At 41.9% G+C, this 144,179-nt stretch overlaps 1 protein-coding gene across 2 annotated transcripts; it reads right to left on the reverse strand.

Moving 5' to 3' along the window:
• Positions 1 to 6,116: 6,116 nt before the first annotated feature.
• CDH11 (cadherin 11) lies at positions 6,117 to 111,183 on the reverse strand. Of its 2 annotated transcripts, none has more exons than XM_082232300.1 (13): positions 110,982 to 111,183; positions 70,114 to 70,230; positions 37,369 to 37,779; positions 34,409 to 34,703; positions 33,627 to 33,746; positions 30,682 to 30,849; positions 26,336 to 26,523; positions 24,476 to 24,729; positions 22,513 to 22,649; positions 18,671 to 18,792; positions 17,636 to 17,753; positions 8,170 to 8,421; positions 6,117 to 7,473 (listed from the first exon to the last, which is right to left on the reverse strand). In XM_082232300.1, the coding sequence occupies exons 3-13, from the start codon at positions 37,594 to 37,596 to the stop codon at positions 6,977 to 6,979; spliced, it is 2,379 nt and encodes a 792-aa protein (XP_082088426.1). In that variant the 5' UTR covers positions 37,597 to 37,779; positions 70,114 to 70,230; positions 110,982 to 111,183; the 3' UTR covers positions 6,117 to 6,976. The 2 variants fall into 2 exon arrangements, with proteins under 2 accessions (XP_082088426.1, XP_082088425.1); XM_082232299.1 differs by having other exon boundaries at positions 70,114 to 70,234.
• Positions 111,184 to 144,179: the final 32,996 nt, after the last annotated feature.

Consider the following 144,179-nt stretch of genomic DNA (forward strand, 5'->3'; position numbering starts at 1 on the left):
GAAATGGAGAAAGAAGGAATTTGGATCAACACTAGCCAGCTACAAAACTTACTCTGATAAGTAAGTCAAAATAAAAATATAAAATGATTTTTTAAAATGTAAGATGAGCATGAGCTAAATATGCATATACTTGATTGATTACTATGTGCCTACTTTCCTGGTAATTGGGAATGGTGGTGCAGAGGCTGAGAAGTTGCATTTGATAGATCAGGGTTTGGGAATCTGATGTAGGTGCCAAATGCAGCCCCCTAGGTCAAGGACTGTGTCCTTGAACTTCAATAATGCCCCTGTCTTGCCTGGTGAGCTCTGGCTAGCACTAATGGTGGCGGCAGCAGCAATAGCAACAGCTCTGCTTTGATCAGTATCATGCAACTGGGAGATAAGCTCCTAAATCACCCCAGACATAGTGTTGCTGATGGGCATTGTGGGAAATAAAAATGGTGGCTCCCAAACTCATCCACTTGGGAGCCCAGGGCAAGCATCTGCGGTGGGCTGTGCCCATGTTGGCTGTGGTGTATTGATGCCAAGTCTGAGCATTAGTTACTTAAACTGAATATCATCCTTATTGGATCATCTGAGTGAGCAATCTAGTCTAGTGACCTGTATGTTAACCAGGGTCTAAGAGTGTTCCAGATCTCTGATTGCAGTGGTAACTAATCAAATCAGGTTCAGCTTTTCTCTTTGGGCACGAGATTCACCTTCAGTCAGTTGTAAAAAAAAGCAAAGCCTGTTTTTCCCAGAACACTTTTAAGCGATCCTTCCGATAAGAGTTGACAGGCCGTCGTGCGGATGTAGTCAGCATGTATCTTAAGTGGTGAGAAAGAGCTCACAATAAATAATGTATTTGATGAATGTAGCTTCATTTTCTGCCCAGCTATGCGATATGACGTGACAAAAGAGCTAAGCACAGGAAAGGAGGATGTGGATGACACAGTGGAGATGTGTGCTAATGAAGCTCTTTTAAGCCCTAGTCAACTACAAAGAAACACATTTCGTTTTCCAACATAAGGAAGTGAATGCTAGTGATGTTACCGAAGTTGGCTGGGAATACAAATCTTCTGATGGTCTCCTCTGCTCCTAGGTGAGCATCACAGAAGTAGAATTGAAATTCTAATGCCCTTGCCTTTGCAGTGGGATTAGAAAATGGCTCCTAATTCAGCCTGGAATTAGTCAAACTATTTTCCAGTTCTTTAGGAAACTAACTCAGCTAGCCAAACCTAAATCTGAATTAAGCACATCTGGGTATGGAATAATTTGTTAGTTTCCAATCCTAAATCCAGTTTCTCACATTTCTGCAGCAATGCATATTAAGAATAAATCCTAATGCAAATTCATTGTTTTAGTGCCATTTTTTCCTAATACATTTTATGCTGTTTTGACTAACATACAGTGGTACCTCGGGATAATAACTTAATTCGTTCTTGAGGTCCATTCTTAACCTGAAACTGTTCTTAACCTGAGGTACCACTTTAGCTAATGGGGCCTTCTGCAGCTGCCGTGCCACAGCCACGCGATTTCTGTTCTCACCCTGAAACAAAGTTCTTAACCCAAGGGACTATTTCTGGGTTAGCAGAGTCTGTAACCTGAAGCATCTGTAACCTGAAGCGTCTGTAACCTGAAGTGTCTGTAACCCGAGGTACCACTGTACACAGTTTTGCAAGCCATTTCCCACAATACAATGCATTTTATGCACACTTTCCCCTAAAATAGAGATTTTGCTACACATTGCATAAAAAACAGCATTGAAAAAATCAGAGAAGTGCAAGTTTTGAAGAAAAGTTGTCTTTTGGTTCTATAAGTGGGAACTGGTTAGTTTCTCATTAAAACTGAGTTTCTCCCCCACCCCGGAGACCAACCCAGGGTGTTTTCCCATCACTAGAAACCACTATTTGCTGTTTGACATCTGTTCTTTTTCTTTAGAAAAGTCGGTGGGAATTTTTCTCCCTCTCTCTATAATATTCAAGTTCAGTAGCCTTCTGGTATTTATCCATACACTTCACATTGTGTAGAGGAATAAGTGGGCCTCCCTATCACCACGCATGAATTGTGTGTGGGGGGGGGGGGAAATTCTGGCAGCAAGAAGCCCACACTAATGTAGAACATCTGTTTGGCATGCAGAAGACCCCAGATTAGATTCCTAGCATGTATAGGTAGGCCTGGGAATACTTCCTGTCTGAAACTCTGGATGGCTGCTGCCTGTCACTGCAGACAATAATAGAATAAGCCCTCCTTATAATTAGAATTTAGGAGGAATGGAATACAGAGTACAGTGAACCAGAGTCACAGTAATGCAATGGATCTGAGAAAATTTCATAGGGAAACATGTGTTCATGGAACAAGCAACAACCCTCAAGTGTTAAATCAAAGCAGGAAATAATAATAATAATAATAATAATAATAATAATAATAATAATAATTTATTATTTGTACCCCGCCCATCTGGCCGGGTTTCCCCAGCCACTCTGGGCGGCTTGCACAGAAACAAAAAATACACTAAAATCACACATTAAAAACTTCCCTGAACAGGGCTGCCTTAAGATGTCTTCTGAATGTCAGGTAATTGTTTATTGCTTTGACATCTGATGGGAGGGCGTTCCACAGTGAGGGCGCCACTACCGAGAAGGCCCTCTGCCTGGTTCCCTGTAACTTGGCTTCTCGCAGTGAGGGAACCGCAAGAAGGCCCTCGGTGCTGGACCTCAGTGTCCAGGTAGAACGATGGGGGTGGAGACGCTCCTTCAGATAAACTCATTACAATACAATGGATATGTGTGAGCCTCTTATTTCCAGCTATAGTAAAAGCCTTATCAGCCCACAGAGCTTATTGCTAGTCATCTGCAGCAAGACTTCTCCTTGAATCACCATTTATTTTGGATTAATTTGCACTGATTTTCATTGTCTGTATTCTCAAGTAACGAAAGGGGCCTCTTTACAGTGCCCTGCCTAGTGAGTTGCTCCCATGCAAGTCAGGATCCATATAAAAGCTTCCTTCTATTTCTGATAGTTCAGGTAGGAACTGCAACGGAATGTTACAGTGTGCAATGCTCTTGTTCAGGATTCCAGTCAATCAGCCATGCCATTTTCCAGCACAGTCCATTCCATTTCGTTCCTCTCCCCACTGGCTGCCACATTTCATTCCTCCCTCATTTCACGCCCAACAAGCAAATAGTCCCTATTGGACTGTTTTTGTCCCCATCTACATATTTTTTGTACTTCATCAAGCCTGTAGGGTTTCCACAAGGATGCTGATCAATGGTGGCTGGCGACCACTGAATGGAAGGCAGGGAAATCAACAGTAGGTGATACCAGAGTCAATGACAAGCAGAAAAAAATAATTCTAATTTTCATAGAATTATAGAGTTGGAAAAGACCATGAGGGTCATCTAGTCCAGCTCCCTACAATGAAGGAATATTTTGCTTGACATGAAGCTGGAACCCACAACCTGGAGATTAAGAGTCTCATGCTCTCCTGAGCTATCCCTCAGGTCTAGATGATGGACTATTTCACTGTCCCCACCTTACTCCTCCTTGCTAATTCTATAAGGGGGAAAGGAGACTAAGGAGGATGGCAACCAGTGACATCCCCTGGACTGGTAAGAAGACAGGCAGATGGGGACTGGCTGAAGTTGGTGGGGCAATGCCCCATTAAACCTAATGGACTCTATGGCAATTGCTACCTCCTTCTCATGGATATTTCTGTTTTTGGCACATAAAGGTCCACACTTGTAGAAGCAGTGGTTGTCAACCTTTAGGACCCCTTGGCATATTTACAGAGGAAAGAAACCATTACGAGCCCCAAACACAGACACACGCACCCTGGACCAAGCATGCACCAGAGCCAAATCTATTAGCCACACCAGAATGCTTCTTTCAACCCTAATTTCAGTTGGGTAGATGGTGGGAGGAGATCCTGCAGGCATCAATAAAGGCCCATGGGTGGCAGAGTAGCAATTCTTGGTGTATAGAACATTTAGCATATCCTGCAAGTAACTCTCTTCCCCCTGAAAGGTCAGGAATAGCTTGCATCCTGCATGAAACACAGTAGCAGAGGAAATGGAAGCCTTTACACAGACCCAGACTGCTAGAGAAGGAACCACATGAAGTGGGCAGCCTTCATGTGGGGAAAGGAAGTCTTAGCCTTAAATTCAAACCAAAAGATAAAAGGAAACATGAATGATTCCTGCTGGTCATTGTTGAGATGACAGCAAGTAGTCCACAGAACTCTGGAACGTATAATTAACAATATTATTGGTGAGTGTGTTCTAACATTTTAGCAAGTATTTCAGTGATTTTGTAGGTTTAGGAAGACGGGAATCTTCCTTATATTGAGTCAAATCATTGGTCTATCTAGCTCTTCTTGTCTATACTCACAAGCACAACTTTCTGGAGCTTCAGACATGAAAATTTCAGCTCTGACTAGAGATGCTGGGGGGTTGAAATTGGGACCTACTGCATGCAAAACACTCAGCTACTGCCTTTCCCCTAGATAGTATCATCACAAATGTGCCTTTTGATTTTGAATTTTTAAAAAGGGGGTTCCTACAAACAGATTTGTTTTCTTACAGCTAAATTTAAAAAAGACAAAACTAGCCAGGAAAGTAAATTTATTTCCAACCTTATAAGTGAGAAAGAGAGAGAACCACAGACAAAAGAAAACCCCCAAATATTCAAAATTATGAAAAAGTAATTGACAATACTTGTTTCCCTTAAAAATTAAACAGAAGCATATAGAAAAGGTGTTACATTTTTGCCTAACAACGCAGTAAAAAGTACATTATCAAGTAGTGAAAATTATGATGAAGATTATTGTCATTTTGAAGATAAAGGTGGAAATGACAACTTAACAGCAAGTTCACTTTTCCTCTATATGTTAATATAAATTGCGAGCTTTCAAAATTTTAATTCATATCACGGAAATGTGCAAATCTAGCAAAATAGTCTTTGGATTATAAAAATAGGAAAATAATAATAACAATAATCAAAGAACTCTGAACTAAAGAGTGTGAAAGTATATAGAATGTGCATTCTGTTAAAATGCAGTATTGAAATAGGACATGATTATAGTAGTTACATTTTTTCCTTACACTCAAGCCTACTAGTGGGGCATCTACTAATCTTAGACCTTTAATGGCAAAAGACAACTATACTGAAGTGATTAAATTTAAATCAACATCTTTAAGTTAAAACAAAAAGTACCATAAGCAATGCAGCTCTCGCCAATATTGGCACTCTTCACAGCCAGTTGAAGACAGAAGCAACACTTATCCCCCTGTCCAATCTCCTCTGGGACATTAAAAATGGGCTTTGCTGATGATATGGTTGTTTTCTATATTACATTTTCAGACCTCTGACCTTCCCCTACCAGCTATCTAAAATCTAGCTTGCTTACATTTGTTTCCAGATGTTAAACAAATAGATGAACATAATCTGGTCTGTTGTCTAAACTAATCCAGAACTAATCTATAGTCCCTTTTAAAAATTGATTAAATCAATACATTGAAAATATTAAATAAAAAAAGCTATGTATTTATTTTTCATTGTTTTATATTCTAAACGTTGAAGCAGCAATACCTGCCCGACGAACTAAAATAAACAACTACTAAAATATCAAAGCACTAATTAATATATTTCTTAGGTATAAGTTGGGTAGAAAATTGTTAGTGGGCATGCATCCCCAAATTGGGTCAGGCTGAGATTTAAGTCTCTTGCAGTCCACAGAAGGCTAAAATGGATAGTCAGCTTAAAAAGCACTGAGTAAATTATAAGTACAGTGCATGCCTGCACATTTATAAAGTCATTTGTGAGACTGTCAAGAGGAAAGATAAATGCATATAACAGGGCAAAAATACTTAGGAAAACTGAACTGAATCCAGAGCTGACTCATTTTGCATTTAAGGTGCTACTGCATTCTTGGAGCAGCTGCCAGCTTGCCAGTATTTCGCTAAAAAACAACTTGTAATTGATTTTAAATAATCACTTAACAAGACAACTTGAACTACAAACGCATAATAAATAGGGCTATTAAAAGGTCAAATGGGTAGTGAGGGGAGATATACATATGTAAATGGGCATTAGAAACAACACTTTCCCTTTAAATTTTTAATAAACAAAACCAGAAGTAAAAAAAGAATCATTTTTTTTATTTCAAAGTCTGCTTCATATATTGAAGCGCATATTAAAGCAACAGTACAATGTTCATAAAATATAAGTGTGATGTAACATTTCTTACATGTCAGAATACTGATATTTGTATGTATACTAAAAATAAGAACTTTAAAATTGTACAAATAGATACATTTAAAAATGACATAGAAATAGGGCGCCTCTCACTGCAACAAGACAGAGTTTTATATCTGGCACGTATTAGATTAAGATGAAAGTATAAGCAAAAAGATTTACAAGAGTCAGCAGAAACAAGTCGGATGCTCAAGAGACATTATAATTGTACATTGTCCTGTACATACATCATATGTGTTTAAGCTGGCTGAATATTATATATTTCAAGTTTAAAAATGCACTACATACGGAGTGTCCATAGTTTAAGGCGAAATTACAGCTCAGAACTGTTATCCTTTCTAATTTGTGGAAGCTTCTTTGACATAAAAGACTTAGTTGTTCATCATACATACAAAGATTGCCCGATTGTAGGATGATTTTTTTATTTTTATTTTTTTAAAAGAGTTTCCCTTCACTTAAATATTTTGTGTTTCACAAGTGGTTATTTTTGTCCCCCTTCTAGTGAAGTTGATAACCAACTCCTATGTTTGCCTTTTGCATGAAAAGGTTCTTCACAGTATTTACCACTTTTTCTTAACATCCGTTTTTAATTTAAGGACTCTCCTGAACCCCACCAAACCAAAAATGCTTTATATGAACCTTTTCTTGTTTTATTTTAAAAAAATACCTGCTTACATTTCTTCTGATTTCTTTTTCTCAGAACATTAGACACAGTTCTTAAGGCCAAATTTTAACTTTATTGTTAAGAATCGTCTTCAAAAGTGTCTTTGGAGCCATATAAGTCTGCTAGTTTCTTAAAACGAGGTCCCCAATTTTGTAGATAGTCATAGTCCAAATCGGAATCTGTCGTTGCTGACTCCAACGAGCTAAGTGAACCAGCCACTGAGCCTCTTCCTTCATAGCCATAGATCTGGATAGAGTCATAGGGAGGAGCTGTTGGGTCATTGTCTGCTTCTTGTATTCTTGTGTTGATAAAGTCATCAACATCAACACTGTTTGGAGCAGGCCGAAGCCCTGGCCGTGGCATGTACTGGTACTCCGGCTTTATGTCTTTGCGAGGAATAAATCCATTGATGCCGTCGGGGTTTTGCAAAGTAGCAATGTCAAAAGCTTCAGTGTCTTCTTCCCCGCCACCTTCATCATCATAAGTAATGATATTCTCTCGAACATCTTCTTCTTCAAAAACAATAAGAGGCTCTTTCTTCTGACGTTTAAGTGTTACAAATAACACTACAATCACTGATGGAGGAAATGAGAAGGTTATTATTATTATTATTATTACTAAAAAGCAAGTGAAAGAAACAATCTTCCTGTGCACTGGGCAAATCTTAGAATAACAGGCAGAAATACTGGGTTGAATCCAAAGATTCCATTCCATTCACATAATGAGCTTCTGTTCTAAGAAAGTGAGTTCTGCTTATGGAAGGCCTTCTTTTGTCCTTCCATTCACAAAATTCTTCTATGCATGAAAAGCCTTTCTGTGAATAGAACAAAACTTTTGGATCTAATCCATTTTGAACAGAGATGTGCAGAGCTCACTGCAGGGTGAATTTGTATTTTAACAGGTTAATTTCCCATATGCCTGCTGGATGTCTGGAACACAATCTGAGCTCCTTTCTGGATTTGAAACACACCAGGCACTGACACTCTGATCTGGTGCCTATATGAGCCCTCTCCGTCAAGGGGATGGTGGAACTCCTGAGATTATGCTGGGAAATCTTGAAACTCTAGACACTAAAGGCACATGGTGCCTGCTTGGCACTACAAAAAAATCAGGATTCACCAAGATGTGGCTGCTGTGCTGTGCTGTGCTCAGTTTGGTGTATACTGAGTTCAACATATTTTTGTAGGATCACACACCGTATTTCGATGGAGAAGGGAGAAGGAGGAGAAGCAAGAAAAGGGAGAGGAAAATAAATGTTAAGATTTCCTTACCTAACAAAATGACAATACAAGCAAGGATGGCAATTAAAGCTCCAGTGCTAAGTCCGGCATTGAGGACGTAGGCTTCTGGGTTGCAAGAGGTTAATTGTCCATTTCCATCACAACCACACACCCGGATTGTGAGTATGTTGGTACTGCTCTGTGGCGGGTTCCCACCATCACTTATCACGATGGGCAGAGAATACAAATCCTTCGTCTGCCGGTTGAAGCTTGTGCGTTTCGCATAAACGCTTGCTGTGTTATCTGTTGTAAATAAGATAATGATCATTATAAGGCTTCTTCCAGCACCAACCCCTTTGTAAAAAGAATTTGCATTTGCCCTTTTGTCCAAAATAAACACAGAACTTCGGTCCTAATGGCATGACAGCATTTTAACATTATGTCTTCTGCATATTGTTGTGCTCTCATCATTTCAGTTATTTGAGAATAAAATGCAGTGGCGAAAAAAAAAAGAAAGTGGGTGAAGAAAATAAAACACATAACTTTGCTCATAATATTATGGACACACCCATTTATGGGTATTGATTACTGCACAGAGCTTGTAAAATGTGAGACATGCATCCCTAAATGGCAGGGGTATGAAAGAGATGCATACCAAGAACATGGATAGGTAAATCTGTCAATTTTGGTTCCTTTCAATTTCTATTTAATTCTAATTTTGAATCCCGGTCTCCACATTTCCACATCCATTTGTGAATTTATCTTACTTTGCACATTTTGAAATGCATTTTTTCTAGTACACACATTTTTTGTAAAGCAATTTTCCATAATACAAGGCATTTATGAATGTTATATTCACAAATATGTGCATTTTTGTGCACATTACTTGGAATGAGAACTGTAGTGAAAAAAGAGAGAAGCAGGGATTTTGAAGGGTGGTTCAGTTTTCACATTGTTTGAGACAGTGCAAATTAGTTACATTTGCCTCTGAATCAACTTTCTGCCCCATCCCTAGTCAAAAAGCACATGTCCAATGTTAGGAAGCTTCAGCCAGTCATTTTCAAGCAGAAAATACACGTCCCTCCTTTGTAAGTCCTTTCATACATAGTTAAGGTGGGGAGTAGTATAATACTTGGAGGCTCATCCCTGCCCTACACATGTTCACACTCTGTGCAATTTAAAAACCTGAAAAGGTTGGATTTGCAAAGATGTGGAGCAAGTCCTATCTGTCTACAGCTGCATGCAAGTAGGCTATGTTCAACCCTCAAAAAAATGCACATAGATCAGAGAAGAGGCATATTTATTTGAATCGTTTATATGCTGCTTTTAAAAACAAAACTTTACTCAGGGCATCTTCCAATCAGCAGAATAAAAATCTCTTAAATCGGTATATTTAGAAACAAACAGAAACAAAACAAACAAATAAAAGTCATATACAACAATCCCAAATAAGCAGAATGAAACTATTTCTAATCCTGATGGGGGAGAAAATGTTACAATTTAAATGGACAATAATACCAGTTTAAATATCCAGCTCCTAATTTGACCAAAGGAACACGGGCAAAATAATCTTTAACATATGTTCCATAGATATGGGGTCACCACTGAAAAAGCCCTGTGACCAAGGCATCAGTGGCTGATCTTAAACCCTGGGCAGAGTCAGGCAATCCTTCAAGTAACTAGATCACAAACTCTTCATGGTTCTACAAGTTAAAATCTTTACTTTAAACTGTGCAGGGACACCTCCTTCTCATTTGATCACCCTTTTACCATGTGAGCATCTAAACTCTGAGCTTTTTTTTAAAAAAAAACCACAATATTTAATGGTGGCCACTAGATGGCTTTACAAGAGATTTACAAATGATGGGCATGATGGCTACCCCCAGGATCAGAGGCAGTATGTCTCCATATACCAGTCATGGAGGTAGGAGTGAGCTTTGTCCTGTTTGTGGGCTTCCCAGAGGGAAGCAACTCGACTTGACTTGACTTGACTTGATTTGACCTTAGCAACTCTGAGAAATTAGATGCTGGACTAGACAGGCTTTTGGTCTGATCCAGCAGGGCCTATACCTGCTGAAGCTTCTGGTTCATCTTTAAAGGCAGACTCACAAAAAGTACATTTTAGTAGACTACAGTGGTACCTTGGGTTAAGAACTTAATTTGTTCTGGAGGTCTGTTCTTAACCTGAAACTGTTCTTAACCTGAGGTACCACTTTAGCTAATGGGGCCTCCCGCTGCTGTCGTGCCGCTGCCACGTGATTTCTGTTCTCATCCTGAAGCAAAGTTCTTAACCCAAGGTACTATTTCTGGGTTGGCGGAGTCTGTAACCTGAAGCGTCTGTAACCCGAGGTACCATTGTATTCTGTATGTGATCCCCCTCCCATGTCCATTGGCTCACCCCACATTTGTATCTATAGTTTGCATGTCATTTAGGAAATGTACCTCATTTCAAAACATACATTACTAGGTACTCTCTACCACATCAGATTATTTATCACCTACCCTCTATTGTTCTCGTACCTTTATTGGAAGGGTCTCAGGCAGGGGATCTTTTCCATCACATACCTGATTTCTTTAACTGGAGATGCCAGGGATTTAATTGGGGCTTTCTGTGGAATAGAATCTCCACCTCTTCCTAATACAATCTTTGTTTTTGCTGAGAAACAAAATAGGTGTGGGGAATCTTTGGCCTTCCAAATGTTGCTGAACTACAACTCCCATCATCCCGGTCATTTGCCATGTTTGCCATCTTAAGGCAATCCTGTATAGGGAAGTTTTTTAATGTTTAATGCTTTATTGTGTTTTTATCTATGTTGGAAGCCACCCAGAGAGGCTGGGGCAACCCAGTAAGATATGTGGGGTATAAATAGCAAAATTATCATTATGGAATGGGGTGTCCCTATTTTCATTGGAGGGTATGCATCAAAGCACTTAAATTTAAATCACCATTTCATGCATATCCCACTGAATAAATGGAACCCTTCAGACTGCATGGCAGGCTGCAGAACTATACCCTGAATTTAAGCTATGGTGTTGTCCTTTAAGTCATAGTAGTCAAAATGAAAATGACTCATGTGTTATGGCTAAATGGAGCTAAATACCTACCTAAATTTAGCTGTCAAAATAAATATTTTCCCTCTTTATATTTTCAGTTTATTGCCTTTGGCAGACATCATAGTATTCAAGCACTTGAAAGAAATGGCATTTATTCAGACATAATGTCACTGGGCATAATTCCAATAAAGCCAGTCCTGGAACTAAATTTGGCTCAACAAAGAAGCTAATTCGTAATGCTATCATTTCCCCAGACTTTATTTACTATTTAAAAGAGGTGGGTCCAAGCCAAATATTACTGTAATTTTTTTTCCACCCTAGACATGTGATTGTAATCAGATGTGGTAAGTTTATCAGTACCAGGATAAATATATGTGGATTCCTTCTTTAAAAGAGGGCTGCTAATAGTGTGATTTCCGTTTTTCCCTTTTCAAAGGCCATGAAATCCTTATATGCGTACACAGGGGGGAAATAGCAATTCTTAATTTCATGGTTGTGTACTGCAAAAGGCATGTGATCCACACACACAGAGGTGTTAGATCAAGCATAAGTAACCTGCAGCCGTCCAGTTGTTGTAGGGCTCCAACTCCAGTCAGCAAGTACATGTATTACTCCAAGGTCTATAATAATCTTAATTCTTGCATCCCCTAGAATCATGAAGTTGCCACTCCTTTAATATCTACTCTGAATGTACTGTAGGAGAAGAGCGCGTGGGGGGGGGGATCCATTCCAAACAACTTCAAACTCCATTAATGTTGTTTTTCTTTCAAAAGCACCAGCAGGTGGCTGCTATCTCCTGATCCGATCCTTCTTCACAGATTGGTTGCAGTTCTTTTATATGTTTATGGTATTTCCAGAAAGACTTATTTCCTCCTCTTTGATGCTTCTCTAGACACCTTAGGAAAAAGTCTGTGAGTTTGTTTATTCATTGAAATGCCCTTTCTTTTTCATTTTAAGCAAGTCAAAGGAAGTTTGGTATAGATTATTGAATTTTACCACCTGCTGTACAGCAGACCAAATATCATTGACTGTACTCCAACAGCAACAACAAAATGCATCAAAAAGAAAGCTTTGCCGAGCTCAGTAAGATAAGAGTGTGGTGGCCTGGGCATGCATGGAAGTCCACAGCTTGGGGCTGGCAGCTTTAGCACATTCACATCTAGGGTCCACTTCACAAATATCAATCCGTGTTGCAGAAGTGGTCATTGTTGTTCACGTATGTCAGGATTCTTACAGTGGTTAGATGGACATCTGGATGTGGTTGGATGCAATTATCTGTTAACACTTCTGAAATGTCTAGTTGTAGGCTAGGAATGATGCAGTAGTGGCTTCATAAGAGCAAAGCCATCATCATCTTCAGAAAGCATTTCCATAGCGTAGCTGAACTCCACGCTAAAGTTGTTCAATTAACATGGTGCAATTCATACTTATTCATTCTTTTCCATTTGTTTTCTCTTCTCTTCTTTTCTAGCTTTTGTGTGAATAATTGCCTTCATGCCAGGTAATGGAAGAAGGTAGGACTATATATAATGAGCTTATAAGAGCCAAACTTTGGGATGAACTTCTTGCTGGTAAGACCAATAAAGCAACGACCTGGACAGGTGATTGGCTTTTCCTTGATGGAAGTCTTCAAGTAGAGGCTGAATTGGGGATCCAATGCATTAGTGATGCTCTAGCTCTGGGTTTTCACCATTGCAACTAGAAGCAAACAAGGACTCCTCCCATTCTACGTTTCTATGAATTTTGCCACTAAACAAATTAGGCCACATTGATAAAAGCAAAAAACCATAGACAATTCATTATGGTACAGTTCTCTAACCATCTTTAAAAGCCTTCCAAAGGAATTCACATGCTTGGTCTGTGTATGAAACAGCATCATATAATACTCTTTGTTTTTTATATAAAAAATCAATAATGCTTGGAAATCATTTAATAACTCTTTATATAATATATTGTGGGTTTGTGTCTGGATAGAGTAGTCACTGCTCCAGGAGAACCTTGACATTATTTGTTTGTTTTTTTTGTTGTTTGTAACAGAACAGCAACTCTACATAGCTGCTAGGACTTGCTACCCAGGCAAGACTAATGTTTCAGCAGTTTACACCAGATACCTTTAGGTCAAAGAATACCTGATCTCTCTCTCTCTCTCTCTCTCTCTCTCTCTCTCTCTCTCTCTCACACACACACACACACACACACACAGAGAGAGAGAGAGGGGGGGGGGAGAAAGAGAGCATTTTGCTCATAAGAGTATGTCCATCTAATCCAGGATCCTGTTCCCTTAGTGTCCATTCAGATGTCCATGAGAATCCAACAAGCAGAATTCAAGTGCAACAGTTCCTTCCTCTTCTGCAACTCCCACAAACTGGTGTTCAGAGGCACTCTGCCTCTTACAGTGCAGGCAGAATATAGCCACCGTGGCTTTTGTCATTCTTGCCTATTGATAAGCATCCCCCCCAGCCCAGCTTGGAATGATGTATGTCCACTCCTGAAGGGTTTGATGGCTGAAGATGGTTATGTACACATTAGATTCCTGAAAAGCTGCAAAACACTTCTGCTGCATGGCAGAGACCCATGCAAGATGATATTATTATTATTTGTTCCTTCTTGCAGCATTCCTGGACACACATTTAAGACACAGGGCTAAAAGCACATGTTTTTTCTCATGTAGGCATGCTGACCATTAAAGGCTAAAGGGGCACTGCTACTGCAGTGGAATTTCTGCTACCCATTATCAGTGAGGCCAGTGTCATGTACACAAGAATATGGCCTGACCATAAAACTGGTAAGAACCAGTTAAGGAAAAACCTAAGAGCACAAGAAGGGATCTGCATGTACAACAACAACAACGTGTGTACACGGATTGTGTCTGGATGAGAGATGGTGAGGAAAGGGGATGGCAGAAGGTGGCTGGGAAGAGGATGAAAAAGCCAAAAAGTGTGTGCCCTAATGGAAAGTCCTTGCAGACTCTCCCCTGTAGTACATTATTGAATAAAGTCTGACTGATTGGGAATTGGGTATGAGTCTGCATACTTGAACCCCAAAGGGGAAATTTCCGCCACAGTAGAAGGGAGTTCATTTTTGTATGAAGAATCCGTTTCAACTGACTTTTAATGCTGTGCCTCTGATCTTCCTGCAATACTGGTACATTCTGTCCCAAACTGTCATGGAATTAAAAATGATACCAGATGTATAGAGAGAGTATGAAGTAAGAAGATGGTTGTCTATTAATATGATGCAATGTGAGTAAACACCCTGAATGAAAGCAGTGTCGTGCTTTATCACAGCATGAAATTAGCCATTATCCCATGCTTTCTATAGAACCAAGCTGGGCTTGAGAAAGCAGGTAACGCCACTGACTATTAACAGGATGTAAAATGTGACTTTTTTATTATTTCAATATGTAATTACTTTTGGGAAACGAGTAGAAACTCTATTAAATGATCATTATAGGATGGTATTCACTTTAAAAGTTCTGGCAGGGGCCTAAACATAGGAGTTTTCATTAACTGGTTTTGCAGTTAATAAAGCCATTTTTCTTTTAAAGTAGTGAATTCCTTAAGAGTGTGGAGGCATGATACAAAGATTACTCTGATTTACAAATGGCGGGAGGGGAGGAGGAGAAATTTTAAGTTATTTGACTTGCAAATCGCAAGACATTCTGTCACCAGGGAAAAAAGGTTACTCGCTAGAAGCCTTTAGAATTCCTGCTATTCACTTTGACTCTCTAGCTTAACCTTTTAAAAATCACGCACATACAAAGAATTAAATTAACTACACTGTGGGTCCCCCCCTCCCGCACACACACTCATGAAAATGACATGAATATATTAAAGAATTTATCATTTAGCTGGAGAATTTGTAAAGTAAATGAAAAGCTCATACCGCCTCCCCAATCCAGATAAATTCAATTGACTTAAATTGTTGAGGAGTTTTTTTTAATATATAAAAAAACCAAACTGCCAGAGTGCTGTCTGCTAAAGCTACTCAGTTGAACAGATTATCAAGTATCTGTGTTAGGAATGTTATTCAATTCACTGCTTGTTTTGATTGAAAACAATGAAAAAAAGAAAACCAGTGGTGCCAGTCCAGAGAATGAATAGCAGCTTGACACAGGTTAGCTGTAGTTCAGTTAATACATGACCCAACTAATGGTCCACGCCTCCCATAAACAACCCAGACATTAAGTGATTATTTGGATGGAAGCCAGTTTTTAAAATCTATAACTTCTAATGGGATACTTGCCATTAAACATCCCAAAGGCAACGCTAAATGAAAAACTTGGACCAAGGTACAAGAGTTCATAACTACATAGTTGAAGGTAGTTGAATATGGTCTTTCCCCTTATTCACTCAAAAGATCACTGCACTCTGAAGGGGGAAGGGGCTTGTGAAGATACCATCTCATCAGGAGGTTCCTTCTGTACAGTATAGGAATTGGGCCCTTAGGATGCTGATGTTTTGTGTGTGTGTGTGTGTGTGTGTGTGTGTGTGTGTGTAATAGCTTTAGGATGTTTATGGGGAGTGAGTTGTAAGAGATCAAGAAAATAAAAGTCAAAAGAAGATGGGGACCTCCTAGACTCTCTGCCTATTATAGGTCCCACCAGCCTGCCTTGAGAGAAGTCATAGCTTAGCAACATATTTGGCATTCTTGTGGCCCCATGTTCAGTCCCTTTCCCTTGTATTTCCACTAGCTGCCTCGGGAAGCAGGATTGGTGTCAGTGGTTCCTGAGATTCTGTGTACCCTGATGTGATACAGTGTAATTGTACACTGTAGGAACAGATTTGCTTTATAGATTTTTATTTACACTGCTTTGATGGTTTCAGGGTTTGAAGCAGTTTTTTAAAAATATGGGGGGGTATTTTAATAATTAAATAAATATGTAATTTTGGGTTATAAGGGACCAGTGCTGTAACTTGGTGGTAAGGTTTTCCTATTTTTGACAAAATCCAGAAGCACAGCTCTAAATTAGTGTTTATGCTTTTCTCTTCCTCTTTAACTGCTTTAACATAGTTAGTCCTTCCCTCTATTCCCCCTAACATTACAGGAGAAACGAATTGCAGGGATTTTTTTCTATAAATGACTCAGGATCTAGAATCATAGGGTTGGAAGGGACCCCGTGAATCATCTTGTCTCAACCCCTGCTGTGCAGGAATATGCGCCCATGACCTTGTGACCATGCAATTTTTAAAATATAAAAAGTACAGCTGTGTGCATGGGGAGGGGTGACTGTGGTTGACCCCGCAACACATGAGGAAGCTTAAATCTCCTTCCCAAAAAAACCTGGTAAAAAAAACCATTGCCACCCATGTGCAGCAATTAGGATAAGGAAAATGAAACTTCCAGCTGGTGCTAGATTCCCAGAATATTCCACCACACCAGTGATAATAACAGTAACAGTAGTGGAAAGAATTGCATAAGAACATAAAAGAAGAGCCCTGTTGTATCAGGCCAAAGGCTCAAGTCCGGCATTCTGTTCACACAGGGACTAACCAGGTGCCTTTGGGTAACCCTTAACAAAACCTGAGCCCAACAGCACTCTCCCCACCTGTGATACCTAACTAGTATTCAGAAGCACACTGCTTCTGACAGTGAAGGTAGAACACAGCCACCATAGCTGGCAGCCATTGAAAGCCTTATCTGCCATGAATTTATCCAATCCTCTTTTCATCATTGCCTCTTTAGGAGGTAAGTACCATAGTTCTTCCGCCCTTTATCATTTTTTTTTCTTTTAAAATTAATCCTCCCTCCTATTGGAAGCAACAGACCATTCTCCTACAATCTGATAGGCCCCAGCAAATCAGAAGGCTGCCATGTGACCATTTTATTTGTGTTACCAGCCAGCGGCATAGCTAGCCGCTCAGGTGCTGGGTGTGGCCCGTGCATCATGCAGCTGGGGGCAAGACGAGTTGCCCATGGGGGCGGGGCATGCTGCATGCAGCCTCTCCACTGCCTCCCCCTCAGGGTAGGAGACATGTGGCTCAGGCACGCTGCAGGCCCCCACGGTAAGTGCTGGCCCCTGCTGTGTGACAACCAGTGCTAGCCATGTTTTGTTACATTTGTTGACTGAACTAAAAAGTTTCATGAGCCCATTTTTAAAAAAATTCTTTTTAGTGTGTGTTATTTTGTCACCCCCCTCAGTGATAACACCCGGAGCGGCCCACACCGCCTTCCTCCGCCACTGTTACCAGCTCAGAGATGATGTGCTAGCAGATGTTCCTGAAATCGCTACAGCACTTGCAACCCCAAGGCATTAATCTTATAGATTCTATATTACATGTATTTATTAGGATAAATGCTGGTGGTGATGCACTAAAAGAATGCCTCTGAACATTGTTTTCACATTTCACCCCACTGCCCATCCTTTGCAACAAGTCTCAGCCCCAGATAGGCGGGCATGGATAACTAAAGTGTTACAGTATGGCATGATAAGAATAATTAGTTTGCTCCTGTCTTCACAAACCTCGGTTATCTCGGAGAGTAAAATTAGGCTTCTGGATCATATCAGGTGGCAACCCAAAGATAAATCTTGGCCCATTAGCTGCATCATCCTTGTCCTCTGCAGTAATTGTTATTAATGGCTGTAAAAGAAAGGCTCTTGTGAGCATGCAATGCATCTAAAAAGTCATTCCTCTTCCCATCCCACCAAATTGGCTCTTGAGTGAAAATTGTGCAGCTTCCTTTAGGGTGCAATCTCATAACTATTGCCCAGCACATCTTACATCATAAGAATGTAAGCAGAGCCCTGCTGGATCAGACCAAAGTCCTTTCCTGTCTAGCAACCAATTTCACAAAGAGGCCCACAAGCAAGGTGCATGGGCAACTTCCTTCTTGCACTGTTGCTTCCCAGAAATTGGTTGTTCAGTGGCATTCAGCCTCTGAACCTGGATGCAAAATGCAGCCATCATTGCTTGTAGCCATTGATAGACTTTCCCTCCACGAATCTGGCCTAGACCCTTTTAAAGGGGAAAAGGCTACAACTCAGTGGTAGAACATCTGCTTTGCATGCAGAAGGTCCCATGTCCAATCTTTGGCATCTCCAGATAGAGCTGGGGAAAAACTTTTTGTGAAACCTGGAGAGCCATTGCCAGTCAATGTAGACAATACTGAGCTAGAACGAGCTGCGATCTGGTATAAAACAGCTCTCTATATTCTAAAAGGAGGGATGTGCGTGCTATAATTTTAATTTCCTTGAAAAATATGAATAAAACTTAACCTGAAATATTAACCTCTAAAAAAAAGCCCTCAGATAGGCAATATTGGCTCTTCTAAGAAACTTGGCAACAAGTTCTTTCCAAAAGGGATAATTTATGAGCTTCAAGTCTGGTATTAGAATACATTAGAGATGCCCTATGTCTTGGAGAACAGAATATTAACCCCCCAGAAGCCAAACCTATGTTAAACTGAATTTTCTTTGCGACTCTGCACTTAAGAAAAATGAACATCCTCATTTAATCTCTCCCACCCACAAATGAGAGGTTTGTGTGGCAGAGGTTACCTCACTGGTCTGTGGTTTCTCACAAACAACTGTTTCATAGGAAGACGCAAATTTTGGAGCATTGTCATTTACATCAAGGACCTTGATCGCTACTGGAACTTTGGCTTCCTGGTGCCGATTATCTACAGCAGTTATTTAGAAGGAAAAAAGTCACAACATGGGGTAAAAACACAAGAAACAAAGTTAGCTGCCCCACCCACACAAATCCTATCCTTGACCACTGATATCAGGAGTAGAGTAGTAAATCTCTTTTCCTGCCTTTCCCCAAAACCAAAAAGCCCTTTGGCTCCTTTAAGACTAATAAGTTTTCTTAAGGCATATGTTTATGTAGACGAACATAAAAGCATAATTTCTCAGGAGTCTCTCTCTCTATGTCTATATATCTGGGCACTGGTGAAATAGCCATAGTGTTAGCCTGGACATTCAATTCCCTGCAGAGCCACAAAGCATATTTGATGAGTTTTCTGCTGCAACCTAACCAACTTCAAAGAGCAGATAAAAACAAATATAACAATAATTCTACCTGGGAATCAAGGAATGCATTAATTCAGGTTGTTAGTCAGGATGTGGAGGTCACCCAATTCTCACAAGTTCAGAATGTCCCATTAGCAGGAACTGTTGGTGAGGAGGGATGGGGCTGTGCACTGGGCCTCCTACCACCAAAGTTGCTGCCAGTTACTAGGATGGGAGCAAACTGGTGGGTGATCAGTGCTTTGTGGGCATATCAGCCCACACAGTGCTGAGCTCCTCACTGACATGCCCCTCTCCTAGTATGCAGCAGTGACTCCATTGCTGGGAGGTCAGGTGCACAGTGCTGTTCCCTTCTCACTGACCACTTCTGCCCTTCAGGAAACATCAATAGATTAATGATTCTCGGGAGAAACAAAAGTTTGCCCACCCACCCCTCCATACATTAGGAAGCTTTTCTTTTTTGATGTTTGTATACATAACGCGGGTGGCGCTGTGGGCTAAAGCCTCAACGCCTAGGGCTTGCCGATCGAAAGGTCGGCGGTTCGAATCCCCGCGGCGGGGTGCGCTCCCGCTGTTCGGTCCCAGCGCCTGCCCACCTAGCAGTTCGAAAGCACCCCCGGGTGCAAGTAGATAAATAGGTACCGCTTACCAGCGGGAAGGTAAACGGCGTTCCGTGTGCGGCTCTGGCTCGCCAGAGCAGCGATGTCACGCTGGCCACGTGACCCGGAAGTGTCCCCGGACAGCGCTGGCCCCCGGCCAATAAATGTGAGATGGGCGCACAAACCCCACAGTCTGTCAAGACTGGCCCGTTCGGGCAGGGGTACCTTTACCTTTATACATAAAACAGCTTTTCTGTTCATGTGAGACTGTATTGGAGCAGAATAAATACAGGTCAGGTAAAGGTAAAGACCCCTGACCATTAGGTCCAGTCACGGACGACTCTGGGGCTGCGGTGCTCATCTCGCTTTATTGGCCGAGGGAGCCGGCGTACAGCTTTCAGGTCATGTGGTCAGCATGACTAAGCCGCTTCTGGCGAACCAGAGCAGCGCACGGAAATGCCGTTTACCTTCCCACTGGAGTGGTACCTATTTATCTACTTGCACTTTGACATGCTTTCGAACTTCTAGGTTGGCAGGAGCAGAGACCAAGCAATGGGAGCTCACTCCGTTGTGGGGATTCGAAGCCCTAGGCTCTGTGGTTTAGACCACAGTGCCACCCGCATCCCAAAATACAGGTCAACTGGGTTCTAATTAGAGCTATATGCAAATGGCCTCTTAATCTCAAATTTATCCCCTGTTCCATGCCCAATAAGCACTCTGGCCCTGAGGAGATTTCACCCCTCCCATATCCAAGTATCTCCTGAGGAGTCTGCTGATTCTCCAGAGAGGAGGAGGCGTGTTCTGCTCTCTACTTATTCTGCGCCAGCACCACATCAAAGACTCAGTCAGTCAGTGTGTCGGAGAGAGAGAGTGTTAGAGAGAGATTGTGTGTTTAGATAAGGTTGCTGCTAAGAGCAGCTGCAGACACTCAGTGCGGTTCAGCATTCATTTATGCTTAGACCTATTTAGCTCTGTATATAGTTGTATAATAGTTGTAGATAGAATAAAGAAGATATTCTACAGAGCTGCTCTCCGAGTTGTTTATATACTCTGCTAGACTCTGCTATGCGACGACTGTCTTCTTGTGGAAGTGAATCCGGTGCTCACAACTCTAAGCTGTGAGTCCACAGCACTTTGACCTGTTCCTGTGCAGAAGGTGGTCTCTGGAAGTGCTACCCAGCTCGCCTAGCCCAGTCAGGGCTGAAGTGGATGAGTCCTGTTGGTGGCACTGGCTCAAGGGCGATGCTGACAGGCCCAAGGTTTTGTCCAGTATCTTCTCTATGTGATGGGCTCATGGGAAAAAGCTGCCCCATGAGTCCTTGCTGCAGAGTGGAGGGGAAGCCTGTATAAGGCTGCTTCCCCTGGAGCTCAGAGCCATTTTACTTTGATAGCTTCCCACCCGCCCACCCTCGGGTTAGAGCCTTCACTGAGCAATTTTGGGTCGCTGGTTGACAGGGCCGGAAAGGATTTTTTTTCTCTCAATCTACTACAGTGGTACCTCTGGTTACGAACTTAATTCATTCCAGAGGTACGTTCTTAAGCTGAAACCGTTCTTATCCTGAGGTGCGCTTTCACTAATGGGGTCTACTGCTGCGCGCACGCCTTCGGCACAATTTTCACTTGCATCCCAGGACAAAGTTCACAACCAGGAGCAGCTACTTCCAGGTTAGCGGAGCTCGTAACCCGAAGCGTGTATAACCAGAAGTGTTCGTAACCAGAGGTACCACTGTATTGGCACTTGGTCAGGGTTTACTTCACCTTAGTGAAATTACCACTTCCCTTTGTTTGTATGAGGACGGAAATGGCATTGGTCAGGATCAACATAGTACAGGAGTCCCCCCATAAGGTGCCTGAGGGGAGGATTGACTATGACAAATCCAAGTGGAGGTTCGGTATCTGCCTGGTTGGAATCTGCACCCTGGTCCCCCAGTGAGACCTTACTTGCCTGGCTTGCACCACGGCAAGGTTCAACACTAGCTGACTCCCATCATACCAGTTTGGAGCGATCCAAACCCAGTGGATCCATTCTATCAACATGAGCTTGTGGAATAATGAACTGATCCTAGAACCCAATGCCATGCCAACCCTTGCCCTGCCTGATGCTGTCAATAAAGGTTTGGCCTGATTTGGTTGTACAGTCTGGCTCTCATGGGTCACATAATGCACCTGCCTGGGCAATCATGGACAAAGAAACTGGATAACATTTCACTGAATTTCTCTAAGGGTAAATTATCCAGCATTTTCTTGTGGGTTAAGGCTCCCCGTTAGTACATTTTCTTTCTCCCCCATTAAGAACGATCCTCAAAGTTCATTTCTTGCCATAGGCACCAACTCCTATGGCTGAAGCAGTTTCAGCCCCCCAAATATATATTTTTAGGGGGCTGCCCCCCTCAATATTCAGAGGACATTGCACAACGTCACACATGCAACATCAGGATGTTGCACAATGTCGCATCACATTCCAATCCTCTTGAAAAGCTGGCACCTCTGTTTCTTTTTGCTCTGGTAGACTGGCTACAATTTTGCATCCTCCACAATGCACAGACCTAAGATGACCAACATGCACACACTACAAAATGGTGAATAGTATCAAGAAAGAACTCTGCAGGAGTTGGGGGGGAGGGAATCTCAGAACTTTTCTTAGAAAAGTCTTCCAATAAATTGGCTCAAAATTTACCTGAAATGTACCTTAAATTTTGCTCAAAATGGAGACTGTGGCATTTTAATATAATTTATACAAAAAGTATATATAACTGTTTGATGAATACTTACGGAGTTCATATGCAAACACTGAGATATTATGCCAGGCCATTTCTTCCCTATCCAGTTTCTTTGTGGTTGTAATTGAACCATCTTCTGCGCTGATACTGAAATATCTGTCGAGGTCAGTGTGACGATCAATTATATAACTAAAAGGGGGTGCAAATGAAGTAATTAGAGAATTATTCAATTCATTTAGTGTCTCCTAGACAGTGTACCACATATTATTTTGGGGGGGGGGGGATTGTTTGGAGGCACTCTGCTGAGCAAGATAAAAAAATAATTAACTAAATCACCAGCATCAAAATGGATTTCCTTTTCTAATACCTACATGAGCACCATTTTTCATATCAGTTCTTTAGCAGAAAGAAACACTTACAAGTGTGGAGCTATGCATTGCCAGAGATACAGGTGGCCTATTGGTGCATTCTGAATCATGTGATTACAGTTGTGTGAAGCAGGAGGCATGTTACTTCAGGGATGCAACTGTTGGCTCCACATCTACCACTGAAACACATTCTGGCTCCTTTGCTACCATTTCCATAGGTTGAGGGAATGCCTGAATAATGGACCCTCCTCTATGTACATAGCCACCCCATATTATTTGGAATCTGTGCAACCAGGGTGCCACATTACAGTGGGAACCTACATGAATAAAGCAGATTCCTCTCTTCAAACCTTCACCCAGTATGTGGACAACACGATGATATGAACAGTGCCCCTGTTCCCCCATTTCATATGACGATGATCATGTGATTTAGAACACCCAAATAAGATTAGCAGAACTATTGGACTGGAAGCACCAAATGCCTCTTCCATCCATTTGCTTGTTGTGTTCTCTACAAACCCCACATGCTGTTTAGCAACACTCAGTCCCGTGACATGACAAATGCTTTGGGTTCTCTTGTCACCTGCTCCACATCATTGTTTACCACTAGTGGAGTTGAGGAAATCAATGATGTGATGACATGACCTCATGGAGGTGTAATTTCGTGTTTTAGCACTTGGGTGAGAGCTGGACAATGGGGTGTGCCATTTTCAGCAGAACCCCAACCCCAATAATGTGTGTTTCCATGCTTAACTATATTGTGTGAAAAGTGAATATATTCCACAAAGGTGGAGATATTGGGTGGTATCCAATGCTAGTTTTACTTAAAATAGATCCATTTAAGTTAATTAACATGACTAACTTGAGTTTATTAATTTCAATGGGTCTGCTCTGAATAGGACTTATTTGGATGCAACCCATTTTTCCCCACATATGTTTTCAAATTTCCCATGAAGTCATTTTGGAAACAACCAGTGTCAGCTTAATTTACATTATTTTATGCTTCATGGTTTGCCAGTTTATTGAAACATTGCTAGTTCATTAACTGTACATTTATCTATACAGCCTCTTTATTAGCTAAGATAACTGTGTTAAGGTCTTGGGAAACTGTATGCACTCTGACTCCATAGTCTTGGACATTGCAGTTGGCATCTGAACAAGTTGGATATAAAAAGCATAATAAAACTAAAACTTTTATGGAATCTGGCATCTCTTTTGAAACTGTTATTATAGCATAAAACAGATGTGCTCTTTATAGTTAACATTGGTACAATATATGTAGTGTGATGTTATCGAAGGCTGCAATTGCCTGGCTTGTTATGCCATTATGATCAGATTCCAGATCTTGGCTGCACTGAGCACCACATCCCCGAGTTATTTTTCAAAGCACCCCCTGGGTAGGGGGTTACTTTCCAGTTGCAAGAATTAATGAAATTGGGGCACAGAGTTTTCTTTTCTGGCCCAGATTCTTGTTGATTTTTTTTTTGGGGGGGGAGACCAGAGAAGGCAGAGAGGAGAGAAGGATGGCTTAACTCAAACAAGACAATGGAAATATATACAACATGGCTTTACAGGTTTTTAAATTGCCATTTGGGGGATTTCCATAAGGGCATCACTGAAACCATCCTTCCCATTTTGCAAGCATACCTTATAAGGCTGTTTTTTGCATCAGGGTCTTTGGCATGAACCCTCCCAACTGGAGCACCAGGGCCCAAATTCTCTTCTACTTCCAGAATATAAGATGGTGCTAAAAATATTGGTGGCTCATCAGCATCCTCCACATTAATTTTCACGGTTACAGTATCCTTGAATGGTCCATTGCTGATGAACTTTGGGTCAATGTGTATATTGGCTGCCTCTACCTTCAAGCTGTAGGTCCTTTTGGTTTCATAATCAAGATGCTGAAAAAGACAGAAACATGGCATATTAGAATCAGTGCTATGGCAATTTTTACAGAAGTCAAGTGTGTGTGTGCGTGCGTACACAGAGTCACAAACAAAAAGACTCCTATGCATGCACAATTTTTCAGAATTTGCAAATCAGAGCTTAAAGGAATGAAGAAGCAAGGACCCATGATATTATAATATTGAATATGGATATTTGAAATAACCTATCAACATTAAAAGTTAATATAAAAGGTAGCAAGGTTGAGGCTGGTGGCTCAGGGCTGACCAAGAGATTAACACCCCAGCATTTCCAGCATTCTTTAGCTTGCTCTCCCTAAGGACAACAATTTTCCTTAATATAATTCATTTTAATGCTTTTTCATGAATATATGCAGTTTTGTAGAAGTTTTGCTTGGAAAACTGCATTGCAAAATTTGGAGAAGTGCAAATCTCCAAGGATGACTGTGTTTTGGTTTGCGTATTGTTTCGGCAAACACAGACTGCATCAAATTTCTCCTCATTGCTAGTACTGATATCCACTTATTTCTGCCCAGGTTTAATCCTGCTTGGAAATCTGTTCTCACAGTGGCCAACCTGATGGCCACGAGAAGCCCACAAGCAGATGTTGAGAGCAACAGCATGCTCCCCATCTGTGATTCTCAGCAACTGCTATTCAGAGGCATACTGCCTCTGGCAGTGAAAATATAAGATGGTCACCATTGCTTGTAGCCACTGATAGCCATATACTCCATGAATTTGTCCAATCCCCTTTTAAAGCCATGCAAGTTGGTGGCCTCTTAGGACATCCTGAGAAGCAGTCGGCCCAAGTAAAGTATACTGGGAAACCAGTTTGCAGTGTTGGTGAAAAGTTTGTCATTAATGACACTGAGCATAGCTACTTTCATTTGGGATTTAGCATTATTAGATGTTCAGATTGATTTCAGCAGTGACATCAGCTGTACAATAAAAGAATTCATTTTTGAATTGCAAGCAGAAACCAGATAAGTGGCTTAGGCTGGTTGAATCTCTTGATGGGAATATAATGCCGTTCAGCCTAGGCTTCCTTTCTTCCCATCTCCCCCTTTCTTTCTCTCAGCACTGAATGCATTTGGAAGGAATATTGACAGCAGAAATTAAGTTTTCATCAGAAAAGCAGGCACAAAAAGAAATCTCTTGTAATTTTCACATTATCCAAAAATTCACACCGTACTGCCAACTTGAAAATGAATGCTTGATTATAACCAAAGCAATCCTATCATTTATTTCCAAGTTAATACGCAATAGGCTTTGAAGAACGAATGGTGTTGATTTCTCAAGTGGAAGATCAGTAAAAGAAGAATGTACTTTCTTCACTTTAAAAAGATGTTAAGAAGCTTCTATGCATCAATGCTTTCTTCTCATAATCTCTTTCCTTCCATTCTGGCTCCAGGCATTAGCAGATAACAGTAAAATGGGATGCTGGAAGTTAATCATAGCTTCATAAACAAATTATCCAAAACTGCATTTGCTGTGATTTTCTTACCATGAGCAATAATCTATGGCTATTATAGTTTCTGCAAGGCATGGGAAGAAAATGAAGTATATTATCCATTAACAGGAATGAAAGGATCGCATTGCTTACCTTCTTAAGCTTCACAACCCCTTCCTGAGTCTCATAATCGGTTGTAATTTCAAACATCTCTATACCGTCTCCATCAATAATGTTGTAAGTTACTAAGCCATTTTCTCCAATATCTGGATCTTTGGCCTTCACTCTTCCAGCTTCCTCCCCTGGGATGGCTGCTTCTGATATTGACATCTGATAAACACCTAGGCAAATAGCATTTATTAATAAATGAGCCATTATTAGTTTCTTTACGTGCATTCTTTTCACTTGCTTAATCTATATGTGCAAAAGGCAGCACAGAAAGTGCTAAAACTCAAGACATCTCAAAGAGCAGAAGTAGTCAATGTGCTGTCCTCCAATGGACTACCATATGCCACAGCCAGCATGGCTTATGGTCGGGGTGATCAGAATCCCACAGCATCTGGAAATAACTTTTGTATGTTGGGCACTTCTGTATAGACCTACTGACAGTCTACCTGCCACTACTCATTTTCCTCTGCAATGCACAGCTACATGAAAGTGTTGAGTGTACTTAAGAATGCAGTTTCAGATCACATGGTTTGATGGTGAACTGGAAGTGCCCTCCATAACACATTCAATAATCCTCCCAAATGCATAGGAGTTATTTGGCAGACGTTCAGGGCTTTCTTGGTAGACATGTCAAAACAGATCAAATCTAGTGCAATGCAACAACAATATTATAACCCACACCAGCCCCAAACAGGCAGAGCATGATGACAACAACATTAAAAACCTTTGGTGCTTCCCAAAGGTATTGTGATTTAGAGTACCCATTACCCACAAACTACACATTCCATCTGACCTCCAAACTTCATTCTGGCCTTACGAAACCTCAAGGAGTTGGGATGGGTGCTTAGAAATGTCTGGCTTCTACACGATGGTTTACTCGTGAATCCCATTCCTGCACCTAAGGTGGGAGCGTATTTGCCGTCACCTGGCTCTCTCTAAAATGAGGCCTGATGACCAATAGGGAAACGGGGGGAGATTGGCTTTATAAGCCTTCTCCTCCCACATTGTCTTGCTCCTTGTGAATTTGCAGCACCCTCCCTCCTTCCCTCTCTCCTTATGGTGGTCATTTGTTGAAGGGACTGAATAGGGATGTTTGTGGGGGGAGGCCTTAGGATCCCTCTATTTTTTGCGGTGGGCACTGAGTACAGAAAGATAAGGAAGTGGAAGAGAAAATTGTAGGGGAAGTGAGACATTATTGGGTTAAGGGATTTACCAGTGTTTTACACCTGACAGGTTTAGAGAGTTTCCCTTAGGCCTGGCATGTGTATTTTAGGTGAATACTCAACAACAGAGAATCAGTGGACATGTTGGCTTCATACCCAAGGCTCACCAAGCAAGGATGGAATTATTTCCTCCCCAACCTTTACATAATGACTTCATTGTCTGTGACCTGCTCACCAGTTGCTATATTTATGTGCAGTGGATTAGCAGACCAACTGGAAGGTGTTATTTTATCCTCCCTTCAAAAAATAACTTCAGCTTGACCCTCGTGGTAAGGCTTAGCACAGATTGTCAGCTGCCCAGAGAGGAATTTAAAATGGAACCCATTTGCAGTGTTACTACCAGCGCTAATTTGCATTTGAAAAAAACACAGTGCATTTGAGCTATACTTCACTTGCCTTCTTTGCTATTTTTTGCCACCATATTTTCAGACTTAAAAATGCAACAGTAAGGTCTGGAGCTAATTTTTCTTAAAATTGGGATATAAAATCATCAATGTGCTTGCCATTTTATTGAGTTCCAAAGGCAAGAATGATGAGCCAAAGAGCTTACCGCCTAAATCCCTGCCCATTAATAAATACTCTCACTGCATTATTTACAGTAGGCAGACTACTACACTTCATTATTTTCAGCATGTGCTAAAACCTTTTCTCTTCCAGAAAACCTAGCTAAGTATGCAAGTTTGGCATGTAATCTGATTTTAGTAGGCATATATGTTTTCAAACTACTGATTCTGTTTTATATTTATATTTCTAATGTTCTTGAAAAGAACCCCCCTCCCTGAGTTTTGCTTAGCCCTTATGAATATATTCAAGTCCAATGAGGTATGCTTTCCAATTTGAGATGAAGATTAAGAAGCTAGCTCTTATTAAGGTTTATTGTTTGTTTGTTTGTTTGTTTAGTTAAGTAAATTGTTATCCTACCCCTCAGTACAAGTTCTGTCAGCACAGCTGACACAGCCAACAATATACCTTTGTCCTTGCTGTCCTCATAACAACCCTGTGAGGTAAATTAGAATGAGAGAGATAGTGATTTTCCCAAGCTTCATAGCTGAGGGGGGATTTGAACCAACATCCCACTGGTTCTAATCTGGTACACTAACCACTACAGCACACTGCATTTCGAGAATTTATTTCCAACAATCCTGACAAGAGCCTGTAAACTACACCTCATTCACCTGTAAACCAATTATAGAAAATTACCTTCCAATTATGCATGTCTTAATCTCAGTCACGAGCACTGTAAGACCATGCAGAATATATTGTGACACGAAGGCTGTAATTTATGCTGCAGGTGTTACTGCAGAAATCCAGAGAAAATTACATTAAAAACAAATCACAGAACAACCTTCAACTCCCAGGGTGGTTTCAGAACATTTATTCACACCTTCTTTTTGTGTGCATTTCAAAGAAGGACAGGGCCCAAAAATTATGTTTTCACACTTCATTTTTGACATGCCATACTTTGAGCATAGATATTCACAATCCAAACCAACAACCTAACCCTCAAAAAACTTAAGAAATCAGGGCCTCCAAAAGTCAGATAATTCACAGAAAAACAGCTGATGTAATTGTTGTGCATCACTGGGACAGAAATGAAATCTAAACAGAGATTGCTTTTAAGAACAGTGTCCTTGTCAGTTTCATAGTGTGCACAAACTCATAAATATACAATCTAGAAGAAGTGAGATTCCATTTCTTTCATCCCTCTCTTGTTACAATGGATATTTTCCCCCCATCAAGTATATTTTTATTGCTTTCATCCAGTGCAGTCTCAACTGTCTCATTTAACAGGTTTTTCCAGTGCTTTCCACAAAAGTCTTTGCCACATCCCATTGATCTCAGTGGGAGTATGTTTTTAAAACATCATTGTCCGGTATGTTTTGAAAGTGAGACACAAAGCACAAAACCTCCCCCTGGGTTTTAATCTTGCCTTTGGGGGGGGGAAACAGCAATTCACTGTGAGTCACTAGGAAGTGGTTTAATCCTTTTATGAATAAGCTTGCCTCCCCCCTTTTTAAAGAGGGTGTCTTGATAATGACTCCTAAACTCAATTTGATATAGATGTGTCTACATATTTAAGGGTGAGGCAGAGGAGCTCAAGTGATACTGATAAATTCTGCCTAAGCTACCAGGCCAGATTCAAAGTATTAGCACTAACATACAAGCCCTAAACAGCTTGGTACCCAAGTGCTTAAAAGAGTGCTTTCCCCACTATCATGTATATTGGGTCCTGAGATCAGTCATGGAGGCCCAGTGGGTCTTCTCAGTGTTTGTTCCCTTGTGGAATGCCCTTCTTAGTGAGGTGTGTCAGTCTCACACACCATTTGTCCTAAACCATTCCGGTCTACCCAGGGACATGATGGCTTAAAGTCATGTCCCTGGTAAACCAGAAATAATTAGTTTGAAAGCAGAGGATTTTTAAAAAATGAGTTTTAAACTGTTTTTAGAATGCCATTTTTTAATTGGTTTTGGATTGGTCTGCAATGATCCCAGAAACTCTTACTTAAATGTAGTCCCCATTAAGATCAATGAGATTTTACTTTTGAGTAGACTTTCTAGGACTGCACTTAGGCAGGATGGCCAAGATACCCAGCTGACATTCCACGTGTTCTTTGATAGTGATTTTCTGAATACCTAACCCACTGCATTATTCTTAAGAAGGCTTGCAACACCAACTTCAGAGTCTGTTCACTACTGAATACTGCTTGCTAAAAGGGAACAGCAAGGGAAATAGATCCCTAAATGGCTATTATCCATGGCGGCTATAAGGAACCTCCTAGTTCATAGGTAGTATGCCACCAAATACTAGTGACTTGTGTGTGTGTTTGTGTAGCAACAGTGGGGAAAAGGTATTGCTTATGGGTTATCCAGAATCATCTCACTGACCATGAGAAAGAGGATGATGCTGGACTGCACAGGCCAGGCATAGGCAAACTCCGGCCCTCCAGATGTTTGGGACTACAATTCCCATCATCCCTAGCTAACAGGACCAGTGGCCAGGGATGATGGGAATTGTAGTCCCAAGCATTTGGAGGGCCAGAGTTTGCCTATGCCTGGCATAGGCCTTTGGTATGATTCAACAGGGCTCTTCTGATGCTCTTTACTTACTCTGCGGGAACTTTGGCGGGTTGTCATTGACATCAGTAAGTGTAATTGTCACTTTGGTTGTCCCTGAGAGCCCTCCCATGTGTCCTCCCATGTCCTTTGCTTGTATGACAACATGATATTCTTCCTTTGCTTCTCTGTCCATGTTGGGAAGGGCAGTTCTAATAATACCTGCAGGTAAAAGACAGAAGGAGGGTTCAGAAAACATTCTTTAGACATCTGCTCTACACTGAGAACCATACATATTCAGATGCATCAGCACTGGTCCAGATTCCTCATAGCTAGCAACTGCCAGCAAGGGGAGAATGAGCCCAACATGGGCTGGGTAATATTCAGCTGTTCATATCCTATCCCTTGCATCAGGAGATTTTGGTGAGAGCTTGTGACTGGTATGTCCAGCACAAGATATTATGGGCTGTCCTGTGAATCTGCTAGATGAAATAGCGGAAGAACGTTGCCTCAGGAGAGTGAGGAAAATTCTCAGGGATGAGTCACACCCTGGCCGGCACTTTCTTGATCAGCTCCCCTCAGGCAGAAGATATAGAAGCATGATTAGTCACACCAACAGGGTAAAGAACAGCTTCTATCTGTGAGCTGTTAGGCTGCTGAATGAAAAAATAACAACAGGGCAACTGACTTTTCAGTTTGGTGGGTGTATGTCAGTAAACGAGGAGAGTTAAGACTAAGAGAGCTGAGTGGGGGGTGCTCATGTAATCTCACTGTATACAAGTTGTACAAGTGACAACAAAGTATTTCAATGTCAATTTCTGTGCCAACAATTTCTCATTTCCCAGCTATTCTGCACCAGTTAATGAGAAAATAGATTGTATTTGAAGATTACGAAAGGGGAGAGAAAAAATTCAGAGAAATTATGCTGGGTGGGCTACTATCAAGGTGGCCAAGAGGTGTATGTGACTGTCCTTTCTTTCATCCTACAAATCATCTCTCTAGAGTCCTGTACTCTCCCATGATCTAGACTTCCCTTTAAAATAAAACCAGTGACCGCACTGAACTCATGTACTCAGTAGCAAGCCTGCCTGGCTTACGATACTTCAAATAAAGCTCAGGGGAAGACATTATCAGGTAATTTATCCCATGGGGATTTTTTGATATCAGGAAGAATAGGCATCTGGGAAAGCTGCAGAATGCTGGAGAAATGTTTAATGGGAGCACACACACACCCATAGCGACCTGAATATGATAAATCCAATCCAGTGCCCACAAAAAATATTTTTAAAAAGATTGAGTGCCCTGAGAAAGAGGGAGAAAAAATGGAAGTTTCTTTTGTGAAGAAAGAAAACTTTTGAGAAACTGGAAGTCATATAGAAACAGCTCTAAACATGATATTAGGGAAGAACAATGATGAAGCCAGGATATGCTACCGGAATAATCCTGGTTAAATATAGACACACTTTCTGTTCCTGTTCTAAATTTGAGTACAGACTTTATTAGAGTACAGTTCTCCATTCAAGAAACACCAAGTACATCTTTAAAATTAAGGAGGTCTGTTAAGAATACATATTTAAAAGTGACTTTTCATGTAGATTTTTATTTAATTTATATATTCAGTATTTTAAGAAAGCAACTCCAAAGATAAATGTGGAAATGGGATAGACAGAGGTGAAGACATGCAGAAGTGTTACGGACTAGGAAAAATACAGGTCTGCACATCCCAAGCATTTGGCAGGCTAAAATACATTGTTAATAGACGGCTTTTGCTTGGTGAATTGCGTGTTGCACAACCATTGTCTGGGGCCAGTTGTTGATATGAAATGTCAGACTGTATCTACAACTGAAAAGTAATGGTGCTGTCAAAGTTTGTAACTAGGTGGTTCAGAATATGAATGTGCCTCTCTCACAATGCTTGAATGTGTTACAAATCAAATGACATTTCCCCTCAGAGATTCTTCTACAGCTCTATAGCAAAATCAGACTGCACATATTCAAAAATGTTTTTAGTTTGGATTTTTAGTCTAAGTCCAGGACACTAATTACTGCTCAGTCAGAACTAAGCAAATGCTCCCAATGGCAGATTTTAAGGTTCCTATAGACAGGCTCCTATAAATTACAAAGATAAATCACATGGTCTTTGGTAATAGGAAGAAGTATTTCCCCCCCATTGTTGGTACTTCATCCTTTCTTCTAAAGCAGCCTTCCCCAGCCTGGTTATCACTGATTATGGAATCTGTGGTTGAAAGCTTCTGGGAATACAGGATACTATCTTACACTGAGTCAGGACATTAGTCCATGTAGCTCAGTCTGGAAGCAACTCTCCAGGGCTTCAGGCAGAGGACATTCAGAGTCCTGTCTGGAGGTGTTGTTTGTTGTTGTTTAGTCGTTTAGTCATGCCCGACTCTTCGTGACCCCATGGACGAGAGCACACCAGGCACTCCTCTCTTCCATTGCCTCCCACAGTTTGGTCAAACTCATGTTAGTAGCTTCGAGAACACTGTCCAACCATCTTGTCCTCTGTCGTCCCCTTCTCCTTGTGCCCTCAATCTTTCCCAACATCAGGGTCTTTTCCAGGGAGTCGTCTCTTCTCATGAGGTGGCCAAAGTATTGGAGACTCAGCTTCAGGATCTGTCCTTCCAGTGAGCACTCAGGGCTGATTCCCTTAAGAATGGACAGGTTTGATCTTCTTGCAGTCCATGGGACTCTCTGGAGGTACCAGTGGTTTAATCTGGAGCTTTCTACATGCAAAGCAGATGTGCTACCACTGTTCTATGCCATTATGTTGGTGCAGCTGTTAAAGGGTATCAGGACTTGCCACAGCAATATAAAGAATGATAGACATGCCCATTCTTTTTTTAAAAAAAATTAGTATCTGGATTTTCATTTATGCTCAGGTCTGATCACCATATTTCCAGATTTGTAAAGATGCATTGCTCCGGTTACCCTGGGGAGTGCAGGAAGCATCTTTCTTTTGTAGCAAAAAAAGAATTGCTCACCTGTCTGTGCTTCCACAGAAAAGTACGGCTGACCTTCAAGGATGCTGTAAACAAGTTTGGCACTATTTCCATAGGTGGGATCATCAGCATCTGAGGCAGTCACCTGAATAACAGATGTACCTGAAAACAGAAAGGTGTGGTGATACATTTCAGGATTTAAGTAAGCATGTTACAGCTATAAATGTCAGATTTAAGCATGGAGAACATTTTCAAAATTCATTTTTATTTAAAAAACAAAACTAAATGATTGGGAGATTATGTACTAATTAAGCACTGGAAAACTCCAAATTCTCTAAATGAGGTATTATTAGTGAACCACCACTAGTTACCCACCAGCTGTGGTATGGGAAATCTCTGTCCAATGAATTATTTGAATTACAATGTTCAGTAAATTATATTGAATCACCTTTTACCTCATTGGCAATTGCTTAATATTACTATTTGGGGTGTTTATTAGAGGCTTCCTCTCATAAAAACAACATTTCATGGTATCTGGCAATTATATGTATAGTAATTGCTGGACTGACTTCTCTTTGACATGAGGTTTAGAACCTAAAATTGGCAATTTCTGCTCCCACTGGTGCTTTCATCAGAATTCTCTGACATCCCTAGTCAAGACACAAGTTTACTCACGGATAACCTATTTGTGAAAAATACGCATGAATGAAAATTTCATGTCCTAAGTGTAAACCATAATTGATGATCAGGTCAATAGCGATTGTCCTAGAAATTCATTTGTCAGCCTGAGAACTAATTGTTATTTCAAGTTTTCTGTTACTTACCTACATTAGACCTCTCTGGTACATTGGCATGGTAGTTTTCATGTAAAAATTCAGGGGGGTTGTCATTGATATCTTGAACTTTCACAATGAATTCTGAGGGTGGTTCCAGAGGTCGGTTGGTATTCCTGTCCACAGCTTGTGCCGTTAATGTGTACTGAGCTCTTTCTTCCCGATCCAGTGTCTTTGTTGCATGGATGTTCCCTGATTTGTCATCAATGACAAAAATGATTCCCGCTCCTTCACCTGAGAGAATGTATTTTATGTTCCCGTCACCAGAATCGATGTCCGAATGAAGCTGCAAAATGCAAGATATACACACATATTGTTTTCAAAGCCAAGAAAATGTTAAGTACATAAGAGCTTTGATGGATGAGGCTGAAAGCCTATCTAGTCCAGCATTCTGTTCTCAGAGTGAGCAACTAGATGCTTCTGGGAAGTCTGCAAGCAGGACAGGAGTGCAAAAACAGTTCCAACACCTGGTATTCAGCTACATGTTGCCTCTGATACTGGAGATAATACTGACATTGTGATCAGGAGTCACTGATAGCATTGCCCTCCATGTTTTTTCTTTTCTTCTAATCCCTTTCTCCTAATCCCTGTATTGGGAAGTTTTTAATGTTTGATGTTTCATTATGTTTTTATACATGTTGGAAGCTGCCCAGAGTAGCTGGGGCAACCCACAAACATGAGTGGGGTATAAATAAGAAAATTATTACTGTCATCATTACTATTACTACTCCTACTATTACTGTTATTATTATTATTTGAAGATGCTTTTTATCAACACACTGACTTGAACATATTAATGACATTTTTGGGGTTCCCAGATTTCTTTTGCCCATATATTGTAAATTTATTGGGCTGAAACCAGATATGTACTCAGAATTTATTTGTTTCCAGAAACTGATTTTCCGTAGCACGGGCAGAGAGTCCGATAACCCAATGTGTCTTCCTATGGCGCCCTTGGGACTCTCCCTAGGCTACACCTTCTCCTCAGCCTCTTCCTTGTCTGGATGCAGGATAGAGCTGTGTGTGTGTGTGTGTGTGAGAGAGAGAGAGAGAGAGAGAGAGAGAGAGAAAGAGAGAGAGAGAGAGAGAGAGAGAGAGAGAGAGAGAGCGCTTACTGTACAAAGTAAAACCTTAACCCTTAGCCCACCACTGCCATGTGGCCTCAGAAAGGTTTGCCCAGAAGGGAATCCTAGGCTGAAAAAAGGTTCTACACTCCTGTTCTATTATGCTTCTGGGCATCTCTGCCATGGATATAATGAGCAAGTAATTTTAAATAGCCTGAAGAAAGAATTCACAAAGTGAATTAAGGATTAGTTCAAAATGCACTTGGGATTTTTTTTTTTGGGGGGGGGCAATGTAGAAAGTAAAATTATTAGTTGTTGAGATTAAGAGGCAAAAGCAGAGTATCTTTTATGAAAGGTTTTATATTCATCAGATACTTTTTTTAATCTGAACTTTTTAAAAAATGAGATATGTGAAGCATGGGGCTGCAAAAAATGAACCACCCATTGGCTTCCACCTCATTTCCAATTTCTCAGCTACTTAATGCCCATTGTGATATTTTAATGAATGGCACTAAAGCAATTAAAGTATAAAATGAAATCGGAGCCCCACTTGCCTTCCTTCACTTTCATAATGCTTATAGGCATTGGCTCTGTGAATTGATATGAAAAAAGTAATGTATAAGACTGGGAACCATCTTCGCTTCCTCAAATGTTCAAGCTGGTACAATAGTGAAGAATTGTCACTCAGTGTGGTTAATCCGTTCCTGCTGTTTAATGCTGGTGCAGGTCCTTTGATGTAAGCAGGGCAGCTTACATCATTCTGTTATAACTTGGAAAAATAGGTTGCATTCTGGGTAAGAGCAAATGCAGGCTGCAACCCAAGTATGAACACAAGTTTTCTTCTATCAAGGATGACTTTTTAAAGTCTGGTTCTACTGCTTTTGTGATAGAGAAGTCATCTGAGTGCTCTGTCATGTGAGTTGCCACACAAATGTTGATCATCCATCATGCTCATACACACGAAGAACCTTCCCCTGGAAAGGGGAATACAGACAAGCAGAGAAAGACTGAGGAAGGACTATCACTCAATGGTGGGTTGGCTGCTTTGCATGCAGAAGGTTCTAGGTTCAATCCAGGGGTAAATTTAGGATGGGTCAATTTCAGTTAATTTCCTTTTCTCTCATTTTTTCAACTGAAATGCATCAATAGGCATATTTAAATTTAAAAAGTCCTTACAAAGATTTGTCACCATTTTAACACACACTTTTCCAAACAGGGGTGCCAACTTGAATAAAATATGCAGGGGGCAGGAAGTCCCGCCCCACATAATTGATCACATGACACAGTGTATGCATATGATTTGAATGGCAGTGTTCATCAATTTTGGGGGCCCCACACCCTCAAATATTTATTGGGGGGACCAAAGACCACTCAAACCGCAGGAATTGGCTCTTATGTTGCCAAATATGTACATTTTTGTATGTAGTTTTGCCAAATATACACCGTTTTGCAAGCAATTTTACTTGCTATAATGCACTTCTGCATGTTATTTTCACCAATATATGCATTTTTGTGTACTCTTTCCTCTAATGGACACATTATTTGGTTAGAGGACTGCATTACAAAATACAAAGACGTGCACATTTCAAAAGATAGCTCTGTCTCTGGAGAATATGGTCCTTGGGAGGGCATCAGAGGGACTCTGATGCAAGGCTGGCCCAGCTATGAGGCAAGGTGAGGCAACCGCCTCAGGCAGCAGAATATATAGGGGCAGCAGAATATATAGGGGCAGCAGAATATATAGGGGCAGCAGAATATATAGGGGCAGCAGATAATGGGAACTGACATCCAACAACATCTGGAGGACCACAGATTTATAGAACTGCAGCTTAATAGTTCCTAAAGAGGTAAAATGCAACAACTGATAAAGAATAAAGGCTTTCTTACCCTTCCCACTAAAACAGGATCAGGTCCCGTATACTCCTCTATTACAAAGAACTGGTTCCATACCCATCCTCTTTTTGAACGGTGGAGAACTTGCCCTTCCTTTCCTTTTTCATGATGACCATGGAGTGATGGCCTGAAATGATTCAATTTCCCGATCTCTATTGCAAGGCTGAAGCACAGCATTCCCAGGCAGATAAGGGTAGCATGTAAACAGTTGTCCACCTTCATTTTTGGTTAATGTATAGGCACCAGAGTATCCACAAATCTAACACTTCTTCTCACAGGGCCACCAGAAGAGTAAAAAGGAATAATATAATCCTCTTGAAATTTCAGGTGTACTTTTCCATAAATGAGATGTAAACACTCCTTAAGCGCATCACTTTAATTCTGGATAGATTCCCAAATTATTTCCTAGAGGGAGGAAAGAGAGAAAAAGAAAGAGGGTGAGAAATGTAGGCTAATTTCGCCCACTGTGTCAATTATAAGTTAATTATCATTTCGAATATGTCATGTGAAGCAAGTTAGCATGGCCAATGTGTCATACATTACAATGACATTCCTCTATTTGGAGTGTTGCCTGGTTCAGAGCTGTTTTAAAGATAAAGAGCCTTAAGAAAGGAGAGATAGACTCTTGTAGATGTCCATCAACTGTTAGCAAACTAAGCAGACACACAAAGTAACCTGGTTATCCTCTTCCTTACTATGGTGAGATGCATTGCATATCTATTTAAATTACAGTGATTATTTCTCAGTGTGCATATATACATACATATTAAGATGCATGATTTTATGCACATCTATGCCTTCTTTTTTGATGATGTATATCCTTTCGATTGCAAGATAATAAATGAAATCGGGTAGAATAGGAAAAGAATATTATAATACTTCTTTAAAATTGCAGGTATGCATTCTAATTATAATGAATGATTTCTTTCCCTGTACTAGATTCACCGGGTTATTAGAAACATTTACAGTTATTTTCATGATTATTGAAGAGTGGAGTTTGCTTCTGTTTTTGTTTGTTTTTTCTACTAAGAGCGTAGAAAGCTGCCACAGAAAACAGTCTGACCATTGGCCCATCTAGCTCATCATTGTTTGCTCTGATTGGCAATGGTTCTCCAGGGATTCAGGCAGAAACCTTTCCCAGCCCTACCTGGACACACCAAGGATTGATGCTGGGACCTTTTGCAAGCAAGGCAGATGCTACTGTCTGTATCAAATGTGCATGACCTAATGTCAGCATTTGCTTTCACCACTTCTCAGTACCTTTTCAAAATGTAAGCATCCAGAGTTAAGGCTGCAGAACCATGATATCAACTCACCAAGTAGAGTGCATAGAAAGTCATATATACAGTGGTACTTCGGGTTACATACGCTTCAGGTTACATATGCTTCAGGTTACACATTCCGCTAACCCAGAAATAGTGCTTCAGGTTAAGAACTTTGCTTCAGGATAAGAACAGAAATCGGGCTCCGGCGGCGCGGTGGCAGCAGGAGGCCCCATTAACTAAAGTGGTGCTTCAGGTTAAGAACAGTTTCAGGTTAAGAACAGACCTCCGGAACGAATTAAGTACTTAACCTGAGTTACCACTGTATGTGCATATTTATAACACATAGAAGCAAGCAAAGCCAAATATCAACCACTACTGCCCTTTCCACTTTCACCCGATTACTTTCCAACAAGAATAAAACATTAGCACCCACCCTTTACTGAGTTGCTTTTCACTCCAGTCACACACTCAGCAGGTAAAACCCAAATATCAAAGAATGTGACTGGATGACAATACATAGCTGGTGAACTACGGTCAATTTGGCTGAGCACAAGAGCAGGCCTTCTCCTTACACGATCCACATGAGAAAGGTGACTAAATAGGACTATATTGGCGAAGGTCCACATCAAAACTCCTCCCAAGTTTCCTCCAGCCACCACAAGGGAGTATTTCAGGGCATGTGAAAGTACATACAAAGGGAAGCTTTGGGTGTTCTGCTTCATTATCTTTGTTTGATTGGGGAGAGATATAAGAGGAAATTAAAAGAAGACAAATGAAACGTACAAGTGAATTTTCTTCCACAGACCATTAATTTTAAATGATGCCGTCAACAAAAGGGTTTAAGAAAATCATCAAATATTTCCAATAACAGCCAAGATGTAGTATAACTTTATTACTGGGATTATTATGTAATTACCAAGAAACTCTTTAGAATAATAGAAAAGATGTGTGGATATATGAAAGTGTTTACTATCAGTTGTTCAGGCATGAAGAACCAAACACAAAACATTAACCACACATCTAAGCCATTATCCTTAATTTACTAATTAGGGCTTAATGTGGTAATTGCCTGCAATCCCTTTCTTTGTAAATCTCTCTCTGTTGGGTAAGGAATGGGCCAGAATCTTTTCAAGTCCTGTTGTATCTGGTCTTGTTGACATGACAACAGTACCCTAGGGTTTCTTTCTAGCATGGAACACAGAGGTTTTCAGTCTGGAGAAAGCACACGGGGGTTATTTTCAGCTGACCTACAGAGAAGTGCAATTCCTGTCGGTTTACCTCACCAACTATCTGGGTTTTACAAACATTTCTATCAAATATCTGGGCAAGAAAACACACCTTATGGGAGCATAGAAAGTTGCCTTACTCAGAGTTTGCCCACTCATCCAGCTAGCCCAGGATATTTTATACTTAATAGAAGTATGGATGCTGAAAGAAACTATTTTTGTGAATTCTAAAACTAGCTGAGCTGATCCACACTTTCCAGAATAATGGGCACAATAGAAATTAGTTATCCATTGGCTTGAACACATCTATAATGTTCTAGTGCACCTATAAACTCATTCATTCATTCATTCATGTGTGTGTGTGTGTGTGTGTGTGTGTGTGAAAAATGCACGATTTGAGACAAAATATGTATTTAAGTAAGAATTTTCATCCTGGTTTGTTTAAGCATATTCATGGAGAAACAGAACAGGCTTATGAACAGAAGCATGGCATGTGACACTGACCTGAAAAGAAAATGCTTGGGCTTTATCTAACTGGAATGGCTTTCCAGGGTTTCAAACAGGTTTCCTTCCCATCCCAACTTTGAGATGACTCTGGAACCTTTACATGCTCTATTACTGAGTTGTATCCTTTTCAACAGCAAGTGTTTTTTTTAATAAAAAAATAATATTTATTAGTAGTTTCAAAGTTATAAAGATTTTTTTTGAAAAAACAACACTGTAATACATAGAAAGAAAAAAAAGAAACAACAATACAACAAAAAGAAAAATGGAAAACACAAGAAAAAAGAAAACAACATAGATCCCAAGTTACATATCTGTAACTTCCATTTGCTTGTTTCATTGACCTCCTCACACCTCCCTTTTTGTATTCTAGTTTAATTAATTATTTCAGCAAATTCTTTCCATCTTTCTCAATTTTTGTTAAAAAAATTATCTTAACAGTTTAACTTAATAATTAGCTCAGCAAATCCTTACCATCTTTCGCCATATTCTGTTATTTAAATTGCCTTAATTTATTTAACCTTATCTTACCCTAAAATACCTTAAAGCTTAAATCTTAGTTTTCAAATATACATAACTCCTGATATCATTTCTGCTAGAGTCATATAGTTTCATTCCAACATTTTCCCTAATATTCATTAATTTTTAGCCAATTTCCTAAATAAAAAGTTTCCTTTATAAATTTTCTTCCAATCTTCATCCAACGTCTCATCTTCCTGGTCTCGGATCGTGTCAGTCCTTACTGTCCAATCCATGTAGTCCATCAACCTGGAAGCCTTATGTCCGAGGCCCTTAAGTCTCTTCCATGTCCCTTCTGCATTTCCTCTTGTTGTTGTTTATACTTGCCCTTTTCCTTGTCTTTTGTTGGTCTCTTTCCTAATTCCTTTCCTTTCTCATTGAGGAGTAGTTCTCTGGGGGGTTCCAACCCAGAATTGTCTCCATCTCCCTTCATCAAACCCACCCATTCCCCAAAGTCCCACTCCCCACAGTCCTCAATAAAATCCAAAAAATATTTAAAAACATATTTCAAGGTCTCTCCAAAGTTAGGAACCTCCTCAACACCAGATTCCCCCTGGCCCATTCCAACTTCAATCTTCAATGACAGTGGCTTATGCTCCTGTAGGGCCTCGGGTCTCTCCATTTGTATTATTTGAGGTGCAACCGCATCCTCCTCCATTATCTTCTGTTCTTGCCCAGTCAGTACTGATTCATGAGTTGGTCCCTGAATAATTTCTGTATCAATGTTCTCTGTTTGTCCACAGTTATTAACCACAACAGTCAAATCCATTTTTTCATTCATCAAGTCCATCTTCTCATGCATCTGTTCCAACAGGCCACTTGTCTTGCATAAGGCAAGCACCCAATCTTCCTCCCAGCTCATCTTTAGGCAAGGTCAGAAAAGACTGTTCCCACGGTCTTAATCTCACAGCTGTGGCATCCTCAACTATACTGCTGCAACAATTTAACAAGCTCCCTCTAGAGGAGACAATTTCTATTTGTATCCATTTTTTTTTTAAGGCAAGTCCAACAAAGGAAAATTACTTTCATTTTTCAGATATTTTCCGGCTATTTTGTTTCTTTAAGATGCAAAAGGCAACATTGGAATCAGCTTGTTTCTCTTCTTTAACTATCTGTCAAAATGTTCCATTCACAGCCAATGAACCTACAATTTCTGTCTCTGACACCCCGTTCCCAGGTTAGAGACGGTGGAAACTCATCCTTCTCGCTCCCTCTCCTGCAGGGGTTAAACAAAATCCCCCCCCCCTTTTCTCCTGCTTCCAATGGGGTTTCAGTAGTTCTGAATGAAGGAAATTTAGACTTTTTTGACAGTTTTCCAGGCTTTAGCTCACGAAGTTTTTGCTTTAGTCTATATACAAAAAGCGGAAGGCGGACTTCCTGTTTTGAACCTTCCCGCTTCGCTGCCAAATTAAGATATTTCTTGATCCAATTTTCCGTTTCTACTCATGGGTACTTGTTTTAAATCCAATTGTCCACAGGAAAAAGTCAGTGCTCTCCGGCAATGGCTGTGCGGCTTCACTCCGTGAAAGTGGCAATCAGTTCGCAGCACCGCGCCACTCACCCCACTTCAATCCGGCGCCCCCAAAAGGGGTTCCTGAACCCCACGTTCCCAGGCTTCCTCCGCCTGGGATTTCTAGCGGGTCCCCGCCTTTGCCGCGGTGGGAAGACCCAGTTTTCACGGAGCTAGTTCCTCCGGTCGGAGGAACTCCGCCATTCACCGATGGCGCTGACCCGGAAGTCCAACAGCAGGTTTTTGTAAGAGGAGCTGGACCTGGTCCAATTAGACTTATAGACATCTAAGGACAAAAGCACGTGGATCTATGTTTTCATCAAAAGACATGACCTATAGTTCGATGGACCATGGATGAGCACTGCGATCCAGACTTCATGTGTCGAAATCTGCCCTGATGCATGGATCCTTCTTGCAGGATTGACACGATGTTTCAGTGGGAATATTTGCCTGTACAAGGAAAGCATTTTTCTATTGTTGTTGTTTTTGTTCGTTACTATATTATGTATTTTTATTTTTTTATATTCTAAGCTACCTTGTGGTCCTTGGATGTAGGGTTGTATGGAAATTTAAACAACAACAAATACTGGTTAAGTGATTGGATTGTATCTTAAAACAATCGATGCATAAATTATTCTAAGTTGTGGAGAGCTGGCCCAATTTTGATTGCTACTATTGAAGTAGGATCCAGCTGAAACACTGATCAAATGTGTGCTGGAAGAGCATGCAACTAACTTGAATGAACTTTCCTTTGTTCCTAAGAGTTCAGGGTGGCTTTTTAAAACTGAACATACACAATAAATGGTAAAAGAAATGTTAACATATAAGCTGTCAAGGTTAAATCCCCTAAAACTTTGCAAAATCATTTCCTGTTTCCTTCCTATTCAATAAATATCTTTTCCCCCATGTTTCAAATGTTCCATCTTAAATTTCCGTAGAGGGGGTGGAAATTATAACAAATGAATCACAGACAAAAACCCAAAGAGGCAGTGGGATTATTATTTGATGACAAGGCTAGAGTCTAGGAAACCACGTCTGACCAATGGTATTCAAGCATGCTCTCTATATAGCAAATATAATCCCAGTAGGACAAAAAAAGTTTCGAGTGACTGCCTTTATTTGAAACACCATGTGCTGAAGCTCAATAGACTAAACAATCCCTTAGATTTGTCTAACCACCATGTCTGCATGATACATTAAAATAGCAGCTGTTCTGTGGGGATATGTATTTAACAAGACAGATTTCTAGAGTGTGCTATATAATGACATTATGATGGATAGCGTAATTCTGAGACAGTTTGCAGAAATAAGGGAAGTGGGATTTTCTGGCAAACAGACAGAACAAATAACTGAACCTCGTATGTAGCTGGATAAATGACTGAGTGGGAAGTGCACAGAAGACGCAGACCTTCTTCTTCATGCTTATTGGGTTTGTACCAATGGAAGGTTGCCAGACCTCCATTTAGATATTTTGGCTGCCCATAAAATTGTTACACAGCTGGATGGCCGTTCCTTTGATAGTCAAAATGCTGGTGAGAAGCTCAGAACACCCTGGTAATGTATTTTGCTGTGTTTGAATAAAATATCCACTAGAGAATTGACGGGAAACCATTGGCCCTCCAATGACTACCATCATCCCCAAGCACGCTGGCTTGCCCTCATGACTGAAGGGACTGGGGCTGCACACACACTGCAGAGAATGCCGACATCACTTGCGCATGCTGCAAGGTAGTGCTGGCGTGCCCTGCGGCATGTGCGACTGACATCAGTACTCCCCATGACATGCATGCATGGCTGCTACAGAATTTTGAGGGAACCCAATTCCTTCCTTGAAAATGGGAGGGGGGAGAGCTTGGGCCCCTGCTCCCCCATGACACCCCTGATCATCCCTGACCACTTGTCATATGTGATGGGGTTTATGGCAATGCCAGACTTTGGGGTTTAATATTTCAGCAGCACCCTGCACAACACCAAAATTCGGTGTCCCTCTGCCTCTCGCCTTCCATTGTTCATCATTGTTGCCCTCTTGTCTTGGCACCCAGTGCAGGCAAACCTGTCATACTCCCTAAATCCACCTCTGCTGATGGGAGTTGGAGACCAGTAACATCTGGAGGTTCACCACCTCTACACTAGGACTTTGGGGAAGTGGCACCTGAACTCAGGGATGGAAACATGGGTGGGTGGGTGGGTGTGCGTGTGTGAGAGAAAGGATGGTGGTGGTAAAAAGTCATAAAGCAGTTTGGAAGAGGCAGAAAGTGAATGGTGAATTGGCTGAAGGCAAAAGTTACCTAGAGGATTCAGAGAGTCTAGGGATCTAACACCGGGTAGTTTACCTACTGCTTGTAAAAACACCTGCATTTTCCACTACTGTTTTTCACCACACTTGTGCATTTTAAAATAAAATAATTATTACCAAAATGTTTCCAGTGTTCTCCACCAAAGAATATCAAGCCTGGTAGTACTGCCTTCCAAACTCCCCAACAGTGTGGGAAATGGGAAGCATGCAACAATACAGCATAGTATGGGTGGGAAACTGCAGGTCTAAGGGCCAAATACAGCCTTTTAGGTCTCTCTATTTGGTCCTCAGAAATCTTCTCTGGCCATATCCCTCTCCACAAGCCACTCCCTCTCCCCAGTCCTTCTTCACACATATGATGTTTTCCCCTGTCTGGAATGTATTTTTAAACTATGATAATACCTCTTGCTTGTCTGGCTGGAGGATAGAAATTAGCCTACTGTAGAGAAGTAAAATTTACATTCATTGCTCTGCCCACTTTTGCCTCTTGCCCCATCAACTGCAGGTATTCCCTTGGTCTCCACTGGAAGCTTGCCCAGAAATGAATGTAGCCCTTAAACTGAAAAAGAGGGAGATGGGTTGAGGAATGGGAATGGTAGGTGATAATAGTTCAGAGAGACAATTTTTCCAGGATTGGTTTGTAGGCCATATCAACATGGTCCCCTGTAGCTGTCATTAATGAGCTCTTTCTAGAGCTCTCAGAGTGTGTGATTTCAAAAGCAATACATTTAATGCAGTACAATCTTAAATTCTGAAGTAAACCTGGCTGAGTTAAATGGAGCTTATTCCCAGGAAAATGGGTGGAGAATTGCAGCTTTACAGTGTAATCCTATGAATCCTATTCATTGGGTGGCATTCCTACTCAGAATAGCCACATTGAAATTAATGTATATGACTAACTTAATGTTCACTTATTTCAGTGAGTCCAATGGGTTACTTACTTCCCAGGTAAGTGTGTGCAGAACTGCAATGTAAATGAATTAATTAAAAGCAAATGTTATTGAATACTGAGGATCTCATCCAGATATATATTTTACATATATTCAACAGTGCCTAGATAAACGACACTATTCCACTGAGGCTCACTGCACTTCAGCATAAACCGTTGTCTTTGTTCCTATCATCTGTCTCAGCGAACTGAAATATTATGGAAAGGTGTTTAAGTACGCTTACCTCCCGCTGAGAATTTTCATGAGATAAAGTAAAAACTGTGGCTTCAATCAGCTTAGCTATTACCAGATTTACATTTCCCTGCTAATTTAAGAATTATTTTACACTTCAAGCAACCTCAGCTTGCATGGAGGCTATATCTACTTACCCAGTGAACTCAGTGTGGTTTGATTCTGAGAAGACATGTAAAAAAAAAAAAAATGATTGTGACTAAGTTGCTCAAGTATGTAGTTAGCTGAAGCCAGTATGAGGAATCAGTGGCACTCCAGCTTCCACCATTCCTGGCAACTGGCCATGCTGGCTGAGGCTGATGGGAGCTAGGTGTTCAACAACACCTGGAGGGACATAGCTTTCCCCCTCTTTTTAAAAATAAATCTTCAGTAACAGATTAAGGACACTTTGGGGGTTGTTTCTATTGTGCTTCACATGAGAAAACATAATATGGCACTAATGTGTTAATGGGTTTTTGTTACCTTGTTTTTGCATAGAAGCTCTCTTCTGTGACCTAATAACCTGAAGTTTCCTATCTCCAGTTTCTAATGGATACTTTAAATGCAGGTTGTTTGAGCTGGGAATATGTGTGCCTGTCTGTCTGTAGTGTGTGTGCATGTGTATTTGCCAATTCCTCCCACCCTGTCCACTGCTGCCCCCTCTGCCTCCCAACCTGCTTCAGAAATGAAAGCAGCATGGAGGGCTGTAGGAGAAAGGGGAAATATGTAAAAAGCAACCTCCTTAACTTATTCATTAACAGAAATGGCTATGAGAATCATAATGATGTTAGTAGTGATGTAATCCCATTGATTATCAGATAAGAATCATGACAGCTATAGTCTGTTAAGGGAACTGTAGGTCTGCAAAGGGAAAACTATAGTTCCAGGATTCTTGAGGGAAAGTCATATGCTTTATATGTGCATTGAGTCCTCTTTAAACGTATGGTGTGGCTCTGAATTGTACATAAAATGTTGGGGGGGTGGAGTGAGACTGTTACATGAAAAGTCATTTCTTAACTCTGTAGCTGGGGCTTGACGAAAGACCAATTTTGCAAGATGGATTCAAGGCAGGGGGAGAATTAAGTGGGTTAGCACAAAGAAGCAAAAAGGGAATTGACTGGATGGAGTGCATGACCCAAATTTTCAGTTTATCCCGTGCTACTATGGGTAGCTAGAAATCAAAGCAAACACGTCCATGAAATAACTGAAATGTGGAAAATCAAGCATTTCAGTGCCCAAGAGTCACACCCTACCTGCTGCTTAGAGCTTCTCCTAACAACAGGGTGCTCTTTGCTGCTTCAGACCACAATATAATTGTGTGAGTCTAATATGCTCTGCATAAACCTCTGCACGTAAATCTTTGAAGGGATTAGAGTCTTATTCTTTTAATACTCTCCCTTTTACCTTGAAGATCTCTTGGGGCAGCTTTAAAAATTACATTCTGTGCGAAGTTATGAATGAAAATTTTAATCCCTTGCATTTAAGAATTATCTCTCTTGGCTTGGTATTGGATAAACATTTAAATCTGGTAAACTCCAACTGTTCCTAAAAATAGCGTTTTATACTGTAGTTGCTTTCTCCCTGTGGTCGGTTGGATATTTTGTATATAGAACTGATAGAATAAAGGCTGATTTGAATAAAGTAAAGTGGTACTTCTGGTTACAAATGCTTCTGGTTACGAACGCTTCAGGTTACGAGCTCCACTAACCCGGAGGTAGCTGCTCCTGGTTGCAAACTTTGCCCCAGGATGCGAACAGAAATCACATGCCAGAGGCGCACGTGCAGCGGGAGGCCCTATTAGCAAAAGCGTGCCTAAGGATATGAATGGTTTCAGCTTAAGAACGGAACTCCAGAATGAATTAAGTTTGTAACCAGAGGTATCACTGTACTACGCTTCCAAATATGAGAAGCATCTTGCAAACGATGTCTATGAGTACCAACTAGGGCTGCCAACTAATGAAGAATGTTTTGTTGCTTAATTGCCAGCCTACTGACCAGTCTTTAACGATGGATGGATGGATGGATGAAGTACTTAGTTAAAGCAAATGTATTTGCATATTAACAAACCCTCAGTATATACTCTTTAGAAATACCAGAGAAAGTGTAGAGAGCTTAATTTGAAAAACAAAATTTATCATTTGCTGTCAGACTACTTTTCCTCTTGTCTTTTAAATTCTTATTCCAGTAGCACCTCAAAACCCCCTGAAAACCCCTATCTCATAATTTTACTATCTACTTAGCTTAAAATTTCCCTCCACCAATCAACCAAACATTCGGTTGATTTGTATGCTGGTCAAACTAATTAAAGATTAGAAACTGTGGACCATAAGGGAGATGGAGAGAACTGAAGAAGCATGGAGGGAGAGAACAGAGTGATTCCTCACTTGCAAGAGTAGCAGATCTGTGGCAAGCAAGCAAGCAAGGGGTTGAGTGCGTGTGCATAAATCCAGAGGATACACTGTGGTTTGTGACAGGCACCTCTGCCTGGCCCCACCTATTTACAAAAGTCTAATTTTTTTGCCCAGTATTTCTACCCTAAGACAAAAGCTGTGCCTTTTGTCCTGTGTTTCAATTTAAATTGTGATATTTTACTTTCTAAATTTGCATTTACGCATATTAATAGTTTAACAGAGGTGTCATAGAAATTCTTTTTCTCTGGTTTTGGTTTCATTTTCAAGCACACATAGTGTCTAGTGAAGGCACAATTTGAAAGTACAAACAAATTGAATGACTTCAAAATAGGAGAGAGAGAGAGAGACTAAAAGGATTGGGAAATGAAAAATGGTTGCAAACTGAGTTTTACATTCTTCAGCTGCCCTGGGGAGATGCACTTGAGATAAATGTGACATAGACTGTCTATTTTTAAGCACACACTCAGCAGGAATAGGAAAACAACCAGCATAAGAAAAGGAGTCTTACTAACGAACACAATGATTGATAGTATCATTTGACATAATGACTATGCTCTTGGAGGAGTTTACTTTAAATAATAATTGTATACTTGTGCGACTTGGAGCCAAGTGGAAAATTCATAATTTACCGTGTGCTCAAAATCCAATATCGCCCTAGCCTTTGCCCATTCCAATAGCCTTTTTTCTATTAGATAAGTGAGTGGTTGTAGATGGGGCCCTGAGGGAGAAATAACCTAAGTCAAGAAGCTGCCAATTATTATATGTCGCATTCACATTATAAGCCAGTTCTGAGTGCTTTTCATTTACAAGAGGGCTCGTGTTTAAAAAGGTTAAAATTAACCTTAGACCTTTTCTTTTTGTTTGCAGGTTTATGCAGAAAGAAGTCTATAAAAATTTCCAGCCCCAATAGCAGCCTAATTTCAACATGCAACAGAATTTGCATGCTTTAGATCTAAACTAGTACAGAGCAAAAGGAGGCAGACTTTGCATAACTGTTTGGAGGCATTTCTTCATTTATTTTCATTTGGAACATTTATTTTTAATTTTGTTTCAGAATTAGAGGGGGGGACACAAGAAGCGATGAAGAAGAACTTTGCTTCAGGATGAAAACAGAAATCGCACAGCAGCGGCGCTGCAGCAGCAGGAGGCCCCATTAGCTAAAGTGGTGTTTCAGGTTAAGAACAGTTTCAGGTTAAGAACGGACCTCCAGAATGAATTAAGTTCTTAACCCATGGTACCACTGTATAACCTTCCAAATTATAGCCTTTTCAACAAAGTCTTTTAAAGGGAGCTTGTTATTTTTATCCCACTCTTCATCTATATTGGATTTGAAATTGTTTTCATTAATTATATATTTATATCACTTCTAGCTGTTTCATTGGAAATGATTCATAAACAAGAATAAACAAATAATTAAATGGCACAGACACACAACTGCCACTGACCCTGGGGCTTGTTGGTGGTTCCTTTTTCTAATGAAATTTCTAACTCACTTTTGCTTTCCAATGGAGATGCTCAGAGGGGCTAACAAAGCAGCTTAAAAAAAAGCCAATAATCTTATCATTAAAAACAAATGTATAGATACCACAATACAGCACAAAAGCGTTAAAAATAGCATTAGCAAAGATTCAAAAGAAACAGAATTTACAAATAAATAACCTTACAGAGCAAAAGAATCTAGGGATGGGAAAAGGAACATTTGGGGTCAATGATTTAATGTTTATGCAAACATATACAGGGTGAACAGCCATTAAGACTGGAAGAGAAAATAGGAAGAGAGAAACCCAAACTGTAATATATTTGTCTGTTTTTCATAGAATTAATAGCTTATTGTCTTCAGAATACTAATAAACAAGATGATGATCTAACCTCTGGTTTCTGAAATTGGTTGACATTGACCCCTCAGGATGAATAGGGCTGGGCTGGGGTTTGAAAAGGGCCCAGGATGGAAAATACATTTGTGAAATACAGAGAAAAAACTTCAATTAGGAACTGCGATCCTCAGAAATAAAGGCTCTGGGCATGTACAGAGTGTTCCCACACCCAGTGAGGAACCTTCACAATACAACACTATTCTCTTCTTCTTTACACATGGTAATTTTTAGTAATGAAGATTGGTGACTGAAAAATGTTGATTACATATTGGTGTTTCTTGACTTTATTTCACTTACATTCCTAAGAATTTGGGTTGGTGCTGATGACAACTTTATAAGCTCAATAAGGGGTCAATGAACACAGAAATTTTGGAAACCCCCAACCCCTACTTCTTGAGGCCAGAAATTGCAGGCTGCAGCTGAATCCCCTGACTTGGAACTGACTGTCTTGATCAAAAGGTGCTGAAAGTCTGTTAAAAAACCCCAAAGATCTTGGATTAATCGAATAGTACCAAAGGTATCCTGCAGATTTGAATTAGGAGCAGTTTCATTCAATGAATGGGCTAGAGCATCACTTTGCATAATTGGGATCTGCAAATTCTACTTTTCAATTGCTTCTGGAGTAATTATGTAATAGGAGAGGTTGCTGCCATTCTGAGTCCTGACCCCCTTCTTTCCAAGATAACCATAAAGAAATAGCAGTTAAACTACACAGAACTATCTTTCTGCTGCGAAATTTGTTCAAGGGGCAAGAGTCTCTATGCATCTCTCATTTTCTCTGAGCTGTACAGCAACAATCCTTTATACTATGCAGTCCCTTGTACTACAGGAGCAAGGGAAACTTTTTCAGTCCACATTCCTTTCTGGGCAACCTTCCAAGGGTGGGCAAGACCAGAGCCAAAAGTAGGTGAAGCAATGAATGCAAGTATTGCCTCTGTACAGTAATATAATAATAATAATAATAATAATAATAATAATAATAATAATAATAATAATAATAATAATAATATATTTATACCCAGCCCATGTGGCTGGGTTTTCCAGGCCACTCTGGGCAGCTCCCAACAGAATATAAATATAAACATTAATAATAAGTGATAAAACATCAAACATTAAAAGCTTCCCTAAACAGGGCTGCCTTCAGATGTCTTGTAAAAGTCAGATTATTGTTTATTTCCTTGACATCTGATGGGAGGGTGTTCCACAGGGCGGGCGCCACTACTGAGAAGGCCCTCTGCCTGGTTCCCTGTAACTTTGCTTCTCACAGTGAGGGAACCACCAGAAGGCCCTCAGCGCTGGAACTCAGTGTCCGGGCAGAATGATGGGGGTGGAGACACTCCTTCAGGTATACTGGGTTGAGGCCGTTTAAGGACTTAAAGGTCAGCACCAACACTTTGAATTGTGCTTAGAAACATTTCTAGTTTATACACACACTCATACACCTCTCTCTAGCCTTCATCCTAACAAGCAAGAGGCATTATCAGAGCATATTATTATGACACATTCCAGCCAACCAAAACAAAACAAAACATTCAAGGAGGGTCTGAAGTAGTGCCAGAGAGTGGTATGATCGAGGGAGAGGATGTGTGGCATGTGGAGAGTTTCAAGGATCATTTAAAGAGGCCTCACACATGGACAAGGTGGCAACAAAAGACTGGAGAGGAATGCTACACACCATGAACACCATTTAGTTAGCATGAAGCACTTTTAAATCACTTGATCACCATGAGAGGGGATTAAGCACATGCCTAACTCTCCCATTAACCATACCCCATGGATTTAGATATGAAACAGCTAGATACTGGCAATGTCATGCTATAAAGAAAAAAACCCCACATGCATCATTTTCATATGTGTGAAGATGTGCCAAGATTGCTAAAGTAAACACATGCAGAATGTTTACCTATTAAGTGCAGATTAATTAAACTCTGTGAGAATTAATTGGTTCTCCACAGTCAGGTTAGGCAACCTTTTAAAGATCACACAGCTTGCACATTTTGGATGTTGAAAAGTGCAGCTCTCTTTATCAGCCAAAGCAAAGATACGATTATCATGATCACCTTCTTTGGAGGAAGCTAATTCTATAGGAGGGGAGGATATGTTTGCAAAGGTTACAAACAAAAGCGAGCAACTGAAGGGGTCTAGTGATATTATAACTGTTTGACTGTTTTGTTTTGTTTCTAGACATCTGCTGAAGAAGAGTGCTGTTTGATCCATGGGTCTTTCTTGTGACAATCAGAAGGTGTATTCCAAAAAATAATGCTGTTCTACAAAACTATGGTGTGACTACATTTGGAAAACTACAGTATATACAGATCTGGTTGCCGTACCTCAGAAAAGATATTGTAGAGTTGGAAAAGGTTCAGTAAAGGCCAACCAAAATGATTGAGGTGGTGGAGCAACCCCCTTGTAAAGAAAGGTTGCCACATTTGGGATTTATTGGTTTAGAGAAAAGCTGAGAAAGAGACAACATGGTAAAAGTTTATAAAGTATGCATAGCATGGAGAAAGAGGATAGAGATTATTTTGCCCCTCCCTCACTCATTACACCAGAACTCGTGGACATTCAATGAAGCTGAATTTTGGAAGATTCAAGACAGATAAAAGAAAGTACTTCTTCATGAACTACATTGTTAAACTGTGGAACTTAAATCCACAGGGGGCAATGATGGCCGCCAACTTAGATGGCTTTAAAAGAGGATTGGTCAAATGCATGCAGGAGAAAGCTAACAATGGCAACTAGCTATAATGGCTATGCTTTGCCTCCACAGTTGGGGGAAGTCATGTATTGAATAGCAGTTGCTGAAGAGTACAGAAGGAAAGAGTGTTCCTTTTGTCAGATGCTGTTTGAAAGTTCCCCACAGGCATCTACGTTGGCCACTAGATGGGACTTTCCTTATGTTTTTATGAAATATATTTGATTATTCCCTTTGTACCCCACCTTTCCTCTATGGACCTCAAGAAAACATTATTTTTATTTAAATATGAAGTGCACTTTCATAAAGAATATTGCAAGGTGGCATACAACTTAAAAACACAACAAAATAACAACAAAATAATGTAAAAGCTAATTGGCAAAGAATCTCAAGTTTGAAAGGCTTGTCTGAATAATGCACCTTGCAGTAGACATCGAAAAACAAGTGGATATGACTCCTGTTGAACCTCTTTTGGCAAGAAGTTCCACAGGGCATGGCTCATCACACTAAAGGCTTGGTCTTTCGTGAAGGCCAGCCAAACCTCAGGAGAAAGGGGATCACCAAAGATCTCAGCAGTTGAGGTGGATCATAAGAAATGATGGCATTTACAGCGCTTTGGGACCAAGTTATTCAAGGCTTTGTGAATTAACACAAGAACCTTGAGCCTTGCCTGACTGCAATTTGGTACTCTCAGCAAAGGAGTAACATGTAGCCAGTAGCCTGCTCTTTTGAGAAGTATGGCCACTTCATTCTGAATTAGCTGCAGCTTTTGGACCAAATACTGTTTTACAGTTATCAAGCATTGAGGTTACCAATGTGTGGACCACTGTGGTCAGGCTATCCAAGTCCAGGAATAGGTGCAGCTGGCATACCATCTGAAGCTGGTGGAAGGCACTGCTGGCCATAGAAGTCACTTGGGCTCTCCCCCTACCTAATTTATCCTCACAATAACCCTATGAGGTAGATTAGGCTGGGAGATAGTGACTGGCCCAAGGTGACCCAAGATTTAAACCCTGGTCTCATGGGTCCTACATGAACATTGTAACAACTGCATCACACTGTACGAGTAAATAATGTGTGTGTGTCCCCCACTACCTTATTCCCAATGGGTGGGGAGAGCTATGGCAACCCCCCATATTTGTACAAGCTATTTTTAAAAAAAAAACTAAAAAACTACCACATGTAACTGTATTTTAAAGACACCTTTGTTAATCCTTCACCAATGATTAATTTCTTTACAGGGGATTCAGAAGATAAAATGAGCTGAGTGTCAACAATTCTTGGCAAGCTCTGGAGCTCTTTAATCAGTTCATTTCCATCCCAGGATAAGTGATCATATAATTATATAGCTGGGATGTAGCATAATACAGGATACAGGATGCAAGAATCACAACTATGCAATTCTTGAAAGTTAACCATCCAACCTTCTCAAAAAAAACATCAACAACTTCCAATGAAGGAGAGTCCACCACCTTCCGACATGGACCTCTTCAACTGTCAAAGAGCTCTAGCAAGTTCATCCTAATGTTTTCTCTGAATCTCCTTGTTGTAATTTTAATCCATTAGTTTGCTTTCTACTCTCTGGAGCAGCAGCTCTAAGTCTTCTCTTCTTCAGGCTAAACACACTAACTTCCTCAACTGTTCCCTATAAAACTTGCTTCCCAGACCATTTATCATCCTGGTTGCTCTCATCTGCACATGTTCCAGCCCTCTTTAACTGTGGTGCCCACAGAACTGGACACAGAACTCAGAACTGATGCCTTTCGTTGTACTGAATTTGCAGTTGTGGAAACAATTATTCAGAAATTGGCTTATAGCTAGACCAAAATATGTCAACCCAGAACAGAAATATTGTTTTTCGGGGCCCAGTGCAAACCTATAAAGACAGCTCTGCTCTTAAAAACATCCAATAACCTCATTGTTGTTTTGAAAAACTGGATAATTGCTTGGCTTCCTTTTTGCTTTATTGAATGCATTGTTGAAGTGTGGCTGGAAAGGCCATACTACATATTTTGCTCAATGCACAGTGTGCTGTTACATCTCATTTTTATTTTTTATTAAATATGTAATAATTCCCTATACCCAAGGGTCTCATTTTTCTTCTTAATTATTTCAGAGATATTTGATGCGGCCAAGCCATATGTTGTGGACAACAAATCCCACTGGCCGCCAGCTAACAGTCAGCAGCCAAGGGTTATGGGTGTGGGATTCTACAACATTTGGAGGGTGTGTCCCATTGACTGCCTCTGTCTTAAGTACAAATGTGGAAGGATAGTTGTTATAGTGCACAGTAGCATGAGACTTGTCCCTTATCTCCTGACCTGCGACATGCCAACAATCTTGCCACCCATAAAGCTCCAAGGAACGTTTTTACTAACCCTGGTAGCCATGATGGTGGCCATTAGGTGGTGATGGCTGTGTGGCTGGAAAGAGAAATGATGAAGCTTTCCTCCTGATGCACTGCTGTCCTGATAGTTAACAATCCCTCCCCCCACTTGTTATTTAGTAAGGAAGAAAGGGAGAAATAGCTGTACGGTACGCATTAAGCATAAGCGCGCAGTTTGACCTTGATTTTCTATCCACAGCCAAACATAGCCAAGATTACTGCTGCTTTAGACAGTCAACACAAACACGTTGTTTTGTTTTTTTTGTCCTTTTGTAATTCAAAACAGTGTTCTGAAACATCTAGCTGGCATATTCAAAGCCACATATTTCCATACCTCGAGACAGAAGGAGGGAAACTGGATTAATTTATCACTTAAAGGTGAACCTACCTTGCACTTTCTGAAACATTATGTGAACCAAAAGAGAGCCCCCCATGGAAATCTGCACTTCTCTGAATTTTTCTGTGCCAAGTAATGTGCACCAAAATGATAAACCATGCATAAAAATGCATATATTAGCAATAATAACAAACAGATGCATCGAATTATTCCAATAGGCTTTTGAGCGCTGACTGATTTCAAGGAAAGGACTGATGCTGTGTTGTTTTTATACTGTATGTTTTGCTGTATGTTTTAATACAGATAATTACAATAAATACACATACATGTTTTAATTCTTTTTAAAAAAGATTTCTCCCCCCCCCTCAATGTTTTTAGCTGTTCCCATTCTATCTGTAAGCCACCTTGATTCCCTGTGAGGGGAAAGGCAGGAAATAATAATAATAATAATAATAATAATAATAATAATAGCACAATACTAAGGAGAATGGTTTTGCAAAAGTGTGCATGGTAGGCAAATTTGCACATAAAATTTGCATGCAGTGGTACCTTGGGTTACAGACACTTCAGGTTACAGACGCTTCAGGTTACAGACTCCGCTAACCCAGAAATAGTACCTCGGGTTAAGAACTTTGCTTCAGGTGAGAACAGAAATTGTGTGGCGGCGGGGCAGCGGGAGGCCCCATTACCTAAAGTGGTACTTCAGGTTAAGAACAGTTTCATGTTAAGAACGGATCTCCAGAACAAATTAAGTTCTTAACCCGAGGTACCACTGTATTGGGATAAATGCTGGTGAATTTTCCTGAGGTCTTAAAAAATGGAAACTCATGTAGAAATGTGGAGAAGTGAACCTTAAATTGGAAAAAGGGTGGGTGGTGGGTGGGAAGAAACTGAAATTGATCCATGATAGATGTGGCTCACTGTTCAGAATATTGCATTTTCTGTTGCAGCACTTCTTGACTGGCTTCTGCTTCTGCCTGGTTGTAACAAACTTCACTAGATTTTACAAGCCCTGGATATCCCATATAGATGCACTGACAGACTATACCCTCAATTTTGCCACATAACCCTTTCCGCCATCTCAGTACTGGGCTTGTATCCTGGACCAAGATCCTTGAGTCTAGATAATGTGCCCATTTCCCACCCAACCACCATTGCTTGAGTTCTGACCCAAGCCCATCAGAGACATCAACATGCTGATTCTTACAACCGCCAGGGACCTGGGACCCAAGAGGGCAACATTTCTCTGCAGCAAGCCCATTTTATTGATGAAATATAACCATATATCCTTTGAGGGGGCAGGGGAGACAATGGCTTAGTACAGGGTCACAAACAATCAGGGAAGGAGTGTGATACTCGGCAGGCAAACGTCTTGAACTGGCTTCTGTTGGATCGTTTTGTTTATGCTTCAAGAAAGCAGCAGAAGCAGCAGTCGTGGTTGGCTGTGCTGCACTACAGCATAACAGAATCTTTGTTCAGCTCTGCTTGGTGGCATTTAAACATTGTGATTCATTGAATGGGAGGCTGCTTCCTGTAAGGGTGCCTTTTCTCCTGTGTTTACAGGCTAGTGGGGGCAGGCAGTGGGGAAGGAGAAAAACCAGCCCCATTGAAAAATAAAAACGGGGGGGGGGATAGAGGAGAGGAAGATTATTAAAGATTAATACAACCTCTGGAAGTTGAAAAAGGTCATTGAACCAAACCATGTCTCTTCCCTGTGCAAAACAACCCTTTTGTATAATAGTGGCAGCAGGCAAAAATAAGGTAAAAATTAGATTTTAATTGATGAAAACCTTTTATGCATCCACTGTTGCAGTTGGAGAATATACTCTTGTGATGTGCAGTTAAACAAAGCAACTGAAGATACTTTCAGAGTGCTGGAATGGTGTTCGAGTTAGCTTCAGCTCTGCCTTATTGCAGGGGTACCATTTTAGATGGCAGTGGTTGAGATTGGTGGTGGAGTGGGAAAGCATAGCAATATTTCAGTATGAACATAGGGACATGGGAGAAGTTTGATTCAGGTGAATCTTTCTGCTTCTCATGTGTATTTGTTTATTCATTTGGAGTATTTACTTTGACTTCCCCTGGGGATGCCCAAGCATCTACACACATAACCTGGTCAGCAGACTGAGCAAGAACACAGGTCATCCCATAATGGTGAAATGTTTTGCCTTAAATTATTTCTCAGTTTGCAAACTTCTTTCATTTTATATGCAAATCTGTGCCCTTATGTCTTCGTTTTTAGATAGGCAATTTCCTCTTCCATAAGCAGGCATCCTACTAGGCAAGCTACCCACTGGGCAGTCCCATAGAGGCAGGTGGCAAAAATGGACATTTCATTGAGCACTTGAGCAGCCACCAAGCACAGCTGGCTGGCAGCTTGGTGGATCCCAGATTATGCAGGCTTGCTTTTGTCACTGTTAACAAAGAGTTTCTCCTTATGCTCATAGCAAGCATTTGGTCTCTGCCAAATTTGTTGGAAACGGCTCTTCATTAGCAGACAGAGAGAGGGAAAGAGAGAGATCATTTTTATTCAGGTATGTGAAAGGCAGAAGGCTGCTACAGGGTAGTCATAATCTGTTATTGTTTCCCTCCAACTTTGTGCTATTTTTTCATTTTCTTTTTAATGAACTGTCCAGTCTGGTTTAGCAATGGGAACTATGATGGAGCTGTAATATAAATGGCTTATTCAGTGCAATTGTTTTCATTGCTATTATTATTGTTGCTGCTGCTGCTATTATTATTATTAATTAAAAAAAAACCCTTTCCCACCCGCCCAGCACCAGAGTATAATTGAACAGCATGGAGAGTGATTGCAAAGGCAAGTTGTCAGGGGTGAAACAGATCCTATATCAGAAATGCATTCTTGACACCACCACACCCAATTATAAATTCTCCTTCAGATTTGAGTTGTACGAAGGCAAACCATGTAGGGAAAAGGATTCAGGGCCATGTATTTTTGACTCCACAGACCAGATCATTAGTGAAATTAGCTTTGTGGGCCAAATTTGACAGGAGGGCAAGGTCACCCACTAGTAAATCCCATGGCACCACATTGAAGTCAGGTGTAAGGTGCTTTGCAGCTTCAAAAGGCTGCTTTTCTCCATATAATGTTGCCAGAGAACTGTCTTTTCTAAGAACATGTGAGAACTGCCTTTTCTAACAACATTTCTGCCATCATCCCCCACCCCAGTAACTTCCTCCCAGCGCTTGGGTCAGAGGGCAGTCAAACATTTCTATTCAGTCAAGCTTCTGTGCCCTAGTTATTTGGACTGCTGTGAGTTTTACAGTTTTCTATAGTTAGTTCATATTTTATGCTGTTTTACTGTGCCACACTGATCTCCTGAGGGCCAAAGAGCAAGATATAAATAATTTTAAATAAATGAATAAATAAAACATTCTTTCTAAGTAACATGGTATCTACACTATTTCCTTGCATACCCAAAGCTAATGAACTCAGAAAATTGACATGTGCTGCCTTCTTTTGATCTCAATTTATGATACTTACGTATATTATTATATTTTCCCTCTGTGATGCAAGCTGCTAAAACCCTTATTTATATGCAAAGAGGCACATACTTTAGAAATTGCTACCACATTCTGGGATTGCTAATACTTCTGATTAGCAATTCATCTATGCAACCCTGAAAAATTGTCTAAATAATTAGTAAATTAATAGAGGCATAATAAGGCTCATCTAGGGAAATCAGCAAAGCTGTTCTCTGGGCTTGTGCACGATTTACCCTAAAATAAGGTTGCTCTCTGTCCTCACATTGCAGCAGAGGTATCTATGCCCACTCCCTGCATCTATGCCCACTCCCACCCTGGTAGAGTTTCAATTGCCTATAAGTTTTAGGAAAGCACATAAAACCCCAGGCCTGGGGACAGAATGCAGCCCTCTGTGCCCTACTCCTGCCAAGACTACACCCATAAGAGACTAGGCTTCAGGAAAATAAAATAAAATAAAATAAAAATCCCCTCCTCTAATCCAAAAGAACATACTGCAGTGGCATTTTTCTACAACGTATCAAGGATCCCAAACACACGTTCATTTGAACATAAGAAGATCCCTGCTGGATCAGACCAGTGGCCTGTCTATTCCAGCATCCTGTTCTCACCAGTTTCCAGTGGGAAGCTCACAAACACACCAAACCTGCTGTACCTGGAACTGGAAGTGAGAGTGCAGCCTGAAGAAGCACTATCTACATTGGTGCCTGCCCATAAAATGCAAGCCTATAATGAAAGACTAGGGTGATGTCAGCCATTTCCAGGGACCTTCTTTGTGAGGTTTTTTTAAATGTAAAAGTTTTGGGTTTGCTTGAGCTGAGAGCTGGGGGGTGGGGGGTGGAGAGCTGGGTGAAAGCCAGGAAGTTGAGACAGTGCATGTGTCAGCAGGAGAACGAACTGAGATTAGTGTGCATTAGTAACTTTGTATTAAATGTAACATTTAATTTAATGTAACATGCTACATTAAATGTTACATTGCATTAATGTAACCTTTTTATATGTATTTTTTGGAAAAATTGTTGCTGCTTTAGTTTCCATACATCACTTAGATATATATGTTTCAGAATATTATATATTTTACACCAGGGGTCAGCAAACTTTTTCAGCAGGGGACCGGTCCACTGTCCCTCAGACCTTGTGTGGGGCTGGACTATACTTTGAAAGAAAAAAAAAGGAACAAATTCCTATGCCCCACAAATATCCCAGAGAAGCATTTTAAAGAAAAGCACACATTCTACTCATGTGAAAACACGCTGATTCCCGGACCGTCCGTGGGCCGGATTTAGAAGGCAATTGGACCAGATCTGGGCCCCGGGCCTTAGTTTGCCTACCCATGTTTTACACACACACACACACACACACACACAGGTTTTAGAACAGCTTGCTATATGAACAACTTGGAAATAGAACACTGCAAACCTGGAAGTAGGTGTTCCAGTTTGTGAACTTTGCCTTGGAAGCTGAACATGTTCCACTTCCTGTTGAGTGTGTTCTGTTTGTAAACTGAGTCCCTGCTGCTAATCAGAGGCTTCCTGTTGAGTCTGTCGGCTGTTGAGTCCCGAGTGGCTGTCGGCTGTTGAGTCTGTCGGCTGTTGAGTTGTTTTTTTGCAAAAAAACCTTGCATTTTTGTTTGTGTGGCTTTTATGGGACTGACTTGTGAATGTGGCTTGTGACTTCATTTTTGTGACTGTGAGGAACCCTGTTCAGCTACTGATTGATTGATTGAGTGTGTGACTGCAGAAATGGATAAAAGCCCCCCCCCCAGCCAAACAATAACTATCATCAGTGCACGTAAGGGGGCTCCTATTTATTTTATAGTACAGTACATTGATTACACTGGTCAACAACAAATTTGCTGTCTGCGTTTTTTCAGTTGATTTAGGACGAATCTGATGCGCTGAATCCAAAAATCACATTGGTTTTGCTCAATCAGGTCAAGTTTTTGAGTTACGGACACATGTCATTTTTTTACATTTTTGTTCACATGTACGCTTGTGTGGAGCATTTTAGAGGAAGTTGGTGGGGGTAAAATGCCATGTCGAATAATTGTTTTGATTGGAAATGATTATTTTAATGACAAGAAGTATTCCGATAGTTCTGGGTGATTATGTCGAAAAGGGATCAGTTTGAAGTCATAAAACCTCGAAATCTTCCATAAATTGGTGTGGCAAAGCATAAAGTTATTTTGGTATTAAACTTGGTGACCAAGATAAAGCTTGGGCGCCGCACATGGTATGCAAGGCATGCACCGAGACTCTACGTGGGTGGACCAATGGCAAGAGGAGTCTGAACTTTGGAATTCCCATGGTTTGGAGGGAGCTGCCAAACCATGTCATTGACTGCTACATTTGCACTGTTGATGTGACTGGGATCAACAGAAAGAACCGGAGCAGCCTCAAGTATCCTGATCTTCAATCAGCACGTCGTCCTGTAGCTCATTGTGATGAAATTCCAGTGCCTATCTTCAGAGAACTTCCTGACATTAGTGAGGAAGATGCATCCAGTGTTGAAGGACATGAAGAAGAAGAAGTGGTTCTTGAAGATGATGCTCCACATCCATTTTCCCAAAAGGAATTGAATGATCTAGTTTGCGACCTCAGCTTGTCAAAGGACTCTGCCAAACTGTTGGCATCCAGATTGAAGGAAAAAAACCTCCTCTCTGACAGTGCTCGCATCAGCTTCTTCCGCAACAGGCATCAAGAGTACCTCCGTTTTTTCTCAGAAGAGAAGGACTTGGTATACTGTGCAGATATTGCGCAACTTCTGCTCAAGCTTGGGAGTGCCACAGTACGAACCCAAAGATTGAAGACTGTTCATTGACAGCAGCAAACGATCACTGAAATGTGTTCTGCTACACAACGGCAACCAGTTTGCCTCTATACCCCTGGCTCACTCAAGTAAACTGAAGGAGAACTATGAAGCGGTGAAGTATCTGCTGGAGAAAATTGGTTATAATCACCATAAGTGGTTTATTTGTGTTGACCTGAAGATGGTGAACTTTTTGTTGGGATAACAGTCTGGCTTTACCAAGTACCCATGTTTTCTGTGCATTTGGGATAGTAGGGACCGTGCTCAGCATTACACGAAGAAGGACTGGCCTGTGCGGGAGGAATTGGTGACTTGCAAAAAAAGGAACGTCATCAACGACCCTCTGGTGGACAGAGACAGAATACTCTTCCCACCGCTGCACATCAAGCTCGGCTTAATCAAGCAGTTCACCAAGGCTCTGGACAAGGATGGTGACTACTTGTGCCAGGCTTTTCCAGGATTGACCATGGAGAAGTTGAAAGCTGGCATCTTTGACGGTCCTCAGATCCGTCAGCTCATCAGAGATCCAGAGTTCGGAAACTCAATGAACGAAGTGGAACTGGAAGCGTGGAAGGCATTTGTTCTGGTAGTGAAGAACTTTCTTGGCAACAATAAGGCCAGAAACTATGCAGAACTTGTCAACAACATGCTGACTGCTTTCAGAAACCTGGGCTGCAACATGAGCGTCAAGATGCACTACCTGTTTTCACATATGGACCGGTTTCCTGAGAACCTGGGTTCAATGAGTGACGAGCAGGGGGAGAGATTCCATCAGGACATGAAAGAGATGGAGACCAGGTATCAGGGTCGCTGGGACGCAGTCATGAAGGCTGACTACTGTTGGACTCTGAAGAGAGACCTCCATGCCGCTGAGCATTCCAGGAGTTCCAAGAAACAGAAGTTCAAGCCCTGAAGTTTGAAAAATGGTGAAGCAACATGCAATTTACGTGTAATTACCTTTATCAATGCCCACCATTCAGTTTACAGTAATCAATATTTCTATCAGGTAATCAATATATGTTGTTGGAAAAACATTTTTTTCTCTTAAAAACATATTTAGGATGATATGTGTTGACAAAAATCAGCTGATAATGCCACAAAAATGTAATCGGTTTTGTCTCAAGATCTGATTTTTTTTCAAATCAACATAACACAAAAACCTGACCTGATGGAGAGAAACGGATGCCATTTCCTGATTCAGCAGTGCAAAAAGACCCTAAATCAGTTGTAGAAATCTAGACAACATTCAAAAAGTAAAAAATTGTTGCCCAGTGTTATTCTCCTTCATGGATCACTGCCTTGCCATGGCGAAGGGGATTGAATAACTCAGAGAAGCTATGAGCTATGCCGTGCAGGGCCACCCAAGATGGACAGGTCATGGTGGAGAGTTTTGACCAAACATGATCCACCTGGAGCAGGAACCGGCAAGCCACTCCAGTATCCCTGCCAAGAATACTCCATGGACAAAGACAGCCTGGCATGCTCTGGTCCATGGGGTCACGAAAAGTCGGACACGACTAAACGACTAAACAACAACAACATCATTGATTATTGCTTTCATTTTATGGATCAATGGTCTCGTTAGTAAAATTCATGTTAAATTGCTGTTTTATGGGGTTTTTTAAAAGTCTGGAGCAGATTAATCCATTTTGCATTACTTTCTATGGGAAAGCATGCCTTGGTTTTAAAACACTTTGGTTTTGGAACAGTCTTCCGGAACGGATTAAGTTTGGGAACCAAGGTACCACTGTACACATATACACACACTTACATTTTTATATTTTAAACAGTATGAATAAATAAAGCAGGACCTGGGTGCAACAGCACTTTCTCCTTTGGCTTCCACCAACTGATACATGTGATGATTTGATTACATTAGCATCTTCTGAATGAACCATCACAAATTAAACACTGCAAATAGAGCATGCTCAAGTGGGAACCGTAACAAAAGTGTGGAGTGCTGCTGCTCAAGATGTCAGCCACTACATTCCAGCCCCCTCTACTGCCCCCCCTGCAACTGTCACACATCATTCAATGTCTATTGAGAATATACATCTTCATAGGTCTGTTTTTTTGGAGGGAGAGGTTTCTTCCCACCCACTTAGGGTTGTTGTTGCTTTTTACATCCCTAAATATTTTGGACCTTCAAACCACAGGGTTTCCCAAAGTCATAGAATTGTAGAGTTGGAAGGGACCCTAAGGATCATCTGCTCCAACCCCCTGCAATGCAGGGATATGCAGCTGTTTCATATACCTCCTTCTTGTACTATTTTGCCACATAAAGCAATATCACTCCTAACTAAGCATTGGAAACACAATGAGTTATATTAGGCATAGGCAAGCTCGGCCCTCCAGATATTTTGGGACTACAACTCCCATCATCACTAGCTAACAGGACCAGTGGTCAGGGATGATGGGAGTTGTAGTCCCAAAACATCTGGAGGGCCGAGTTGGCCTATGCCTGATTTATATTGTCTCTAACACTACATTTTTATGCAGTCTGCTCAGACATTCAGCATTACACATTAAAAAATAATAAGTAGCACTGTGATGAAAAATCGAGACATACATCTCTATAGGAAATGACCCAAAGTACAATGGCAGCCAAAAGTTAAATGACATCCTCCAATCTACCACTTAGTAGATTCCAATTTCCTTCTACAAAATTGTCTCTGTGGACTGATTCATTAAACGAGACCTGCACTTACTTAAAATATGAATCAGAAAGTAATTACTGTGATTTATAAAACAATCATCTTCATTTATACAAGCAGGTCATCCCATTGCTGACCATGGAAGCCAAATACACAAACATCTGAACTGTAGCCTACAGCCAGAATTCTAAGATCGAGTATGCACACTAGAGATTTGTATGCTCAGTCAAGGATTCTTCCACAGTATTTCCAGCAACAGCACCTACAAGGCTAAATTGTCCTCAAGATCCACCTAGAGTGTGGGATTAGGGAAAAGAAAAGTCCAACAAAGTTGAAACAGTCAAATAAGGCCAAGCTAAGCCTCACTATAGTCACCAGTTGATGGAACATTTCTATCTGCTATTTTTCATTTTTGCCTCAGCAATCATAACCATTTTTGTATATTTCACCTTTGACTGCTCTTTGATGATTTAGATACAGAAACAGGAAATTTACATTCTTGAGTGAGCACAGCAGGAATGAAATCATTTCAGGGGAGAACAAAATATGAAGTGAAACAGAGAATGTAAATGCCATATGGACACCCAGGTTTACATGACAATCAACAGAAGTGGTGCTTGTTTGTTCTTCTTTGCAGGAAGACAATTGAAATTCTTAATAGAGTGGACACCTAAAATCAACCAGCAGGGAGTCTTCTCTCAGAAATTATTATAGGCATGGCAGCTTCCTCTGTATTTCAAATTCAAAGCACCTACAAAAATCAATGGAACGCTTCTCAAAACTGGATGCTGCTTGACTCAGGACCCCCCGCCCCATTCTTGACAAGTCTAAACAACTCCCATCCATCACACTTTTTCTCGTTTCCTTTCAGAAATTGGATCAGCCCAAAGGCCCACCCAGTCTGTACAGCGGGAGACTCTTAATCCCAGGGTCATGGGTTTGAGCCTCATGTTTGGCAAAATATATACTGCCCTCCATCCATAGATCTTGGGGCAGTTCACACCGGGGGACACCCGGATGCCTTTGAGAAGCTGAAAAGGAAGACCTGGATGCAGCTTGTGATTCCTAGCAACTGGTCTTCAAAGACATACTGCTTCCAACACTGGAGATAGAACATAAATAACCATTGGGACTAGACGACTGCCTTATCGTCCATGAATTCATCTAATCTTATTTTAAAGCCACCCAAGGTGTTTGACATCATCATGACGTCTTGTGAGAGCAAATTCCATAGTTTAATGATGTGTTGGGTGAATAAGTATTCTGAATTTCACAACATTCAATTTCATTGGGTGGCCCCTGGTTCTAGTGACAAAGGGATAAAAAAGCAGCTATCTATTTAGATTATCTACATCATGCATGATCTTGCACATCTCTAGCATGTTTCCCCTTACTTGCTCCCTCCCCTAAACTATAATGCTCCAATGTCATAACCATTGCCTCTTTGACCATTTACCAGTTCTGTAATATCCTTTTTGAGATGCTGCACCCTGGGCTATACACAGTATTCCATATGTTGCTGCACTATAGATTTTTAGAACTGGATTATGATATTGGCAGCTTTATTTCAATCCCTTTCCTAATAATCCCTAACATGGATTTTGCCTTTTTCGCAGCTGCCACACACTGGGTCAACATCTTCATTGGGTTTCTCACCAAACTCCCAAAGTCTTAGTCTTGCTCTGTCAGCTCAAATCCAATTAGCATATATTTGAAATTAGGATTTTTAAAAAAGTAACTGTTCTTAAGGAACTCAAAAACTGTAGCTGTTCCTGATAAAAAGTTATTGCCTTGCGGTGGCTCTTGGATGTTGTCTCCATAATTTCACCACAATTTCGTGATGGATGTGCATGTACCTATAGAAACCTGATAATCTCCTGCTGTTCTTCACGTATTGACATTTCAAGGTTGTGATCATGCTTCATGAGCTCCCCTGCTGAGTAAAATAGATTCTCAACAAGGCCACCGAGGCAAAAGAAAAAAGAAAAATGAATTTGTAGATACAGCTTTGAGTGATGGAGGCACAAAACTTACAATTATCCTTCTATTTTTTCCATTGTAACTTCAAGAAATGGACCTTTGTTTACCAAATTAGTAAGCACTCCTCTTACGCCACACTTCCAAAATTAGGATTTCTAGAAGCTCATTCCCAAGCCTCTTTTCCTCAGTTGAGACAGGTGGAAGAAAAGTATGGTGTGGAGGTAGTTAAAACAAAAATGAAACAAAAAACTAAAACCCACAGGCCTAAGCACACATATGTGGAGACTGACACACTATCGCTCCTGCAAGCATACACGTATATGCACATTAGCAAAAGGGAAACGTTCCACCTTTCACAGCTTTGAGTTTGTCATTAAATGTGTTCAACGACCCCAAGATATCGTAGTTTAAAAAAGGGATAGGGATTCTTTTTCACGGAAAGGGCCACATACCTTCCTCAGTAGCCTTCTGGGGGCCAAATGCCAGTGGCAGGTGTGGCTAGAGGCAAAAGTTGGCAGAGCAGCACTGTGAATTTGTACAGCAGCCCTTTGCACATTAGGCCAATTTCTACACACACACACAAAGCTCATCTCTCTACCCACCATCCAGGCAAGGGAGAAGCACCAGCAGAGTTCACAGACTTGTTCCAGCCAGGCAAAAATATTCAAGCAGGGTACAAAGGAAGCCTGGTGTGGGATGTAACCTAGGTAGAATCCCAGGCACCACACAGAGAGACTTGAAGTGCTGCATTTTCCCCTTAGATGACACATAGATGTCGTTGTCAAATTAAATTGATCACTGTCTGTTTAAGCATCAAATCAATGTTACTAACTCTCGAGACTAATTGCTGCAGTCTACCTTAACTGGCAAATGAATGTCACATACGCTGTCCTGTATTGAGGGTTTTTCTTTTTCTTTTTTTAAAGCGATGTCACAGCGCACAGGGCATTTAGCTGCCAGAAATAAGATTATCAACACTCAAGGACATTTTGAGCAGAAATGAAGCAGCTGTCAAGCAGAACATTGCTACCCTGCCTGTAAAACAATATGAATGAGTCAGCTAAGCACTAAGCTGTAATGTCATAGGCCTAAGCACTGTATTATGAGCATTGTAATTCAGTTGGGAACTTAACATCAGATGCAGCTAAGAAGGCTGTTACTGGCATGATATCTATTACAGCCAATGCAGAAAAATGTTTGGGGCAAGTTAAAATGTGAAAATTCTTATGTTTCAACAGCATGCATATTCAGTGACAGAAAAAAAGAAAACATGAATCTACAGAGTCTCAGATGGTAAAAGAAAAATAAATAACCAACACAACTGAACAGAGAATAGCTGCAAAACAGTGAGAACAGTAGAGATGTGAAATTCCTTATTATCCTATTTGCTTCACACTCCAGCACTGCTCTCCAGATTTTAGGCTGGAACAGTGAGGGGGGAAAACCACATTGACTGATCATATGTAGCGATTCACAAATCTATCAACTGCAGTTTTGCTTAGTTTTCAAATCTTACGTTCAGTTCCCCACATTTTCTCATCAGTTTAAGAATACTAGTCCTCATGAAAATTCATCAGCATTTTAGTGCAAATTTCTCCTAATATACACATTTTTGTATGCAATTTTCCCTAATTTACAATTTTTTGTGAAGCAATTTCCTTGATATAATGCTATAATGCATTTTAAATGCCATTTTCACTAATATATATATTTCCATGCACAATATACCAGAGTGTATCTATTTCTATACCCATTACTTGGCTGGAAGACTGCATTGCAAAATTTGAAGAAGTCCATATTTCAAAGGATGCCTGTGTTTGGGTTCATGTATTAACTTTTCTTTTTTTCCCTTTTTTGCGTTACCTTCACATATTATTTTGGGAAATGCAAAATAGATTGGTTTGCCTTTAAATGTGAACTGAATCAAATTATTCCTCTATCCACAGTCATGTGTGAACAGCAGAGCTATTACAGTTTTGAAATGAGTTGCACTCCATGAAGTAGTTAATGATGAGCCGATGAAATAATGAGATGAAAATAAGCTCCAAAAATAAGCCTTACAGTCAGGAAACTGGGAAATATTTGGGTCACACACAAGAACCATCACTATGGATTAAAACCACAACTGGTTATCAACAAACTCAAAATGTAGTAACTGCACATCAAGTACAAAACATATACAAAGACTAACAAGCTATCTCAAGTCTATGGTCCATTCTAGCTCAGAGGCGGAGAACCTTTTCACTCCAAGGTTTGCACTTCCTTATCTGGGCAACCCTTTGGAGGCCACATGCCAGTGATGGGACCAGAGGCAAAAGTGGGCAGATCAATGAATACAAACTGTACCTTCACACAGGAGGCTAGTTTCTATATATACTCACACACCACTCTCTATCCTCCATCCAGGCAAGCAAGAGACATTAATCGGTGTTTAAGGATGTAGTCCATCCTGGCAAAAATAGTCAAGAGCGGTAGAAAGCGGTGCCAGTGAGGAACGTGGCTGGGGAAGGACCCGAGGGTGGCCCTAGCACCTAAATGTGAGGTGCCTCACCCCTGGTCTCGCTCAACACTATTTCTAACAACAATAGCAACCAAAAACTTCAAAGAGATTAAAATAATAATAATTATAAAAGAAAAGAAACCTCAAGGAGATTCATGGTTCAGCAATGATGGAGGTACTCCCCCCCCTTTTTTAGAAAGTGCTGGCATAGCTTGCACTTTTTTGTGCTTTGAGTGAGGTGACTGTAGTTCTGACTATTCTTCTGCAACCACTTTCCTACAACCATTCTTCTTGTACAACCACTCACAATTTCGTAGCGCCCTGACAGCTCCCTAACCACTTCCTTGCAGCACCATAGGCACCATACTTTAATGCAGAAATACTGTAGGTCACAGTGAAGGCAGGACCAGCAGTGCACAATTTTAAAGGCATATTGGCCCTAACTGGGAAAGCTTCATTGGTATTGGCCTGCATGCTTCCCAATTAGTAGTAAGCTATTGCAGTCACATTCCAACAGAATATACCACAGAGCAGGGAAGGCTGCTGAATACACACTGAGTGGGATGCTGCTGGGCTGAAATTGGTGTGCGCCATTTTGATTCACAGCTGTGCTTATCTTTAGATGAGGGTGCCAGTCATGCCATGTTTGGGCACTCTTCCTCTAATGTGATTCCAACAACAGTAAACCAAAGTTATTTGTCTGGTCACAGACAGTAAAAAACATCAATACCGTACATTTTCTAGTATACACTAAACTGAAATATGCTGGGCTCATATAAAATAAGGACAGAAACCAACCAAGTTACAATTTATTCAGCAAATTCCTTTGCAGGAAGGGGAAAAAAGAAAAGAAATCTAGCAACTATTTCCATTACTATTTTCTTTGTGTCAGTAGGCCAAAGTTATCCAAATGCATACAAATTAACATGTATTAATCTTCTTTGATTACCATCATGTGAGAGAAGCACACAGGTGCTCTTAATAGGGAAGTCATCAGAATCGTGAAGGGTTTCCATATAAGAAATAAATGGAAACTACATCTCTCTCTGTGGAAAAAAATAGTATTCCATCCTTGCTTGAAGAGCAAGCTGTTATGATCAGGCATCTTACCTTCAACCACTGGAAACCCATTGCCAATTGAAGTAGCATATTCCACCCATTTCAGCAAGTCAGCAGTCCCAGTGAAGAGTCAAGTTCTGTGATGCCAACGTACCCAGTATCCCAATTCTTTCTGGAAAAGAAAAGAGGGGTGGAGTTCAGTTGAAATTCAGAATGGCAATACAGGCTAAATAAAAGAATAAATAAAGTCTTTAAAGCATTCCCCCTTTCCTGGGAACCTGGGGAATTCTGAAGGAGAGAAGAGCTTCTTGACATCAATATTTAAAAGTAACCAGTACAGACATATTATTGGGGGGTGGGGTGGGAATGTTCCCATAAATAAAGTGCTGGAGGCTGTGTCAATATCCCACATGTTGTTCTCTTTCCCTTCGAGACAAAACAGAGTATCATGAAAGAAAATGGGTTCTGGAATCATTACCATGTGTAAGAGACACTGTTGCAAAAGTAACAGCTAGAGTCTTGTCGCAGCAGCCAATTAGAAAATTCTGCTGGCTAAGGTCTTTCGAAGCACTGTGAGGTAAATTAGAAAGGGAAGAGAAACAGGCTTGATCTTCAGTGTGTGGACTGGATACCTATACAGATGCTTGAGAGTGAATGTAGTGTTGTAGTTAGAATTCAGAACTTAGTTCCATGGAGATGTGGGCTCAAACCCCAATTTAGGATGAGATTAAAGCCCTAACCAGGTGTTCTTTGCTAATCGGCATTATGGAGAGGGAATGCAGAAGTGCAACTTCAGGACCTATTTTCTTTCTTTCTGAGTGATGATGTCATGGTCCAAACTGCCCGGCTAATTGACCCATCCTCCTTGCTCCAGCAAGTGCATAAGATGAGAATGAAACTTCCAGTTTGGTTCATGACAGTTTAGCATAGTAGAAGTCAGAGAAGAAGAAAACCAAGCAGAGGTTGGATACCTTCTTCCAGTGGTTTTCTTTCTTCCTTTCTTCCTGGGGGTACTCAATGGAATAAGATATGGCAGAAGTAGCCACTGTGGAACCCTTCAAATATTGTTGGACTCAGCTCCCATTACTCTGAGTCAGAATGGGCAATGGATTATGAGAACTGTGGTCGGATATTATCTGCAGAGGTCATGTCCCATATACCCACCAGTCACACTTCTGATGGTGGTAGAATGCAGAGGATTAAAGTATGGAGGAAAGTTTATTCAGCCCTGAATAACAACAGCAGCAGCAACTATTTTTATTATTATTAGGATCCTATTATAGAATTGTAAAGACAGAAGGGACATGATCTAGTCCAATCCTATGCAATGCAGGAATCCTGACCACAGCCATTTCTGGGTGGGCTCGAACCACCAACCTTCTGGTTAACAGCCAGACACACTGATCCATTGTCCCACAGGCTATATGCAAGATTTCAGATGACTTACTTTCCCACTGGCTCACAAGAAGATAGATAGATAGATTCTCGGCAAGGGATAGATAGATAGATAAATAGATAGATAGATAGATGATAGATATGCATATATTTGCATTGGCATCAGAGTTTCTGAATTCTGACATCCCTACTATAATGTGTCATGGGTTTATATCCTGCCTTGGACCTTTGTAACTTGTACATTACAGGAAATAATCAATTATGATCCCCCACAAAGGTGGTAAACATGGGAAACTTAAAATGAAAGCTGTATTTTTCTCTCCCAGGGTATTAAAATGGATGCATTATGCATTTTGTCAGTTGTAGGCAGAAATGCCGACTAGCTGATACTTCTTAAGTTATATTTCTTAGGAATAACTCATTAAGAAGAATTATACTTATCTTTTATAACATATTATGGATTAGCATATTTGTCATAAGACAGAACCATGGGCATTGATTATGATTTCCAAGCAACAGATGGAAAATCCATAACAGCCATTTTTGGATTTATTTTTTGACAGGCCAGCTTATTTATTCCAATTTCAGGTTGCAGTGTTCAAAGTTAAAATGCAACAATCAAGGGGAGGGGTGATGGAAAGCATCATCAATAACTCACCACCAATAAACATGTAATTTGAATGGAACTGATATAATGGTACTTTTAGCCCAACTCATAACAAGATTATTATTTTTTCCTCTTTTTAAGTAAGGCATTTATTGAGGAGTTGGTTTATACTGAGTGGCAACCGTAGGGATTTGGAAACTGTTGGTACTTTGGATGCAAAGAAACGGGGTGTCCAAAAAACCAGCCCATTGTCCCTGTAGTAATTACTTCACAGTGCCTGATGCTAAATGGACAGTCCTGGGTCCCAAGAACCAGCTGAATCCTGTATTGTCCTTGCATGATAAAAAGATTAGAGGCTGAAAAGCAGAGGAACTGAATCTCACAGCTTCTTAGACTGCACAGTGAAAAGACCATTGTAACATCCTCATAAATCCTCAGCTCCCTGGGCTCTTGACAACTAAAGCAATGGACAATAGAATTCTTGTGTTCAACAAAACAATCATTGTCTGCCAAAGGGCTTATCTGCTTAATTTACAAATGTCTTTCATTGTCCCCAAATAATTCCCTATTAGAAAAAAACACCCTATGACGAGGAGAACTAAATAAATATTTGCAGATTTGTAGTATGTTTGCCACCATGACTGCATCAATAGTAACAATAAGAACAAGAACTATAACAAAATATGAGACCATTGCAGTTTCCTTTTCTCAGGCTCACATTTATCATTACTGTATATGCCAGGTGTACATGCATTAACGTGGCACATCACTCTCAGTTTTAGGGTGCTTTCAGATGGGTATTGGTTGTGAGACTGACGGTCCTGATGTTTGCTTTTTTCTTTTTTGCTGCATCTTCAAATGCCATTGGCAACAAAATGCTACTGACATTTTTTCCTCATTTAATTGAGATGTACCCTTTCCAGGGAAAATCCAGTGAGTAAAAAAAAAGGGGGGACTGGTAAATAGGTAAGTTTAAAACACTTTTAAAGTTTGAAATAAGAGCATTGTTTGTTTGTTTTTTAAAAAAGGAAAGCGAGAGAATTCTTAAATATTTAATAAAAGCCTATCAGAAGTTCAGACTAATGTTGCTGAATGATATTTAATTCAAATATCTGGACATTTGTATCCAGTTTCAATGTACAATAAGCAAGCAATAGGCAATAAAATAATTCCCCAGACACTCATGCCTATCACTTTTTAAAAACAAATTTTCACATTGTGTGATACCTTAAGCAAGAGAAGCCTTGCAAATTCTTATATGCCTTGACACACAACTGAATCCACAATTTTACCAATTTCCCCCTTCTTTTTTAAACTCTGCCCCCTGCAATTTATTAAATATTCAGGGCCATGTTCTTGCTTTAGTTTGCAAATCTCAACAAAACCATTGGGCTGCTTCCAAGCTTGGTGGCAGCAAACTAATTACTTTCAGATGGGCTTGGCTGGGTTGAACAGACCCAGGGCTCAATGAATATCCCCCCAGACTGTCGATTACAATGGTCAAGGCTGACCTATGTCAATTCTGGGTCAGACAAAATGCATTGTAATTGAGGCCCTGATGCATTTTGACCTGACCATAACAGATCAGCCAAGGAACTCCCTGGGCAAATACAACAGGAGCCATTTTTCTAAATCGGGGTTAAGAAACCTGTGGCAAACAGAAAGGGAAAGCTTTGGCCCAGTAGTGGCTAGTTTAATCCCAAAGGGATTAAAGTGGTATGATACTGCTTTAAATGCATGGTGCAGAAGAAGCCTAGGAGAGAAAGGGGAAAATGTATTTGACACTTCTAGTTACTAGACTTGTCTGAATCCACATAAGCTTCATTCAGCAGAATAAAAATCTATGGCACCTCACAGTTCTCAAATTCTTCAAACATTATTTCAGCCATTGTCAAATATATGCCCCAGCCCATCTTTCAATGTGCATACTTATCTATAGTAAAAAACAAACATACAAATCTGTATCCACATTGCATTTTAGAGTTCTCCTTTAGCTTTCTGCACATTTTAATGCTTCAATCCTTTCAGAGAGAAAAGAATGTCGGCTTTTGACATACAGCAATTTCAGTCGGGGGATGGTGTTTTTTGTGTAAACAATTTGCTCTTTGCCATGGCAGAACTGTTTCTATAAAGAAGGAATATATAAACATTGACTCAACCATTTTCAAGTCTGTCTCCAGTACCTCTTTAAGATGGTACTTTAGGAGCTGCACCCTGGTTCACACTGCTCACCAAGCCCCCACCATTCCCCTCAAACAAAACAGCTAGTTTTGACAAGGAAAAAATAGCAAAGATGTGTACAATACAGAAGCTGACACCTGAAACCTAACACAGCAGAGCCTTTCCCAACTACTTTCTCGCTGTACTCAAACCTTCCTTTAAGCTGCCACTTCCCCCCTCCACTGTCTGCCTCTGCTCACTCTACTCAAACCACTGCCATTGTTTAAAATCACCACTTTCCGTATTTCAGTTTTTCTCCAGTCCTGCTTCATTCAAACATCTGCTGTTGTTTAAAACCAACATTTTCCACTTAGTGTTTCCCTATCCACGGTCATTGGCCATGCTAGTGGGGCAAGTGGAGTTGGGAGTCCAACAGCATTTGGAGGGCCACAAGTTTTAGATTAGTCCTGAAGACCTTCCTCCAGCCACCTTTGGAAATGGAATTTGGTTTTAAAAATGGCTGTTGGCTGTGAGTTTATTGCTGTGTACTGCCTTAACTGTTTCCATTTATGATGTGGTATTCTGCATTATTTAGTGGTCTTGGCTGATGTCTTTTCAATTCGTTTTCCTTGATCTATTTTATTTGTTTTTCATTTGATGTATTTAATTTTTCACTTTGTAAGCCTGTGTGTGTGTGTGTGTGTGTGTGTGTGTGTAGAAAAGCAACAGAGAAATAATGAATTGACTAATCCCCTCACCCCTGTGCATGCACACGTCATTTACAAACAGTCAGGAATCTCTTGGGACATGGAGTTGTATCCAATTAAGTTGTACTTGGAATAGTAATGGATCAAAGTTAGTCAAGTTATTAATTTCAGTGGGTCAACTCTGTATAGAAGCCTGCACTGGATACAACCCATTGACCCTGGCTTATTTCACAGTCAACTGAGTCACAGGTGTAGGTCAGGGCAGCCACTTAAGCATCATCAAAAGAGGACAAAAAACAATTTGCATTAAAATTGCAAATGCTGACACACACACACAATTTTTAAATAGAAATATATCTCATCATACTTGGGGAAACCGTGACAAGGTGACCTGTGTGCAGCGATGCTGTTAGGGCTGAACTTTGGGATATGAGCCCCTTGTCCCTCTCAACAGAATGCACAAGAGCCCACCAAGTGCACCAGAGCTATCTTAATACATTCTGAAGTTTGTGAAGCATATGGAGGAGTGAATCTATCTTTGGTCTTGCTCTGTTTCTCGTTTTTAAAATATTAAATTCAGTTCTTGACATTTCTATACCTGTTTACAGGTTTGTTTTTTTTTTAAGTCCTCATGAAAGAATGTTGGGCATAAATCCAGACATTTCAGGGTGGTGAGGTTTTGTGGGGGGAGGAGTAAAAGTAGCAAAAACACACACCCTATTTTTGAAAATCCACAATATTCTTGCAATTTAAGCTGACACAGAGAAATGGTTTTTTTAACAGCATTCTTCACTGAGCAATCTACCCAGACCCCTAGAGCCCTTTCCTGGTGAGTCACTGCCAGCTCAGTCCCTGAAACAAATCATATTGGCCTTACGTTGAACCTACTGCCTGATATTTTTAAACTGGACATGCCAAGATTGAACTTGGGATGCTCTGAATGCAAAGGGTGTGCTGTATCTTCCTTGTCTGCAATTGCCAGGATTGGACCTGGGACCCTCTATGCATAAAGCATGTCCTCTGCCATTTAGCTACAGACCATTTCCCTTAACGTGCAGTGATCAAATGCTGAGAAATCAAAGGGTGTTGACATGAGTGAACCAGGCTCACCCAAATAGGCAGGCTTTCCTCATGGCAACCATGTGAATCAGCCCCTAGATATACAAGTGCCTTGATGACCCTTAAAGGGAAGGGCTCTTTGGTGGAGTGTCCCAATACTGGCTGAATGTTTCTTGCCTTTCTTTCCTGCCAATATTCCTCTTTAACAGACTGTTTCCTCTCTCCCTCTCTGGTTCTCTCTCCTCCTTCCAGGGTTGTGTCACACTTCCACAGTCATTAAGTGGTTGCTAAAATGAGCTGCAGAGAATGTACATATCTGCCTTTCTGTTATATTTAATTATGTGGCAAATGCAAGGCATCCAATTGCCTTCCTTATGCAAAAGTATTAGGTAGGACTCGTTAGTTTGATTAACAGCACAATGTTTAATGTGAGGCCTTTGTTAAATGGAGATTGCTTTGCAGTCCTTCTAGATATTTATTCCTATGCTCTCTTCTTGAATGCTGATGCCTTCTGACAGGAGAAGATATTCATGGGAGCAAATTCCTGGCAGGCTGAAGAGGCAAAGGGATGTGGTATGCAAGCAACTGGTCCCAGCAATCAGTTATGGTAGATACCTCATCAAGAGCTAATCTAAAGATTCAGGGTATTTTTGATAGGATTTGAAGCATGCAGTAGAATTTTGAATTGAGGCTGCCTTTAAAGTGTGCCTCTCGGGGATGCTAGAGAAAAGAAGATTTATACTAGTTAATCCTGATAGAAATAAAAAAAGAGGAACAATAAGCATTTCCAAATTGGTTTGGGATAACAATATGCCCAAGCCAAAATTGATTCTAAGATGATCATTTCTGTTGATACATTTGTAATGAATCCATATTAGAGCAGTGTGTCTCAGAAAACAAACAAAAGCTGCAAATAATAGAGAAACTAAAAAGATTATGCATGTTTACCAGGCTGAACTGAGTAAACAAAAAGTTTCAAAGGGATATTTGCTGTAGCAGAGAAATGAGAAGCCGATTTCCCCAGACCTCATCTGTACAAAGCTCCAAAGACTTGTTCACAATGAAGCAATACTTTGTGCGCTGCAGATATTGCTGAACGCCAACTCCCATAAGGCCCAACCAGCAGTGCCAATTGTCAGGGATGCTGATGCTGAGAGTTGTAGTCCATTAACATCAGGAAGACCACAGGATCCCCCAGTCCTGCCATAAGTTCTTCTAAAGATGGTTAAAACATGGTTTTGTTTGTCAAGGGCATGCTGGTGGCAGATAACTCACAGACTGAAAACAAAAGTCTGTTATGGCTCTAGGATTTGGGATTGGGGATTGAGCAAGCTGCCTCCTCCCTTAATAGCCCCCACTGTACCCAGTGCCATCGCTGCTAACTACTCAACCAGTGGCAGAGGCAGAGCTTCATGCTCCGGCACCGGGGGTGGAGAACAGGTGGGGGTGTGGTGGATGCGCCATCCGCAGGGGTGTGGCATGCATCCCGGGGCATGGCACACCTCCTGCAGGGGCATGGCATGCATCCTGGGGGGGGTGCACTGCCCGCAGGGGCATGGTACACCGCCTGGGGGCATGGCACCCAGTGCAGGGGGGCAGCCACTATGGCACCCCACCGGGATCATGGTGCTGGGGGGGTGCACTCCCCCCGCCCTCCTCTTCCTCTGCCAGTGTGCTCAACAACACAAATAAAAGGCTGTTGAAGGTGTGACAGCAGCTACTGCTCCTTTGCTGCCATCACAGCTCACTCGGACCAGAAAAATGAGTAAACCAGTAGGTGGCAAATGTGGAAGGGAGTAGCAGCAAAACCAAGGGAAGTCACTGGAACGGCTGCCAAGGTATGGGCCTCAGCAGGTGTCCAAACATGCTGGCTTTTTCCAAAGTAAGTCCACAATGCTTAGGGTTCCCAGGCTGCTCAACAATATTTGCTGCATATGCCAGCCTGATGGGCAGCTATGTTGATCAAGGAAGCTAATGTGCTTGGTTTTGGATTCATTATTATTGTTTGGGGTGGGAATTGTTTGAAGGTGAAATATGCAAGCAGAATCTGACAGATAAGAATGACTTAAAGTTTAAACATGTAGCAGCAACATTAACATCTGTTGCCAAGTCTATCAAGACCTTCCAAAAGGATTGCTAAATTGTCCCAGCAGTCAATCAGACAGAAGCTGGCCAGTGAGCCAGAGGTGTGTCTGAAAAGCACTTAAACAACAAGGCTAGAGAGATCTAGCCAATTGTAACCGCTGCAATTTCCATAAAACAATGTCTGTTGCCCACCACGACTGTGAAGCCAACTATGCTTGCAATACAGAACAGCAGCAGCGATCATTACTTGGTAGATTATAAATAAAAACTTGTTTACTGAAATTTAGCTGGTTTTCTCCCACAATGTGTTGGGTGCTGTTGTTCTGTCAGAATGATTCAGCACTCAAAATAGCAAAACCCAAAATTCCCTCTTCCTGCTATTAATGCTAGTTCACAGAGTAAAATGATGCATAAATACCAGTTACTGCATTGTCTACATTTTTACAAGGCATAGCTAAATGGAAGGGAAGCTGCAGGGTTGGGTTCCCACCCTGTGGCTTCAAGACATGTTCCCCTATTGCCTCACTCAGACCTCATCTGTACTAGCAGCTGAAGGAGGTGGCAGTGGTGAAGCTCAATGGTATATCATCTGCTTTGCATGCAGAAAGTCCCATGCATTGACTCCTGCAGGTAAGGTTAAAAAAGACCCCTGCTTTGAAAACCTGGAAAGCCCCTGCAAGTCACCAGATTGTAGTGGCAGTGATGGGAATTATTTTTAAGTGCTCTCCCATGTACTAAACCTCCTGCAAATTTACTGGCTAGCCCATCAGGGGGTCAGGGCCGATCCCTGTTCACTCCCTGCTGAACTAGTTTTTAAGCTACTAAGTGTCTTATTTTAATGTAGAGTTCTAAATGAAACAGTCTATTATACTACCTCAGAATTCACCTGCCTCATTACTCTCTCATTCTTTTGTATTTATAGAGCAGTTCTTCAATAACACTCTCCCTCTGGAATCAGTGTCTCTACCTGCAGAATTCTGGGTCCGAGTCTAGACATACAGCAGAATGAGAAAAGAATGAAATGGAGGGGTGGACTATACCACTTCAGATGATAAGGGGGAGGGGAATTTCACTTTTGAATAGTTCCCGATATCTTTGGAAGTAGAAAACATACATACATAGGATCAAACCTCTCCCTGCTATGCTAGTTTTCTATCTTACAGGAATCTCTAACATAGGGGGGTATTTCGAATGGGTATCTTCTTATCCCAGTATATTTCTCTGCACAACTGGTTACCACTACATTTCCAGCACAATTTAAGGCCTTGGCGATTACCTATAAAGTCATAAATGGTTTAGGACCAAGATAGCTGAAGAGATGACCTGTCCACATAGAAACTGGCTGCCCATTTGTAACTGGATGCTCTGCTCCCAGCTGATGGCAATAAGACGTCCATTACAATCAGTACTCCAGTTAGCCTTCTCTGGAGTGATGCCCTGCTTGTTAAGCTGCCTCCCCTAGGAAATGTGATGGGTTCCCTCATTACTGACATTGAGAAGGACTGTTAAGACCTATCAGTTCACTTGCAACCTCAGTTTACTGTAGTCCTCCAGTGCCACCTTGTTTCAGCTCTACTCTATTTTGTGAAGTTTGTCTATTTTTACTGGTCACTGTATATCACAGGGGGTGGTTTTTAAGTTGATGTTGTGAAGTACCCTGCTGATGCAAGGCCTGTACTATGTGCAAGACTGTTATGCCCTACTTATTTCATTGAATGAAACTGAAGCAGTAGCAGTATGCATGAAGAGGGTGGAGTGGCCACAGCATCCTCCCAGTGCTTCTGGCACTGCCACTAGCTGGAAGAGGGGTAGGGTGGGGTGGAGTGGGATGAGGTGAAGTGAGGTGAGGTGGCCCAAAGGCAGGGGGCCTCCAGGTTGGTGGAGTTGACTGTCCCACAGATGTGAACACACATGTGGGGCTACCATCATCATCCTAGCCCCTTTGCCTGGCAAATGATGTGCCACCACAGGGAATTCCAGCCCCTTTGTGTGTCACTGCTGCATCTAAGCACACCCTTATCTTCCCTATTGACATCAATGGATCATAACATTTATTTGGGTGGCTCATGGAGCTGTATAGCTGTTGCCAATAATTCGTAAGCAGCAGCTGAGAACTAATAATATGGCCCAGCAGAGTGCTTTGCCTAAATCTAACGTTGATAGATATGGAAAACAAGCCATATTATTAACTGATAACGATGCTGCAGAAGCAGCAAAAATAACATGCACAGAATAAAATAACTTGCTGAAGCTTCAGTAGGGAAACAGCAGTAAAGAACTGAAGTCAGCAGATGATAAGGCTCCACTCTAAAGTGGATAAAGCAGTCCGGTTGCTAGCAAATTAAAAATAACCCTTAAATTCTCAAAGAATTCCATGAGGGATGTTAGTCACACACTTCTCATTGATTTTAATTTAAGTTCCAGAGAAGTTCAGTAAAGCTGGTGTCTCCAGTGATCCTTTGTAGAACAAACAATTGGCAGTTTAATAAGTCATGATTTCTAAATCAGATGCCTACGCAGGCTGTCTCTAATGAAGACTTAGGAGCAAAGCAAGGTAGAACTGGAAGGGGAGGCAGGGAGAAAAGTATTGAAAAGATGCCAACATATTGACCATGATCAAAGTTAATAGTTATGACTCAACATTCATTTCATTATTACAGCTACATTTTATTGAACCTTTTAATTATTATTTTCATCATTATTTAGGAAGCAAAATGATAATAATAGTAATAATGAAATTTCTGGTGCCACTGAAGTCTGAGGTGAGGGAGTGGACTTTCAGAGAGAGAGCTTTCTTAGTGGTAGGAACCCAGGTGTGGAGCACTCTGCTCATGGTGGGTTCCCTGAAATTCACTTCCTTGTGTTTTCGAAGCTAGGCAATGACTTTTCACTCCCTCCCCCAGCTTTTAAGATACAATTTTGGATGGCTCCCCATAATAGATGGCTACTCCAGGAGGAAGTAATGTTTCTCAATATCAGCTGCTAGAAAGCATCGGAGGGGGGAGTGTTATTGTGCTTGAATCCTGCTTGCAGGTTTCCCAGGTGCATCTGGTTGGCCACTGCAAGAACAGGATACTGGACCAGGTGGCCCAATGCCCTGACCCAACAGGCTTTTCTTACATTTGGATGACTGGTTTAGCAAACATTCATCCTGATTTGTTTGCACAAAGCTTGTGAGAAGGTTATAGTAGGTGGCACCAGAGCCAGTGACAAGCAGAGCCAACTTATTTTGGCTTTGCCCCCATCCTCCTGCTGAGTTGTACAAAGGCAATGATGAGGAGGAGGGGGGAGCTGACTATCAGTACAACCTCTGGACTATTTGTAAGTAAAAATGCAGGCAGGTGGGGGCTGGCTGAGAGCAGGGAGATGTTGGACAGGCAATGCCACATTCACCCAGCCTCCACTAGGCACTGGGTGCAGTGAAATGAGTGTATTTTGGATCTGGATGATATACCGTATGTCTGTGGAATGCCCAATTTGCACCACCACAACTGGTGGAACACCACCAATAAGATATTTGTGCTGGTGGAGCTTTCTACCACCAATCCAAGGATGGTTATGTGTTTTTATTTGCCAGTAGTCCTCCCTCTTCAAAGGCACTTAAGCTGTTTCCTGGGGCTCTTTCCATTTTTCTAAAACATTCTCATTCTCTTCACCTTGAGGCAGTAAAAAAGGGCAGTGACTAAAAACAGCTTTAGTGAAATCTCTTATCTCACAGATGTAATCCCGGGGCATAGAAATCCAAGTAAAACCCATTGGAACGTTCATTCTGAAAACACACTAGGATGTCATTGTCTCATTCCTTGCTGGGAATGTGGAAAGTAAATCCTGACACGGCAGTGAAGCTCTCTAGCCAAAGTCCAGGTAAGTATGGGCTTGCTCCCTCGACACATAATTGTCATGAAGAGAACAAACAAAAGGGCTGTAGACAACATTTGTATTTTGAGTATTAAATGCATACCACTTAGTTTGGGGGCAAATTTACGTTTTTGTCATTTCATTTCATTAGGTTGTATCCAATTAAGTTCTAACCAAAGCTGACCCATTGGTAAGCCATTGTGACTTAATGGTAAGAGTGTCAGACTAGGACCCGGGAGACCAAGGTTCAAATCCCCACTCAGCTGTGAAGTTCATTGGGTGACCTTGGGCTAGTCACTGCCTCTCAGCCTAACCTACTTCATCACAAGTTTGTGGTGGGGATAAAATGAGGATGAGGGAAACAATGTATGCCACCTTGAGCTCCTTGGAGGAAGGGAGGGAAATAAAGTACACATGCTGCCAACATGTGAATATTGTTGGCGGAGCGCATATAAGCATGCCACGCTCTGTTACACCTCACTTCCATTATATCCTCGTCCTTCCCTCTTCTGGGTCCAGAAGGACCTACTACACATTGGCGATCACATGTCATTTGGACATGCCTAATATTAAAATCAGGGGCATGGGTGGCGCTGTGGTCTAAACCACTGAGCCTAGGGCTTGCCGATCGGAGGGTCGGCGGTTCAAATCCCCACGACGGGGTGAGCTCCCATTGCTCGGTCCCAGTTCCTGCTAATCTAGCAGTTCTAAAGCACGTCAAAGTGCAAGCAGATAAATAGGTACCGCTCTGGCGGGAAGGTAAATGGTTTTCTGTGCGCTGCTCTGGTTTCGCCAGACGTGGCTTCATCATGCTGGCCACATGACCTGGAAAAACTGTCTGCAGACAAACGCCAGCTCCCTTGGCCAGTAAAGCGAGATGAGCGCCGCAACCCCAGAGTCATTCGTGACTGGACTTAACTGTCAAGGGTCCTTTACCTTTTAATATTAAAATAAAGTAAGTGGACATTTCTAACTTAGGTTTCAATAGTAATACTCTGAGCAAAAGTTATTTGAACACAATCTCCTCTGAATATAACATGCCTTCATAAGTATTTTATCTACCCACCTTACTTGTATATTCATTCAGAATGGAGCAATTTCAAACAAACAATTTGGAAATAAGCTACAGGCAGTATTTTTTTGACAACAAATCCCCTCATAAAGATGTTGCTTCATTTGAAAAGTTATGGGCATCAATAAATGTAATAGCTGACTTCAAACATTTTGTAGAGATTAAACTGGTAAATAATGTTCACAGGAATGTGGATAGAAGCATCTATTACTACACATTTTCCAAAAGAAATAAAAAAGTCATCTTCTTTCCAGAGAAGAAGCGGTTCATAATTTCGTAACAATAAGCTATTTGTGTTGTTTTGTGCAGAGGTATTACTAGTCCTTATCATTTTGTCTCCATATTAAAAACATAACTTAAAGCGTAATCATTAAATTAAATAATCATAATATTCCATTTCGTTTATTACACCATCTTAAATGTGTTTTATTAACTAGTTATCACTTTGACTGAAGTATATGCCCTTGGTAATAAAATGTGTTCTTATTTATTTACCATATTTGTGTCTCATTGCTCTCCCAAGGGTTTAAGAAGAGCCGAAGGTTGTTTAATATTCGTAGAATCACAGAGTTGGAAGGTACCTCAAGAATCACCCATTGCAACTCCTTACTGATGGAGGAAATTTACTGCTCCTTTATTCTTGGTGGGTGCTCATCCAACCCCAAATTCTCTAATAAAGGAGAGTCCACCCCCCCCACAAGCTGTCTGTTCCACAGTCCAAGAACTCATGCCATCAGGAAATTCTTCCTGCTGCTTAGTGGAATCCCCTTTCTTGCAATTTGAACCCTTTGACTCAGGTCTTACCATCTGGAGCAACAGAAACAAAACACATTTGCTCATCTATGTGGCAGATATTTGTAGGTCTCTATAATATGACCGCTTAAAGCACTATGCAGCCCACGACCCACGTACCTATGGGACCGCCTCTCCTGGTATGCCCCGTGGAGGACCTTAAGGTCCACAAATGACAACACTTTGGAGGTCCCAAGTCACAAGGTGGTTAGATTGGTCTCAACTAGGGCCAGGGCCTTTTCAGTACTGGCCTCAACTTGGTAGAACGCTCTGTCACAAGAGACTAGGGCCCTGCAGGACTTGACATCTTTCCACAGGGCCTGCAAGACAGAGCTGTTCCACCTGCCCTTTGGTTTGGAGTCAGTCTGACCCTTATGTTCCCCTCCCCTTATGGTTTTGATCTATGGACTACTATTAAAATGAGGCTGCAATTTAAATTGTATTTTAAATTGCCCCCCCATTATGTTTTTATTGTAATTTTACTGGCATTAGTCGCTCTGAGCCCTGCTATTTATTTATTTATTACCATATGCTATCATATCTTCTCCAAAAATACCCAGAGCCATCAACATTTCCTCATAGGATATGGTTTCCAAGCCACTCACCATCTTTGGCCTCTTCTGCACTACACATTGAAAGCAGCATCGTGCCCCTTTAAATAGCCATGACTCCCATCAAAGAATCCTGAGAACTGTAGTGTGTTAGGGGCGCATAGCACGGTTAAGAGACTCCCTCACAGAGCTAGGAGTCCCAGCATTCCTGGGAAGAGGGATTGACTGTTTAACCACCTTAGGGGAATAGGGTTTTTTTCACAACTCTCAACACCTTTAATGAGCTAAAGCTCCCCAGGATTCTTTGGGGAAAAGCCATGGATGTTTCAAGTGGCATTATACTGCTTTAAATGTACCGTATAGTGCAAATGGGGCTTTTGTTGTCCTTCTCTGGATAACAAGCCTTTGAGGAGGGTTTCGCTGAGAGACAGGAATTGGACCAAGGTCACCCATTGTACATTTGATGGCTGAACAGAAATTAGAATCCAGTCTTCCTAGCCTCAAACCAATGTTTATTCTATAATGGCTCTTACACTAACACAACACACCCGATTCAGTTCAAGTTGAACATCTTTACATCGCACTAATTTTTTCAGTGATGGTGATTTACAATCCCCGCTCACCTATTGCAGACAATGGGACACAGAAATCTTGATTAACTTTGATGAGAACACACACGTATTAAAGAATGACACAGACATTTGGAAGGAAAACAGCAAAGTTTGATTCATATTTACAAACAAAACCCCCAAATCATTTACTTTTAACTCTGCTAACAGACATCTTTCTCTTGTTGTTCATTATCTCTTACCTCTCTGAAATGGAATGCCTTGATCTCCAACAAGATAATGAATCAATACAAACTACAGGTGTTCTCTTTTCTTGCTTTGATAACTCTTTTTCATATAATTATTGAAATGTAACTGCTTCCACAGTATGTTCAAAATTCAAAGATCAAACTCATGTTTTGAGCAAGATTTTATTCATACCAACTAATCATAGAATGTATTTGTGCTTGTTTGAAGAGTAGTACTGAAGAGCAATCTGTATGCTAAGGCATCACTGCGCTCTTTGGGTGTCTGGCACATTTGGAATTTTGAAGAAGTGTTGTGGGTGCCTTTCACAAAATTTCTGGGTTGTTTTTTGGGTGTGGTTTTTTTTGAGAAAATGCCCATTGTCATGGTGTGGCATAACAAAAAATGGCTACCACATCTGAAAAAGTGGGAAAAGAGACCACATAATGCTGCAGGCATGCAGCCCCCATAGGGGAAAAGTGTATACATCAGCTGTGCTGATGCCTGCTCACAGAAAAGCTTTTTGCCCCTTCCCTCTGTTCAGAAAAGGGAAGGTGAGTGTCCAGTAATAGCACTGAATGAAAGGTGGGCATGTTTAAGGAGGTGTGTTCAGTGTAGGAGAGGCTGAGCCAGTGCAAAGAGGAACTGAACGGGAAGAGCAAATGGTTTCTTGTGCATAGTGGATTTCGGGGGGAATATTTTAGACACTGCCTATGACACCCATAGGAGGTACAGGTGGACTTATTGATCAGCGCTACATTAGCAAACCCTATGCTTTTGCAGAATTAAAATATCAGCCACCAAAGCAAGCAGTGTTCATATAATGAACACTATGGTTTTCTTTCTAACTTTGTGTGTGTATATATTCTTACTTTATTTCCACAATTCTATTACAGCTCATTCGGAAAATGACCATTTAAATTGTCATAATCATCTGCCTCAATAATGAAAAAGTTAATTCAAAGCACTAATTTTTTAAAAACAAACAAACAAACCTGGAAGTAAAATACATTTCTCAGTCCTCACTGTTTTTTTTAAAAAAGAACGAAACTTCAAGAAAATAGCTACCTTTTCAGGTGTTTTAGCACATTCCTGCTTGCTACAATCCAGCTACACACATGGCTAGATTTAGCAGAAATTAGCCACAATTAAATCCCACTGAAATCAATGGGACTTTAGGTGGTTGCAACTAAGTTGTGTGCTCCAATGATTTAGTTTAATTAAAGCCAATAATAATAAAAAGACAGAAACATCTCACAAATCATTTCTTAGCAATAATAAACCCAGCTATTATCCACTCCACTCAGTTAAGTCAATTTCATTTGCCCATTCTCCTATGCAAAACAAACCACATTCACTCAAAATATCCAAATATGTACAACCCACAAAGCAGAAAGTTTTGGAGCAAAATATAGTAATGTCACAATACACTCAATTTCCACATTGATTCACATCTGTCATGTTTCAGCTAACCAACATGAGAAAAGTTGCTTCAAATGCACACTGCAATTCCAAACCTGTTTACTTAGAAGTAAGCCACATTCCGTTCACATTGAGTAGTTGGTGGGTATGGTGGGGGAGGAGTAAAGTTGGAGATTGTAACCATCTAACCATCACATGCACCAGTATCCATTATCCCCCACCATCCCCCACATTCTTTGCTTAACATCCAACTGGGAGAAGGATTGTGGTTAACTTGGATAGCGTAGTAGTAAGAAAGTAAGTATATAAAAAAATAATAGTACCCCACCCATCTGACTGGGCTGCCCCAGTCACTCTGGGTGGCTTCCAGCATATATAAAAACCATAATAAAGCACGACATATTAAAAGGCTTCCCTATACAGGGCTGCCTTCAAATGTCTTCTAAAGATTCACAAATCTGATTCCCTCCTATAGATCGGCATGGCTACCTGCATTATTAACAACTACTACTATGACTGTAAGACATGCTTTCCAGCATGAACTGTGCAAAACTATATATTGCCTATCCACTGTAATGTATTTCAAAGGCATCCAAACCACTCACCCTCCATTTCACACATACACATATACACACACACACACACCCCATGATTGTGAAAGTATTTGGCATTCATATGGTTAATTCTCAGCTAGATAAGGTTTTTTTCCCCCATTTAGTTAACATCATTGCTGAACTAGCGACATCCCCTATCCAGTTCCTCTATTCTGTCCTATATAGCTGGGTGGTGCAGAGGAAGATAAACAAGCCCAGACTTCAGGGCAGGAAATAACAGTCAGCCTGTTTCCAGGTGTCTCATAGCAATTTTTGAGGGGGATAGAAATATTTTCCCCAAAATGTTTTTGTTCAGTGCCTTTGTCTCATGCACTTGCTCACTGCTTCAGCACCAGTCCTCATCTCTTCACCCCCCTTCCTGCACTCTCCTTCTTCTTGGCTAATTCAATTGATGATGCAGGAGAATGGCAGTGAGCACCTTCAATGTGGGATTGATCGGGAGTAATTGATCGGGCGTAATAAAGCATGTTCAAACACAACAGAAAAGTGCAAGAGAGCCGGCTGTAATGTCTGTTTTGTGGGTGGCAAGAAGAGACTGAGATATGATTGCCTGAAATCTCTTGTTCGTGCGTCCTTAATATTGGCAGATCAGAGGAGCTAACATATAATCAAGTTGCTCTCCACTCTCTCTGAACTCAGGGCTGATCTTAAAGTGCATTAGAAAACTGCAGCTGGTGCAAAACACAGCAACTGGAATGTTTTTCTGGTGTGACCATTTCAGGCCATACTATGCCAGCCTTTCATCAATTGCACTTGCTTCCAATTAGTTTCTGAGCTCTGCTCAAGGTATTCGTCCTTGCCTATAAGCCCTGTATCAGGGGAACCTGCGGTCCTCTGAATATCATTCAACTCCACTTCCATAAGCTCTATTCCAGCATAGGCATGGATGATGGAATGATGGAAAGTGGAGTCCAACAACACCCCTTGTCCTATACAGTTTAGGACCAGGATAGTTCTTTCCATATGAGCTGGCCTAATAAGTTACAATTAGAGGCCCTGACGTCTGTCCCACCACCAAACAGGATGATGAAATGATGAAAATGTTGCAGATATTGAAAAGGCATGACAAGGAGTCTCTTTTTACCTCTAGACTGTTTCTTACTCAAACTTGACAATGATACTCAATGGTCCAGACTGAAGACTTCCTGCACCCAAAAATATTGGAAGGAATGCTTATCTGGCTGTTCAGATATAGACACCAATGCAAATATTTAGGTTCATGTTGTACAAAAGTTGTCCTGTCTTGATCAAGAAGTTAGTCCATGTGTCCCATATCAAACTTTAGAGGATAAGATCACTTCTATTTCAGCCCTTTGGTGAACTTACTTTGAAGATACAGCACACCCTTATGCCTTGCCAACAGAAGTTCCCCAGTATATGAACTAAATAAAAATAAAATAAAATAAATGTGCCTGAGGATCAGCTCAGGTTTTAGTAATTATGCGGCACATAATGGAAAATGTTGGAAAGGCTTTATCTTGATCATTCAGCAATAGGCATTCTTCTGACATCTCCTCGGGTTTAATACCTCTTTAATATTCGTGCATAAATAATTCAAATCTTCTTCATTAACCTTCCTGGCAGCTGCCACTGTCAAGATCCCCAAGAGGCTATGAGAGCTTCCCTTCTTCAGAAGATGACAGCATTAGATCTAAGCTTGTTGCATATTATTATTATTATTATTATTATTATTATTATTATTATTAGCATCAGCATTGTTTGCAAATGGAAATGCAGAAGGACACGTCTAAAAAATCAAAACCAGGAGCACTTCGTTCACTGCTGGGGAACCTGTGGCTCTCCAGATGTTGTTGGTCTCCCAACTCTCCTTAATCCCAACCCACACGGAGCAGTCAAGAAGTTGGTAGCCGTAGTAAAATGTCTAGAGGGTCACAGCTTCCTCACCCTTGAGCTAAATTGCACATGAAAGGTAAGCAAAGTCTTTGGGGAGTGTTATGTGCAGGTTACAGTTTGCGCCAAAGTTACAATTTGTGATGAGCAGCCAAGAGCAGAAGACAGCAGGGCTAGGCAGTTGGTCATTTACCAAATAGTAACCCATTATTATATGAGAATAATCATTTTCGCAAATATGCTATATATATATATAATGAGATAAGAATTTTATCTCTCTACTGCTGTGGCTTTCCAAGGTTTCAGGCAGGGGGCATCCTCAGCTCTATCTGAAGATGCCTGGAATGGAACCTTGTTCTTTCTGCTTGCAAAGCAGACATTCTACGCAAAGAGTTCTGCCTTCCCCCCGCCACAGATAGGTTCATTAGAACAGAGGTTTGGCAGGAACCTCAAAGGGCTGTGATGTGGGGAGGCAGACCAGGAACTTGTCTCGGGGATCAAGGTGCTGCTCACGGCCATGCAAAGGGCGTCCTCCAGTTGATGGGAGAGTGGTCATTCTATCACCAAACTATGCCCTAACAAGTTATGGAGGTACTGCACACACAATTGGGAAGCTTCTTGTTGTTTTAAATCAGCCACCTGGTTCAGGATATCATGATACAAATAAGATATGGTAAGTCAGTTGATAGTTTCCTTTAGGGATTAACTTTCAATTCCAAAGGAAATATGCAGGCTAGCAGGCCCGAACAGACTCCTGATGTAAGCATTGATTCTGCCTTTATCCTGTTTCAATTCAGGAAACATACCAATCTTCAGCATTTAATAGGTTTTCAGGGAGCTGTTGGTTTTAAATCAGAGGAGGATCAAGGATATGGCTTGCAATGCTTATTCTGGAGGAACACAGAGAAATGAAATGTCATGTAACTAAACGAAGCGCTGCAGATCTTTGTAGGACAATTCATATACAGTCTTCGCAGCACACAATTAGATTTCATATAAATGGCTACGGGCAAACAAGGGATGCTCTGTCTTCTCAATCTAGTGACACAGATGGAAGAGTTGTTTTGTGTTCTCCGATCAAGCAACACCAGCAAGCAGAGGCAGCAGCAGCAGCTAACAACAGCATTGGCATTTGTGGGGTATCTTTTTTTTATTTTAATGGTGCTGTCTCTGGACTCACAAGCTCGCTTAGATTTGTTGTGCTTCAGTGAATGCAGGTCAGGGAGCCATGTGAAATGTGCTCCCAATCTGTTTGTGACAACGGTAAATTTCAAAAACAAAGGTGGTGAGGAGGGAATCAAGAACATCTTGCACAGTCAGTAAGACCCAGCTCAGGAAACCAAATTTTACAGCTGCTTTTTGTGGCCATGGTTTGTTTTCATCATCAGAGAATAAGAGGAGCTTTCTGGATCAGGCCAGTGTCCCATCTAGTCCAGCATCCTGTTCTCACAGTGGCCAGCCAGATGCCTGTGGGAAACCTGCAGGCCGAATTTGGGCACAAGAGTGATCTCCCCTTCTGTGGTGTCCAGCAACAGGTATTCAGAAGCACAGCGGCTTCCAATTGTGGAGGCAGATCATAGCCATCATGGCTAGTAGTCATTGATATCCCTCTGTTCCATGAATGTGTCTAATTCTCTTTTTGAGGTAGGCAGGGTCAGAGGTAGAAGTGGGTGAAGCAACAGATGTGGCTCTTATCTTTGTGCCATAGGTGGCATTCCAGCCATGCAAAAGTCTGAGGTGTTTGCATGTGTACACACACAGAGGCAGAGAGAGATCTCCTTCATCCATGCAGGCAATAGACACAATCACAGTTTGAAGACAAAGTCCATCTAGGGAAAAGCACCCAAGGGTGTCATGGAGCAGGCCCCCAGATCCAAGGTTCGCTGCCTTGCTATATCTGTTCCACATGGACAGCTGGTTGTGTGGTGGCGCTGCCAGCTACATTGTTAAGTTGCAGACATATTAGAATTTGGGGCTTAATTGTGTGACCAGTGGCAGTGGCGTAGCGTGGGTTGTCAGCACCCGGGGCAAAGCAAGTAATTTGCGCCCCCTAACCCGTGGATTTCTGCCCCCTAACCCGTGGATTTGTGCCCCCTAACCCTAACCACCAGATGTTGCGCCCGGTGCAAGGTTCAATTCCAGGCATCTTAATTGTGTGACCAGTGGTTATGGAATGCCATATCCCCATGAGATACGACTGTCAGTTGCACAACTTTAAGCAGCTACCGCATGGCTGAGGGTTTTTTGAGAACATCCATACTTCAGGAATAAATAGATCAGCTCCAGGCTAACAGTGTAATACCATAAAGAGTGGCTATGCTACAAAATAAACAGCCTGTGGAAAATAGATTTTTCTAACATCCTTCAGTTATATTAATCAATAGCAACAGTAAGTACACCATTTTCAGATATAATCATTTTCAAGATGACAGCATCCCTTTAAGTCAGCAGCACTTGCTTAAAGAAAAGAGCTGTGTATGTTTGAATCCAAGAGCACATTTGCACATACTGCAGCTCTAAAATATTTAAATGACCATCGCTCGATCTTTGCAATTAGTTCCTGTTATCTGTCACATTACAGGATGCAGCCTGTTAAGTCATTCCGCTTCTCAATTATAGCCTTAGATTAAACTCTTGGTCTTCTCACCCGCAGACATTTAGCAACTAGAGAGGCCAATAAATAAATAAATATCTAGTTATTTCTAATTGGGATAGGAGGCAGTACATCTGGGCACTCCCCTGATCTCTGTTGCTCTACAGCCCAGAGCAGCATCTAATGGGCTTACGTTGGATTTTGGTTGAATGTTAGGAAATTGCTAGATGATAAGGACATCAGAAGCTTCCTTACACTAACTCAAACCATTGGTCCATCTAGCTCAGTGATGTCACATGCACTATGTGCAGGCATGTATGGATGTTGCAAGTCCGTGTTGTAGTGGCCAGTGGTAGCTGCTCCTCTTCTTCCTCCTCTCCACAGCCAGCAAGGACCGCTTTCTGTGGAGAGAGGCTCTGCCTCTGTGTCTGAGCCCCACTCCCCGAAAAGGGTGCCTTGCTGGCAGTGGCAGAGAGCAGACGGGGTATGGCTGGCATGCATCCTGGGGGGCGTGGCACCCACCGAGGGGGGAGCAGCCATGATGGCACCCCACCGAGATCGTGGTGCTAGGGGTGGTGCACTCCCCCGCTCCCCTCTTCCTCCGCCAGTGCTCACCGGCTGGCTGCGGAGGGCAGAGTTGAAATGCTTCTCTCTTGGAAGCAGCACCACTGCTGCCTGCTGGCTTTTCTCATTGACTTTGTGGGTGCCCAGCCCACACACTTATATTGTTGTGGGTGTCCAAGCACCCACGGCCCCCAGAAGTTGGCTTCTATGCTGGGGAATGAAACTGGGACCTTCGACATGCAAAGCAGATGCTCTACCACTGAGCTGTAGGCTCTCCCCAAAGAGCAGCTTCATCATCATTTTATTTGTATGCCGCCTCTCCATCGTTAACACAAGGTGGCTTACAAAATAAAGGTATTTAGATCATTATAAACTTTGCAAAATTATTTATAAACATTAAGCAAAACACTTCAAAAAGTACACAACCAAACTGAACAATTCCCACATAAACCATAAGATCTAAAACTAAAGATACACAAATAACAACAACAGCAGCAACAACCCTCCCTAAACAATACCCCAGCCCAACAGTCTGTTCTGCAGCTGCAGCTTTTGTAGCTGGAGTCAGTCATCGCCCCTCCCTCCCAGCCCATGTGGGAAAAGGCCTGCAAGGAAGGGAGCAGGTACCCCAGGACTCACAGCCAATATTGTCTCCATCTTTTCAGTTTGACAACTGACCCAAATATTTAGAACGGTGGTGGTGGGTATCACTTCAACCAGGGACTGCACAACCATCGCTTGGGGGTGCTTTAAGTCTGGCTCTACTACATCAAGCAGTTGGATTAGATACAGTGGTACCTCGCAAGACGAATGCCTCGCAAGACAAAAAACTCGCTAGACGAAAGGGTTTTTTGTTTTTTGAGCTGCTTCGCAAGACGAATTTCCCTATGGGCTTGCTTCGCAAGACGGAAACGTCTTGCAAGTTTGTTTCCTTTCTCTTAACACCGTTAATACAGTTGCGACTTGACTTCGAGGAGCAACTCATAGAACGCGGTGTGGTAGCCTTTTTTGAGGTTTTTAAAGACTTTGGTGATTTTTGAAGCTTTTCCAAAACTTTCCTGACACCATGCTTCGCAAGACGAAAAAAATCACAAGATGACAAAACTTGCGGAATGAATTAATTTCATCTTGTGAGGCACCACTGTAGTCTACAAGGATCCCTCTGACTGAATTTATGATCCTCAGCTGTCTTAAGGACTCTTGTTTTCTGTCTATTCACATTCACTTTCCTCCCTTTTACTCTATTCCTCCTGCACCCATTTATTCAGCACACCTGGCTTAGAACACTCAGTGTGTTGCATTTTCTTTTTGACCATCACTGTATCTTACCTCTCCTTCCATAGGATATTGTGTGAGAGAGTTAATTCTATGGGGATAAGCCATAACCTAGCTGTGGAGCTCAGGATTTGCATGCAGAAGATCCCAGATTTAATTCCCAGCAGCTCCAATTGTAGAGAGGAGCTGGTGTGTCTTCCCATTGGCATTCATCCAATAGTGGTGCATGTGCTGAGCTGGAGCTGTCTTCCATTCTAACACAAGTATCCTTGCTGCTTTTCTGAACAGGTCTGGGCTGGAGCAGTGGCAAGATCTGGCCACATGGTCACAAAGGCATGAACAACACTGCTAAGCCAGAGCTGCTGATGTTGCAACCACAGGTCCCAAACCTCATTACTGCCCTACCCCAGTCCTGTCCAGGCAATCATCAGCACCACCATTGTGGGGAAAGTGGCTCTGCCCAACCTCATGGGCCACTACTGCTGCTATTCTTTCCCCTGTTCCAGTAAAACAAGTTAGCAATGCCAAAATCATCATCTAGAGAAGGAGCCATAGCTCAGCTGATGAACATCTGCTTTACATATAAATGGCCCTAGTTTCAGTCCCTGGCTTCTCCTATTTTAAAATGATTTAGTATTAGTTGATTACCCTCTGACTAGAGTGCTTCTGCTACCCAGAGTAGGCACCATTGGGCTAGAACAGCCTTCCCCAAACTTGTGCCCTCCAGATGTGTTGGACCCTGACTCCCATGACCATTAGCAATGCTGCATGTGGCAGATGGGGGTTGTATTTCAAAAGATTCGGAGGGCACCAGGTTGAAGAAATATGGGCTGGGTGGATGGCCAAATTGTCTAGCATAGTATAAACAAATCCCATTCCAGAATCCCAGCAGTTTATCCAATGCTAGTCAGAGCCTGTCTCACCCCTCTGTGACATTGGGGAAGATCAGACAATCACTCCAGGTGCTTCACCACCAGCAAAAGCAAATTGGTGCATTCTCAGTAGAAATAAATGCAATGCAGTATCTACTGAAGCAATAGTGTAGACTTTTAAAAAATTAAAATGGTGGAGAAATTGTTTCCTTCCATTTTATATAGGTAGACACACTTTGGAATTCAAGAGGTAATTCCATATCCTTATTGTTAGTTTTAAATTAGAAATGACCAGACATTTCATTCTCCTTTGGATCCACTTGCAATGCAATTATGGTGCTATTTTCAAACCAAAGAAATGGAAGAACATTCTTGGGTCACCTTTTTATTTATGAAATGTAATAGCAGGAGATGGTAAAAACAACATAATTCTCTTGGAAAGCTCAGTTCAGTAAAGCTTGTTTCACCTTAAGGCTTAGCTCATAAAAGCTTGTTCAGTTTGGAGGAGCTGAAATCATGCCAAGCCTTTCAGGCTTGCTTAGAAATGCAGGCTCTATAAACTCAAACCTCCTGGTTAGATTTAGTAGATATCATCTGCCTCAAAGCCCCTGTATTCTGCGTTTCTTCCTGCCACATTATTTCTAAACTATGGCATTGCTGGAAAGATCCCAGAAGCTTTCTGAAAATGGTTGGGCTTGCCTGGGACAAATGAGAGAGAGCACGGAGAGGTTGCTAGATAATTTCAGAGGCTTGCAGCCTTCTAGAAGTGGAGGAAATTGTAATGGAAAAAAGGCATATCTATTTTCATTGGTAAAGATTATAACTAAATGTGGACAGAGAAATAGGTTGCTGCATTGCCTTATCCAGCATTCCTTTTCTTAGCTCTGAACTTTATGGCAGACAATAGGCTCATGGTCAATACTCTTTCAGGGCCATTGGTTATTCCAGCCCTTTGGAATGTCTTTCACTCACCATATGCCTCTGGAGGTGCTAAAGGAAGCCATTTTGAAGTGTTCAGTCTTGGCAGAAAGACCAAGGATGAATCTGAGTTTGTGAGAAAGACTGAATTTAAAATCTACCATCTTTGTGGTTGCATAATCTTTATTCAATGCATGAAGTGTTATTCTAAGTGGGTAGGTATGCTAGAGTATTTAATACCCCAAGTAAAGAAAGGAGAAAGGTAAATATTTGTGCTTTGTTTTCTTTTACAAAGAGAGGTCAAAACAATGTGTATGAGTGAAGTGGGGGGGGAGAAGGAGAAGCGAAAGAAAGGAAGAAAGGAAGGAAGGAAGGAAGGAAGGAAGGAAGGAAGGAAGGAAGGAAGAAAGAAAGATTCAGCCAATAATATTTTGAGAGTATTAACTGCTGTGTGTATAATCTATCTATATGGGAAGAATGGCAACAGAGGAAGAATAATCACCTGTTGGATTGCATTGCTTAGATGGCATCTCTGAGCACAGCTTTGAGCTGGCTGGTTTGAAGAAACAGCAAGGAGCTGTAAAGTTTGCTGGTGTTTCAAGACTAAAGACTAGTATTTCAGTACTGCTTATTCCAACCCTCCAGCATTTTGAAACTGAAAATAGAGACATGCATGTAACACTCTGATTCTGAGCCCAAAGATTACTACAGGAAACCCTCTCCCTTCCAAACACACACACTATTACACATTGCACTATTTATCTATTGCTAGAAGCTCTGCATTATTTATCTATTGGATTTTTTTAGCGTGCAACACACTGCAATCATTTAAAAGGGAAGGGAATGCTTGTTTTCGGTGCTAAAGATATACCTGAAGTGGGAACACACACACAATTGCCCTATAATCAGGGGCGGAGGAAGGGGGTTAAGGTAGTGGCGGTCTGCCCTGGGTGTCACCACTGAGGGGGGGGTGACAAAATGCAGGGTGGCGCTCACCGCGAGGCCTGCAGCACACCTCACCCACGCATCTCTCCTGGGAGAGACACAGTGGCTTGGGCGCGCATAGGCTCCAAGTTCTCAAATGGTCCGCCCGCCACTTCCCCCTCAGCTGTAGTGGGAGGAGGCAGGTAGACCCCTGGGAGGCCCCATGGAGCGTCCTGCCCTGGCTCGCTCCACCCCAGGCATAGGGCACACATGCCGCCCCAGACGCCCAATCGGCTTGCTCCACCGCTGCCTATAGTACGTTATCAATGCTTCTAAATGTATCCCAATGGCTGCAGGGCGTGGAATGGCAGGTTAGTGCTTTGCACAGTGCCCTAGTGTTCATGTGATCAAGAAGGGCAATTTAACCCTATTATCTCTGCTATGGTGCTGATTGCAAAGTGCCCCAAATAAACCCAATAGGGAATTACCACCTGGTGCAAACATCACCTTCAGAGAAACATTTTTTGTTAGAAGAACAGCAGGAGAAGAAAGCTATAACTTTTTTAAAAATACTGGTCTTCAAAAATATGTCAGGGAGCAGTGCATCATATGTAAAACCACAATACAAAACACGAAGAAAAATATTATAAAACAATAAATGAAAAATTAACAAGAATTGGCATAATGCATGGGTACAGCAATGGGGCACCCTACTGATGTTGTTTGTTGTATTGGCTGAGGCTGCTGGGAGTTGGGAGTCCAACAGAATCTGGAGGGCAGCCCATTGGTGACTCCTGCCCTGATACATCTTAAAATGCCACAAAAGCTCCAGTTGTAGCAGATACAACAAAACATTCAAATAAGAGCCATGGGAACCAAATAAGGTTTAAACCCCTCCTTTAAATCCTGAACTGGTTAGAGCCAGCCATAGAGAAGGAGCCATCATGGAGGATCCACATCTGCTGTGATACCAATATTTGTCATAACCCTCTGATATATTATTTGCATTTAAAAAAACAACACTAATCTTCATATCAAATGCGAGTTTGTGTTTAACACAATATCTACTTTGATTTTTACCCTAAAATCCAGACTGTACCTGGCAAATTAGGACAGTTTGAGAGAATGCTGCATGGGACACAGTCCCCTCAACTTGCCAAGTTATTTTTTAAAAAACAGCTATAAGAGAAACCAGAACTTTCTCATCACAATAAAACTAACAGTGCAATCTTAAGCGTGTCTACTAATAACTAAGCTCTATTAAATTCAATGGGGCTTACTTCTAGGAAAGTGGGGTTAGGATTGCAACCTAAGCCTGTAAAATGGTGTTCTTAGTCATCTTCTTGTTTGGCGGGAAAGGAAGCATAAAATAGTGTTGGGTGTCTCTCTCTCCCCCCCCCATTTCTTCTTAATCACACCTCTTTCCACTCCAGGGAGCACCCCATCCAAGCACTCTCATCCATATAAATCGAAGAGGGAGGAAAACAAACAACCACAAAAAGGTGCATACACAACAAAACAAATCTTGTTCTTACCCACTAAATTATATTTGAAAAACTGACTGCAGTCCTCCTCCATTTCTTTCATACACCATTACGCTGTCAAGAATCATAAATGCCCACTTCTAAGTGCACTGTACATTTGTGACAGCAAGATGCCTAGAAGGGATTTCAATTATTTCAACCAAAAGAAGGACGACTGAACAAAATGTACAAATCTTGTGAGTGCCACATTGGGAAACTATTTGAGCATAGGTAAAACTGCACATCCCAAACACACATCCCTCTCTTCGGAATTGTCTACTGAGTGTGTGAATAAGAACATTGTTGGATCAAGCTAAAGGCCTGTCTAGTCCAGCATTGTATTCTCTCAGTGGCCTATCTGAAACCCACAAGGAGGAGATGAGTGGGCTGGATTGTTGCTGGACTAGATTGGGTGGAGCTCCCTGCTTGGCCAGGAAATCGATTAGGTGACTACGGGCCATTTATTTCCTCACTCTCAGCTAAAGCTACTGTACTACAGTTACAGGATTCTTGTGAGGGTTAAAGGGGATAAATCATGCACATCTTGAAGGCAGGATGCACAATAAATGCATGAATCTCTTATATAGATTAAAATTTATCATTTGCTTATATTTTGTTTTTATTTCATGATGAACTTCAAAGCAAATACACGTAATTATTTCATCCAGGACCTAGCCTTGATTTGGACCTGCTTAGCTTCAGCAAATTGCCAGCTAACCAAATGTTTGTTGCCAAACCATTAAAGAAAAGGTAAAATATGAAGCAATACAAAATAACAGCCTCAGTAGAACCAATTCTTAATACCTCAGGGTGACAAGTTAGAAACAATCATACACACTCTGAGACAAACTGCAACATTCAGATACATTGTACCTATTTAGTAATATATTTATTTGACCTATTCTGTGCTACGTGAGATGCCTTTAGAGCAGACAGGGAGGACCTGTGGCTCTCCAGATGTTGTTGGACTTCCATCAGCCCCAACCAGCATGGCCAATGGTCAAGGATGAAAAGAGCTGGAGTTCTAAAGGAACAGGAGATTCCATTGGTTCCCTATCACTGCAGTAGACCGGGCACCAGGAATTTGCCCATGTGTGCTTGGAACACATTATACTGTTCTTTGGCTGTCAATTTGAAAGACACAGCAGGCAGTTTTTCAATTTCTCTAAAAAGCAGTGAGAGAGAAGGCTAACTAAAGTTCAATGTTCTTATGTATATCTTCACTAATACACAAATGCAAATAGCAAATCTTGGACTCTTGCTGGATTTGTGATTATCTGCAGACTTCGGGCACCCAGGCCCATGGATGGATTATGCTGATCTGTACATGTAGCACTTTCATCCAGGACAGATATTATCAAGATTTTGCATTTTACTTAACTGTAGTGGAAAAGTCTGTCTAAAGTCTTGTTAAGTGCTTGTTATCTTTTAAAAAAGAGAGTTTGACCCTAGTAAGGAAAGCTAGACAAGGGAATTTATATATGTGGTCTTTTGGTTTTATTCTTACTTGAATAAAAAAGGGGAAATGAAGGGAATTGACAGGTGAGCGAAGTACAGTTTCCTGAAACTATGGGCACATCTCTACCAGACATCCAAAGCATTATTCTACCACTTTAACAGTCATGGCTTCTCTTGCCCCCCTCCCCCAAGAATACTAGGAACTGTGGTTTGTTAAAAGTGCTGAGGTGTTAGGAGACCCTCTTCGCCTCACACAGCTGCAATTCCCAGAGTTCCCTGGGAAGAGAAACCTGATTTTTAAACCACTCAGGAAATTGTTATTCTGTCAGGGCAATAAGGGCTTCCTAACCATTCTTAACACTCTGAACAATCAACAGTCCTCAAAATGCTTTTGGGGTGAGCTATGACTATTAACGCGGGTGGCGCTGTGGGCTAAAGCCTCAGCGCCTAGGGCTTGCCGATCGAAAGGTCGGCGGTTCGAATCCCCGCGGCGGGGTGCGCTCCCGCTGCTCGGTCCCAGCGCCTGCCCACCTAGCAGTTCGAAAGCACCCCCGGGGGCAAGTAGATAAATAGGTACCGCTTACCAGCGGGAAGGTAAACGGCGTTCCGTGTGCGGCTCTGGCTCGCCAGAGCAGCGTTGTCACGCTGGCCACGTGACCCGGAAGTGTCTCCGGACAGCGCTGGCCCCCGGCCTATAGATGTGAGATGGGCGCACAAACCCCAGAGTCTGTCAAGACTGGCCCGTTCGGGCAGGGGTACCTTTACCTTTACCTTTATGACTATTAAAAATGGCATGATGGTGCTTTAAATGTTTAGTGCAGATGGGGCCTAAGATAATAACAAGCCTGGATAATGAGGAATTGTTTTTGCCTCATGCCCAACGGAAGACCATGCTGTCACCAGGAAGATTTCTGTGGGGGAAGTCTTCCCTAACTGGGGAGCCACCTTGAACAGGCTCATTCTCAATGGTGCTGCTGATGCCTATACTTTCAGTCTGATCCACCAGAACTCTTACTATGTTCTTATAAAAAGGGGGGCTGATGATCTGCACTTGCTCGGTTTCCACATTTTATTTTTATTAGCAACTTATTTCTTCATAGCATTAACAGATGCCAATCATGCTAGACATTGAGGTTTGGAGAAAACATCTACCTTTCATATGATAAGATGAGGTAGGCATAACAGAAAAGGGAAGGTTCATCTCATTGAGACCCACAGGGAAAATTCAGCACCATATATAATAAATGTAAACCTTGCACTCTTTAACACTTTGATTATAGTCTGCGCACACAATGTATTTTTAAAAACCCACTCTGCTGCTTTTTAAAACATTGAAGGGGAAATTATGCAAATGTTAACACATTAGATTGATTAGGTGGGGATGAAACCTTTTCTACTTTATTTTATATTTTAAGAGAAGAGTCACAATTACAATGATTGAGAAAGTGGGATGTTAATGAAGCATGCTATTGCTAATCAATGCTAATCAATGCTTCCCCCTCGGGTGCTGGTGGGGGCTCAGCCCAGTCACCCTCAAGGCTAACCATTCACCCCACTACACATCTCTTGATACAGTGTATTTAGGAATCTCTAAATACTCTTATAATGATAATAATTTCTGCTTAAGTCAACTGTAGTTGACAAATGGAAACTAGAGCTGAAGAAAGGCCTCCCAGAATTCTCCATGGGCAGTGAAGTTGAAGCTGAGGGGGGATCATTCTGGATATTCTTGGGAGGTAACATTCTGAGCTCTCATTCTTCGGTCCCAGCTCCTGCCCACCTAGCAGTTCAAAAGCACGTCAAAGTGCAAGTAGATGAATAGGTACCAGGAAGGTAAACGGCGTTTCCGTGTGCTGCTCTGGTTCATCAGAAGCGGCTTAGTCATGCTGGCCACATGACCTGGAAGCTGTCTGAGGACAAATGCCATCTCCCTCAGCCTATAGAGCGAGACAAGCACGCAACCCCAGAGTTGTCCGCAACTGGACCTAACAGTCAGAGGTACCTTTACCTTTACCTAACATTCTCCAACAGCCTTTCTCTGGAAAGTGTCTTCTCAGGAATTCTGTTCATTTAATGCTGGTAATGGATGGTACAGAAATTCAGATCAGTTCATATTTAAAGGTGAATCTACCCAATTCACACTTTCCAAAAAAATATGCAAACTGAACACAGCCATCCTTTGAAATACACCCTTCTCTTTTTGCTCCCCAGCCAAGTATTGTTTACAAAAATGCATATACTCAGGTAGCTGGAAGAGGAAGGGGAATGGAATGCAGTAGTCTCTGGAAGGGTATGGCTGGCTAGAAGCACTCAACACTGCAATGTTTTATTGAAGGTCCCACTTGTAAGAATAACATCACATTTACATAGCACACTACAAAACCTTATGCCTGTTATTTTATCACTAACACAGTGATAAAGTCAGAAGTTCACTACTTCCTTGATTCCTTCATGCCTTTCCAAAGTCCCATCTTTTTGCCATAAAAAATTCCTCAAACCCCCATTCCCATTTTACTTCTGCATTCCATAACAAATAACAGTTTGAATCATAGTAATTCTACCATATCTCTCTCTCTCTCTCTCTCTCTCTCTCTCTCTCACACACACACACACACACACACACTTATTTTACATGAAGCCTTCTTAATAACAGAAATCTGGCCCATTGGTCTCAGTGTAGAGATAAATGAGTGCAGGTGGAGACAGCCTAATGAGTTCATTTATGCCGAGTATGCTCTTACTTTGTTTTCATTTCCAGAGAGCCATTTTTTACTGCACAGAGTAACATTTATATTCTATGACCAATAGCATACCTCCTGCAACTTCCGATGTCTAGTCCATGCTGAGATATATAAACACAAGACCCCAGGTGTCCTCTGTAAAGCAACCCCACTAAGTGCACTTGTGTGTGTGTGTGTGTGTGTGTGTGTGTGCGTGCGTGTGTGCGTGTGCTTGACAGGCATGGATCAGGAAAAAAAAGAAAAATTACCTTTCCTCATTCCAAGAAACAACACCTCAGTTCCATATAAGTTACATGGCGTTAGGAAGAGAGGGGTGAAATGGTAGAAAACCAGTGGGGACAGGGAGGTGAAGACTGAGATCTTATCTGGACAAATAGCTTCCTCCAACCAAACTAACCCCCTACCAAAAAACCCCATATTTCTTCTTCCTATATATAAAACACACAGAGTGATATCCAACTCAGTCAGTCTGAAAGCCACAGTCGTTTCCTGGGACCACATGCCACGGGTGGGCAGGACTAGAGGGGAAAGTGGGAGTAGGAACTAGTGTACATTTTACTTTTGTACAGAAGACAAGTTTGCATTCCCACACCCCTATATATTTCATCCTGACAAGCAAGAGGCATTGTTAAGAGTTCAAGGCAATATCAGACTTCAGGGGCACATTCCAGCCAGGCAAAACCACTCCAGAATGCAAAGCAAGATCAGTGAGTGGGGTGGTCTTAGGAGAGTTTCAAGGGCCAGAAAGATATGCAGGGCCACACACGGTCCCTGGGCCTGAGGTTCCTCACCCATTCATTAAGTCATTCTCATAAAAGATACATTATTACTTCAGATCACTGATCTCAGTGGGTCTACTATGAGCATTACTAACGTTTGAAATACGGGTTGGGGCCAAGCTGTTGCAGGTGTTTGAAATACAAGATGGTCTGAAAACCTCCATGGAAGGAACAATTACAGGTTTCCTTTTCAACCTCCAGCAAAGCAGCTTTCAAAGTTCTGGCCATAGTAAAAGGCCTCTGTCTCACTTTTTTGTATGTATCCTTATTCGCATTTCTACTATCTAGTTGATTATTTCCAGCAAGCCTCATTTCTGGTCCAATTTGATCGGAAAATTAAACTTCTATTAGTGCAATTTCTCATATACGCAAGTGTGCAGATTGGATGTTTAATAACATCCATTTCAAAAATCTATTTTGGTGTAAAACGTAGTCCTATACATGGAGGAGGTAGGGCAGCGATATTATTTGAGCTCAACCCAGCTACTATGGCTCGATCAGATTTGCCTGTACCTTGGTGCAGCTATTAAATTAACTAGAAATTCTAGAGAGGTAGCCATGTTCTTAACTAGAATAAATCTGATTAAATTAAGTAGAATAATTCTAATTATGATTAGAATATGGAAGAATTCAGTATCACTTTTGCTTTTCTTAAAAAATGCCTAATTCCTGAAATACACTGCTTCATCTCTTTAAGGTTCTCTTCTCCTGTGCTTAATGGCAGGGGAGAACTATTATATCTATATAATTGGACTTTCCAGGCATGCAGGTATATACAATACATTAAGCTGCCAAGGTGGCAGAGTAGAATTACTTGCAAAATGCATAAAGGCTTTGAGCTGTGGGGCTGACTATACATATTTGAAACTTGAAGCCGATCTCCCTAGCCCTTTTATAACTGGCATTATTATTTTTTATTATTTTTATTTTTAATCCTATATTTTGGAACTATTCCAGGTCCTATCTCTTTCCTCTACCCTTGGATTTTAAAACTAGGTAGCAATCTTGCTGCGGGAAACAGAGGAGGCACTAGGAAATCGCAGGCAAGGTAGCCCTATCTGGTCCTTGGGACTGTCCCTGAACAAGCCCTCTCCCCAGGTCCCACCACTCACTGGCCCTGCTCTGTGTCCTGCTGGAGTATTTTTTCCTCCTGGTATGTGTCCTTAAACTCTGAAAACACCTATTGCTTGCCTTATTGGAGTGGGCTTATAGACACTTCTGTGCAGCCAGTGAGAGCTCCATCCATCATTCCAACCACTTTCCCCTTAGGTTCTGCCCACAATGGGAATGTGGCCCTGGAAAGGTTCCCTATAAAGAAATGTGGCCCTCTGTCTGGGAAAAAAATCTCCCCACCACTGGTGAAGTGGATGCCTTATAAGAGTGGGCCTCAAGTCAGGGACTCTGGATGCTGAACTGCAATTCTTACAGCCCAAAGAATAGACTCCGCCTAGCCTAGAAACTGGCCCTGTGTCTGTAATCAGACCTAGGGTTACTTTACAAGGGGCAGCTTCTGTTGGAATGGCTGTGGAGTTGAATTCCAGTCTAAAGAGAAAAGCTTCTAAGAAGGGATAGTAGGAACTAAAGTTTCCTATCAAAAGTTTGCAGCTGACCAGGAGACTATGGTGAGCTATACTGATTCCCCATCCCCCATTACAGTTATTTGTGAATATCTATACAGGGCTTTTTTTAGCCGGATCTCACAGAAACTAAGTTCTAGCATCTCTCTTGTGCAGTGTTTTTTTCTGTGGGGTTGCAGGGGTATGCATACCTCTAAACATTCTGTGAATCTTTGCAGTTGTCCATTTATTGCATTTATTTTTCCCAATTTGAACTATAAAATGGTGATTTTCTTGAGTTAAAATGAGAGTACCCCTAAACATTTTTAAAAGAAAAAAAGCACTGCTCTTGTGGGCACCATTGCCATTATAAGAGAACAAGGGAGGTGAGGAATTCATGATTAGTTCAGGTACCTCTCCCCCCCCCCCCCGCTTACAAATATAGCACTGTCTATCAATCTTGTTAGCATATGCACATTTGATGCAAAACATTATCTTCTTGGCAATGAGCAAGAGGTCATCCTACACAGATCACAGAGCCTCCTTCAATCACAAAATGGAATAAAGTTCTAGAACATTAGCCCACATGTTTGCTAGGCAACTTATTTATAATAATCCATATTGCTCATTTCGTTTTTCTCACTGCCCTCTTGACAAAGCCAGCCCTCTGGTCCACCAAAGCTTCTGCCACAATGAATGGGTTTGAATCTGCAAAACTGTATCTCTATCCTGCCATACATCTGTTCATATTTCAGGCATGGTGACATGTGGCCCAGTGTGCAAATGGACTCCCAACACTGAGCATTTTGTGTCTATGGACCGCAATAAAGCTGTGTGTGTGTGTAACTCCCAACATAAAGCACTGCCTTTGAGTTGATGTTGGGTGACCTGAAAACTGTGTCTGTGATGTTTGGTCTGTGACACAGTTAAAGCACACACCTCACCGGTTGACGTTGCATTGAGCCATTAAGTGTACAGAGTGAATAAGTCAGCATTTCAAGCAGCCCAACCAAGGAAGTGTGGCCAGTGAAAGACTTTAGCCCGCTTCTGAATTGCATTGTTGTGCCAAGAAGAAGAAAACAGGGATCCCTCACAGTGATACTTCATCACAGATCTGACCTCACTGTCGTCCACCCCCACCACCCCCATTTCTTTACAGGGCCCACTCCCTACATTTGCAACAAACTGGGAGGAGGGCTCTTAGCTCAGTGGTAGAGCACCTGCTCTGCATCTAGGAAGTCCCAGCTTCTCCACTAGATTACTTAATCTTTCCTGCTATAATCCATACACACAGAGATTTTTTGATACTGAAGCCCAGGATCCCTCCCAGAACAATTAAGTATTTTGATAAACCCTTCTGCAGGAGTTGAAAGAAGCTGCATTTCACTCCTTGGAGAATGTGAGGTGACTAAATCAGCATTTACTTAAGTTGCACTCCTTTCCCCCAGCTAAATCCTGTTGATTGTATCCCATACAGTTCTTTATCACGGGGCAGCCACCATTAGAGAGTATGTTTTATTGCCGGCTCAACCCCTACACCAAATTCTTTCAGCTTACTTGAGATGCTGAATTTCTTAGTTGGAAGTGTGTATGTGTTGTGGGGAGATTGTTCAGAGTATCTTTACTGCTCCAGTTTGTAAATAGCTCAACATTTGCAGTGTACATTCAATGGGCTCCAAGATGGTGGGACCCAAATCATATGTAAGTCCCATTGTCTGTATGTGTCAAAACATAGGAAAGGTTGTGGGCTGACTCGGTCACAGACTGAGTTCCATAAACTCCTGCAGTTCTACCCCTGGGCTACTGCCATTCTCCATTACCTGGTCCTTTTAAAACTGGAAATGTCAGGGTCTGAACCCTGTGACCACCTTGCAGGCAAAGCATGTGCTCTGTCACTGAGCTATTGTCCCTCCTCTAGGCAATTTCTCCCTGGCCAATAAAACCTGGTCTCAGTTATATCACTAATGCAGGGACTCTGGCCTGGGCTGTAGCATGGAGGATAGCCTCACAGCTTGCCACGCTTGGGGAGATGCTTTCTCTGCAGGAGAGAAAACGATTGAAGGTATTTGTGGGGCTGATGCCTACTTCTTCGTTCTTCAGAGAATCCGGGGTGACAGAATTCCAGAAGTTTGCAGAGAACTGGTAGCATGCGGCTGAAGGTAACACTAGAAAGACCGACTAGAAAGATGTTAATCCTGACAAACTGCCTGAGCATTAGCCTGAACCACAGAGAGATTGAATTCCGTCTCCCCTGAGAGGGCAAGCAATGCCGGTGGTAACAAAACAGCTTTTCACAGTGGCCTAAAAAGCAGATGGGCCACAAGCAAGGACATACAGAAGAGCACCAGCGCCCTCTAGTGCACACAAGGCCCGGCTCTTAGGGAAACAAATTGCTAAATATAGACAGGGCTACAGATTCCCTGCTAATACCGCCTGAAGGCATGGGGGGTCTAGGTCTAGCAATACCTTCCAAAAACACAAGGCCCTTTATTAAAAGCAACTATGGTAGGATTCATAAACAAAGCAGGCACAGTAAAAAATAGATTTAGAAGTGCTTTTAACCCTTGGTGTACATGGAAGTAAAACGTGTTGGTTTTTTTGCTATGCTTTCTGGAGATTAGCTTTCAAGGGACAATATCCTTGATGAAATCATGAGGACTCTGTCACTCTCACAGTGCAATCTTATGCATGCCTGCTCAGAAACTAGCCCCATAGATAGAACTCCCAGTGTACATAGGATTGCAGCTTCTGACAATTTTTAGGCTTCTGTATTTCCGTTGTCATTTACAGCCTGACCACTATGCATGTTTGTTTGTTTGTTTGAATGAACTAGACGCTACCCTTTGTGCAAGCCAGAGGACAGTTTACAACAAAATGAAATCACATAAAACAAATCACATGTTCACCCAGAAGTTAGTTCCACTGAGCTTGGTGGGACTTACTTTCCAGAACATTACTTAGGATTGTAGCCTTAACAGAGTTTGATGTTTAAATTTGGGATATTTTGCCCCACCGATAGACACACTCATCCATTTCATTTTAATTTGGCTATGGCACTCCAGTATTGATCAACTAATCCATAGTTTTATTGCAGCCTAAAAATCCTATGGGGGTTTGTCTCACTCAGGAATCAATGGGCATCCAAAGGAATTGTTCACTGAGCCTGGAAATGAAAAGTAAAAGAAGATCAAACAGTGGGATTTTTAAAGCTCGGTGGTATAAACACCAGAGAGGCCGTGTGAAGTGTGAATTAACAGCAGTACATAGGCATCTGATTTGACACCAAACTGGCTGTTGTTCTTTTTCTTAAATGACAAAGAACCAATGACATTTATTTAGGTGAAAACATGATTTTCTTTGTCAAGTGCCCCACATACAATTTGTTTAATTGTTTTGAAAATAGAAGACAATGGGTTTTTGTTTTTTGTTTCTTAAAAAACACCTGAATTCTTAGCATTTCCAGAAACTAAAATTCGTTTCATTGTCTTTTCTTTTGTTTTTATTTAAATGTGTTTCTTTTTAATAAATAAATAAAAGAAATCTGCACATCCTTTGCAATTTCACAAAATCTTGTTGCTGAGTTACAAAGTTCCTCTTTCTGCAAGATCCATATTCGACAATGAGTGGAACTGTTTTACAAGAATGGGGCGGGGGCGGGAATCCTCTCCATTTAATTTATCTTATTTGATCAAATTGCATTTGTTTGTAAGAGTGCAGTCCTATGTATATTTGATCAGAAGTAATTGCCGTTGGATTCGATGGGCCTTATTTCTCAGGGAAGCGTGTATAAAAATGCAGCCTAAGTTGCCTGGGCTCTAAACACGATTCATTAGCGAGGAAGTAGCCCCTCCTATTAGGCTGATGTTAATCATGCTTTGTCAGACAAATGGGGGGAAATACATGGTATTATCAGGTGAAGAAGAAAAAAATCCCAAGATCCACCATCCTCTGTCACCATTCTATATGCATCCCATCTTCCATATATAATTCCACAACATAAATCATTGCACTTTGTCAGATTATCTGTCCACAGACCTCACCCCACCCACCAGTGAGAGATCAACTATCAACACTGCAAAGGGAATTTCTTTGCTTCGCTCTTGACAGAGCTTATTGTAATAGTTCCTATGCTAATGAACTCACCCAAATGTGCAAACTTTGTGCATTTCTTTTCTGCAAAGTCAGAACTGACAAGAAGCCTATAAATAGCACATCCCTATCACCCTTTTCCTCTGGTTGCATTATCAGAGGATTGGGTTTTAAATATAAATTATATAAAGCAGAACTGCAACAAGGAAACATCCATCATACGGGTTTTCTTGGGGGCATAGAGGTCTTTGTTTGGTGTTTTTTTAAGCCTGCAGACTGAAATTCTTCCTTCTCTAACTTTATTTGTTCTCAAGAAGCAGCAAGGCAAAATGTTTTCAAACTGTGGTCAATTTTACATTTCCTGGGGTGCAGCACCTTTTAAAATGTGCTGAAACAGCCTTCTGAGGTTGGAAACAAAAGAAGAACTCTTCCAGGCATTAAGGTCTACTTTACTGCCTTACCATGAAATGTGCTGATGCAATGCTACGGAACCGTGGCGTGCAAGCAAACAGCTCTTATCATCATCACCATCATATTCTGAAGCTTGAAATAATCCTAAAAGTGACATAATTTGCATCTGAAATCCCAAAAGATGGCAGTCACCAAGGCAAACTTCGGCTTAATTGTTGCAGAGAACTTGCTTTGTTGACAAATCTTAACTGAATCTGAGAAGAGGCCAAGTGTTTCAGATCTACCTCCTAATGAGCATTGCATGTTTTCCAAACTCTGACGAAACAGCTTCTAAACCAGAGAAGTGGATACATGAAGCGGGGAAAATACGTACACAAAAAGCCAAGGAAGAAATCCCTCTCCTGCTCATGGCTCAGCCTACCTGAGTAGGTCTATTGCAGCCTTATTACTTTGCAGTTTCATTATTAAGCCATTAAAATTATTTGATTCCTTAACAGTGGGTCAATGGCCCGTGAAATTCTTATTGTGTCATCAAAATGAATCAACAGGAATCATGTGTTTCCTAGCTGAACTATGAGCCACGGGGATGTGAAAGAGAAAGAAGAAAAACACCACTTAGTTCTCCTTTCCCAAATTAAAGGTTGCTGTTTCGCCTGAACTACTGACCTGCATTTTGCTAAAGGGATTCCTTTGTCCTCACAGAGCAAAGAGCTCAGTCACATCACTGAGACCTGCCCTTTCTATTTTATTTTGCAAAAGCAACTGTACCAAATACATATAATAAAGGATATCCCCCCATTCCTTGCTCTGTGCCAACTTGGCACCTCTCTGCTTGGGTACTGGCCCAATAAATATTTAAAGGCACTGATGATAAATGGGCATCACTCCAGAAAGGTAAAGTTGCTTGCCTGGTGATGTCAGATTGTAAGATGGGCTCTGGGGAGGATTCCACAGGAAGAGGGTTCTTATTCAAAAAGTGACCGTTATGTAGATGGACTGGCAGCCTCAAAGCCTGATTTATTTCACCTTCCCTGGGGCTGAGATTACCTATACATCAGCCAAAGAGCATAACGGTTTTCCAGTCAAGCCACATCACCACTCTCTCGCTCCCTCTCCACGGGTACCTTGTGAAGGCTGCTGCAAGATGCGAGCGGTTGGCCAAACAAACAACGACAAAAACTCTCTCTGGTAACAACCATGCATCTTCTGAAAGGGAATCTCTGGGATAATGTTTTGAAAGGGGTCTCCTTCCCCACAATTCTTCTATACACACACACACACACACACACAGAGTCGACTGCTTTCCGCCGCGCCGCCCGCCCCCCCCCCAACAAAAAACACCGCCGAAGGCTCCAGAAGTAACCCAGAGTTAATCACAGTTCCTATCGATCCACTTTATCTCCCCCCCCGCAAAAAAAGAACATTTGCCAATGCATGCGATAGAGCGATATTTGTAAAGAATTTGCAAAGACACGAGAGACGTTTGCACAAAACATAACGAGAGAGATAAAACCTCGAAGATTTGAGGCTGGGGTGCTGTCTAGATTTGAGGGAGAGGAGAACCCGTGAGACTCCTGAAGCCGTTTCTTGTGCAATGTCCCCCTGCCCGCAGAGCCTCGATTTGTACTGATCTGATTGCCTCAAATTGATGCTCAGCAAGCCAGCTATGGCATTTTGCTCTGGGGTAGCCAGCTGCGCTGTTGGGCTGCTCCGGAGGTTCTGCTTGGGGGAAAAACAACAACACCCATATGGCTCTATCTCCACGCACTTTCACAGCCAGCTAGAGATAAGAGGAACCCAAACAATCCAGAGATCTTGCCTGTCTAGGTGTCTGATCTGCGTGCATAATTTCTTTCTCTCTCTCTCTCCCCCCCCCCACTCCCCGCCGCCAGCTACAAACCAACGATCAGCCCTCCAAGCTTCGCCTTTGGCTTCAGGTCAGTTTCCAGCCACCCCCGGGCTTCCAAATCCTTTCCTTGCCCCCCCTCCCCGCGCCGCCCCTGCAATCTCAGATGCTTCGATGGCAGAGGAAACTCTGCGCCCCCATCAAACCCCCTCTTTCCAGCAGCTTCCACTTTGCAGATCTTCACCCTACCCTCAGCCCTTTCCTGATAACCTCCCCCCCAAAAAAAAAAAAATCTCCATGGATGCAGCAAAGAGCATCGCTCCAATTAAGAATATAAGAAGCCCCCCCCCCAAAAAAAAATTAATCTAGGACAGGCGGAGGCAGGCGGAGAGTCAGCTCTTACCTGCGAGTCCGGCTGCCTGCTTCTCCCTGGGTCACCTCTGGCAAGAGGAAAGCGAGCCGAGGCAAGTCCCATTCACAACTAGAGGCGCAGGAGGAGCAGCGGCAGCAGCAGCATCCCCAGCCAATTCCACTCCACTGGCAACGGCGGCTGAATGAGGCTTCGAGCTAGTGGAAGGAATTAGAAACAGGAGAGAGTGAGTGAGTGAGAGAGAGAGACAGAGAGGAGGGAGGCAAAGGGGGAGGGAGGGGAGAGAGCAGGGAGGGGGAAGGAGGGAGGGTGGAGGCAGGCAGGATGAAGAAGAGGAAAAGCTAGAGGCTCTGACTTGTCCTCTTTTGGCAGAAAGGGACGGCAAGGCCTCAGATCTTTCCCTTTCCATGGGGCTTCCCTAAAAAGCCAGTGCAGGCTCTGGGAAAAGGCATTCTTTGCATTTGGGGAAATGCTCACTCTTTAGGAACATGGGACGCTTTATGTACCCAGTCAGAGCACTGGTGCATCTGGTTGAGGAATGGTCTGTGTACTGACTGCCAAGCGGCTCTCTGGGGTTATTGGCAGGAGAGATTCTCAGCCTTACCTACAGACCCTGGGGATTGGACATCAGACCTTCTGCTTGCTGAGCAGATGCTCTGCCACAGAGCAGTGGAGAAGCAGGAGTGGATCAGGATATCTTCAGCCACACAACAAAGCGGGAGCGGAGGCCCTGCTCATTTTTCTTTTCTCCTCCTTTTTGGGAAGCCTCCTTTTCTCTATCCTAACCCCAGATGCACAAAGGATGGAGGTGGTGTTTCCACTGGGTCAGGCATGTGCAATCTGTGCACGTTCAGAAGCAACTCCGACTCTAGCCAACCTGCAAATAGCCACCTTCACAATGCATGAGATGGACCATTTAATTCAGTGATATAGTGTGCATGCATGGTAGGCAGAAGATTCAAGGCTCAATGTCTCAGATCTCAAAGCAGGGGTGAAAAAGACCCCCAACTGAAACTCTGTAAAGTCGCTTCCAGTCCATGCAGACTAGGAATGAGAACCTGTGGCCCACCAAATACTGCTGGGGTAATAAAACTCACATCATCCCTCACCATTGGTCTGACCATTGACCATTGGGTTGGGGGTTTTAGTGTCCCACAACACCTGAAGAGCTGAGGGTTTCCTATCTCTCATGTACACAAACCTTGAGTTATGACAAATGGTCTGACTTGGATGGCATTATCATATGTTTCTAGTCTCCTGCTTTCTTGGAAAAGGGACAGGATGGACTCTCCAATGCATGCAGATGAATCTTCATTGGGGTGATGGCTAGCATGGAGGAGTCACCTCTTCCAGAATATTAAGTATGGGAACCAATGCATGTTCCATGACACTGTTGCTATGACTCCGCACCCCCACCCCCCAAAAAGAACACACCCACATGCTAAATGTCGACTGGCAGTTTAGCAACCATCCTCCATCTTCACACGGGATGAAGTAGAAATTTTTTAAAAAGGAAAAGCCAGGATAGTGCAGTGTTTTCTTTTCCAGAAGGCTGCGGGCACAATATTGCTTACTCCAGTTCCAGTGTGGTCCCACCACTAGGGTTTGATGTTGAGTACACAGGATGCTAGCCACAGACCGTAGTATTCCTTGAGAAATGTTCCTGTTTGATGCCCTTTTCCTCAAACCAGCTCCCATTTTCTGATTAGGAAACAGAAGCTGCAGTGAAGCAGAGGTGTGTACATTTCAGGCAGCCATTGCACATGCGCTGATGACAATGTATGCACTGATGACAATTTAAATCTGGTAATTGGGTGAAGACATCTCTCTCCTCTTTCTGGTATGAATAGCACCATTAAAAAATTTGCTTGAAACATTGCAGTGGCGTTGCAGGGGGGGCACAACTTAATGTATTTCAAGCCACTAATGTGTACATAATTTTATTTTTCTAAGAAGTTTTTTCTTTCATAAGTGACACACAGACATCACTTTTAAAGTGCTGAGAACTAAGAAACAGACTGATATCTTGAGACAGACTGAATTAAAATGAAGAAGCATTTACCCATACCATTCATCTTCCTGGTAGAACTCAACAACAGAGCAGATATGCCACCAGGCACTGCTGATCATGTAGTTGGGTTCCAAGTTATTTGCATATAATGTCTGAGAATATCCTTGTCAGAACACAGGTGAAAGGGGTTGTGATATAGACACATGGGCGGGGGGCGGGGAGGTTGCAGTTTGTTGACTCTGCTAAAACAGTTCCTTGTATTCTCCCTTTAACACTCCATTCAAAAATACAAATCTCCTGTTCACATACATATGATCAGACACTCTTATCACAAAATGTCCCTTCTGATTTAGATAAGAAACCAAAAAAAGAAAAGGCAAAGATCCTAAGGAACCTTAGGAGCCAAGGCCACTAGCAACAGCCCCTTGTTCCACTCTAATGAGAGGGGGAGTCCTGGAACAGCAGGGCAGCTGAGTAAGTTGAACCAGTGGGATAAGGCATCCTGAGCTGATAAATGATGTGTTGTTAGCAACATTTCAAATAAACTAATTTGCTGGTGGCACAATCTCTTCCCCTGTCATTCAGAAGTACATAGCATCAAGTTCAACAGGGCTTACTCCCAGGAAAATGGCTAATAGAATTGTTGCCGGAGTTTGTATTTCAGGATTTCTTCCCAGAGTTTGGAGTGAACAAGAGAACAAAGAATGGAATACTGTGGCAGAACACTACAAACAATAAAGCAAGGGAGAAAGAAAGTAGAGGGAGAATTTACTGAAGCACAGCATTGCATCCAAAAGCAAACAAACCTGATTGCACCCTCACATACAATCATCCTAAGATTGCTTTTTTCGCAGAGCTGTGGCCATGTCAGCAGGGACAAGAAGATACAGATAGAATTGAAGGCACTTAAAGGTTCTGCAAGCACAATTTATTTCTAGAATTAATTTCAATCTCACTTAGTTAATTCAAAATTTTGTTGACCAGACTGCCTTGGCAGGAGAGAAACACTCCTTTGTTAGAGGCTTTAAAGCAGAAAATGAATGGCCATCTATTAGGGATGCTATAGATTTCTTGCGTCAGGAGTGGGTTGGACTAGATGACCTGTGAGGTGCCCCCCAGCTCCTATGATTCTTTGAAATTAGGGTGGAATGCAGGGTGTCAACACACAGTGGGATGTTGGACTGATTCTCCTGTACAAATCTGCTCAAGCCTTGTGATCAGCTGTGGAGGCCCTGTATATAGTTCCACGTGTAAGATCAGCAATATTGGTGTGGGCATGAGAGACCAATGGTGGCTTCAGTATCTGTGGAATTCACTCCCCAGTTATTTGTGTAGGAACAGACTTTATAATGGGTCTTTAAAAAACACTGGTGTCAGGTTGCACTTTTTTTGTTAAGGATTTATAGCGTTGCTGATCTTGAAACTATTTTAAGTTATTTTAGTTCACTGCAATGATGTGTTGCTGACCTCTCATTTTTTTCAGAGTGCAGTTTTTTTAAAAAATAAAAATAAAAAATGAACGGTGACATTGTATTCTATAGTGTTTTTCAATGTAATCTGCTTTGTGAGGGCTTTGTCCTAACAGATGGCCTAGAAAAACTTAAATAAATAGAACAAGGAGACTCTAACAATCACTATGCATTTTGCATCAGTGAGTTCAGCAGATATCTCCCATGTGCTTTCACAGCTTCCTCCATTGCCTTAAGGACTAGAAACTTCATCAGCTTAGGAAAAAAAGTAATGGCTTTAGAAATTCTACATATTGTGAGTGAGCTCCCAGGTTCTGCATGAGCAACATGCCAGTTGTAATTTGGAACTCTAGATGTCCTGGATTCAGTGTCTTTTGGCTGTGATGGAAATATTAGGATATAATGAGAGGGGGAGAAGAACAGAACATACCCAAGAACATTATAGATATAAACAGATATGGGAGGTCCAGATGGTTATTCTTTAAATGAGAGGAATGTGCTTAGGGGAGTTTGCTGGGAAATAAAGGAATGTGTCTGTAAAGCAGTTTTTATGAATGTGAAGAGGGAAGAACTTTACTTTAATCAGAGCTGGTCAGTCAAAGCTTTGGAATATGTGTCCAGGCTCTGCAATGGCTCCTAAAAAAACAAGATTATTCACAAGGCTGCTTGAATATTTCTGCCTTATTGAAAGCAGATAGTGTCTGATGCTTTTCAATCTGATGCCACTGAAATCCAAATGAGTTCTCCCATAACCTCAGTACAAACTAGATTACACACACACACACACACACACACACACACACCAACCTTAGGCAAAGCCCCATTTCTCAGTGCCAAAAATGAAATAAAATAAACATTCCAAAGTAGTCAGAGGATGGAATAAATTATTCAAATCAAAGACATTTGCATGCATACATCCAATCTGCATGCTGTATTCTGATTTGAGGATTTTGTCCTAAGGATGAAGGGCTGTGCAAGGGAGACAGGAGCAGCGTTGGAGAAGTGAGTCAAACATGGGGAAAGAGAACAAAAAGCTGCTTTCCCATCATGCCCCTCTGGTAACTGGGGAAGGGCAGTGGCTTAGTGGTAAGGGCTGGGAGAGGCTCCATTGTCTGAAATCTTAGAGAGCTGTTGCCGGTTAGTGTGGACAGTACTGGGGCAAATGGGCTGATTCAGTATAAGGCAGCTTCCTCTGTCCCTGATTTTCAAAGAAGGCACTGCTTCCAGATGAATGCACAGCTTATGGCAGAAGTTGGTTGAAGAAGCTCCTTGTAACATTCAAAGGAGAAGTCTTTGTATGTCCATTATGGTGGAAGTGCAAACTTCCAAACAGACAGGCTACACAGAAGACAGCAAAGGAATTGTGCAATCTCAGATTTTGCTCCTTCCCCCAAAGCACCGCCAGGCAACTGTGGAAGCAACTTGGCTGATGAAGCTTCGCAATACATTTTGAAGCTGCTCTGAATGCTGAGCATTTAGGCAGCATTGCCATTAAAAAAAAAAGGATTGCCCCTTTTGTTAACCACAAGAAGTAGCGACTTAGAAACCTGTGTTTCTCATGATATATGAGAACTTCTAAATGTCTCGTTCTAGTAAACTTCAGTGTACAACACAAATATCCGCTTTATAGAAGTTTTTTGCTGTCGTTGACATCAGCCAAGGGTGCTTTCTTAACTGTTATTGATTGATTGCATTTATATTTCTGACAAGGCACCCAAGGTGCTTTTCAGTATTATAATAAATTTTACAATAAATATAAAGCAGACAAAGTATTCTCAGGACAGTTTCCTGAATGAGTTTCCAGGCCTACTCTTCCTCACTTCCTGTTTTCTCTCAGAGCACACACAAAGTTTTAAGTACCCCCAGTGTGTTTGTGGGGCTTCTCTCAGACCACCAATGGTATTTTCAGGAGCTGGTAACTACCTGGGCCTCCCACTCGTATTACCCATGTGCCAAGTTTGTACCACCATGGCATGAAGATGTTTTTTCAATGGATTTCCCTAAGCTATGGACATCCCTTTCCTTGGAGACTCACCAAAGTTAGATCCTACAGGTTGTAGCCAACAAAGTTCAACTCAAAGCAGACCTATTGAAGTTAATGAATCACAGTTAGTCATACTCATTAACTTCAATAGGCCTTTTTTTTTTGCAGCCTCCTTCCCCTCTTCTCATCATGTGTTCTGCATTAACAAAATATGGGACTGTCTTGTTTAAGCTGTTATGACTCCCAGTCCCATACAGGTTTGTGCCTCAAACCAAATGGGCCATTTATAGAAAGTTTCTTGATGACACAAAGCTAATTCCATTGTCTCCCAGGCCTACTAATATTGCTTCCAGTGAGTTTCACTGCTGAGTGGAACTAATGAGAGATCAGCAAAAACAGAGTCCAGGGACTATAGTAGAGGAAGGGGCACCATTCCAGTGCTAGAGCCTTTTATGCAGATAGACCCAGATTTAACTTCAACTGTTTGGATGCTGAGGAGCTACATGGTTTTCTTAAAACTGCTTTCCTACTCCATTATTCTAAGAGCAAACACATTCTCTAAGTATTGATTATCATATAGCCAAAAGAACATGATTCACATGTATGCTTAGAATTCACTTTAGGCCTTGCCACTGAATGCAGGGAAATCTGTAGTGGAACTAGGTAGGGAGGCATTGGGGCAGGCCTTGTGTGCACTTCCCTGCTCTCTACCCCATTTTAAGCCAAGACACATTCATCCCAAATGCATTAATAGGACTAGCGTGTAGCCACATTAGGGAAGTAAGGAAGCACAGTCTTCAGTTCCCCATTGTACTCATTGCATGCCACACCATTTCCATTTCCAGGGCAGTTCATCTTCCATCAGAAACCATGTTATTTGTCTCACTGTCCACTGTAGCTAAATTACATAAGGTACATAATTTATGTAATTATTATGTAACTTACGTAAGTCAAATAGTTATTGTTTCATTCCATGTGATCCCTGCATTGCATGGGGTGGGACTTCATGAGCCTTGGGGTCTCTTGCAACTCTCCAATTATATGATTCCACTCCATACATTTCAGTGCAAAGGAAACAATGCAAATGGGGGAGGGGTAGCACAATCCATCACGTATTGCCTGTTGATTAAAAGCAGCAACAGCAGCAAATACTGATCTTATTCACTGGATTGATTTCCATTCTGGATATGGGCCAGATAAACAGATACCAGCAATTTCTCCTCCCATTTCTGTTTTCTTTAAAGTACTCTACCATCCCCAATCCACATTACCCTATTTCCCACTGGGTATGAATGCAGGTATGTATATGAACACACATAGCCATCCAGATTTATATTCAGCTAGTCACGTGTAACAAACATAATAAGAGATGGGATGGGGAGACAGAAGAAATGCCAAAGCTAACCCAATAGAATTGCACACAGTACAGAAAGCAGCACCTGCTTAATATGCTTAAGTCAAAACCCATTTATTGATGAATTAATGAAACCTTTCATTATACATTTCAAAAGGCATGTTAACAAATGAATACAATAACATTTGATGGGGCGCTAGCGATTGGTCAGAGTTTGCTTCAGCTTCCTAGGCTGGAATCTCAAAGGCAGAATCTAATCAGGTGTCTTCCCTATTACATTTGTCTTGTCATCTCCACTTTCTAAAGGAGTTATAAGTTTGAGGATACAACCCAGGAGATGATACTCAAGCAAAATTTCATTTCAAAATCAATAGACTCTGCTTGAAGAGATGCTTCATGTATGTCCAGCTGAATCAACAATATTCACAAAAACTAAAATACAAACTGACCCGTATTTTGGAACTTGAAAAGCACCAATGCTGATAAAATGTTTCAGCACAATAGAGGTCATGCGATGGGCCTTTCCATGAATGCTACCAAAGCCCTTACAATAAAGCAACAAATAAAAAATTGTGTTAGCATTACAAACTGCACCTAGGTTTGTAATTGCTAGAAATTGATCTGCTATCTTGCCAAGACCATGTGACAGCCTAGACAAGCTGGGGTGCCCAGGCCAAGGAGCATGTCCCATCATCTCCTGATAACCATTAATGGTCTGAGAGAACTACCTCTTACATTCCCTGGGGCAATGACCTGTGTGACTTGAGGGAAGGCAGAAGTGAGGGAGCCCAGGCCAGAATGCACACATGGCATTGGCCCCTGATGAAACCTTCTATAGCAGCCTTTCTCAACATTTGGTCCCCTTATGTTGTTGGACTACAACTCCCATCATCCCTAGCTACCAGGACCAGTGGTCAGGGATGATGGGGGTTGTAGTCCAACAACATCTGGTGACCCAAGTTTGAGAAAGGTTGCTTTACAAGCTGAGGTGCCTTTCAGAGTAGCCCCTCCTACACCTGCCACAACCCCAGAATCAAATTCCTATTCTTTGAGATGAAGGCAAGGCCTCGGAAACAGGAAAAGCTTGCAGAATCTGTTCCAGAAGCACTTCCACCAACCAAGTGCCCCTTCAGCCCGAGGGTGTAATGTTGCTGCCCTCAGACTCAGAGGACTTTGTTGCAGAGATCCCAGGGAGACTGATGCAGAAGGCTGGGGTCCTTTAATTGAAAAGGCACCTTTCAGAGGGGGTGTGGCAAGAAAATGGGATGCAGCAGCTGTTCTATATAAGGCTCAGACTCAGTTGGTTGCATGCTGAAGCAATATTAGAACCCTACTGTACAACAAGTGCAGCCTGAATTTGGCCTCCCCTGCATTGCACCCAACCTGAGTCTTGTTTTGCCTAAGATCACAGCATAAGGCTGCTTATGAAAGATCTGTGTAACCTAAGGGATAGCAGAAGTGAGGAAGCCCAGGCCTGGATCATGCATAACTCCAGTTCCCCTGGCAGAACCACCACCAACCTGATGTCCTGAACAGCAAGTCAGTATATCATGTCCAAAGTTCCAATTCCGAGGGTCAATTCACACAAGCAAAGTCCAAAGGTCAGGAAACAAGGTTGAGGGCCAATCCAAGTGGCCAAGTCCAAAGTCCAGTAAAATCAGAATACAGTCCAAAGTCAAGCACGAAGCAGAGTCCTGTGGAGGTCCAGGAGTATCCAAGTCAAGATCCATCAATATGGGCAGTTAAGTAGACACAGCACCTCAGCTCTGCAGCCTTTTTATACTTTGCCTGCTGATTGCAGCATCTGGGCTTGCTGAGGCATGTGACCCTCACCTGTTACAAGCCTACTCCACACACCTCCTCCCAGAGCTAGTGAGCCCCACCTGGCCAGCTAAGGAGCTTGGCTGTGAGCTTGGCTGTGAGCTCTTGCCTGTCTCAGCCTCTTGGAGCACACTGCCCACTGCTCCTTGTGCTTCAGATCCCTCCATGTTTGTGGAGACAGGGGCCCCTATGGCTCTGGTGATGGACCCTGTGGCTCCAGTTCCTATGCACTGATGCCCATCCCCTCATCTTCCTCCATCACCCCAACCTCTCCTTCCCCATCCCAGTCCTGGCTACACCCCTCATTGGTATCCTCTTCCTCCTCCCCATTTTCCTGCCAGTTCGTGACACCTGAAAGAAGTGTTGGGGCATACCCTCCCTTTATGAAAATTCATTAGCATTTTTGTGTGATTTTTTCCTGTCCACATCTCCATATGCCATATTACCTTAACACACATTTTTGCAAAGCAGTCTTTTCTAATGCATTTTTATACGTTATTTTCACTAATATGTGCATTGTTACACTTTAACCTAGTATATTCATTTATTTCTTGCATTTACAACCTGCCTTTCCTCCAAGGATCTCAAAGCGGCATACGTAGTCCTCCTGCTCCCCAATTTATCACCACAACAACCCTGTGAGGTGTGTTAAGCTGAATATAAGTGCCTGTCCCAATGTCACCCAGTGAGTTGCATGGCCATGTGGGGATTTGAACCTTGGTGCAACATTCTAACCACTACCCCACACTGGCTCTCATATGTATACATTGTTGTACATTAGCTGGTAAACTTTGTCCCAAAATCTGGAGAAGCACAAATTTAAGGATGGCTATATTCACTTCAGACCTTATTTCAGAAAGTGGTGTTCAGATTTGCCTTTAAATGTGAACTGAACTGAATTTCTTCCCCATTCCTACAAGGTTCAACTTTTTAATGGGAATCTTTTTATATTACATTTCCTCTCTTGATGGTTCTGTTCTTCCATCAATGCCCTAAGCATAACTAAGGAATAGCTTGCAGTAATTTAGGATCTCCTAGGTTTAAGTAATGCCTGCAACCTATATCCAGTTCAGTGTACCCCTAGCAAAAGAGAGGAAGGAAAACCTACATTGCCCTCCAGCAAAAAAGTTTGCCCAGATGCCCCAGATTCTCTCATGCACTGTTGGAGTGACATACGTTTCAGACATAAACACAGGAAGTTTATACATAGTTTCGACATTATGCAACCATATCTGTCTATATGCTTAAAGTTAGGAACATCTGTGATAACAGATTTGTAAGACTTAAAGAGAAAAGAGGTTGCCAGTTCTGTGCTTTGACATTTGCTCATTTCAGAGATTATTTTAAAGATCCACTGCTCGCTTCCCAAGTTAACACAGTTTATCTATATATATTTAAAATGAAATAAAACAAACAAACCAACATCTGACTGTGTTCTAACAGATGAAAGCCTCAAGGTAGCTGATTTTCCATTTTTTAATCACTGTTCTGTGATACATATAATTTTCCTTGTATTTTTGTAGCTGATTTTTATGTGTAATGTTTACTTTGATGCTAAAGAGGATGTGATATTCAGCTGTTGATTGTGTTTTCTAGAATGTAGATGGTCTCTTTTTGTTGTTGTTTAGTTGTGGTTTATTTAAGATATTTCAGCAGCAACAACATATTCATTCATTCAATTTCACAGGGGGGAAAATAAAGATTTCTATACCTATGTTTAATATAAGTGTATATTTACTGTTTACCTCTGTATAAAGCAGGGCTGGGGAAACTGGGGGCTTCCAGATGTTCAACTCCAAATCCCATCAGTCTCAGCCAGAATGGCCAATGATCAGGGATAATGGAAGTTGTAATCCAGCTTCTTAAAGAAGCCCACAGGTTCCTGAGTGGTTCCCAAAATGCCTCACAGTTTTCATTGTTGACTTTCCTCAACAACAGCAACATTGTTGTTACAATTCCCTACTTTCACACATAAGAGAAGTGAGGCTGAGAAGTGAGACAGTGACTATTCCAAGGCCACAGAATAATTCTAATGAGCCCATGAAAGAAGCAGAATGTGACTGCAGACAGAGGTTTTGCTGCCTGAGGCAAATATGGGTTCCCACTCCATGTACAGAAAAAGCCAGCTGGAATGGTCACTGAATCCTACTTCTACTTCCATTACACCTGAGGGTAACAGGGTAGCATAGGGAAAGCCACATGGCACGTGCAGTTCTGTCCTCCAACCTCTTGCTACTGCTACCCATCCCCTTTATTCACCACCTGAGGTAGTAATCTACCTCGACCTGATGTTAGGGCTGGCTCTGACTGAGAATAGTCCTGGCAGACCACGTGAGTGCAAAGGGTTGTCAAGGGGGAAAGGTAGGTGCACTGTGATGGCCAGAGAACATGAGATGCCATTAGACTGCCTGGTGTGTTTACCCAAATACAGCTACAGGAGCCTCCAAACTTGATAAGAACAGTAGTGAAGGAAAGGGTGAGCACTTTCCTGTGCCATTTCCAAATTTAAATCCACTCCCTCCCTCCCTCCCCCTCCCTCTTGAAAGCTGCTATTAGATCCATAGCAGAGCAAAAGATGCACAGCATAGGTACCCCAGTTCTGCTACCACTATGGGTCTAATAATAACAGGGGAAGAGAGTTCAATCACTTGCATCTTAGTGAGCCATGGGGTAGAAAGCTGCCTGAAATGTTTTTTTCTTATGATTCCACGAGTGCAAGGGCTAAGGTGAAACTAAACCTTCAGGGAGAGGCATGAAATATCACTGAGAGGATTGGGGCCCTACACAGCCTTCCTTGTCTACTGCTGCACCTCTGCACCTTTGGGTGGTGAAATATTTCCTTTATTTTTTCCTTCTTTAAAACTGCTTTTAAATTCTTGTGTTTGCATGTGATGTGTAGCTAACCATCCAGGAAAAAAAGTGCTTTAATGGTAGGAAGCACTATTAGGCCCAGCTGCTATGAAATCACAAAGACAAATAATGGATTTCTCCCCCCCTTTTTTTTAAGGGAAGTGTATTTGGAAAGATAAAATTTATTCCTTGGCTTTAAAAGTTACAACATGTGACCTTGGTTTCAGAGAACAATCTGTAGGTGGGGGAAAGGATGGAAACTGAAAAAGAGGCAGAGGGCTAAGTAGGAGGGTCCTTTTTAAAGGAGTGTTAGATGTGGGGTGGCGGGGCAGAGATACAGTGCGGTAATGCAAAATATTTCTCATCTAACAAATCTCATCACACAAGCATCACCTTTTTCGCCTTCTGATTTTACTCTCAAGGCCTTTAGATTTGTAGCAAAATGAAGTGAGCGATGGCCACATGGGGAGAGGGGAAATGTTTGGGTGAATCACTGATCTGTATCATGTCCGGCACTCCAGCTCTTCCCCAAGCTAGCCCAAGGGCAAATGGTAGACATGTGGCCTCACTCAAATACAACAGTGAGTATGTAGTTCATTTTCATGCTAAGATACTCTGCATTTGTCTTGAATAAACAGCAGGCTTAGACTAAAGCAAGGAAGCAAGGGAATGAAAGAGGATACTGTGGGAATTCGCTGAACAAAGAAATCTAGGGTGCACATATAAGATCATAGCACTTTGAACTGGATGAAGGATGCTAGAATAACTACTAACCACTGATCCACTTTTCACATTCTCTACGGGCAAAACTAGATGCGATGTTATTTATGTAGATACAATGTGATTAGTGGCCAAGGAGAGGCAAGGGGCCTTAGGATCACAGGGAATGGAAACATAAGTAGCTGCTTTAAACTGAGTCAGGCCCAATGTTCCATTTAGTTCAGAATTGTCTACACCGACTAGCAGTAGCTCTCCAGGATTTCAGCCATACCTGGAGATGCCGGGGTTTGAACCTGGGACTGTCTGCATGAAAAACAGCTGTTTTGCCTCTGAGCTATAGCCCTTTTACCTCCACAACAGGAAGAGAGAGCTTAGATACCCCCACACACACCAATACCATGGTCCTAGCAAAAATCTCCCTCCCTCCCAAGCATGCTATTTGCATCAACAGTAAAGCATTCTTTGATTCCAACTGAAGTTTTGCTCCCAATACAAACTGCAGCCTCAGGAGGACAATTTTCACCAGGAGTATGGCATATGGATAAACTGTCCCATTCTATGTTATGCCCTGTGCTCTTATGCCGCTCACCCTATTAATGGATACGTTTCACATTTTGAACAATGTGAACATTAAGCACATTCATATTACATCTAGTTTGGCTCTGATACTATGGAGGATCTTGTTCTGTTTCAGGAGTAGGCGGGCCCTCAGGCCCAGGGGACAAATACAGCTCTGCAGGCCTCTCTGTCTGGCCCTTGAAACTCTGAAAGCACTGCGTAAGTAAAGCAGGTTGCCCACTGTAGACCTGCTGTATGGAGGATATATGGAGCTACAATGTATGGAAGGTGGTGGGGAATGTAGTAGAATTGTCAAGGGCAGGGAGTGCGTCCCAGCTCTTCTTCCTCACACGATGTAGAGCACAGAATTAGGAACAGGAAAAGAGGCCTGACCAGGACACCAACTCAGAGACTGCAGAGCCGCTGTTGGAAAAGCTGGATCCATTTCCTGCCTCTGAGGTTCATACAGGTAATTAGGAGCTCACTGAACCTAAGAACAGCAGCTGGGTCCCCAACATCAGGACCCATAGAAGCAGAGCTAGGACTCGGACAACACATTCTCCCTGGCCTGAGGAACCCAGTGTCCCCCATACTCCAACACATGGAGTGCACCAGGCAAAGGTGTTATGGTCAAGCCAAAAGGGTTGGCTCTTTGAGAGTCTTCAGTTCCCAAACAAAGGGGACAGAGCCTCAAACCTCTGTTATTAAATGTTCCATTGTGGCCTTATGGCTGGCACTTTAACTACAGAATTGGGGCCTAAGTGCAATTGTAACCCACTGTTGTATATTATGTTAACACAGCTGCTCATGCTCAATGGGACAGTTGAGGCAGGGGGTAGTCTCTATTCTGGGTAACTTGCTCATTACCTCAAAACAGTTTGGATGATGCCTGTTGTCCCCTTTCTCTAAGGTCCTAAACCCTGAAAAAGAGGTTAGTTGTGAGGTTTCCTGAATTTTTTTTAATGAGTTATGAACTTCCCCAACACCACAACCTCATTGTATGTTGCTGTTTTATGTTATAAAAAGGTGTAAGTCTTAGTTCCTGAGTTCCAATCCATTTGAGAGCTTCTGTGAAACTGAGGTGAATGAGAAGAGGCCATTTCCCCTCCAGCTAACATTCTCTCTAATTGGACTAACATAAAGTTGGGAAAGGGAATGTGTACCACCCAGGAGAAACAGGAAGGAATCTGGCATGAAAATACATTTTAATATTTGTGTGCCAAGGTAAAGGGAAATAAAAGGGCTTCACCTTTGGTATATGAAACTAGAAAATAAAATCTAATCCATGTAATTCTTAATCCATCACATTGGAGAAGAGATTGAATGTCTATAGGGACCTTGCTCATATGTGGTGAGGGTGTCCTAAGGTACAAGTATTTTGAAGAATGTTAAAAAATGATAGGCCACCCACATTTTAACAGAGCAGTGAAAAACAGAAAAGAAACTGTATATGAATGGTGTAATTATACCTGGCAAATTGCTCTACCAGAGAAATTAATGAAACACTTGGTAGCAATAAGGTACATAGGATATGGAGATGAGTTTGTATGGTTTTCATACTATTATCATCACTAGTAGCCCTTGATAGGCATACAGAATATAAGGGCCATGCTGGATCAGGCCATGGGGTCATGTAGTCCAGTGTCCTATTCTAACATTGGCCAACCAGATGCCTGTAAGCAGGAATTGAGTGCAGTAGCTCTCTCACACCTTGTTTATCAGCAGCTGGCATTCATGGTACACTCTGGAACTAACTGCAGGGATAGAATGAAAATATCATTTTGTTCATATGACAAGAAAATTAGTCACTTACTGAAATTGCATTGTGTCTCTGATATGATAATTCAACTAAATAAATAGTTTTAAAAAGAAGAATCAGTTCACTTGCAAACCTCACTGGAGCTCTCTGTAGTGCTGAAACAACTGCCCTGCCTTGCTGTGCCTCATCAGCTTCAACTTGGGACCAGAACAGGTCACCATGAGTGGAAGAAATGTAACCTTCTTCCACACTTTAACCATTCAGATTGTGAACCAACTAAGTCCATATTTGCACCATACACTGAAAGCACCATGATACCCCTTTTACAAATGTGGTTTCACCCAAAGCATCCTAGGAACTCTATTCAGGGTGCTGAGAGTTGTTAGGAGACTCCTATTCCCACCACAGAGCAAAAATTCTCAGAGTTCCCTGGGAAAAGGGATTGCATATTAAACCACTCTCAGATTTGTAACTCTATTGAGGGGAAAGGAGCATCTCCTAACACCACTCGGCACCGTTAACAAACTACAGGTCCCAGGATTATTTGGGGGGAACCCATGATCATGTAAGTGGTATAATAGTGATTTAAATGAAAAGTGTGATTGTGGCCTAAGTCAATGTTGTGATTCCTTCTGTCTTACCTGAGATCAGGAAAGGAAAAAACAGAGAAGAAAGTACGTTTTTTCAGATAGCCCCTGTTATTAAAAAACCAAACTGGGGACGGTCCAAGTTTTAGATGGCATGGCTGATTTGTAGCAATATCTATCTTATATTGATAACCTGGTATATTTTTTTAAAAAAACATAACTGCTGAAGGATTAAAAACAAAACCTGAAGTGGTATGTTGTATGGTGGACCTCATAAACTTTTTAATGCATCACTGCTCTTGATAATGGGCTTTTAGAGACATGGGTCATAAAGCTAGATTTCCTATTTAGATAAGGTATTATTTAGTGTTAGAAACTTGAGCTTCATTCGTTCCTGATGTTGCACTTTTTTAAAAATAGAGATATTAAAAACCACAATCACCAAAGCATTTTATTTTCATAGGCAATGAGATTATATATATATATATATATATATATATATATATATATGCAGGTTTTGGTGTCTTCGGGTGTCTTCCCGTGTAAGAGTCGGGGTGTCTGTGCGACGTTTCGACGAGGTCTCACTCGTCATCTTCAGGCTGGTGCTTTCGGCTTCTTGTTACTGGAACAGAGCAGAATCTGGTGTTTGAGTTCCTATAAATACTGTTGAGGGGTGTGGTGTATAGCCTCCAACGTTCTGGGCAGAGAGGAAGTTCCTAGATTAGTGTGCCTTTTCTTCTTTTGTTCCTTAATTACTTGAGGGATATCTTGAGTGATTTCATGAGTGATATTCTGAATACCACTGGGTGGGTCATTAAGTGTAGATTAGTTGCTAAAGCTTTTGTGTCTTGACCTCTTGAGCTTGTGAAGAGTTTTTCTGAGAAGATGGCTGTGCTGCATTTAGTTGTGCTCTGGCTTGGCTTCGTGTATAGGGGCGAGCTGTGGTTTTGTGCCTTGTGCCAGCCAGATCTGTGTAGGGATTGCAGGGGGGTGCAGCATCCGGAGGTGCCACTATAGTTTGGCTACTGGATGGAGTCTGTAATATGTCTGTGGAGAGGGTCTGGGTTTGGGTCTGGTGTGGTTGATTGGTGACGGCGTTCTGTGTGCCTCTGGTTCTGGTGTCGGTTTTTGTGGGGAGGGCTAATTTCCAGATGTCTGGCAGGCGGGACGTGTCGTCACGCTTGTTCATGTTGTGAGGGTGTTTCTCTATCTCGATGGCTTCCATGATTATTCTCTTGTGGTGATGTTCCATGTTAAAGAGCAATTTGGAATCTGCAAAATTAATTTCGTGTCCTGTTTCTTTCATGTGTTGGAAAAGAGAGGAAGTTTTTTCTTCTTTTTTGACGGCATTCTTGTGTTCTGCGATACGTGCATTTATTCGTCTGTTTGTTTGTCCAATGTACGTGGCTGGGCAGACTTTGCAGGGTATTTCATAGACCCCTTGGTTTTCCAGCTGGATTTTGTCTTTTGGGTTTCTGAGGATATTGGCTATTTTTTGGTTGGTGCAGAAGGCTGTTTTGATATTGTGTTTATGGAGGATTTTGCTGATTTTGTCTGTAGTGCCCTTGATATAAGGAAGGAGGGCCATGCCATTGTTTTCTTCTGTGTCTTGGTTTTTGGGGGGTGTTTCTTTTTGGATTAGCTTCGTAACCCTGTTTTTCTGGTATCCATTGGCGATTAACACATTTGAGAGATTCTGTAACTCAGTTGTCAAGTGGTCTTTGTCAGCCAGGCGTTTGGTTCTGGAGATGAGAGTCTTGGCTACGGAGTTTATTTGTGCAGGGTGGTGGTGTGATTGTGCATGTAAGTAGCGGTTGGTGTGTGTTTTTTTCCGGTAGATAGTGTGTCCTAGGGAGCCATCAGGTTTTTTGTAGATTAGGACGTCAAGAAAGGGGAGTTGGTTGTTGTCTTCTATTTCCATAGTGAATTGTATTTTGGGGTGTAGGCTGTTGAGATGTGTGAGGAAGCTATCTAGTTTTTCTTTCCCGTGTGGCCAAATTACAAAGGTGTCGTCAACATATCTGAGCCAAAGTTTGGGTTTGTGTTCTGACTTGTCTAAAGCATTGGTTTCAAAGTGTTCCATGTACAAATTTGCGATGACCGGTGAGAGGGGTGATCCCATAGGTGCTCCTTCTATCTGTTTGTATCTTTGTCCATTGTGGATGAAGTACGTGTTGGTTAGGCAGTGGTTGGTCAGGTCCAGGATGTATTTGGGGGGGTTGTATTTGTTTTGAATGGCTGTCAAGGCTTCATTAATGGGCACTTGAGTGAAGAGAGATACAACATCGAAGCTCACAAGTAGGTCATCGGGATGTAGGTATTGCTTCTTTATTGTTTCTATGAACTGGAAGGAGTTAGTAACGTGTGAAGCGATGGATTCTGCATAGGGCTGAAGTTGCTTAGCGAGAAATTTAGCGAGATTTTGTAGAGGTGAGCCTATGGAACTGACTATTGGTCTGAGTGGTGTTCCTTCTTTGTGTATCTTGGGGAGACCGTAGAGTTTGGGGCATCTGGAAGATTTTTCTCTGGGGATGATTCTTAGCTGGATTTCTTCACTGATAGGAGAGGCTTTTATTTTGGATTTGGTGGTTTTTTCCAGATAGGTGGTGGGATCTGTTTTTATAGGTTGGTAGGTAGGGTCTTGGAGTAGATTTGATAGTTTTGCTTGGTAGTCCGATGTGTTCATCACAACAGTGGCGTTGCCTTTGTCTGCTGGGAGAATGATTATGTTGTTGTCTTTCCTCAGGTTGGTGAGTGCTTTCTGTTCTTCTTTGTGTAAATTGCTTCTGGGTGGTTTGCTGGAGCAGAGGATGTTGGTGACTTCAAGTCTGATTTTATTGGCTTCATCTGGGTCGATTTTGGTCAGGCTAGCTTCGACTCCGCATATGATGTTTTCCGTGGGGATGCGTCTCGGGGCGACTGCAAAGTTGAAACCTTTGGAGAGTACTTTGGTTTCAGTTGGGGTGAGGATCCTGTCTGATATGTTATGTACTGTTTGTTTCATGGGTTGTTGTGGAGGGTGGCTGGGTTTCTGGCGTTTCTCTAGTTTGTAGAGTTTGTTGGTGTGTCTGTCTGTCTTATGTGAGGTCTGTACCCGTGAAAATCTACGAAAATTCTAATGAAAATCTAATGAAAAATCTAATGAAAATCTACGAAAGCAAATATATATATATATATATATATATGCTTTCGTAGATTTTCACGGGTATAGGAATGCAGGTTTTGGTGTCTTCGGGTGTCTTCCCGTGTAAGAGTCGGGGTGTCTGTGCGACGTTTCGACGAGGTCTCACTCGTCATCTTCAGGCTGGTGTTTTCGGCTTCTTGTTACTGGAACAGAGCAGAGTCTGGTGTTTGAGTTCCTATAAATACTGTTGAGGGGTGTGGTGTATAGCCTCCAACGTTCTGGGTAGAGAGGAAGTTCCTAGATTAGTGTGCCTTTTCTTCTTTTGTTCCTTAATTACTTGAGGGATATCTTGGGTGATTTCATGAGTGATATTCTGAATATCACTGGGTGGGTCATTAATTACTTGAGGGATATCTTGGGTGATTTCATGAGTGATATTCTGAATATCACTGGGTGGGTCATTAAGTGTAGATTAGTTGCTAAAGCTCTCGTGTCTTGACCTCTTGAGCTTGTGAAGAGTTTTTCTGAGAAGATGGCTGTGCTGCATTTAGTTGTGCTCTGGCTTGGCTTCGTGTATAGGGGCGAGCTATGGTTTTGTGCCTTGTGCTAGCCAGATCTGTGTAGGGATTGCAGGGGGGTGCAGCATCCGGAGGTGCCACTATAGTTTGGTTGCTGGATGGAGTCTGTAATATGTCTGTGGAGAGGGTCTGGGTTTGGGTCTGGTGTGGTTGATTGGTGACGGCGTTCTGTGTGCCTCTGGTTCTGGTGTCGGTTTTTGTGGGGAGGGCTAATTTCCAGATGTCTGGCAGGCGGGACGTGTCGTCACGCTTGTTCATGTTGTGAGGGTGTTTCTCTATCTCGATGGCTTCCATGATTATTCTCTTGTGGTGATGTTCCATGTTAAAGAGCAATTTGGAATCTGCAAAATTAATTTCGTGTCCTGTTTCTTTCATGTGTTGGAAAAGAGAGGAAAAAAACACACACCAACCGTTACTTACATGCACAATCACACCACCACCCTGCACAAATAAACTCCGTAGCCAAGACTCTCATCTCCAGAACCAAACGCCTGGCTGACAAAGACCACTTGACAACTGAGTTACAGAATCTCTCAAATGTGTTAATCGCCAATGGATACCAGAAAAACAGGGTTACGAAGCTAATCCAAAAAGAAACACCCCCCAAAAACCAAGACACAGAAGAAAACAATGGCATGGCCCTCCTTCCTTATATCAAGGGCACTACAGACAAAATCAGCAAAATCCTCCATAAACACAATATCAAAACAGCCTTCTGCACCAACCAAAAAATAGCCAATATCCTCAGAAACCCAAAAGACAAAATCCAGCTGGAAAACCAAGGGGTCTATGAAATACCCTGCAAAGTCTGCCCAGCCACGTACATTGGACAAACAAACAGACGAATAAATGCACGTATCGCAGAACACAAGAATGCCGTCAAAAAAGAAGAAAAAACTTCCTCTCTTTTCCAACACATGAAAGAAACAGGACACGAAATTAATTTTGCAGATTCCAAATTGCTCTTTAACATGGAACATCACCACAAGAGAATAATCATGGAAGCCATCGAGATAGAGAAACACCCTCACAACATGAACAAGCGTGACGACACGTCCCGCCTGCCAGACATCTGGAAATTAGCCCTCCCCACAAAAACCGACACCAGAACCAGAGGCACACAGAACGCCGTCACCAATCAACCACACCAGACCCAAACCCAGACCCTCTCCACAGACATATTACAGACTCCATCCAGCAACCAAACTATAGTGGCACCTCCGGATGCTGCACCCCCCTGCAATCCCTACACAGATCTGGCTAGCACAAGGCACAAAACCATAGCTCGCCCCTATACACGAAGCCAAGCCAGAGCACAACTAAATGCAGCACAGCCATCTTCTCAGAAAAACTCTTCACAAGCTCAAGAGGTCAAGACACGAGAGCTTTAGCAACTAATCTACACTTAATGACCCACCCAGTGATATTCAGAATATCACTCATGAAATCACCCAAGATATCCCTCAAGTAATTAATGACCCACCCAGTGATATTCAGAATATCACTCATGAAATCACCCAAGATATCCCTCAAGTAATTAAGGAACAAAAGAAGAAAAGGCACACTAATCTAGGAACTTCCTCTCTACCCAGAACGTTGGAGGCTATACACCACACCCCTCAACAGTATTTATAGGAACTCAAACACCAGACTCTGCTCTGTTCCAGTAACAAGAAGCCGAAAACACCAGCCTGAAGATGACGAGTGAGACCTCGTCGAAACGTCGCACAGACACCCCGACTCTTACACGGGAAGACACCCGAAGACACCAAAACCTGCATATATATATATATATATATATATATATATATATATATATATATATGTGTGTGTGTGTGTGTGTGTGTGTGTGTGTTTCTTAACTGAATGTTGTACATGAGGTGTGACCTTAACACTTTGTTTCATTTTAATCCTTGTGGAATTTATTTAGTTATTTTTTTGAAAACTAAAAACAAGCAGTTTGCCATGTGGCACATAGTTAAAACTATGGGACTTGCTATTGCAAGATGTAGTGATGGCTACTAAGCTGAACAGTTTTGAAGGGAGTACGACAAAGTCATGGAGATATCATTGACTAATAGTCGTGACAACTACACTGAACCTCCAGTCTGCCTCTGAATACCAATTGCCAGGGATTTCGAATGAGGGAGTTCTATTTGGCTCATGTCCTATTTATGAGCTTTCCACAGGCATCTGGTTGGTCTTTTGGGAAAGAGAGTGCTGGTCTAGATAGGCTTTTGGTCTGGTCCCACGGGGCTATTGTTATGTTCTTATTTTGAATATACCTATGCCACTCTGTAACCAAGTTTTCATGTCTGCTTGCAAGAAGACTAAAAACAATTATCAGTATTTGAAATAAAACACATCAAGGTTCAGTGTGGAGTAGTGATTAGACCTGGGATCAGACCTGGATTAGGACCTGGGAGACCAGGGTACAAATCCGCCCTGAGCCATGAAGTTCACTGGGTGACCCTGGGCCAGTCACCATCTTTCAGTGTAACCTAATTCATAGGAATGGGGTAAATGGAAAGGGAGAGAACAATGTAGTGCCTGGGGAAAAGGTGGGAGATAAATGTAATCATAATCATATAAAAATGGGTGAAAGAATAATGTCAAATATAAGGTAAAAAGGTAAAGGGCCTGATCAGAGATATAGATTTTTCCAAGGCTTGTTATATACCCCCTAACAAAGCTGCAGCTCTCAGGTGCACTGGGCAGGGGGGTGCTATACCTACATGGAAGTCAAAAACAGTAAAGGTAAAGGACCCCTGGGTGGTTAAGTCCAGTCAAAGGCAACTCTGGGGTTGTGGCACTCATCTTGCTTTTCAGGCCGAGGGAGCCGGCGTTTGTCCACAGACAGCTTTCTGGGTCATGTGGCCAGCATGACTAAACTGCTTCTAGCATAAGGAAATGCCATTTACCTTCCCACCACAGCAGTACCTATTTATCTACTTACACTGATTTGCTTTCAAACTGCTAGGTTGGCAGAAGCTGGGACAGAGCAACAGGAGCTCACCCCATTGCACGGATTTGAACCACTGACCTTCTGATCTGCAAGCCCGGGAGGCTCAGTGTTTAGATTACAGCACCACCCATGTCCCTTTCTGTCAAATATAAGCAAGAGATTATCATCCTTCTCTGTCAGTGAGACCAGCTGGATTTACCTGGTGGTAGACGGCAGCACAAGAGTGCTCCCAGCAGCACCAAGTGACTTGATGTAGCTGCTGTTTTCATTTCCTGCAATGCTCCTAATATATTGTAGGCAACCAGCCCCTAAGGGCAAGGGGCTCTGCCTAGGCAGTTGGCTCTGCCTAGGCATAGGAGCATAGGCAGCTGCCCAAGGATGCCAGGTGCTGGCATCAACGCTGAAGAAGGTATGGTGGGGGTGAATTGCTGCTCACCTAGCTCTCAAATAATCCTGACAAGCTGCTGGGTATTTTGCAGAGGGTAACTTTTTATAAGGGAAGTGTGGTGTCGCTGGAATCCCCTGTTATGGAAACTCTGGATCTAATTTCTCTCTAATCCAAATGTCACTTCTATTGTACAGCCTGTGCTATATAATTAATAGCTTTGCTTATTCGAGCACATAACAAAGGGATGTTTAAAAACCTCCCCGTTTCTTCTTAGCTCCATTCTGTGTGGGCTTTTCTTTTTTGAAAGGAAAAAAAAAAGCCAGCCTCTACTTCCCCCCAGAAGCAGATTCCAGCCACATTTTGTGCTGTCTTTGCGTTACATCTGATTTCAGGTTGCAAAGGGCCCCAAACGTGTGCAAAATAGATTTATGAGAGAAGGATGCTGCTGCTAACCCTTTTGTACTGATGAACACCAGGCAGTCACGCTTATCTGGCACAAAGATCTTTCTTCATTTAATGCCCACAGCTTGAGACAGTCAATCATGCCCAGCATGCACCTGAAGCGTTTCAGGTTCAGTTTTTATTATTATTTGTGATTTTTGTGTGTGCAGCCTTCGTGCCATTGGCCGCCACTATGAGTCAATAGCTACTTATCTGCCCATCCAAGGCCATAATCAGAGGCACTGTTATTGTTGCTGTATGAATAGCCATTTTGCACCAATCCCAGAGGTCACACACTGTCCCAATTGTAGCCCTCTGCCTGTCAGGAAACAATTATAAATGGAACTGCTCCTCTGCAAAGCAAAATAATAAGGATAAAAAGCTGAAGCCTTTAACTGTGCATTTTCATCTGAATTTGCAAAGGAGGGAAATAATCCTTTATGATATGCTAATGTACAGTAGCAATATTTCACATGCTGTGCAGCCCCCCACAAATTTACTAATAATAGTGCATCCATTGTCGGTGAAAGAGGCTGACTCCCAGGTAAGCCGGGTGATAGGACTACAGCCTAAATTCTGACAAATTCAATGGAAATTATTCTCTAGGGAGTGGCTTTAGGAGCACAGATTAAGTATACCTTTCAACATGTCTCAGATGAAAATAAGGACATTTGTGAAACTGACTGGTTTGAACAAACAAATGGATTCCACAAGCTCCCCTCTCCCCCCATGTGACCCCTTGTAGACTCTGCAGGACCCACTTCACCTTCAGCTTCCTCGTGGTTCTGCAGCTAGGGTCGCCATTGCTGGGAGAGAGAAATGTGCCACTTCCCTGAGAATGGAAGAAGGCTATGAAGTGGCTGGTTGGGGAAGAGTCCTGTCCACAAAATTTGGTGCTGGACCAGCTTGCAATGAAGGGGCTGTGACCTGCCTTTCTCAGTACCCCCACTTTTTCTCCCTGAGTACCGTATTTTTCGCCACATAGGACGCACTTTTCCCCCTCCAAAAATGAAGGGGAAATGTGTGTGCATCCTATGGGGCGAATGCAGGCTTTCGCTGAAGCCTGGAGAGCGAGAGGCATCGGTGCGCACCGACCCCTCTTGCTCTCCAGGCTTCAGGAAGCTATCCACAAGCCTTGCAAGCCGGGTGGGAGTTCCCGCGGGCTCACAAGGCTTGCAGACAGCAGCCTGCAGCCCCCGCGAGTGTCTGCAAGCCTTGCGCGCCTGGCAAGAGGTCCCGCCGGGTGCGCAAGGCTTGGGGCGGCAGCCTGTCGCCCGAAGCACGGGGAGCCCTCCGGAGGGTTTCCCCCCCCAAAAAAAACGAGGTGCATCCTATGGGCCAGTGCGCCCTATAGGACGAAAAATATGGTACTCATAGTGCTTTGTAAGAGGCAATGTAGTCCCTGCAAGCTTACATTGGAGGGTAAAGGAGAAGGTTTTATTGTTTTGCGTTCTTTTCCTTCAATATCCTTCTTGTTGGCTGCTGAAAAGCATCAAGCTCTGAGGGAATGGAATGGAAAAATGGAATGGAAAAATCCAAGACCCCCAGCTTCAGTCCTCCTCACCCTGGTTACTCCACTGTTTTATCTACTTATTCCCCTCCTCCATTACAAATGCATCTTGAGGGTTGCTGTTGTACAAAAATATTTAAAAAGGTGGGTGAGTGAAGCCAATCTCTCACTGGAGGAAAGGAAAACCATTTAAAGTTTGTTTTGTTAGTTTTTAAAATTGGGGGAAAAGTTGGTAGTTTCTCTCTCTCTCCCTCCCCCCCCCCACCCCATCCTTGCCTCCCAAGCCTTGCGTGATGTGACTTTTATTTCTCTGTCCCTCCTGGGGTCTGGATGGCTCTTTGCTGCTGCTGCTGCTAGAAGCAGCAGAGGGTGTTTTTTCATCTACTTCCATGTTTCCTGGACACTTTTCTATTTCAAGAGGTTTCCTTTTTGCAGGGGTGGGGGGAGGCAGAATGGAGTGAGCTGCGGTTGGGGGTGTTGTTTTTTCAAGGCACTGCTTTACACAACCATTTTTAACTACTGCCTGGGCGAAACAACACAGAGGTGTGGGAGCAGTGTGATGGCTGGGCAAGCCCCTTCTCCCTCACCTGAAGAAAGCAGGAAAAGGAGGGGCTTGTATGGCTTTGGGCAAGGGGTGTGAGAGCTCTGACAAGGTCCTAGAGTCCACCCATCTTTTCCCCAAAGCCTAGTAAGTACTAACTAGGCTTTGGGGAGGAACCACCGTACCTCCTTCTCAATGCTGCTGCCCCAGTACAGTGGTACCTTGGGTAGGTAGCTGCAAGATTCCTGCACAGCAAATAGGAGGTTGGACTAGGTGACCCCAAACTCCCCCCTACTACAGTGGTACCTCGGGTTAAGTACTTAATTCATTCCGGAGGTCCATACTTAACCTGAAACTGTTCTTAACCTGAAGCACCACTTTAGCTAATGGGGCCTCCTGCTGCCGCCACACCGCCGGAGCCTGATTTCTGTTCTTATCCTGAAGCAAAGTTCTTAACCTGAAGCACTATTTCTGGGTTAGCGAAGTGTGTAACCTGAAGCGTATGTAACCTGAAGTGTATGTAACCCGAGGCACCACTGTAGCTGCTTCTGCGACCCCCGTCCGCTGGCCAGGAGAAATTGTGGCATCCCAGGAGCAAGGCAGAAACTGTAGAAGCTTAACTAATTCTGTGGCTGTCTCAGCCAAATCGGGACAGTTGAGGGGTATGGTAAGTTTCCGTCAGGATGGGGGTTGTATTTGAATTCTGCCATGGTCTAAATTAGGTGTGATATTGCTAAAGTTAGGCACTTTAAGTCACATTGATTTGATTTCAATATTAAGCATTTAACTACAAGCTTGCATTTCTCCTACTGAGATCAGTGGGGTGTGCAGCTGAAATCTATGAACGTCTCTCATTTTTCCAATCTTCAGTTCACTCCTCCACACCAGGTTGCAGTTTGCAATTTGCTGCTTGCATCTCCTTCCTTCCAAATGGCCCACCCCTTGACAACAATTGATCACTCTGAGCCAATCCATTCTGACTTGCAGCGATTTGTGGCTGTGTTTACCCCAGACTTCAAATATCCCTGATTTGTCTCAGGGCTTGGCCAGATCCTGTGCTCTAGTATACATAGATCTGAGCTTCACAAAAAGGGAGCGGGGCAGAACAGTCTCTGTCTCTCGCACTTACTCATGTTTGTGAGTGTGTGTGTGTGTGTGTGTGTGTGCGCGCAAGAGTTAATCTGAAGAGGGAGGGAGACCCTCTACTACAGTGGTACCTCGGGTTACATACACTTCAGGTTACACACTCCGCTAACCCAGAAATAGTGCTTCAGGTTAAGAACTTTGCTTCAGGATGAGAACAGAAATCGGGCTCCGGCGGCGCGGCAGCAGCAGGAGGCCCCATTAGCTACAGTGGTGCTTCAGGTTAAGAACAGTTTCAGGTTCAGTATGGACCTCCAGAACGAATTAAGTTCTTAACCCAAGGTACCACTGTATATCAATTCCAAGGAGCTTTAAGCAAATAGGTCTTCTTTGGGGTCCTGCCTTACAAATACATAGAATAAGATTATGAGCAATAATAAACTACTGTACTTTATTTTTCCAAACATGCATGACACATCACTATAGAAGAAATCATAAAATAAAACACTTAGTTTATATAGTAATTAATTTATTAAAATATAGGGAAACTACACACACACTGAAGAGGGAATCATGTAAACTGCGAAACGTAACGCCAAAAAATTGAAATGCAAGAAGTATTGCCTTTGACTTTTGTCTGTAAAGCTCCAAATATTTACAAGAAATGCAGTAACCAAATGATAGCAAGCAGCAACTGACAATCAGCCAATCTTCGTAGGTTGGCTCTGCTAATTTAACACCCACAGCAGGATAGAAAACCTTGGCTCTGATTGGGCCCTAAACAAATAAATAAAGTTATGCCTCAAAGTGGTTCTTTTCTTGTTCTGGAACATGAGGATATTTCTATCATGATGCAAAGCACATTTTCTTGATGCTGGGAAGGGACAGTATCTGTGACTAATAAACCACTGATGTGATGGGCCAGCATGGAAAGTCTGCCTCGGTGCCAACACTGGCAAACAAAATGTTTGGGGATTTGTTAAGTACTGTGTGCTGCTGAGCAATTGTTGTGGTGGCATCTAATTTCTGAGTAAAAACAAAATGATGAATCAGAGAGCTGATGGATTCAGCCTCTCCTATCATGTTTTCATTACTAAATGAAATCTCGGAGTTTGCACACATAGACAGCACTTGATTTTTTCATGGAGGTACTGAGCATTTCATGACAAGTTCATTATTTACCCAGACATTCTTCTTTAATTCTTAGTATTGTGTTGCTTCTTGTATCATCATTATCATCACCACCACCATCAACAGCAGCTAAGAAGTAACTATATCATATAAATATCTGCTAAGTCACCTAATGAGCTGATAGCTGAGCCTGGTATGATTTTGTTTTTTTCCATTTCTTTGAAATTCAGGACAAATCATTGTTTTGACTTATCAGACAATGTCAAGATATCAAAAGTAGAAAGTTTATGGGTGTTAGAAAATGGTACAACACCTAAGAACATGGTGTTCTAAACTGCTTGCTTCTTTCCTTCTTTCTTTCAGATGAATAATAACAATATTTATACCAGTTGAGTGTTAATGCAGGTACAAAATCACAGTTCAGAACAAAATGCAGTAATAATATATTCAGTCTGCCTTATTGTAATACTTTTGTAGATAAAGTAGCTGTCAGAATGCTTCACAAACATTGTTTTAGCCAAAAGAGGGTAAAGGTGTAGATATTTGTAGATTCCCCATTAAAGAGAAAGGAGAAAAATAAATACATTTGTTTTCCCCATAGTGTCTCTGAACTCAAAGCACAGACCGAAGGCAAAAGAGCACAATGCAATTCAGAAACAGATAAGGTTTTTTTGTTTTTTTAAGTGCACAGATATAGACACAAGGTGAATTTTGGGGGCCATGCACATCTGTAATCTATACATATACACACACTACATGCATGCATATATTCCTTATTGCTGGAAAGCAAATATTGAAGGATAAAAAAGTTAATTTACATTTTCCACCTTATTTAAAAGGTCAATTAAATCATTTTAAATTTATTTTCTTATATATATGTAAATTAGAAATTGGCTTGTGAATATTTCATGCTGACATGAGTTGGTTACTCTGAGTTTCCATGGATATTAATAAGCAAAGATCGGGATCTCAGACAGCAAGAGGATATTAGAACAAGGTTAAACATGATCTTCAACAGAGTCATCCCTCGAGATCCCTGGTTTTTCAATTTGCAAGATTTTACAACTGTGGGAGAGTTGGATTCATTTCAAGTGCTGTTGCTGTTGGTTTTTAAAAAGAAAAAAGAAAGAAAAGCATTCACAGCTGCCAAAAGGACCTGTTTTAGGGATCTGAAAAGTTGGCAGGCGAACATCAGAGTGCAACGGAATGAATACACCAGTGAGATAAAAGGTAATCTGTTCCAAATGTAAGGAATGCTGAAAAGATATGAGAAACTTCACTTTGTTCTCCAGTGTGTAAGTTTCATTGACACTTACTTATTAGATATGTTTATGGCAGCTTGTCTTTTAAGTCCTGATTCCACAAAAACACTTAAGCATATGCTTCTTTGTAAAGTGTAAATAAGCATTTCTGTGTGATTCCCAAGTGAAGTTCCCAGGTGATTATTAAGGGGAAGGTGGCTTGAGGAACCAAATGGCTGACCTGGAATCAGACTAGGTAGTTTGATGAATGGTTGAAGGAGCTGGGTGTGCTTAGTCTGGAGAAGACATGGTGGGGGTGGGTGGGGGTGGAAGACACAACGGACCTCTTCAAATATCCTGAAGGGCTCCCCCATGCAATATAGGAAAAGAAGAAGAATCTGCCTTATACTGTATCGGACCCATCAGTTCATCTAGCTCAATATTGCCTTTGTATCGACTGGAAGTGGCTCTCCACAGTTTCAATCAGGGAGCATTCCTGGCCCTACCTAAACATTCTGGAGACAGAACCTTTCGCATGCTGTTCCAGAGGACAAGGCTACTAATAATGGGTGGAAATTGCAAGGAATCATATTTCAGTGAAACATCTGAGGAAACTTCCTGCTGGTTATAACTGTTTGACAGTGGAAGAGACTTCTTCAGGAAGTGGTGAGTTCTCTTGCACTGACATAAGCTGGGCAAACTTCTGTCTGGTTACTGTAGCTGCAAGATTCCTGCACAGCAAACAGGAGGTTGGACTAGGTGACCCCAAACTCCCCCCTACTACAGTGGTACCTCGGGTTAAGTACTGAATTCGTTCCGAAGGTCCGTTCTTAACTTGAAACTGTTCTTAACCTGAAGCACCACTTTAGCTAATGGTGCCTCCTGCTGCTGCCACACCACCGGAGCACAATTTCTGTTCTCATCCTGAAGCAAGGTTCTTAACCCAAGGTACTATTTCTGGGTTAGCGGGGTCTGTAACGTGAAGCATACGTAACCTGAAGTGTATGTAACCCAAGGTACCACTGTACTAGAATTCTATGATATCTGTGATGTTTAGGACCTACTTCCTTATGGGAAGAGCCGTAGCTCAGTGGTAGAGCATCTACTTTGTATGCAGAAACTTCCAGGTCCAGCCCCTGGCATCTTCTGGTAGGTTGGAGTATAACTCCACCTGAAATCCTGGAGAGCCACTTCCAGACAGTGTAGACAATACTGTTGGGGAGATGGGTCAAAGGCCTAAGGCAGCTTCCTAAACTCCTACTTTGAGATACTTCCATCCTTCTCTTCAGCAGCCAAGGCTCTCAGATCAGCTTACCTCAAACTAATAAAACTAATGCCAGCAATAAACCTATAAGAATCCATTTTCAAAAGCCAATGAAGTAAGCACAATAAATATGCAACATTATAAAAAGGCTTTGTTTCCAGTAATCCAAAATATTGATCAACCTGGGCATATAAAAAATAAATAAATACAAAAATGGAAATCAGACCAGGTACATGGTCTGGCAGTACTCCATGATCCATCTCTGTCATTTGAAGTTCAAGTAACCTCTGGGGCCAGGAGTGCTTTTTAGCAGCTCTGTCTGGTACACCAGCTTCAACCATTCTTGACTGTGACAATCTGGCCACAGTGGTCTATGCACTGGTAACCTCAAGACTTGATTACTGCAATGAGATATATGTGGGGCTGGCTTCCGCTCTGGTCTAGAAGAATGCAGTGGCCAGACTGCTCACAGGAACAGCTTCGTGGTACTTGTGTTAAATCTCAAAGCCTTAAACAACTTGGCCCCAAAGTACCTTAAGGGCCATCTGGTCCCATATGCCCCACCCTGATCGTGGTAATCCTCTGATGGGGCACTTTTGGTGGTTCCCAATGCCCCTGAGGTTTGGAAGGCCTCCATTAGGGACTGAACCTTTGCTGTGGCAAGAACTCCCTACTTGTAGAGACCTGGCAGGAACCCTCCCTGTCTTTTTTTCACATGTCTTCTAGAAATTGCACTGTTTAACCAGGGCTTAACAATATGATTTTCTCTTTTTAACCAACCTGTTTCGACAAAAATGTTAATATTTTTGGCGTACATTTGAAATACCACAGATGTACACTTTAAAAAATAATTAATATTTTTACCATAGTAAACATGTGGAGCATGAAGCAAACAGTCCTTCGATAACACAAACCAAACATGGATAACAGCACAATCAAATCTGAGAGCAAATTTCAACTTCTTCATCATGCTGTGCCAACCATGTGTGGAGATTGATGAGAACGGTTAAGGGAAGTTCTATTAGAGGCAGAATGATGCTGGAGATAACAAGGTTACCACACCATTATGCATTTTCCGCATGAAAGGCCATATAAGCCTCATTGACCATCAAAATACTGTGTCTGTAATCAAAGTCCTTGAAAGCAAATAGTAGTGCGGGGGGATACAGTGTTTCTTAAATGAGAAAGACAGCACTGGCTAGAAAATGATATATAATCAGAATACAGGGGTGTCAAACCTTTTCTTATTCCTGGCAACTGTGGCATTCCTTAATTTTTTGTGGGGGGGGGAATGCATGAGGCTAGAATGTAAAACGGGTGAAATCAGAGCTAAAAATGGGGAAGGGTCCCAGCTCAGAGGTAGAATATCTGTGTGGGTTGCAGAAAATCCCAGGTTCAGTCCTCAGCATCTTCATGTAGAGCTGGAAAATACTTTTATCTAAAATCGTGGATAATTGTTGAGTCCATCTGTGTAGCCAGTATTGAGCTAGATGGACCAATGATCTGTCTTGGTATAAGGCAGCTTCCTAAGTACCCCTTTCTTTTTCTACCATCCTTTTTTTGTCTCCCGCTCCCCCTCATTCTCTGCCACTACCTTTACCAGGTTTTATTCCCACACCAATTAAATTAGCCTGTGGTCCACGTGCTGCTCAAGGGCCACAGGTTCCTGCAGGAAAGTCGTGAGCATGTAAAACAGGAGACGTGTGGGGTTCGTTCGGAGAGGAATGCTTAATAGCTCAGATAAGAAGGCATGGTGAAACCTGCCTGATTCAGCATGCCAACTGAAAAGAGTAGCATTAAAAGTGTTCTGAAGGCTTTGCATACTCAATGAACTATACCCTCAGAAATGAAACACACTTAATCCAAATGTCAAATGCATGTTTGCATGGAATAGAATGGGAAAAAGCCATTATCTAAAGAGCACAAAAGAGGAGGGGGGAGGCTTTTAAAACCTCTGGTTTTTAAAGCCTTTAATAAACTATGCTGATCGTAGACACCATGTCCTGCACTATACCCATTTGCAATCTCTTGGTTACCATCCAGGGGGTGCCCAAGAATTTGGGCATGTTGAGTTGGGTTTTTGATACGCCTTCTCCAACTTTGGACTGCAAATTCCCAAGGCTAGGCAGAATCTGCTTTTCAAAGTTTCAAGTGTCTTTTCCCTTGCTTGAAAACCTTATTGGGCATGGGGAACTAGTGGTTCATGAGCCAGAATCTTCAGCTATTTCAGAACTGGGGTCCACCTTTAGCCCCTAGCAGGGTTGGGGAACTCGGGTTCAGGGGCCAAATGCAGCCCTCCAAGCCTCTCTAGCTGGCCCTCAGGACTCTCTCCAGACCACATCCTCTCCCCAGCCACACTCAGTCTCTGCAGGTCACACCAGTCTCTGTTCCGGCTTTGTACCCTCCTTGAGTGATTGTGCTTGGCTGGAATGTACCTTTGAATGCTGATATCGCCTCTTGCATGCCTGGATGGAGGATACAGAGAAGGGTTGTGGGTGGGTGGGTGCACTAGCTGACGGTAGAAAGCTAAACATTTACATAAATTGCTCCACCTACTGCATCTAGATTTGGAATTTTTTTTACCATGTTCGGGTTTCTTCTTCTCTAATCTCTCTCTCCTGGCAACCTTTTCCTTTTAAGAGCATAATACAAGCCTGCTGGATCAAGGTGATGCCCCATCTAGCCAGCATCCTGTTCTCATAGTGGCTGACCAGATGCCTTTGGAAAGCCTGCAAGCTATGCATGAGTACAACAGCACTCTGCCCTCCTGCCATTCCCAGGTATTCAGAGTCACGATGCCTCTGACAGCAAGGTTTGAACATAACCATTGTGACTAGTAGCCATTTATAGCCTCATTGTCCATGAATTTGTCTAATCCTCTTTTAAAGCTATATTTGCCCATTTCCCATGTTCATCTACCTTCACTCTTTCTTTTTCTTTCTTTCTTTGATACATATTTTCAAGTTGCATTTTAGCGCACCCAGTAGCTACCTCCATGCAATGTACAACATTGTCAATATAATAACAATACACTAGAGCCAAATTATTGAAATCACAACAAAGGAATGAAACAACAGCATGAAAAATGACAGCAGCAAGTTAAAAATAGCTCTTAAATATAGGAGCCATAAAATGCAGACCAGAATAAATTGAGAAAGGCCAACAGAGGGATATACCTAGCACTTTGGATAAGGTTTTCTAGATATATGGGGACAGCATAGAAAAGGTCCTATCTCTGATATTTGCCAACCTAACATTCTCATGTGGTGAAACAGATGTCAATCTTAGAGCCCAAGGAGGTTCATGGCAGTCCTTCAGGCAACCTGGGCCCAGACAATTTGGGGCTTTAAAGATTCATGCCAGCACCTTAAATGAAATTTTGGAAATGAAAAGGTAGCTAATCTAAGTGGTACAGGGTCAGTGAAATATGGTCTGACTACCTAGCTCATACAGGAATTCTGGCTGCCATATTCTGCACCAATCGAAGCTTCTGGGGCATCATTAAGTGCCGCCCTACATAGAGTGCATTACAGTAAGCCTGTCTAAATGTAACCAATGTATGTGCCAGCGAGGTGAAACATGCCTTCTTATTTTTATATACGCGCCCCCCACAAATACATACTGATTACAAAGTGTCTTTTTATAATATACTAAGATAAAGCAGCTACTTAGTCTAAAAAAGAAAAAAAGACAAGAGAATGAGACACCTAAAAAAAGAGAAAGTGAGAGACAGGACAGAGAGCCAGAGTCATTTTACTCCCTATATTTTTTCCCTTTCTTTCCCTTTTCTCTCAAAATAAGCCTTCGCTAGACAAGGCCACAGTTGGCAAAACAACCAAAGCTGAAGGAAAT

Source organism: Podarcis vaucheri, assembly GCF_965113315.1.
Source record: "Podarcis vaucheri genome assembly, chromosome: 7".
Taxonomy (NCBI): domain Eukaryota; kingdom Metazoa; phylum Chordata; class Lepidosauria; order Squamata; family Lacertidae; genus Podarcis; species Podarcis vaucheri.

Excerpts from the sequence above, each read along its gene's own strand:
- CDH11 (XM_082232300.1), bottom strand. The coding sequence starts at position 37,596 with ATGAAGGTGGACAACTGTTTACATGCTACCCTTATCTGCCTGGGAATG. Across the intron at positions 26,524-30,681 it reads CCCGCCAAAGTTCCCGCAGA|GTGTTTATCAGATGTCAATA; the intron begins GTAAGTAAAGAG and ends CTATTTGCCTAG. Across the intron at positions 24,730-26,335 it reads GGGTTGTGAAGCTTAAGAAG|CATCTTGATTATGAAACCAA; the intron begins GTAAGCAATGCG and ends TGTCTTTTTCAG.